The 128,990-nt window shown below is 38.6% G+C and overlaps 3 protein-coding genes, 2 non-coding genes and 1 pseudogene across 10 annotated transcripts; 3 read left to right on the top strand and 3 right to left on the bottom strand.

Annotated features, from left to right (window-relative positions):
- Positions 1–7,813: 7,813 nt before the first annotated feature.
- RMDN3 (regulator of microtubule dynamics 3) lies at positions 7,814–25,378 on the top strand. 3 transcript variants are annotated; one of them, XR_011651438.1, is made up of 13 exons: positions 7,814–7,943; positions 8,330–8,523; positions 10,229–10,421; positions 10,810–10,953; positions 17,279–17,564; positions 18,533–18,635; positions 20,617–20,677; positions 22,366–22,441; positions 22,598–22,675; positions 22,917–23,015; positions 23,304–23,357; positions 23,432–23,559; positions 23,797–25,378. XR_011651438.1 is itself a non-coding variant. In XM_045201727.2 (13 exons), the coding sequence occupies exons 2-13, from the start codon at positions 8,337–8,339 to the stop codon at positions 23,848–23,850; spliced, it is 1,416 nt and encodes a 471-aa protein (XP_045057662.2). In that variant the 5' UTR covers positions 7,814–7,943; positions 8,330–8,336; the 3' UTR covers positions 23,851–25,378. The 3 variants fall into 3 exon arrangements, 2 of the variants coding, with proteins under 2 accessions (XP_045057662.2, XP_024423492.2); XM_045201727.2 differs by having other exon boundaries at positions 23,479–23,559; XM_024567724.4 differs by lacking the exon at positions 7,814–7,943 and adding an exon at positions 7,972–8,139 and having other exon boundaries at positions 23,479–23,559.
- Positions 21,521–21,647, top strand: LOC112312107 (small nucleolar RNA SNORA51). Its single transcript, XR_002975552.1, has one exon. It is a non-coding gene; the product is annotated as a small nucleolar RNA SNORA51 (small nucleolar RNA).
- Positions 25,379–25,500: 122 nt separating the features above from the next.
- On the bottom strand, positions 25,501–56,647 carry RAD51 (RAD51 recombinase). The gene is made up of 10 exons (XM_024568025.4): positions 56,186–56,647; positions 52,324–52,426; positions 50,386–50,523; positions 44,249–44,366; positions 43,528–43,619; positions 35,171–35,265; positions 27,939–28,052; positions 27,440–27,569; positions 27,096–27,217; positions 25,501–26,270 (listed from the first exon to the last, which is right to left on the bottom strand). The coding sequence occupies exons 2-10, from the start codon at positions 52,408–52,410 to the stop codon at positions 26,147–26,149; spliced, it is 1,020 nt and encodes a 339-aa protein (XP_024423793.1). The 5' UTR covers positions 52,411–52,426; positions 56,186–56,647; the 3' UTR covers positions 25,501–26,146.
- A 4,516-nt stretch (positions 56,648–61,163) lies between these two features.
- KNL1 (kinetochore scaffold 1) lies at positions 61,164–127,281 on the bottom strand. 4 transcript variants are annotated; one of them, XM_045201932.2, is made up of 26 exons: positions 127,058–127,281; positions 121,180–121,232; positions 120,331–120,370; positions 118,759–118,818; positions 114,742–114,803; positions 103,902–103,954; positions 103,652–103,685; positions 103,073–103,110; positions 90,933–90,985; positions 84,862–89,901; positions 83,240–83,378; positions 82,545–82,612; positions 82,065–82,163; positions 79,129–79,244; positions 77,458–77,548; positions 76,749–76,865; positions 75,670–75,757; positions 69,533–69,610; positions 69,324–69,363; positions 68,354–68,455; positions 67,840–67,940; positions 65,206–65,274; positions 64,420–64,529; positions 64,104–64,222; positions 63,302–63,424; positions 61,164–62,548 (listed from the first exon to the last, which is right to left on the bottom strand). In XM_045201932.2, the coding sequence occupies exons 2-26, from the start codon at positions 121,212–121,214 to the stop codon at positions 62,434–62,436; spliced, it is 6,990 nt and encodes a 2,329-aa protein (XP_045057867.2). In that variant the 5' UTR covers positions 121,215–121,232; positions 127,058–127,281; the 3' UTR covers positions 61,164–62,433. The 4 variants fall into 4 exon arrangements, with proteins under 4 accessions (XP_045057867.2, XP_045057868.2, XP_045057869.2 ...); XM_045201933.3 differs by lacking the exon at positions 127,058–127,281 and adding an exon at positions 126,026–126,045; XM_045201934.2 differs by lacking the exon at positions 120,331–120,370.
- Positions 80,637–81,233, bottom strand: LOC112311432 (ubiquitin-conjugating enzyme E2 W pseudogene; annotated as a pseudogene).
- Positions 127,282–127,525: 244 nt separating the features above from the next.
- TRNAS-GCU (transfer RNA serine (anticodon GCU)) lies at positions 127,526–127,607 on the top strand. Its single transcript has one exon. It is a non-coding gene; the product is annotated as a tRNA-Ser (tRNA).
- The last annotated feature ends 1,383 nt before the right edge of the window (positions 127,608–128,990 follow it).

The following is a 128,990-nucleotide window of genomic DNA, read 5'->3' as shown; positions in this document are numbered from 1 at the left end:
TAATGAGCACCCATATTTTTGGCCCAAACTTTCAGGAAAAAAAAATCTTCCATTTTAATTTTTTAATCCAATTATTTATTTATTTATATTTAGAAACAAAACTGATTATTGTATTCCAGATACAGATATCATTATTGCTTTCTAGAGTTATACTTTTAACACATAAGCATAAATAAAACAATTAAAAACATTTATATAGATATGGAATTAGTACTACCCATGTATAATGATCATCCTTATTTTTCCCTCAAAAAATTGGGCAAAATGTGTGCATCATACATGGCAAAATATAGAATATTAATACCACAGGAAGGCATTTCTTTTTCTTCTCTCTCTCTCTCTCTCTTTTAATCCTCACCAAGGACATGTTTATTGAGCTTAGCGAGAGGGGAAGGGAGGGAGAGAGAAACATTGGTTGATTTCCTCTCATATGTACCCTGATGGGGACCAAACCCATAACTTAGGCATGTGTCCTGGTGGGGAATAGAACCTGCAAACCTTGGTATGCAGGCCAATACTCTGACCAAGTGAGCCACGCTGGCCAGCACTAGAAAGGAGACGTTTCTATGGTACAGATAAGAATTGGTGGCTCTAATTCTAATCAATGACTCTAATTCTAAGTGACTCTAATTCTAAACAATTCTAAAAAATTAATACATTTTCAGTCCATACTCAACAGTCCAGTAAGCAGAATATTTGCTTTCTTGTTATCTTTGCAAAAAGTTCTTTAGGCCCACAATGTTGCTTTAGGCCCAGTCCAAAGGTTAATTTTCCCTGTTTAACGTTCCAAAGGTTTGAGGCAAAGACGTGCCTCTGGAAAGGCAGCTCAAGCTCCATTTATGTTATTTAAAAGTGGCTCCATTTATAGCTCTGGCTGGGTGGCTCAGTGGCTGCAGTGTTGTCCAGGACACACACCGAAACGTCGTGGGTTCTCTGGGCACCTGTGGGAGGCAACCACATCCATGTCTCTCTCTCTTCCTCTCTCTGTAAAATCAGAGAATACATCCTCTGGTGAGGATTACAATAAAAATAAATAAACAAAGTGGCTCCATTTATGTTATTTTTGGCACATTGCAACATTCTTTACAATAGCCAAGACATGGAAAACATTCTAAATGTCCACTGAAGGAGGAATGGATAAAGATGTGGGGCATACAGACAATGGAATACTACTCAGCCGTAAAAAGATGAAATATTGCCATTTGTGACAACACGGGTGGATCTTGGCAGTATTATGCTATGTGAGATAAGTCAAAAGGAAAAGGACAAATATCTATGATTTCACTCATATGTGGAATATAAAACAAAAAGTGCAGACCAACAAAACAAAACCAAGTTCGTAGATACACACAACAGAGTGGCGTCACTGCAGTGGGAGGGGGAAGGGGAGAGCACCAAGTGGGTTGCAGGGTTCAAATATATGGATGGGAACAGAACGGAACTAGACTTTGGGTGGGGAAGCACACAATGGAGTACGCAGATGTTGAATTATAGTCTTGTACACCCTTTAAATTATATAATGTTATTAACTAATGTTACCCCAATAAGTTTAATAGAGAATAAAAACATAAAAACCCTTCTTTTTGGAGACTTCCAGTCAAGATGGCGGCGTAGGCAGAGATGGTTTGCATCTTAGCACAACCGCATCAAAATTACAACTAAAATATAGAACAACCATCACTCAGAACCATCAGAAATTTAGTTGAATGGAAGTCTGACAACTACAGAATTAAAGAATCCACATTCATCCAGACTGGAAGGAGGGTACAGACATGGAACGGGTTGGTTGGTAACGCATGTGTGATCGATAAAAATTTGGGGAGAATATCTCAGGAATGAGGAGACCCAGCCCCATACCAGACCCCCCAGCCCAGGGTTCCAGTGCCAGGAACATAAGTCCCCACAACTTCTGGCTGCAAAAACCAGCAGGGATTGAGTTGGCGGAAGAAACTTCTGCAGCCCTAAGCAGTTCCTCTTCAAGAATCTATACACAGAGTCACCTACTCAGACTCACTCCCTTTGAGCTCCAGCACCAGGATAGCAGCTTGAAAGGCACTAGTGGCATACAGGGAGAAACTGAAGTGTCTGGCATCAAGGTGAGCAGAGGCCATTGTCCCTTTTCTAAACCCTTCCCCAACATAGCAGGCAAGCTGGTGCCATATCTGAGATTCTATCAACCTGGTTAACACTGACCTGCCTTGGGGATCCCTAGAGACTCCACCCACCCAACTAATATGTCCACCCAAGCTGCTTTTCCATCTGAAATATAAATGACTGGTCTTGGCTCCTGCTTCACAACTTCCTAAATCCTATCAAACAAGCAGCAGCTGGCCTCAGTGAGCCCCAGGCCAGACACTAGCGGCAACCAGCCTAGATTCACAGCTTGGCTTCACCTGGGAATCTCCAAGCCCAGCACAAGTAGCAGCCATCTCTGATTGCTTTACAGCTCAGGCGGGGTGCCCAGACAAAACACTAGTGGGGGCTGACTTTGGCCTGCACCACTTGGGGAAACCCCAGGGCCAGTGCACCCAGTGGACAGTTACCGACCACATCAGAGCACCACCACCCTGCCCCTGCACAGTTGATCCTCCATGGTTGGTGGAGGTTAGTGATAAGTGGTCACAGCCAATCCTTGCACCTGACCAGCCTGGGTAAATCCTTCCCACTGATCTTTCAACAGCAGCCAAGGCTCAACTACAAGAGGAGCGTGTACTCAGCCCACAAGAAGGGTGCACCTTGAGTACCCAGCTTGGATGATAGGGAAGGCTGTTCCACTGGGCTCTACAGGACACCTACTATATTAGGCCACACTACCAGGACACAGAGTCATAGCAGCTGTACCTAATACATAGAAACAAACATGTGTGGGGGGGTGGCGGTGGGCGGGGGCTGCCAAAACGAGGAGACAAAGAAAGAAGGACTGCGTGAAAGAACAGATCAAAACTCCAGAAAAAGAACTAAGGGAAATGGAGATAAGCAATCTATCAGATTCAAAGTTTAAAACACTGGTTATAAGGATGCTGAAGGAACTTAGTAAGGACCTCAACAGCAGAAAAAAAGATACAATCAGAAATGAAGGATACACTAATTGAAATGAAGAACAATTTACAGGGAAACAATAGACTGGATGAAGCTGAGAATCATAAGTCAATGATTCTTGGAACAATGACTTATGTTCCAAGTCATTCTTGGAACATAAGGAAGCAAAAAACAACCAATCAGAATAACAAGACGAAAAAAGAATCCAAAAAAATGAGGAAAGTGAAGCAGCCTCTAGAATAACTTCAAGAGGTCCAACATTTGCATCATTGGGGTGCCAGAAAGAGAGGAGAAAGAGCAAGAAATTGGAAATCTATTTGAAAAAACAGTGGCCCTGGCTGGTGTTGCTCAGTGGGTTGAGTGCTGGCCTGTGAATCAAAGGGTCGCCGGTCCAATTCCCAGTAGGACACATGCCTGGATTGTGGGCCAGGTCCCCAGTTAGGTGTGTGGGAGACACAACCAATCAATGTATCTCTCACACATTGATGTTTCTCGTCTTCTCTTTCTCCCTTCTTTCCCCTCTCTCTAAAAATAAATAAATAAAATCTTTTGGTTCATAGGCTAGAGCTCAACCACTGAGCCACACCAGCCAGGGCTATAAATAAAATCTTAAAAAAATAGAAAGAAAAAATAGTGAAAGAAAACTTCCCTAATTTGGTGAAGGAAATAGATATGCAAGTCCAGGAAGCACAGAGAGTCCCAAACAAGATGGATGCAAAGAGGCCCACTCCAAGACACATCATAATTAAAATGCCAAGGGTTAAAGATAAACAGAGAATCTTAAAAGCAGAAAGAGAAAAGAAGTTAGTTACCTAGAGGGGAGTTCCCGTAAGACTGTCAGCTGATTTCTCAAGAGAAACTTTGCAGGCTAGAAGGGACTGACAAGAAGTATTCAAAGTGATGAAAAGCAGAGACCTGCAGCCATGATTGCTCTACCTGGCAAAGCTGTCATTTAGAATGGGAAGGCGGATGAAGAGCTTCCCAGATAAAAAATTAAAGGAGTTCATCATCACTAAACAATTGTTATATGAAATGTTAAAGGACTTATTTAAGAAAAAGAAGATCAAAACTATGAACAATAAAATGGCAAAAAAAAACCCAAACCCACGTACCTATCAATAACTGAATCTAAAAAGCAAACCAAGCAAACAAGAAGAAAAGAGACAGAATCATAGATTCGGAGAGTGTTTGACTGTTGCCAGATGGGAGGAGGGTTATGGGGGAATGGGTGAGGAGGTGAGGGGATTAAAAAGTGAAAATACGTACTTATAGAATAGCCATGGGGATGTAAAGTACAGTATAGGAAATGGAGAAGCCAAAGAACTTATATGCATGACCCATGGACATGAACAATGGTGAAGGGAATGCTTGAGGGAGTGGGGGTGCTGGGTGGAGGGGGGCAAAGGAGGAAAAATCAGGACAACTGCAATAGCATAATCAATAAAATATAATTAAAAAAAACCTTCTTGGGGGGAGGGAGGTGGGTTCAGCTGGGGTGGAGTGGAGGGATGGGGAGAAAAGGCATACAACTGTAATTGAATAACAATAAAAATAAAAAAAAAAACAAACAAAAACCTTCTTGGAGAACCAAGATGGCGCAATAGGTAGACACACTGTGCCTCCTCGAACAGCAAGAAGTCCGACACCAAGGAAACAAAAAATAAATATTCATCCAGACCAGTAGGAGGGGCGGAGACGGGCACGGGGGTGAGGGGGGAGAGGACTCGTGTGGCAGTGGCGGCACCCAGACTGGCGGAGTGTGAGACGAATGGGGCAGGCAGTCCGACCACTAGCAGACCCTGTGGTCCCACATTCGCGCACAGATAGACCGAGAGGGCCGGACTCAGAGTGGCGGGGCAGGCAGAGCTGAGGGTAGCACCCTGCAGCCCCACACTCGCACACAGATAAACCAGGATGAACGGCGGGCGAGTGAAGCAGACTCCGTAACCCAGGGCTCCAGCGAGGGGAAATAAAGCCTCAAACCTCTGATTGAAAGAGCCCGTGGGGGTTGGGGCGGCAGCAGGAGAGACTCCCAGCCTCACAGGAGAGGTCGTTGGAGAGACCCACAGGGGCCTAGAGTGTGCACAAGCCCACCCACTCGGGAACCAGCACCAGAGGGCCCCAATTTGATTGTGGGTAGCAGAGGGAGTGATTGGGATCTGGTGGAGAGTGGAGCGGACACCATTGCTCCCTCTCGGCCCCTCCCCCACGTACAGAGTCTCGGAGCAGTGACCAGGGTTACCCCACCCCAGGGAACACCTAAGGCTCCGCCCCTTTAAGTAACAGACAAGCCAAGACAAAAAAAAAAAAAAAAAAAAAAAGGCCCAAATGACAGAACACTTCAAAGCTCCAGAAAAAATACAACTAAGCGAGGAAGAGATAGCCAACCTATCAGATGCGCAGTTCAAAACACTGGTTATTAAGATGCTCACAGAATTGGCTGAATTTGGTCGAAAACTAGATGAAAAAATGAAGGCTATGCTAAGAGAAACAAAGGAAAATGTACAGGGAACCAATAGTGATGGGAAGGAAACTGGGACTCAAATCAATGGTGTGGACCAGAAGGGAGAAAGAAACATCCAGCCAGAAAAGAATGAAGAAACAAGAATTTGGAAAAATGAGGAGAGGCTTAGGAACCTCCAGGACATCTTGAAACGTTCCAACATCTGAATTATAGGGATACCAGAAGGAGAAGAGGAACAACAAAAAATTGAAAACTTATTGGAACAAATAATGAAGGAGAACTTCCCTAGTCTGGCAAAGGAAATAGACTTCCAGGAAGTCCAGGAAGCTCAGAGAGTCCCAAGGAAGCTGGACCCAAGGAGGAACACACCAAGGCACATCATAATTACGTTAGCCAAGATGAAAGAGAAGGAGAGAATCTTAGAAGCAGCAAGAGAAAAGGACACAGTTACCTACAAAGGTCTTCCCATAAGACTGTCAGCTGATTTCTCAAAAGAGACCTTACAGGCAAGAAGGGACTGGCAAGAAGTATTCCAAGTCATGAAAAGCAAAGGCCTACATCCAAGATTGTTCTATCCAGCAAAGCTATCATTTAGAATGGAAGGGCAGATAAAGTGCTTCTCAGATAAGGTCAAGTTCAAGGAGTTCATCATCACCAAGCCCTTATTCTAGGAAATGTTAAAGGGATTTATCTAAGAAAAAGAAGATCAAAACTATGAACAGTAAAAATGACAGCAAACTCACAGTTATTAACGACCACACCTAAAACAAAAACAGGAGCAAACTAGGCAAACAACTAGAACAGGAACAGAACCATAGAGATGGAGATCACATGGAGGGTTGTCAATAGGGGAGTGGGAGGGGGAGAGTGGGGGAAAGGTACAGAGAATAAGTAGCATAGATGATAGGTGGAAAATAGACAGGGGGAGGGTAAGAATAGTGTAGGAAATGTAGAAGCCAAAGAACTTGTAAGTATGACCCATGGACATGAACTATAGGGGGGGAATGTGGGAGGGAGGGGGTGGGAAGGACGGAGTTGAGTGAAGGGAGGGAAATGGGACAACTGTAATAGCATAATCAATAAATATATAAAAAAACCCTTCTTTTCTCACAACCAAGACAATTATAATTAATTCCGTATTGTATTTTATGAGGTACCAATTGAAATAAATCCTTAAGAATGAACAGCAACTATTGAAGTTCTATTCCCTAAGCTGTGGGGTGAATACCTTACTGTTTCTAAATTATTTACAATGTACATATACATTAAATGTACTAATGTGTAAAATATCTCACAATTAAAATGTAAGTTAATATAATATCTAATCAAAATTTGAGGAGGGTTGCAGGTTCGATCCCCAGTTTGGACTCAAACAGGAAGCAACCCATTGATGTTTCTCTCACACAGATGTTTCTCTCTTCCTCTCCCTCCTTTCTTCTCTAAGATCAATAAACATATCCTCGGTTGAGGATTAAAAAAAAATTGGAGGAGGGCATCTAAATATTTGGGCTGTCACTAAATTTTAACTCTTAAGCAATGCTGACAATTGTAGTCCATAAAATCCTGTATTTTTAGTTTCTAAAATGACAAGAAGTTACATAAAGTCAGGAATAAAAAGATAAAAGAATCTATGGGCGGAATAACAGATTAAAACACACACACACACACACACACACACAATCGGAAATGGCATCTGAACCAATTTAAGCAGAGATCACGTTTCAGCCTCACCCAAATGTTAGAGGAATGAATTTTCATTTACATTCTGGGAATGGAAAAACAGTTTATAACCCTCTCCTTGGTTAATGCAATAACGACAATGCAAGGTTTAAGAAGGTGGGATTTAAAAAAAATAATTAGCGCTGTTGTGTGCATCTATGATAAGACTTTTTAAGTACAGAGTAAGAGCTGTTACAAAGCTGGCCCTGGGAACTCAGGGACCTCTTGTGGTCAGCCACCAATAACCATCAGTTTATCTGTTCTAATTTGTTGTAATTTGAATTGCAAAAGGCGCTAGTGTCTACTGCTTAGTAAATGTAAAAATGCATAAACAAATTAAGCCCAAATGAAGTCGGAGTTAGAGAATGGGTTATTCTAGGCAGAAGCAACAGTAGACGCGAAGGCAGAAAGATATTCTGGGAACAGCAGATAATCTGGTATGGCGGGAGAGAAACGGTAACTAATCTGGCCAGACCGCAGGGTTTCTGCTCGGGCTTCCGCCCCAGTAAATCAGCTTTCGCCTCTCCCTCGGACTCCGTTTCTTTTTCCCGCCAGTGTGCGGCCCCGCCCCGGGGAAAAGTTGGGCGGGAGGTGCAACCTAGGGTGGTCATCTTACCGCGCCTTCCTAACGTCTCACGGGGTTTATGGCGCCGTTTAATGACGTCACGGTCATTGACAGCGTGAGGCGGTGGCAACTGCTGCTATGGTGTTGAGCGGCCGGGTGAGGGTCTGAGTTTATTCCCTGCCAGGCCTCGGCGCCTTCAGAGCGCGCGGGGGAGGCCAGGAGCTTGCGGCCAGGGCGGAGGCGTGTGGTGGGCAGTGTCGCGAGGCTCGAGGGGAGGGTTTGGAAGCCCAGGAACCTGACTCCGAGATCAGGGCTAGGGGGCGTGTTGGAGGAGAGGCTGTGTCCACGCTGGGTGAGAGGCGCCGTAGTTAGGCTCTCGCGGCTGGCCGAGTCTCAGGGTCCGCATTGGGGTGAGGGTAGTTGGGAGCTCAGGGTATGGGCAAAGAGATGTCTCCAGGGGTTCGCCGTGGCGGTGGGTGGGCCACGCTCACGAATCTCTCTCCCCACGCCCGCTTGCTCCCGGTGGCTCACGCGGGCTGCAGGTGCATCATGTCTAGATTGGGGGTCTTGGGCGGCGCCCGCTCCGGGCTGGGACTGCTGTTGGGCACCGCCGCGGGCCTTGGATTCCTTTGTGCCCTTTACAGCCAGCGATGGAAACGGACCCAGCGCCATGTCCAGAGCCAGCTCCTGCCCAACTCACTGGACCTCACGCAGACTTCAGAGCCCGGCCGCCAGGGTAGGAGCCGGTCCACTGACCAATGGGCGGGGGAACCAGGCTGCCTTTAGTAGAGCCTGTGGGACGGGACAAGGAACTCGGGTGCCTGAGAGTCTCTCACCTTTTTGAAAAGCTTATTGAAAAGGAAAGCATTCTCTCTTCTGTACTCTTTCTCCTATAATCCCAGGAAAGTATATTGTGAAAAGGTTGTTTAGCTTTCACTTTTAGTTCTGGCCACAGTGGTGCCATATGTATATAGCACTTGCTTAGTGTTGGTTGCGGTGTTTGATAAGTAGAGGAAGAGCACTAAAGTAGGCAAAAGAAAAATCTAATCTCGCAGGAATTCAAAGTCTTGAGGCTTACGTGTTAAATTACATATTAGAATTTGAAGGGACCTTGGAGACTATCCAGTCCAAGTGTTTTTATCCTTCTTATGATGAAATCAAGATTAAAAAAGATTGTTACTTTCCCAGTGGTTTTCCTAGTGGTTTGTTTGTAATTGCTTAGCAGTAGTCCTCCTCCTGCTGAGGATAGGAGAAAGTGGCCGTGTTCCCAGGGATCTTTCTTGCTCTGCAGTCTTGAACACTGTTGGCTGTGTATTGTAATCTGGCCTAGATTATTACTAGATTTAACAGGTTTATGCTTGCTGGCCTTGGGGTCTACCTCCCTGGTTTTCCCCCCGTTTTTACCTTTTCCAGAAAAATTGCCTTAGGTAGCACTCAGTTTACCAGCATTTACTGTTGAGCTCATTTCAGGGCTTGGTAATGGTGTTTTTCCAATGAGTTTTCCAGGGTACCTTTTCTTTCAGTAACTGTCCCTTTTCTCTTTGCCCCTCTCTGATGACAGTAAAATAAGTTCTTGAGAGGAGCTCAGAATTTTCTTTGCTATTCTTTTTTTTTTAATTAAAAAAATTATTGATTTTAGAGAGGGAAAGTAGGGGAGAGAAAGAGAGAAACACTAATTTGTTGTTCCACTTATTTAGGCATTCGTTGGTTGCTTCTTTTATGAGCCCTGACCAGTGATCGAACCTGCTCCCTTGGTGTATCAGGATGATGCTGTAACCAACTTAGCTACCCGGCCAGGGCTCTTGACTATTCTTCGGGAAGTGAAAGATCAGAATTTGAGTGAGCTCAGTTTTAGTTTTGTTGTGTGGTTGGTAATGACCGGTATTTGGGCATTACACACAGGCACACCCTGTTTTATTGTGCTTTGCTTTATTGCATTCACAGGCATTTTTTTTTGGTTTGTTTTATTTTTCAAATTGAAGGCAAAGCCCTTCACCAGCAAAAGATTATGACTCACTTTATTGTGATACTTGACTTATTGCAGTGGTCTGGGACCAAGCCCGCAATATCTCCAAATTAGGCCTGTAGTCAGGTAAAGGTTTTTCTTTTATGCTAGCAGGGCGGCTGTCCGGACTTTGAGGAACCTCACTCTTGCAAGCATTTTATATCATCTGCCATTGTGTGCAATACTGCCAAAGGCCCTGGTGTGGAAGATTCATAGAACAGCGGCTGTTGTTTGCAGATGGGGACCTCGATGTTTTCTCTGTAGAGTTACTTGGTACTTGTTAACGGGACTTAGCTGTGAACATAAGCTTTCTGAGCCTCAAGGGTCTTTGTAAATTGAACTCCAATGAGAAGCAAGTGTTCTTGAATTCTAAGCGCAGGATCTTTTCCTCACTATGTCCCATGGACATCACTGTCTCCTGTCCTCCTTCCTTCAGTGAGGCCATTGCGGACAGTTCCGGGTGAGGCCGGAGATGCTGCGGTGCTGCCCAGCCTTGCGAGAGAAGGGCAGGAGATGGTGCTGGACCGCCTGGACTTTGTGCTGACCAGCCTGGTGGCACTTCGGAGGGAGGTAGAGGAGCTGAGGAGCAGCCTTCAGGGGCTCGCTGGGCAGATTGTTGGGGAATTCCGGTGAGTAACGCAGCCTCCTTTCCTGCCTTTCCCCCTGCCCCTACAGCTTTTTCAGCTGGGCCTTTTGGCCTTTGCCTTCCATCTCTAAGGAGGAGCCAGATTTATAGCTTCTCACCTAATTGGCAGGGAAGCTGGCTTTGCACAAGTTCCTTGCTGCTCTTGGGCCCTCGTGGTCTGTTGTAGCAGCTGAAATGCTTCATTCTGACTAACCTGGTCTGCCCTGGTTTGCCCAGGGGGCTGCCCTTGTTGTTTTCCTGAGTGTAGAGACCCACGATTTTCTGTTCTTGTCTCTGTTCTTGGCCCTTTAATGAGGAGTGGTAGTAAGAGGCTCCCTTACGGTGAGGGGAAAGACAGGCTGGATGGGGCTTCATCCCGCCCTGCCTTTCAGATCCCACATGGAAGAGAACCAGAGAGTGGCCCGGCGGCGAAGGTTCCCCTTTGCCCGAGAGAGGAGCGACTCCACTGGCTCCAGCTCCATCTACTTCACAGCTACTTCGGGAGGCACATTCACAGATGCTGAGAGTGAAGGGGGGTGAGTCATCTCTCCTGGGGTAGTTGTGGCTCCAATCAGGTTCTGTTTTGTAAAAGTAATGTTTGTCAATGGAAAATTCACACCAAGCTGCTGTAAAATTTTTGGAACAGAATAAGGGTATAAATAAATACAGAATAGCTGAAATAAGAGGAGCCATCCACCTTATGTCATCCAGAAAAATGGAGATGTCGACAGTGGTTACTGCGTGCATCTGTTTTCCTTTGAGTGGGTGTGTTTTTTACATTGTCATCACATTTTTTATTTGTTTTCCTGTAACATCAACTGCAAAACTTTATTTCCTTCACTGAGTGTGCTCCCCGTCCCTAGAAGCTCTCCTCTTCCCATAGGGTGGCTTGCGCCCTTGCCAGCTGCACAGATGGGAGGTGACTGAACCGAGTAATCAGGGACCCAGCAGGTCTGACCATACGCCTTACTGTCAGAGGGGGCAGCAGGCAGGAGTCTCGTGGAGTCTCCAAACTTGGTCAGGCTAAAACTTTGGATTTTAAAACACTAGTGCCATTTTGAAACTTTGGTCCCCAACGTGAAGTCTGAATAAACATCTCTGTTGCAATGCCTGGTCCTGGCAGCGGCGGCGGCATCTGCCACTAGCTCCAGCGACCCAGGTGGTCTGCTTGAGGTCTCCTCTGCTGACCTTTCTTCCTCCTCAAGCAAGAGATGGGCTCAGAGAACACCCAAGCCTTCTGTCAGGTCAGAATGGCTGGTTTAGCTATAAACGGGCCATTCAGGATGACCTTTGCAGCGTTGTCCGTCTTTAACTGAAACACCTTATAATATAACTACTGGTTATTCTTCCTCTGTGATGGCCTCTGCTGAGCGTGTTAGAGGTATTTTCTCACCTAACCCTCACAAGGGTACTATGGAGTAGGTGCTATTTTTCTGTTTCTCAGAGCAGACTTGAGGCTTAGTGAGGTTTGATGCCTTGCCCAGGGTTGTACACCTGCCAAGTTCAAGCTTAGCTGGGCTCATCTGCAAGGGCGTGAGGGTCTGTGCCGGGAGGAATGGCTTGGTCGTCAGGGCACAGAGGGGCTTTCACAGGAAGACATGTCCCATGCAGCACTGGGAGTGCTTCCCAGTGACCAAGAGCTGTCACAGCTCACTGCCTGTAGTAGTACAGTATGTTCAGTACATCTTACTCAGAGATTTCAGCCTTGTTTTCTCGTTTGGGCCATTGTATTCTCCTGCCTCTCCTCATTTGGTTTTCTAAGAAAATTAAGAATAGTATTATCCTTTTTCCTTGTCACTGCTGTTGGGCACTGTGTTAGATTGGTTTATAGCTCAGGTGCCTCTTGAAACAAGTGAAGCCCTGGTGGAGCATTAGTGCTGCATTTGAGACGATTGATGCCTGGGCTGTCTGACCCCTATTATCTGAATTCTCATGGGCAAGTGGAGGTGGCCCTTTTCTGTTCAATTTACATAATAACTCTGGGCTGAGAGACACTTCCAGAGGGCTGTTTTAGGGAGGGGCAGAAATGAAATATTTGACACATCTGGACTGAAAGAAGGACAAAGTGGTTGATAAGGGGCCCTGAGACTTAAGGAGCATTCTCTGCACCCAAGGAAGCAGGTCGCTTGCACGGGGAATTGATGTTTGAACTCTGTAAGAGGGTAGAGCAGGAGAGGCCACAGCTCTGCCCACGACCAGGATGTGGAACTCAAGGTCCTTGGTGATTTCTAAGAAGTTATACACATTTCTGTGGGCAGTGAGAGCCAGTGTGTAACCCGGGCAGCTTGTGGGTGCTCACTGGCTCCCGTGAGGGGCAAGCCATTCCACCTGTGATGGTTTGAGAGGGATGGTGGCTTTCTTCATTAGAACTCCAGCAGGGCCACCCCGTGACTGACTTTGTGTCATGTGGAAGCCAGTGGGGGTATGTGATGCAAGACTGTGGTTTAGCTGGCTGCCGTCTGGGACAGTGGCCAGAGTGACTAATTATTTTTGCCATGGTCAGTGCCATATAGGTCAAGGGGAAATAATGGGAGCAGGCCTCAAACTCTGGAATGACTTTGAACGTGTGGGCCTGAGGGAAGGAGTGCCTCTTTGAACGATGAAGGGATAAGAACATTTGATGGTCTACTCAACCCCACTGAAAGCTGTATTCCCTTCCGCCCCGCCCCCCCCCCCCCGGGAACTGACAATGTGGCAGAGCCAGAATCACTGTGTGGGTCCGTGAGCTTGCTCCCCAAGTGTTGTAGCAAAGACAGCTTTAGTTCTCTCCCTGTCAAAACCCAGCTTGCCCTAAAACACCAGCTCCTCCAGCAAGTCTTCCAGGCATCCTATCCAAGAGGGATTGCCTGCACCCCCTCTCCTTCTTGGGCGTTTATCACCTCATTTAGGTTGGTGTTATCTTCTGCACCACTGGGAATGTCTCAGGGTCGGGGCCCATACCTGCTTTCTTTGAATGCTACAGGTGGTCTCTCTAATGGGCTTAGGCGGACTTTACGGAAAGAAACTTAATTGCTAGGAGGGGAGGTTTGTGGAACTGAGTCCTTGATCACCCAAGGAGTGGAGTAGGATAACTCCAGGCTCCCCGACCCACGGTGGGAACAGTGTGCACTGTCTGAATGCACAGATCCTGCCGGCCTTTGCAAAGATCCCTGCCGGTCCCTTGCTGATCTCAGAAGCCGCACAGCATACCACACAAAAGGGCCACCCCTTTCTCTCTGGTGGATTTCTCCAGGTCTGGGTTGGTGGTCCAAGAGGTGTGAGAGCATGATGTGAATATAGGGATGGCAGCCCATGTAGCTCTGGCACATGATCAGTCTCTTCTCAAGCCCTGGAAGCCCATGGGGCTGATGTCAGTGCTCACTCAGCAAGTGTTCATCCACTCTGTGCCTGGCAGTGGGACTGCAAGTGAGGCAAAGCTCCTTGAAATGGGGCTGAGGTGCAATAAAAGACCTCCTCACTGTGCCAGCCTTGCTAGAGTGTCCCTGCCTCATAGGGCTCTACCATCTCTCACTGTGGGTGGCAATAGGCCCCTCCTGACCTCCTTCTTCTTGGACTTTAGGACCCAGAGGGATCACAAACTGTAGGATCTTCCTCCTTCCTCTGCTCCCTGGAGAGACTGCTGATGCCCGTGCTCTAAGCATATGAGGAGGGGTCCCTCCCTGGTAGACTCCTGATTGACCAAGACAGCCTTCAATTCAGCAGGGAATAGGGTCTCCCCTCTTTTTCGAAACTGGAGGTGATGAGACCTAGATAATCCATTCACCCATTTGCCTTTAGGCCTGGCCGACTAGTTAGGGGCAGGTTATCATTCAGGCCTGAGGAATGGGTTGGGAGTTTCTCTAGGATGCTCCTGTGTGGTCTCACTCATTACCACTAGGTTGATTGTGAAATCTGATGCCACTTTTCCTTGTCCCTTTATTTTTTAAGATTTTATTTATTTATTTTTAGAGAGAGGGAAGGGAAGGAGAAAGAGAAGGAGAGAAACATCAATCGGTTGCCTCATGTATGTGCTCTGACCAGGGACTGAACCCACAACCCAGGCATGTGCCCTGACCAGGAATTGAACTGGAGACATTTTGCATCCTGGCACGATGGCCAACCAACTGAGCCAGACCAGTCGGGGTTTTCCTTGTCCCTTTAATTTCTAAAGTTTCTTACTGCAAATTGCTAGAGGGGAAAGATAACTTGATAACTTCTTAAAAAGCAGGGTGAAGCTAAGGTTTTAAATACCATATAAGTTTTTATAGTAGATGTTACTAGGGCTCTTTTCTTTGGGGACTCTGGAAGCTCCTCTATAGAGAAAGGGAGGGAGGGATATATATGAGGTCTGTCCTGAAAAGTCCAGCCATTGTTAATATAATGAGAACGGTTTGCATGACATCAATGTAACCTGGCAGCCAAGGAGAGTGGACTGGAATGCACATGTGTGAACAATGATGACTTCGCTGTACTAGTCAGTGGGGCTGGTAAGCCATTGAGTGAGCATGTGTACTGTGTGGTCATCACATTCCAAATGACTGAACTAGTAGAGCAACAAATCTGCATCAAATTTTGCATTAAGCTTGAACATTCCTCTGTGTAAACTATTTGGATGATTCAGAAGGCTGCAATTTATGGGCAATGGGTGATTGGCAGCTTCATTTTGACAATGTGCCCACTCATGCATCACGTCTCGTGCAGAGATGTTTTTGGTGAAACATCAACTCACCCAGGTGACTCAGCCCCCCTATAGCCCAGAGTTGGTGCCCTGTGACTTCTGGCTTTTCCCAAAACTAAAATCACCTTTGAAAGGGAAGAGATTTCAGACTGTCTATAAAATTCAGAAAAATATGATGGGGCAGCTGATAGCGATTGGGAGAACTGTGTGAGGTCCCAAGGTGCCTACTTTGAAGATGGAGGCGTCATTGTCCTGTGTACAGTGTTTCTTGTATCTTCTTCAATAAATGTCTCTATTTTCATATTACGTGGCTGGATACCTTCTGGACAGACCTCATATATATTAGGTTGGCGAAAAACTCCATATGTTTTTTTCTGTAAAATAAGAGACATTTTTCATTTTCATCAATAACTGTATTGATTTGGATATTTTGATTATGTCAGCCGTCTCCCGCTTGGTATAACATTGACTGTTCTCAATTAATGTCTTGATTTGATCGTTGTCAACTTCAACAGGTCTACCTGACCGTGGAGCATCGTCCAGTGAGACTCTCCAGCATGAAACCACTTTTGACACGTTTGATCAGTCATAGCACCTTCTCCATACACTGCACAGATCTTTTTTTGTGTTTCAGTTGCATTTTTACCTTTCTTGAAATAATAGAGCACAATGTGCTGAAAATGTTGCATATTTTCTTCCTTCTTCAATATTGAAATCGCTACAAAAAAATTCACCAATTTTGATAGTTTTTTTAAAAAATGCTGATATGACAGCTGTCACAATACAATCGAACAAAACTGTTTCAAATGACGTTAAAGACAACTAAGCACTACTAGAGCCACCTTATGGAAAAAAACCAAATGAACTTTTTGGCCAACTGGGGGAGAGGGGGAGAGAGGGAGGGAGGAAAACAGAAAAAAAATCGATTTGTTGTTCCACTTATTTATGCACTCATTGGTTGCCCTGACTGGGGATTGAGTCCGCAACCTTGGCATATCTGGCCAGGGCCCTAGGCTTCTTGTATTGAATTTATTTGTAGGTGTCTCCCTCATCTCTCCTTCAGTTCTGTTTTGCTCCAGAAATAGGGATCCTTCCCCGATCTTTCATTCCAAGATGGAGGAAAGCTTGTCCCTAAAGGTCTTCTCCTGTGCTTCAGAACCTTCTGGCTTCTAGAACCTACATTTTCTTACTCATTCTGGAGGCCTCTCTGCACAAGTCTTACCTTCCTCCCTACTCAGTTTTTGTCTGATTCGGTTGGCAGTTAGGAAAAACACCCCAATCAGCTGCTGGTAGAGGCCAAGATCTGAGAGAAACTTGGCTTTCTGCTCAATGGGTGCATTGAGGTTGGGGTTCCCTAGGAGACCCTTGGCTTATGGTGGCCTCAGATACTTTCCCAGGGGGTTCCGTTTGCATCTTCCTCCTCTCCTGCTTCCAGCTACAAATGGCCCTCACTCCACCCCCAGCAATTCCAGACATTTCCAAGGGCTACTCCTGTTGTAGTTTAGGTTTGGTTACTGACCTGCGATAGAGGTACACATTGAATTGAGAAAGATAATGTGGATATCTGGCTGCCCAGGGCCTCAGAAGCTGGCACCCACCCATCTTGGTTCTGACAGGTGCCTTTGGCCGATAAAGTCAAAGTGATTGACCAAGAGCCTGGTGAGCCATCTAGCTCAGATCAGCCCCACCTACTTTAAAGTTTTTTTAATTTTCCCATTAACATTTAGTCCCTTCATACCCCTTAAAGTTTTTATCTTAAACATCCATTCCTTTTTTATTTATAAGAATATATGCTCACTAAATCAATCATATTAAAAGGTGAAAAATAATTTCCTTTTAATTCTTATACCCTGAGAGGTTGACTGGCAACCTTTTGGTGCACACCTTTCTAGGTTTTTCTTTTTCTCTATTTTCTGGCAGATTTGGTAATAGCTAAGCAGGGGGTTCTCATAGTAGCCCCTCACCATCACAGTGCCCCCAGAGTTGGTCACTCTTCCCTTAAATCATTTTCGCAGCCCAGAGTTCTCATAGGAAGCTTTCTCTAGAGTAGTTTTTTGCCCCTCAGTGAGGGGGAATGTTCCTTACTTGGTGCTCTGGACAACAGTGTCATGGAGAGTCCCTCTTTGTGGGTAGGGGATAGACTCTAGGACTCCAGGGCTGAATGATCCCCTCCGTTGACCCTGACACTTGCATTTCTCTGTCAGTTATACAACAGCTAATGCTGAGTCTGACTATGAGCGGGACTCTGACAGAGAGAGTGAAGATGGGGAAGATGAAGTGAGCTGTGAGACCGTGAAGATGGGGAGAAAGGATTCTCTGGACCTGGAGACAGAGGTGGCTTCAGGCCCGGTTCCCAGAGCCCTGGAGGCTGAAGGCTCCCCTGGCTTGGAGGACGTGCTGCCCCTCCTACAGCAAGCTGATGAGCTGCACCAGGGCAGTGAGCAGAGCAAGCGCGAGGGCTTCCAGCTGCTGCTCAACAACAAGCTAGCGGTGAGGCTCCAGTTGCTTGTCTGCCTGCCCCCTCTCCCTGCTGACCCATAGGGAATGAGAGCAGGCCGCTGTGGTTGTTGACCCTGCAAGGTGACATGGGAAGGAAAATGAGGGTGAGATGGCTGGTTCTGCACCTGTACCCCAGGGTTGAACATCCTCTTCCACGGGGCTAAATGCGGCCCCTAGGGGCCTAGGTTTACTGCCTGCTCCAGAGCTTCCTCCTGTGGGCAGTCCTCCACCTTCTGTAGAGGCACTGAAAGAACTCCACCTGTCACAGTACAGGGAACTATGGAGAGAACTGGAATGTCCTTTCTTTTCCCTTGAAGCAGAGCCCAAGCTGCACACCCCATTTAAAGTTAACACCAGGGATAAATGTGTAGCTCACTCAACCACAATTCCCTTTTCCTCCGGTTCATAGCCAGAATTTATGTCCACCCAAGTGTATAAATGTCCCCCAAATTGGAATTTTCCCCTTTTTTGGGCATTACTTTAGAGTGAGGGCATTCTGGCCTGCTGAGAATGTAAAAGGAAAGGTCAACTTCAATATGACCTTTAAGGCACAGAAAAAGACTTTTTAAAAAAAGATTTTATTTATTTATTTTTAGAGGGGAGAGGGAGAGACATCAATGTGTGGTTGCCTCTTGCATGCCCCCTACGGGGGACCTGGTCTGCAAGGCCCTGACTGGGAATTGAACCAGTGACCTTTTGGTTTGCAGGACGGCACTCAAATCCATTGAGCCACACCAGCCAGGGCAAGAAAAAGAATCTTGATGACACAATGAAAAAAAACGTGAAAATGCCCAGGAAATGGGAGGCCATATGGGGATGTGGGACTACATAAAACTGGCCTGTCAGTCAGCATTTGTAACACACTAGCCTGGAAACTTGAACCTAGGGTGTGGGAAGGCCAGAGCCCCAAATCTCTGAGGGAAGAGGGGCCCCCATCCCTTTCTCTGTTTGGTCTGTAGTATGGAAGTCGGCAGGACTTCCTCTGGCGCCTAGCCCGGGCCTACAGTGACATGTGTGAACTCGCTGAAGAGGTGAGCGAGAAGAAGTCATATGCTCTTAATGGTAAGTGCTAACAGGTTCCTGGTGGGAAGGTGACTGACTGTGGGGTGGAGCCAGCCCACCTGCTTGGGGCCCAGAGGAACCACTGAGATAGGGACTGCCATGGCATTTGTAGCTCAGTTACTTACTAGGGATTAACTCTGGCTCCAAGGGACCCCTGCTTCCTTGATACAAAGAATAATCTGCATTTTGTTATGATTTGGGAGTGTTTTTAGAAGTACTTGTATCATACCAGCCTAATTTTTTGTTTTCAATCCCCAACCACAAAAAGAGGGCAAAATCTCCTATCTTAATCCAAAGAGGTTTTTTTGCTCGTTTCAGTTGTGGAGGTTGTGGGGCAGGCGTTCTAAGAGATGAATGGAGTGTTATTGAGCACCTGCAAGTAGCAGTTTGGGAGAACACTGCTAGCTTAGAAGTCCCTGGGATCTGCTTAGCAACTGTTGCCAACTCTGCGCCCTGGGGAATAGGGCGCATCTAATTTATCTCAGGCTCAGGGTTCATCCCTCTCTGCCATTAAGTCACAGAGAATCCTGCTTTAAAAAACAACTGGTTTTGTGGGGAAGGTGATGTGTCCTGCCTCACCACACACCTGAGGCATGCACCATCAGTGGGCCTCCATGTCCATGTCCTGTGATTCCGTTAGTTATCTAAAATGGATTTGTCTACTTTCCCACATTTTTAAGTACAGCCTTGTAAATGTTATTGAATCTTTGAGGATTCTGATCAGTTTTTGGTTTATTTTTGGTATCTACAAGAACCTTTCCTTTCCCTCTGGTCATTGATCATATCTTATTAGGAGCCCCCACAGCCAGCATTGGTCTGGTTTCCCGAGCTTAACACCCTGGACAGGTTGGTTCCTGTTGGAGGTAAATAGCTGTGCAGCATCTTGGGAAGCCCCGCTCTGGGACTCTAGCTTTTTAGGACCATCCTTGCTGGGTCTACAGTTCTTCATTTTGTTCTACCTCTGGAAGCTGGACCACCAGGGGAAGCTATTCTTTGGGATCTCAGGAGATACCTGTTCACCCCTATGTATAACTTGGCAGGGACTGTTTCTCATTCTTCACTTATTTTCCTAGTGAGACAGTTCTGTGAAGGGGGAGAGAAAAATCCCTTTAGAGACAATGCCCCTCATTAGTGGGGGCATATGGTTCTTCTGTTTGGAAAGGGAGATGGAAGGTTCTCATCAGTTGTCTTAAAAATATATTTGCTGCATGTACAACATACCATAATTACTGCCACTTAAGGATGAAGAAACATTTCAGATTAGCCAATCCACCATTGCAACACATGACTTGTTCCATTTTAATCAAAGGAGAAGTTCTCCATTCTGCGGGGTGCTCTTTTTCCCACTGTGTAGGCATGACGGTCCTCATCTGGAGGGCTCCATGTTCCTTGTCACTCTAGGGGACCCTTGTCAAGAACTTTCTTGTGTTTAGGGCTCAATTTCTTTGTTAGTCTTGGTTCCTAGAAAACTTAAGACTAAAGTGAAAGTCATTTCTGGGCATACCTTAGTCCATTTGGCTTTGGTGAGTTTTGGCCTAGAGCTGCTTAGTGTTCTCAGATCACTGATCCTTTTGAGAATTTTTGAAGCTGTGGACCCTCTCCTTGGAGAGATTCATGGACACCTAGAAGCTTATTAACAGACTCCAAATAACAGACCCTCCATGGTCAGGTATATTGGGCAGTTTCAGATCGGCTTTGCGTCCCTTCATGTTTGAAGTCCTGTGAGCACATCAGTAGGCGTTGTAAACACTAGCTAGCTGGGTCTGCTGATGGCAGAGATCAGGGAGGTGAGGTGAAGCAGAAGCCATCCCTGAGAAGCAATTTGCAGTTTTTCACTCTGTTCAAGTTCACAACTATTTCCAAACAAGTCCAGGCTGGGTAGGCATTGCTGAGAGCCGGAGCAGTCATTCTTTCCCAAAGCCTCCTCTTAGGAAGTGTGCTTGGGAGCCTTTGCCAACTCTTGATCACCTTTGTCCTATAGGAAAAGAAGAAGCGGAGGCCGCTCTGGAGAAGGGGAATGAGAATGCTGACTGTCACCAATGGTAATAACACCATGCAGGGTCCCAGGAAGAGCAAGCAGAATGGAGGGGGAGGGGCTTTATGGTCTCTGCCCTGGCCATAAAGGCATCTGCCAAAAGAACCAGGAGAGGGAGTTCTGGCCTTTACTTCCACATGCCCCACCCTACCCCCAGGTGGGGACCTAAGGAAGTTTTCTTTGGCAGGTGCCTTCAGGATGAGGCAGGGGAGAATAGAAGCTTTATTTGTTTCCCTGGTGGGCTTGGAGAAATGAGCAGCTTTGTAAGCCACTTTAGCTACAAAACTTGTGGGTTCTTGGCTCCTCAGGGAGCCAGTTTGCAGCTACCTTCCCCTGCACAACCTCCTTTTCCCCTAGTTGCTATCCCTGGCTGGTGGTGAGCTTTGGCTTCTTTGCTTGGCTTGCAAGAAAAATGGATGTGAGTTCACCCCCAGGAGGTTTAGTCATTTTCTTAGCTCACAAAAGCAGCAGCCCTGTTTGTGGTCTCATGTGAGGGCAAGTTCTGCCAGTTTGCATGGGTCAGGGCCAACCTGTGTCCTGATTCCAGCACCTCAGTGTTAGCAAAAATGTTCCTTTCCTGCCTCCCTTCTTTCCATCTCTGTCCTCAGACTGTGAGCTGAGAGGCTTTCTCTGTCTGTTGCTGAAACTTTATCTCTGCAAGGCGTCTTCTCAGAGGCCAGGCCGTCACTGTTTCTAGGGCGTCACAGGTGCTACTTCTCTGTGGGCTTCCTTGGGGCTCCCGGACTCCCAAGAATGGAAATCAACCTCATGCTTTCTTATTCTTGGAAAATAGCTATTTGGACTAAATATGGAAATGAGCCCCTGGAAGTATGTCATAGAAACACCCCCAGGCCTCCCAGTGCTTACCACAGGCTGTTCTTACACTGCCTGTACAGAGAAAGGCAGAGTGAACCCACCCCATATACACCTCAGCCCAGGCCCTTTGCCTGGGCTGTATTGTGAATGGGGGGACATGGAGGAAAAAGAAAGAAAAAAAAACATACCCCCAGATGATTGGTGAATATATGAAAAAGCACCTTGGGCCTTTAGACACTCTAATGTCAACTGTGCCCTGGAAACAATGCTGGAGGGATGAGGTAATGAGACCCGTGTTTTTCAACACAAAAGATGGGAAGCTGGCTGGCTGGCTTTGGCCCCTTGGAAAGATGTAAAGGAGGGCTGAAATCAGAGGCCTTTCTTCCTTTGCTTCTATTGGTTCTCAAGTTAACACCAGAAATTCCCAGACTACCTCATCCCAGTTTAATTGTGCCAGAGTACAGCTGGCCTACGTGTATACTGCCGAGGCTAATGAGACCTCTTTTTTTAGCGTCTGCTCAGGAGAGGAAAAGCAATGTACTCAGGCATCTGACCCTATGATGCTGATTATTAGAGAACTTTTAAAGTTTTTATGATACCCATGTGTACTCATTAGAAGAAATTTGTTGGACATTTGGATCAAGACCTTGCCTAAATATTAAGTATAAGATAGATTTACTGTGGAGGACCCAGCTTTTTTATATCCAATATGTATACACTGTGTTTGCAGAAGAATATGGATTGGAACCACAGGTCTGTGAAAACACAAATTATTCACAGATATATTCAGCTCTAAGTTGAGGGTGCAGGGGTGGTGCCTGTAGGCCGTGGGTGGGAAGTCCATCCCTGTCCCTGAGCTTGCTGCTGCTTCCCCCTTAGGTATGCAGTGCTTTGTGGTCAGCTGGCTGAGCATGAGGGCATCCAGCGGCGCATCCAGAGTGGCTTTAGCTTCAAGGTGAGGAAAGGCTTCTCTTCTTTCCCTTGTGCTGTCCATATTTCCTGCTCCATCTTAGCTCCTTGCGAAGGTATTTCCTCTGCCTCCATGGCTTGCCCCTCTTCCCTTATCAACTCTGGTGTCTGATGTTAGTTTATATTTACATTTCCCCCTCAGGAACACGTGGACAAAGCCCTCGCTCTCCAGCCAGAAAACCCCATGGGTCACTTTCTCCTTGGCAGGTGGTACTACCAGGTAAGCTAAATTCCAGGGCTTAATATAAGGACCCTTAGTGTCCTATGACACTGATCTGCTTGCAGTGAAAATTTGGGAGCAGGGGCCTCATCCTGGCTCAAGTGCATTTCCTCTGAATGATCATGTTACTATGATTGGACCCAGCTCTATTTGACCCTGCTTCTTTTCAGTATAGAATATGCAATATTTCTAAAAATACTTGCTAAAACTTTTTATTCACACCTTGATCTTTTGGTGGCAGGTCGCTCACCTGAGTTGGCTGGAAAAAAAAACTGCCGCAGCCTTGTTTGAAAGCCCTCTCAGTGCTACCGTGCAGGACGCCCTCCAGAGTTTCCTAAAGGTATTGGGGAGGGAGGGAGGGAGCGGGTGGACAACAGCCAAAAATGCCTGGGTGACAAGCTTTTCCTAACGACATTGTTTGGAGGGGATTCTGGCAAGGGACAGTTTTGTTTGCCTATTCTATGGGAAAATCAGAACCACCTGGAGAGCTTATATAAAAAAGTGTGTGTATCCATCTCCAGACCCACTAAATCAGTCTCCAGGTGGAGGACTGGAAATCTCTAAAATACCTCAGAGCCTGACTTGAGTTTGGGAACACCTCACTGAAATGTCTCCCTCTGTCCTCCAGGCTGAAGAAATACAGCCAGGATTTTCCAAATCAGGAAGGGTGTATATTTCCAAGGTAAATTCACCTATTTCAACACCTATTGATAATATTCTGAAAACTCCTAAAGCATACCTACTATGCCCTTCTAGTCTCCTGCTGGTTTTTCTCCCAGGTTTTCACTATTGTCTCTTCTCAGTGCTACAGAGAACTAGGACAAAACTCTGAAGCCAGACAGTGGGTAAAGCTGGCCAAAGAACTACCAGATGTCACTAATGAGGTAATGCTTTTAAGAACTTTTCTAACACTGGGTTCATCAAATCATTCCTGGTCCTTTTCAAGAAAGAAAATCTTTCCTTGAAATCTTGTTTCCCTAGAAAAGAATCTATACTTTTGCATGTAGGTGCTATGATAACAGCTCAGAAAGGAAGCAAAGGGCCCTTCTTCTTGGGTACCAGTGGTTTGGGGAATGTTGGCTTAGATTCTGGGTCCTAGTCTTGTTCTCTTGTCTCCCTAGGATTCAGCTTTCCAGAAGGACTTGGAAGAATTGGAAGTAATTTTAGGAAACTAACCACATTACAATGGCCTTCACGACTTGAGAAATACCACTGCTTAAGGGGGACGAAAATCAAGTCTTTTTTCCCCTTAGACCCCGCTTAGATCAGGAAACTGAGTAAGACTGGTTAAGGGAGTATCTGGACTCCTGGGTCTAACCAGTACCTGCTACCACCTTCTTACCTATTGTCTACTGGTTACTTTATTCTAATTACTCAACTAATCTACAGTTGGGGAAGTACTTAAGCCTGAGTTTCTGTTGTAATCTCCCTTAAGTGAATTCTTGAAAAATCAAGACCTGTTCTAGGATTGAATGTGGGTAGAGAACTGAAGGCCGCCTTCTAACTGCTGGTAAACTGAATGAACCTCAAAGAGCTGTAAGAACAAAGCACAGAACTTGTGCTCTCTAATCCCATCTTTTTCACTGATTAATATTCAACACCAAAGTACATAGTCCTAAGGTCCTATCCTGCCTATCAAGGTAAAAGGAAGGATCAGGGCAGTCCACGGAGACTGCCCTCTTTTTTCACCTATCATGTCGATTCTAACTGTATTCCTGGGCCGAGGGGCTGGACGTCTTGGCTGCTTTTGGAACGACAGTTGTGCATAAGGCTTATGAGACAGTAAAATGATGATCTGAGGAGTTGCCTGGAATATATTTTGGTACAAACTTAAAATAAACCAAATTTGATTAGAAGCATTTATATTCCCTTATGTTTATTTGTTATCAACTCCTTATGCTTGAAACTTCCGTAACTGTTACCTGCTACAGAGGCTTTTGTAGACAGGTAGAAAGTAGCACCAAAGAGTTTAGAATAGGCTCTCTGGTTAATGCTATTTCAGTGAAAATTTTATTTACATGTAAAATAGAGGCAGAGAGCTAATTTTTAGCCTAATAAGGCCTATTCCAAGTAAGCAGGTGCTCCCTGACCCACTTTGAGGCAGCAGCACAAAGCCTAATCCCACTTAGGAGGAAAATTAAGACAAATTGCTAAGTCAAAGACATTTATACTTTATAGGTCCTAAAATATTGAGATGCTTTTATACAAGAACGAAGCTTTCATTCTAGAATCTGTCACTGTGGCTTTATTCTACCAGCCTAGGTATGTTTTTTCGTAAGAGAAGACCTGAGAGATACTCCATTCTTAAAAGCCAGGAAACAGAACTGCTTTTAAAACAAAGCTGCATCAAACTGTACCTCCCTATGTGCACTAGGATCGACACAGGCACCAGCAGAGATTTTTCACTGCCCTTCCTCCAAGTACTAGCTGAGAGGCCTTTTGAAATTAGAAGAGCTTGTTAAAACCCATCCTGAGTAGAAGTTTAAAGCGGAAGAAGAGTATATCAACCCCCTGAAGCAGAATATCCAGGGAAGCATCAGAGTTCTACAATATGAGACTTACAGAATAAAAACAAAGGCCACAGGAAAGCCATGGTACATCCATCTTGTAATAGTATATTAGGTTGAAAGACAATAAGCTCAATCATCTGAATGTAGGACTTCCCTTCTAAATTTCAATTTTAAAGCAATAGAAACGGATCACCCAGTGCCAAAAAGATATAAAGGCCCTATCTCGAAATACTTAGTTTGTTCCAGAGTAACTCCTATAAACAGCAGTCACTACAAATTACTTTATAGCAGTCCCACCCTGAATCTACTTAAACCTCTGAAATGCTTATGATTCCAGAATTATCTTGCTGCTCTTAGCAGTTAAAAACAAAAACAAGAAAAAAAGCCAAAACCAAGCAAGTAGGTGGTTAAAGGGCTGGTGGCTCAGCAGGTCTGCTCAGTATTCCTTCACTAAAAACAAATTCTTACATAAGATAATTCAAGCATACAAACTTAAAAACTTCTGTCTCATCGACAGATTCACTGACAGAGAAAAAGAACCTCTGAGGAGACCCATTCCCTTTGCCACAAAGCTAAGACATTTGTTTTCAACATTATTCAGACAGTGAGGAAAGAGTCAGGTCTCCTCAGCTCTAGTTCTCTTGGAAGCACAAGATTGTCCAGCTGTTAGTCATGAGTCAACCACAAGGCACTATGTCAAAGGTATGCCGTACACCAACCCCGCAAAACCAAAGAATTCACATAGAGATTAACACACTCTCTAGAGAAGGAATAAACACATCTGTTTATGACTACTGACCTGTCTCCTGTTTATACCACCAGAAAAGCTGATATAATAGATATTTTCCCAGAAGCCTTTTTCTGGAAGTCACAACAGGAAGAGGCCCACGAGAAACCCCAGGGAGCAGTCTTCCCCACTAGGCTGCAGCACTTAGGTTCGTCACAGGAAACAGCCCATGATTCAGTCTTTGGCATCTCCCACTCCATCTGCGTTGATGGCAAACATAGCTTCAGCCTCAGGAAGACAGGGAGAGTCGTAGATTTTGCAGATTCTGGTTTCTCCTCTTCCTTTTCTCAGGTAAAGTCTGACCCAAAGACACAGACCAAAACACCCAAGTTATTAAAATTCTATTCCTGACTATTTATGGTAGAACTAAAAAAGTTTGGATGTATATACTCCTTAAAAGGACTTTTGGAATCCTGTATTCCTCAGGGTACTTCCAACTTGGAGGAAACCATTTCTACCCTGTCCTCCCTGACCTTAGTGGATTTTCCATATTAAAACAATTATTTTGAGTAAAAACAAATTTTTTAATTTACTGATTTTAGAGAGAGAATGGGAATGGGGAGGGAGGGAGAGGGAGAGAGAAAGAGAATCATTGATTTGTTGTTTCACTCATTTATGCACTCATTGGTTGATTCTTGTATGTGTCCTAACTGGGGATTGAACCTGCAAACATGGTGTATCAGGACAATGCTATAACTAATTGAGTTGCCTGGTCAGGGCCAATTATTTCCATTCATTTATTCATAAAGAAGGGAAGGGAGGGAGAAAGAGAGAAAAACATCGATGTGTGAGAGAGACAATGACCGACCGGTTGCCTCTCACACACTCCCAACTGGGGACCTGGCCCACACCCCAGGCCTGTGCCCTGACTGGGAATTGAACCTGTGACTTTTTGGTTTGCAGGATGATGCTCAACCCACTGAGCCACACCAATCAGGACACTTTTAATTCTTTTATGAACTAAAAGCAAACACCTACAATAACCAAAGCATGATAATTAGATTTAGCAAAGGCTCCTTTGTGCAATTACATAACAGTAGCTTTAACAGGGAAATGTATCTTCATGTCTGCTTCATAGTTAACATGACATTCCAAGATGAAGCCATCTATTCCATCACTTTACCTGGTTGTTGAGGCATGAGCAATGATATTTCCTCCAATAGGTTTTTTAGGATCTGCAGCAAACATGGCTGCTCCATCCACTTGGGCTACCACCTGGTTGGTGATTACCACTGCTACACCAAACTGTTGAAGAAAGGATAAATGTTATTTTTTATGGCCACAGACATTCCAAGGACCTTACTAATGCCACCCTTTCCCTCACAAACCAATGAACGACTCAAGTCTCTCTTCATATCTAACTGATATCTGGGTGATAACCAAGCCCTGATGTCCTGGCCTCCCAGCAAGTCTTCTGGGGTTCATGGCCCCTGAAAGGAGTTATTCTGTCACTACCCCACAACTTACCTCATCAGCAAGTCGCAGAAGCATCCGCAGAAACCTGGCCAAGTGCATCTGCCTGGCTGAAAGTTCACCTCGACCGGAATAGTCTGTTCTGTAGAGGGCAGTGGCACTGTCTACAATGAGCAGTGCATACCTACAGGGAACAAGGGTTCTCTGAAGCCTATCTCTAGCTTATGTCAGATTCTGCTTCATTCCTCACTATACTAAAATTCCATATTCATAGTTATAGTTCTACATAGATATTTCATTAACATATTTGTACAAACCTTCAAGTCTGAGGTACCATATAACAAGGTAAAATTTCCAACAAGTTCAGGTGGATCATGGCTTCATTTTTTAACAGTAACTTGACTTTAACCACAAAGCAAGAAAGTCAAAATAGAAACTAAACCTCAAATCTCCATTTCTAATTCAAGCTACTATCAATTTGGATAAATAGCTTGTATAACATTCAGGATAAAGATCTTGGGAGCATATTCAGTGTCTTCTACTGAGCACATACCTGGACTCTACCATCATAGCTGATGCCTGATAAAGCAGCTGGGTCTGGTGGTCTGTGTTGAACCCACGAGCGTATGCTACGTTATCTAGGACATCACTGCCAGAGAGGCCATATCTGGAAGAGAGGAGAGACATTTTTAGGCTGCACACAGAACTCAGGCAGATGAGAAGTTACCTGGATGGTTAGGTAAGAGGTGGTGCTGGAGCTAAAAAACATTAACTCCCTTCCTATTAGGAAGTGCAGTCCAGACAAAGTACAGAGGGGAGAGATGACGGCACTGCTTTGAAAAGATCTATCTGACAGGCCTTCAAAATAAATCTACTGAAAACTCCTAAAGTATAAATTTCCAAATATAAGGAAACAATGTTCTCCTGGAAAAACCAAGAGCAACATGACAGGATTGAGAATGAAACAAACAAACAAAAAAATCACTCAAAGATCTATTAAATTCATATAAACTTGTTACACAGGAATAAAACCTAAACAAAAACTCAAAATTCTAAAAGTTCAACAGAAGCAAGTACATTCTTTTTCTTGCTAGTAATTATAGTTAAGATATAAGATGTGACATGTATCTACCATATTTTGCTGCATATAACGCACACCTGCATTTTAGTACTAATTCCCATGTATAATGTGCACTCTTATTTTCCCTAAAAAATTTGGGCAAAAAGGTGCACATTATACACGGCAAAATTCAGTAGTATGGTTAAATGAATGACACCTTAATTCATTTCGTATCTCAATAATGATTCCCCCCATATATATTTAAAAAAGGCAAATAGTCCTGACCAGTGTGGCTCAGCTGACTGGGTATCGTCCTGCAAAGCAGAAGGTTGCCAGTTCGATTCCTGGTCAGAGCACATGCCTAAGTTGTGGGTTTGAACCCTGGTTGGGGTGTATGAGAGGCAACTGATTGATATTTCTCTCTCTTTCTCTCTTCCTTCCCCTCTCTTAAAAAAAAAAAAGGCAAATAAAATATCTCCATTTTCTTAGGATAATCTGTATTTTCTCACCTTTATAACTGATACCTAAGACACGAATGGTTCAAGTAAGACAGCTTTCATTTTCATTAAATGTACTATAACGAAGCCCCATTTCTTCAAAGATAATTTGATTTATGCATCTATCAAGACTCAACTAATTGCCTGTATTTTCATAAAAACTTCCCTGTACCTCTCAAATATATATGATTCTCCCTCTCTGTGCTTCAAAAAAAACTGAGTTAGGTCTTTTTATGGCACTTGTGAGGGGACACCCTGCCATTCTTTCACTAGACTACAAATTCCTTGGGGTAAAGACTAAGCTCCTCTACCTAGTACATTTTTTTTATATCTAGTAAATTCTGAATAAATGTTGCTGAATAAAGCTTTACCTACAACCCATCCAAAGAAAATCATATACGTCACTTTAACCCATCATATTTTCATATTAATGTCACCTAAGTTCATTATAGTCCAAAAAGATACCTCCTTCATGTAATATTTCAAAAGAGAATGTTTAAACAAATCGATGTGATATAATTCTTTGAGAACCAAAAGTTCCTATGTTTATGATTTTATCAGTCTTTAAAGAAGCAGTCCATTCTATGTGGACACTATGACCACTACAAAAACATATACTACATCAAACCTATTTTTCTGAAACTTAGCTTTATTAGTTTTTCTCCCCAAAAGAATAGAAAAACAAAAGACTGCTCTAGCACTTGAAATAACACTGCAACAAGCTAAATCTTGAAATCAGGAGATGCCACCCTACCCAACTGCATTTTCTACACCATACAATGGAGTCTTCATATTATGTACTTTCCTGGATACGTCCTCTGCTATTCTTCACCATCATCAACATAAATGAAAGATTAAGTCCTGGCCTTAAGTGGATTGATAATAATGAATATCAGTTAAATCCGGGAATGAAAATATGGAGACGAAGAACAGAATTTTCCTTGGGATACTGACCAAATAAAATGGGAATAGGAGATAAAATTTTCTATATTTAAATCACGGCTGTAAGATTTTTAAAAAGACTCAAGAGGCCAAAGTATTATACCACACAAGTCTTCTAGTCTTGCCTCAGGAAACATTGATGTACTCTACTGTGAGGAAGGGAGATTATCTTTTGCTACCAGAACATGGATGGTTTACCAGAAAAACAAAGAATTATCCTGGCACCCTGGCCAGGTAGCTCAGCTAGTTAGAGCATTGTCCAGATACACCAACGTTGCAGTTTTGGATCCCTTGGTCAGGCACGTACAAGAATCAACCAATGAATACATAAATAAGTGGAAAAAAAAATCAATGTCTCTGAGCTCGCTCTAAGCATCAATTAAAAAAGTATCTCCTGATGAATGCTAACTAGATTTACTAAAAAATATACCCTGGCTTTCCTCTCAGCAGTGTGCACAAAGATGACTATGGGGATCTCTGTGCTTACGTTCCTAAAGCTACGTGAAACTTTTAATCCCCACGATTTGGAAAAAAGTTGCTGAGAAATAAGCATCCTCTCTCACAGTGTTTTTGGAACTTCCTCAAAGATAAGAATAACCTGGAATATCTGTTAAAAAAGTAAAAATCCTTGAGCCTAAAAAAAGACTCAATAAATCACAATTTTCAGGGAAGACACATTAATTTGTATATTTAACAAATACCTCAGATGATTTCTTTTTAAAATATTTTATTATTTTTAGAGAGGGGAAGGGAGGGAGAAAAGAGGGGAGAAACATCACCATCTGCTGCCTCTCACACACCCCTAACTGGGGACCTGGCCTGCAACCCAGGCATGTGCCCAGACCAGGAATTGACTGGCAACCTTTTGGTTCGCTGGCTGGAGCTCAATCCATTGAGCAATACCAGCCAGGTTTCATGTGATTCTTAACATGTAAGTTTGAAAAACTGCTGTATCACCTCAAAGGGGTACTGTCATTCGCTCTTTCATAGTACTTAAAAGAACTTTCAGAAAAAACGTTGGTGACACTGACAATTGCGACTGTGGTTCTCAAACTTCAGCAAAACATTTTGATTACCTGGAGAGCTTGTTGGACCCTATCCTCAGAGTCACTGTTCCTGATTCAGCAAATCTGGTGTAGAGTCGGATAATTTGCATTTCAAACAAGTTCCCAGGTGATGGTAATGCAGCTGTACTGAGGACCACATTCTGAGAACCCTGAATTACAGTAACCTAAATGTGGATTAATATTTTTCACCATGGCATGGCAAAAATTAATCAGGGAGGGTCGTTCTGTTGTGAAGGGAAATTTGGTATTAGCTTAAGGAGGCTCTGTAATTTTCGCAGAAATATAAATTTAAATGCAATATGCATAAACAGAAATTTAGTTACAGGTAGAAATGATTACAATGAATTAATGAAATTTCTATTTAAACATCTATTTTTCTTTTAATTGATAAAATTCATAAACATGGCCCTACTTAATAAATATCAATTCATTCTGAATGCTCTGTTTTAGGACTTAGGGATACTTTGAGTGACCAAAACAAAGCCCCTGCCCTGGCTGGTGTGGCTCAGTTAGAGCGTCATCCCACAGAGCGAAAGGTCAGTGGTTCCATCCTGGTCAGGGCATGTGCCTGGGCTGCGGGTTCACTCATCGGTTGGGGTGCGTGTGGGAGGTGTCTGATTGATGTTTCCCACATCACATCAATGTTTCTCTTCCTCCCTTCCCCTCTCTCTAAAAATAAATAAAATCTTAAAAAAAAAATCATTAAGTGTGTCTTTGGATGAGGATAAAAAAAACAAACAAAAACACAATGTCTGTCCTCACAGCCAATATTCTACTATCTCACCTATCTTATCTGAACACCCAATTACATTACTGGACAAAATCTTAATGACTATCCAAGAGAACTCTCTGACTACTAAAATAGTGTGCTTAAATTAAAAGTGCAATTTCTGTACAAGAACACCAAAAACAACTTTGGGAAGGAAGATACAGTTTAGTATACACAACTTTAGAAAACTAAGATCAGGTTGCAAGAGAGGAAGTCTTTTTTTATGACAGGGATTTTGTAATCAAAGGCAAAAAGCTACAATTATTGTTCCAAACTAATGTTATGTCTCAATGGTATACACTCCATGGCTCGGATTCCTCAAATTGTTAACAGGGAAGAGAATTTGACTTTAATTATAAAACTAGAAAAGAAAATTCTCTACTTAGCTAGGCAGTTTCCAACTTAAGCCTCACAATGACTTCCTAGTAAATTTGCAGAGTTGTACAATATCATCACAATCCAATTTTAGAACATTTCCATCACCTCAAAAAGATCTCAAGTTTATTTGCAGTTATTTCCGTTCCTACCCCCAGCCCCAGGCAACAACTTAATTTACTATCTATTTACGTTATAGATTTTCCCCTTCTGGAAATTTCATATAAATGAAATCACATACAATATCTTTAGCTTCTATCATTTAGTATGTTTTTGAGGTTTCTCCATATTGTAATACGTATTGGTACTTCATTCCTTTTTATGGTCGCATAGTATTTCATATATAATGAAAATACTATCTAATGAATAAATCAAATTTTGTATATTCATTCACCAGTTGACAGACAATGGGTTGTTACCAATTTTTGGAGATTATAACAGTACCATAAACATCCACATACAAGTCTCTGGACAGGCTTTCACATCTCTTGGGTACACAAAGTAAAACTGCTGGGTCATATGGTAAATTTGTTTAATTGACATAGTCTTTTCCAAAGTGACTGTACCACTTTACATTCTCATCAGCAATGTAGAAGGGTTCGTTTTTCCACACCCTCCCTAACACTTGGTACTATTTGTTTTATTATAGCCATCCCAGTGGTGGTATCTCACTGTGGTTTTAATTTGCATTTCCTTTGACCAATGATGATATCTTTCCATGTGCTTATTGGCTATTTGCATATCTTTGGAGAAATGTCTTTACAAATCTTTGCCCATTTTAAAAATTGAGTTGTCATTTTATTTTCTGGTTGTAAGAGTTATTCATATATTCTGGATACTAGATCCTTATCAGAGTTTTCTCCCCCGCCCCCAAAGTGTTAGTTTTAGCTCTTATGTTTAGGATTATTATCTTTTAAAAATACTATTGTAAATATACATAAAATTTACCATTTTAACCCTTTCAAAATATACAGTCCAGTATCAATAAGTACATTCTCACTGCTGTGTAACCATTCCGATAAGAACTCCTTTATCATTCCAAACTGAAACTCTGTACCCATTAAACAATAAGTCCCCATTCTCTTTACCCCTAGCCCCTGGAAACCCCCATTCTAATTCTTCTTTATGAATCTGACTAATCTAAGTACCTCACATAAGAGGTATCATACAATATTTGTCCTTATGGCAACTGCTTTATTTCACTTAGCGTATTTTCAAGGTTCATCCATGCTGTAGCATGTGAGAATTTCCTTCCTTTTTGAGACTGAAAAATATTCCATTGTGTGTATATACATTTTGTTTATCCATTTACCTGTTCATGGATACCTGGATTGTTTCCACGTGTTGGCTATTGTGAATAATACCGCTATGAACGTTGGAATGTAAGTAAGTATCTGTTTGTGTCCCTGCTTTCATTCTTCTGAGTATATAACCAGAATTGGAATTGCTGGATCATAATGTAATTCTATGTGTCCTGACTGGGAATTGAACTGGCGATCTTTTGGTTTGCAGGCTGGCACTCAATCCACTGAGCCACACCAGCCAGGGCTCTATGTTTAATTTTTTGAGGAATCACCAGATTACTATCCATTTTTAGTTAAATTTTATGTGTGGTATAAGGTAAGGGTCTAAATATATCTTTTTGCATGTGGATATTCAACTACATTAGCCAGTTATTGAAAAGAACTATTCTTTTCGCCATTAAATTACCTTGGCACCTTTTGTCAAAAATCAAGTGACTATAAACGAGAGGGTTTATTTCTGTCCTCTCAGTTCTGTTCCATCGATCCATATATCTGTCCTTATGCCAGCACCATACTGTTTTAATTACTGTTGCTTTATAGCAAGTTTTCAAATTGGAAAGACTAAGATCTCCAATTCTTTTCCCTCAATAATGTTTTGGCTATTCTGGGTCCCTGATATTTCCATATAAATTTTATAATCAGTTTGTCAATTTCTGCAAAAAAGCTTTGCTGGAATTTCAATAGGGATTGTGTTGAATCCATAGATTAATTTGAGGGAGAATTACCATTTTAATAGTGTTGCATCTTCCAATCCATGAATGTAGAATGTTCTGTTTATGCAGATGTTTAATTTCTCAGTAATGTTTTGTAGTTTTCAGTGTACCAGTCTTGCACTCCTGATAAATTACTAAATATTATTTTTGATACTACTGTGAATGGGATTGTTTTTTTAGTTTTTGAACTGTTCATTGCTAGTATATAGAAATACTGACATTATAGCATATCTTGCTGAATTAATTTAGTTCTAGTAGTTTCTTTTTGTGTGTGTAGATTCTTTAGGTTTTTCTACATATAGGATCATGTCATTGGTGAATAAAGAGTTTTATGTCTTCCATTCCAATCTGGATGCCTTTTACTTTCTTGACTGATTGCACCAACCAGGACCTTTGGTACAATATGGAATGTAAAAGGTGAGAGTGAATGCCCTTGCCTTGTTTCTGATCTCAAGGAGAAAGCATTCAGAATTGCACCATTAAGCATGATGCGAGCTGTAGATTTTTGTAGTTCCCCTTTATCAAGCCATTTATCCATTACTGATACTGAGCTATTGGCCCCCAACCATTATGGTTGAATTGTCTATTTCATCCTTCAGTTGTGTCAGTTTTTGTTTCATGTATTTTGGGGCTCTGTTATTAGATGTGTGTATGTTTATAACAGTTATACCTCTCCACTGAACTGACCTTTTAATTATAAAATGTGTCCCTAGTAATATTTTTGTGCGTGTTAAAGCCTATTTTGCCTGATATTAGCGTAGCCACTAGCATTCTCTAATGGTTACTGTTTGCATGCAAATCTTTTTTCAAACTTTCACTTTCAACCTATTTGTGTCTTCGAACCTAAAGTCTTTCTCTGGAAGACAACATACGGTTGGATCTTGTCTTTTTATCCAGTCTGGAAGTAATTCGATTTCTGACTAAAGAAGAATGCTTTTCTCTGATATACAAACAACTCTGGAATATGGAGTAATAAGTAGACACTCTTCAGCCAGACTATCCCTGGCAATCACAATGACAGTACAGCCATACTTCTTTCACCTAATCCAGTAACCTACCTCTCAGCCACTGCTAGCAGCCGTTCTGGCCTAAAGGTACCCTCGGTGTCAATGTACATGGCCTTTCCTTCACCTCCACCCCGGTCAATGGGAAGCTAGAGAGAATGAAAAGATCAGTAGAAATGAACACTGTACTTCTGATATAACTGGCCAACCTTCCCATGATTCTGTAAACCCCCCATCTCCAATAAGGCAAAGGGAAAAAACATATCAGAGTGACAATCAGAGGTAGGAAGAGGGCATTCCCTTCTGAGAGAAATACAGCTGGCAGTAGACATGTAGCCTGCTATGTCCCATAGCATATGAGGCTAAAAGTCTTGCCAGAGTTGGACTGCTTGGAAATATACAGCACAAAGCAGGTGATAAAATTCTATATAGCATACCAACACAAGAGTGATCAACCCTCTCAAAAGTACAAACATTTGGAAGGTCGTTCACCTTAGCTTTAGTAAGTAAGAGAGCCTCATCCAAAACCCAATTAATTTTAGCATATCCAAACCACACTTACACTTTACTTTATTGAGCAGACTTCAATTCTGTGGGTTACTAAAGGATCTTGGCAATGCCCCACGGGCATCCCTATCACATTTAATGTATGAGCAAGAAAATAGATGTGTGCTCCACTAGTACATGCAGATGGTGAAAATGAACAAAAGGAATAAATAATAGAGTTAAAAAAAGAAAAGGAAGAAATGCCATGAAAATTGTCTCATAAGCTACTCAAGCAAATCTCTGCTTTAGGCTACCCAGCCCATGCCAGACACCTTTGAGTTCTACAGATTTTAGGTGAATGCTGCTAAAGGGTGATTTTCACCCTAGAAATCTACTGTGGAGCCATAATTCACCTTTAAATTCTGAGCAAGATCCCTTAGCACATTTTACATTGAAGACTTGATAGCACCAAATTTTTTTTCTTTTAGTTTTGAGCAAAAACTTTATTTTCAAAATTACAAAAGTACTATATGCTTGCATGAAATATTCAAATATAGAAGTGGAGTAATAATTGAAAGTTCTCATTACTCCCATCTCCAAGATTTATCTGAAAGATTTTCCAGATAATTTTCTATGCATTGTCATACAAACACTTTTGTTATATGTGGTTCTGACACTTACTCTGTGTCCCTTAAGAATATTCTGTTTCCTTTTCTGTAAAATGCAGATAAAACCCACCTTCTGGGATTATATTGAAGACGAAATAATTTATGTAAAGTGTTTAGCACAGTGTCTGACAGACAGAAAGCACTTTGAAGGTTTATGATATTCTCTACCTCTAGGGCACTGACTATAACATACGTTCAGTTACGGAAGGCTTTGTTAATTTGGAAAGGAAAAAATGATGTTATCATTTGGCAGTTTAGCAGACAAAATCTTTCAAATCATAGGAATCCATGGAAGGGGCAAAGGATATGTATACAACAAAAAGGTTTTAACAAAGGAAAGATTTGGAGCTACTGGCCAAGAGGACAAAAAGCAGAAGCTGCCTCAGTTTTGGAGGGAGAAGAAAATCTTGACACTCAGCGGGCTAAGTCCCCAGGAATTATGATGAATGAGGTTCCCCCTTTTCTCACTTTCTGGTATCTTTAGTGCTAGTATGAGAGGGGTTTCTTTTCTAGCTAGGTAGAAGGGAAGAAGGGAGGCCATAGGTCACTGGACATAGGTAGGCAGACTGACCGCAGAGGCATGGACAAGGTCCCAGTGTGTTGCTGGGCCAGTCTCAAGGGGATGGGCAACATGCTCTGCATTCCAGTCAATTTTGTTTCTTCCATCTTGCTCTCCCAGTGCCACTGTAGCCACCTCGTCTTACTGGGCTGTGATATCACCAATTAGCTTTTTAAATAACTGTTTAGTTTTTTTTTTTAGTGAGGCAGGTTGTCTCAAACTTTCACCATTTTATAATTTTGTTGTGAAAATTTTTTGTACATTTATTCTTGACCTTATGTGAAAAGTTCTAAAAGACATTTTCTGTCAAAGGACATGTAGATTTAAAATTGGTAGTTATGTTAAATTAAATTGTCTTCTCAAAATTTTAAAATTACACCAATACTTTGAACAAGCACAACCTGATCGTATTTTTGTAACCTAACTGTGGCTCTCAGCTTTTTATAACTTTACTGTAAGACAGAGATCTAGCCCTGGCCAGCTGGATCAGTTGGTTGGAGCGTTGTCTCATACACCAAAAGGTTGCCGGTTCGATCCTGTCAAAGTACATACAGAAGGCAACCTATCGATGTTTCTCTCTCTCTCCCTTCCTCTCTATAAAATCAAGGGAGCTTCACTTCATTGAGAGAACCTGAACAAATGAGAACAGATAATGTTTGGATTCAAGCAGTAATCTAAATTACTATGTCTTCTCTATACTTCTGGTTCTAGCTAGTAGGCTGGTGAAATATATTCCTTTTTAAAAAGAATTTTATTTATTGATTTTAGAGAAAGGAAGGGAGAGGGGGAGGCAGGAAGAGAGGTAAGGGAGGAGAGGGAGAGAGAGAGAAATATCAATTTGTTGTTACACTTATTTATGTGTTTATTGGTTGATTCTTGTAGGTGCCCTGACTGGGGATTGAACCTGAAACCTTGACCTATTGGGATGATACTCTAGCCGAATGAACTATCCGGTCAGGGCTGTAATCATTTCTATTATTAGTGAATTAACATTGTTTTTCTCTGAAAAAAGGTATTTAGCCACCTGTGAATGTTCAGTTATTTTTACAGAGAGGATATGTTTATTTGAGAATTTTGTTTACAGGCATTATCTGACTACTAAATAGACATTCCTAGGATAGCCCCGGCCGGTGCAGCTCAGTGGATTGAGCGCTGGCCCTCAAAGCGAAAGGTCGCCCCTTTGATTACCAGTCAGGGCACATGCCTGGACTGCAGGGCCAGGTTCTGGTTTGGGGGCATGTGAGAGGCACCCCCCCAACTCTTTCTTCCTCCCTTCTCCTCTCTCTAAAAGCAATAAATAAATAAATAAATAAATAATCCCAGGAAAGAATTCTGTTTGTACAACTTAAGAGCATTAGTAACATGCTGAGTTGCCCTGGTAACTGTAAGTATTGTGGTATTGTGTACTGTACTCTAAATATTTATTCCACATAAATCCATGCAAAATATGAGGAAAACATTTCTATTTAAATGGGTCACATATCATGTCAAATGACCCAGATGAGGGTAGTAATTTAAACAGTACTATTTCCCTTTAGCTAACAATTTTCTAATGGTGCTCAAGCAATAAGCTATAGTTTCCACAGCTTACTACTACCATTCTTCTTCTCAATTATTCTCCCTCAATAAAGTTCTCCTATCCCTGTAACTCTCCTCTGCGGAATTATTATAAGGGGAGCCAACAATGGCTACGGTCTCCTTGATAACTTGGCTAACTCATAAGATATTGGTGACATTTTGGTCTGCAATGAAAAGATCAGTAGGATAATTGAGAAAAAAAACAATTAAAATGACGAATGAAAAAGGAAAAGTATGAAAAAAACGAGAGACTATCAAGTTGGGCCTCTTTTTAAAATATTTTTTAATTGTTATTCAATTACAGTTGTCCCAATTTTTCCCCCGAGTTGGACCTCTTACTATTAGATAAATTTTTATTCATAAAGAATCAATATTTTCCTATTTTAAGAAACGGCATTCACTTCTTCAACACAGAAGTGGTGACTGATAAAGGACATATTTGTAACATGAGAAAAATAAGGACGCAGCTTTTCTTGGGTGACGAGAAAATCAGCCTCATTATATTAGTCTCCATACATATGTGTTTTACTAAATATAAACCCTATGCAAGACACAGGGTCCTAACAAAATTGTATTTTTTAAATAATACATACCATCTTTAACTATAGCACAGCATTACATCAATATAATCAACATTTTTTGATAAGGACAGTTCATAACTTGTTTTATAAGGGAAAAAACAAAGGAAAGTTAGGAGTGGGGGTGGCGGAGGAGGGTACGGGGATAAATGGAGATGGCAGGAGGCCTGACTCAGTGTTGTATACAGTACGGCGCACAGGTGATGTGTTGTGAAATTGTGCACCTGAAACCTGTATAATTTTGTTACCCGTTGTCACCCCAATAAATTCAATGAAAAGGAAAAAAAGATAATTTATACTTGATGTCTAAATTTATAAATAAGTTCCAAGAACTATTATTGTTTTGTTCAGAGGATAAGAACTCACACTAGGATGGAAAAATAGTATATATAAGGAAGATTTCATTCCAGTTGTTCTTGAATTCCATCGATAAGTTGTGTCTTGGGTGAAGTGAGTATGATCTATCTAAATTAAAATGCCATTTTCCTCAAATACCTAAAAGTGTAAATAAAGCCCCAAAAGATTATAACAAAAGAGCTGGACCATGGGGATGGACAAGGTTCCAAGGTACTTTGTGGACTAGCACTCACAGCAGCGTACCCTTAAAAGCCAGGGAATGTTAGGACCCCATTCAAAGAGGGAAAAGGTTTCCCCAAAATGCTGCTTGAAGTTACAAAACAATAAAATGTTTCTTGGCCTTCTCTCTCTCATAGATCTTTAATTTTCACAGATTCCAATGTTATTTCTCTATATAGGACTTAGTTCTACATCTCTAATAATGCTGGAAATTTTTACTTGGTTGTCTCTCCACCTCAAACCCACCTCCTCTGACCTTGAATTCACCTGTCCACTAAAAACAATCTCTTCCAAACCCTAGTTTACCAAAGTAATAGTGTTCAGCGGAGGGGCATTTAAAAATATATATATATATTTATTGATTATGATATTACAGTTGTCCCATTCCACCCCCCTCACTCCACTACATCCTACCCACCCCTGCCCTCCCACATCCCCCCCCTATAGTTCATGTCCATGGGTCATACTTATAAGTTCTTTGGCTTCTACATTTCCTATACTATTCTTACCCTTCCCGTCTATTTTCCACCTGTCATTTATGCTACTTATTCTCTGTATCTTTCCCCCCCTCTCCCCCTCCCACTCCTCTGTTGATAACCCTCCACGTGATCTCCATTTCTGTGGTTCTGTTCTTGTTCTAGTTTGCTTAGTTTGCTTTTGTTTTTGTTTTAGGTGTGGTTGTTAATAACTGTGAGTTTGCTGACATTTTTACTGTTCATAGTTTTTATCTTCTTTTTCTTAGATAAATCCCTTCAACATTTCATAGAATAAGGGCTTGGTGATGATGAACTCCTTGAACTTGACCTTATCTGAGAAGCACTTTATCTGCCCTTCCATTCTAAATGATAGCTTTGCTGGATAGAGCAATCTTGGATGTAGGTCCTTGCCTTTCATGTCTTGGAATACTTCTTTCCAGCCCCTTCTTGCCTGTAAGGTCTCTTTTGAGAAATCAGCTAACAGTCTTATGGGAACTCCTTTGTAGGTAACTGTGTTCTTTTCTCTTGCTGCTTCTAAGATTCTCTCCTCTTTCGTCTTGGCTAATGTAATGATGATGTGCCTTGGTGTGTTCCTCCTTGGGTCCAGCTTCTTTGGGACTCTCTGAGCTTCCTGGACTTCCTGGAAGTCTATTTCCTTTGCCAGATGAGGGAAGTTCTCCTTCATTATTTGTTCAAATAAGTTTTCAATTTTTTGTTCTCCCTCTCCTCCTTCTGGAACCCCTATAATTCGGATGTTGGAACGTTTCAAGATGTCCTGGAGGTTCCTAAGCCTCTCCTCATTTTTCAGAGTTCTTGTTTCTTCATTCTTTTCTGGTTGGATGTTTCTTTCTTCCTCTGGTCCATACCATTGATTTGAGTCCCAGTTTCCTTCGCCTCACTATTGGTTCCCTGTACATTTTCCTTTGTCTCTCTTAGCATAGCCTTCATTTTTTCATCTAGTTTTCGACCAAATTCAGCCAATTCTGTGAGCGTCTTAATAACCAGTGTTTTGAACTGCGCATCTGATAGGTTGGCTATCTCTTCCTCGCTTAGTTGTATTTTTTCTGGAGCTTTGAAGTGTTCTGTCATTTGGGCCTTTTTTTTTTTTTTTTGTCTTGGCTTGTCTGTTACTTAAAGGGGCGGAGCCTTAGGTGTTCCCTGGGGTGGGGTAACCCTGGTCACTGCGCCCTGACTCTGTACGTGGGGGAGGGGCCGAGAGGGAGCAATGGTGTCCGCTCCACTCTCCACCAGATCCCAATCACTCCCTCTGCTACCCACAATCAAATTGGGGCCCTCTGGTGCTGGTTCCCAAGTGGGTGGGCCTGTGCACACTCTAGGCCCCTGTGGGTCTCTCCAACGACCTCTCCTGTGAGCCTGGGAGTTTCTCCTGCTGCCGCCCCAACCCCCACGGGTGTTTTCACTCAGAGGTTTGAGGCTTTATTTCCCTGTGCTGGAGCCCTGAGTTTCGTGGTCTGCTTCACTCCCCGCCTTTTGTCCGGTTTATCTGTGCGAATGTGGGGCCGCAGGGTCTGCTAGTGGTCAGACTGCCTGCCCCATTGGTCCCACACTCCGCCAGTCTTGGTCCCGCCATGGCAATGCGAGTCCTCTCCGCCCTGGTTCCCATCTCCGCCCCTCCTACTGGTCTGGATGAATGTTTCTTTTTTATCTACTTGGTGTCGGACTTCCTTGCTGTTGGATTTTCTGTCAGTTCTGGTTGTGCGAGGAGGCGCAGTGTATCTACCTACGCTGCCATCTTGGTTCTCCACTGGGGGGGGGGTGTCATTTTTTAATTGCCAACAATTAAGTGTTGCCCTTTACATCACCTCTATCCCTTCAGTGATACTTTTTAGTTTAGTCCTGATCAGCTAAAGCTTGTAATAATCATATATCAAATATCCTCAATTCTCACCTCTCCTTTCAAATCATTCAATAGGTTGCTACCAGAAAATTTCTGAATATAAATCTCATGTTATTCTTTACTTGAAAACATTGAGTAATTCCTACTCTTTTATAGAATCAAGTGTATGCTGCTTACACTGCAGTCAAGACCTTCTAAAATGCCCTTGATGTATCATCCTTTTAAGGTTTGTGTCCTACAATTTATCCAAATAAAACCTCTGAACTAGGTAAACGAGTTTATCTGTTTTCTCTTCAATACATTATGCCTCCCTGCCCCATGTACTTCTTTTCTGTTCATACCATTCTCTGCAGTTAAATGTTTTTAAAATTTTTTTTTACCTGCTCAAATTTAGCATTCTTCAGGAGTCTGGCTCAATCTCTTTTCTCCATAAAGTATTCCGTGGTTACTCTAGGGTGAGGTAATCCTTCTCTCTTCCTTAAACAGTTAAGTTACTTTCCCTATACCATTTATTTTACAAATATCAGGTATGCCTTAAGATATCCTATCATATCCATCCAGTCAAGTATTTACTAATTGCCAAGCACTGACTTAGGCACTAGCAATACAGCAGAGAACATGCCAGTTAGTTTCTTCCCTTATGAAGGTTTTAAGAGCTTTGGCTCTGAAGTCTGGTTTGATTCCTGTATCTACTAGTACTTAAATACAATATGATCTCAGGTAATTAATTAACTCACTGTGTCTGTTTTCAAATGTGTCTGTGAATGGCATAAATAAAGGAAGAAGAAACTGAAACCGAAGGGGTCCAATGGAAGGTTTTTCCTAATGGAGCTACTAGCCATGTTTGTATAACAATGACAATCTTATGCAGAGGTAGAGCAGACAGAGTAAAGTCCTCGAGAAGGTGGCAGGAGACAGTAACCAGATACAGTGGTAGGACGGGCCTTTCAGAGGAAAAGAACTTTCTCCATTGTAACCCAAGATAAGAAAAGGTGGATATAAAAAAAATAAAATAAAAAAGGTGGGTATAAATGTAGGTGAATTTATAGATTTGATAAGAAAAACAGGTTAGGTGACTGACTGACAGTAGTTAAAGAAGAGCATGAAGGTTGAAGAAGAAATGATAAAGATGTCTTACTGAGTGGGAGAAAGTATGCCCAAATGGAGAAACTTGATAGATCTGCCAAACATTGCTGAATATTAACACAAAGCTTGTCATCTTTAAAGTAAAGTCAATCAGCTTATGGTATTTTTCTCCTGTATGATCAGCTATTTGAGGAATAGTCATTGAGAAGACAGGGTTCATTGAGACTGGCACCTCTTCAGGTATGGGATGTTAATCTGAGGGTATCTGTAAAGGAATGACTTTAATGATGAATTGTGAAATTTAGACTAGTGAAGGGAGGTAAAGCCACAGGAGGCCTAGTGGATGGTAAGAAAGTATTTGAAATCAATGATCTGAAAGTTTCTATGGCATGGAAGAATTTTGCAGTAACAATCTATCTTTTAACTAGCACATAGGATTCTTGAGGAGCGAGAAAGTACCTTTTATGTCTACCCCAACAATGCTTGAAAACAGTGGAAATCAGCACATTCTTGCTGATTTGATTAGTTAGAGGCCCAACCACTCACCTGGCACGTTACAGCCAATGTGTGACAGATCTGGGTCTTCCCGGTTCGGAATTCTCCAAACATCTCTGTGATGGATCCAGTCTCAATTCCTCCTAAAAGAGCAATAACAAACACCTCTTAGCACAATACGAATGTTTAGAAACAATAATCATAGAAATGTTCTAGGAGCTCCTTAGAAAGAGGAGGGTACAGAGATACAGGAAAGAGAGACAACACCCAAATTTAAGTGTGATTCCTGAACCCAAGCTATTTTATACCCTAAAAAAAGAACATTTGAATGATTAAATATTTGAAGAAGCAACAAGAATCAAATCTAACTTAGGACAGCAATGTTTTCAAAAGTTCAAACTAGAACTTTCCACGAAGTCCTGAAGATTAATGTAAACTACAATGTAGTATTCAAACATGGAATGCTTTAATCAGTCATCGGATTTTCAACCTCGTGTTAGAGTAGAACACTAAAATTATTTCTTTAGGCAGAGGGAGCTTACTCTCTGAATGAAATATTAAATGGAGATTAAGTTATTTAATTGGCAGATAATGATAGTATTTTATAAGTCATGTTCCACCCTGCAGCAGTCTTACTTCATCAATATGGATACTACTTTTATCTCTTAATCATGTCTAACACATAAATGCTATCCAAATACTTTAGTTTTATTATGTGACCTGGATGCTTTGCTAACTGCAGTTCACAACATAGGATAAGAAATTATTATACCTTGAAGTAGTTTGTCGAGCTCTTTGGAGCCAGTTGTAATCTGTATGATCTCTGATCGCCTTTGGTGGAACTCTGTTGCAGTGGTGAAACCCATTGGAACTAATTTAGCTGCCTCAGTCTGGGAAAAACAAGAGATGTCAAATCAACAAAATAAGCTTACCAAAACAAGAACCAGGCATACGGCAGGAAGAGACAACATCTAACAAATTTCCGGTATTATTTCTCTTTAAGAAGCCATCAAAATACTGGTAGTTCTAGTCCTAGATTTATTTTATCTCTCTGGCAACTAAAGGATAAGCTAACTTAGGGACTCCATGAAGATTAGCGTTTAAATCGCCAATTCAAATAATACATTCATGTACTTAAACTTCCCCATCTCGGTGAGCTATACCTTTTATGTTTTACTTTATCTGAGATATTTATATTCTATTTTATAGTTACTGATAAGTCTTCACTGATCAGTCTATCAATTGATTCCAAGATTGAAAAATAAATGCATTCATAAATATGTGGGAATTAAACACTATACTCCTAAATAACCAATGAATCAAAGACAAAATCACAAGAGAAATTAGAAAACACTTTGAGATGAATAAAAATGAAGACACAAACACCAAAACTTATGGGATACAGAAAAAGCAGTGCGGAAGGAGAAATTTATGGCTGTATAGGCTTATATTAGAAAAATCTTAAATCAATAACCTAACCATCCACCTTAAGATACTGGAAAAAGAAGACAAACTAAATAAGCAGAAGGAAGGAAATAAGATTAGAGCGTAAACTAAGATGAGAGAGAACAGCCCTGGCTGGATTGCTCAGTTGGTTAGATCATCCTTCTGATACCACCAGGGTTGTGGGTTCGATTCCCTGTCAGGGCACATGCATGAACAAGTGAACGTATCGATGTTTCTCTCTCTCCTGTTCTTTTTCTCTCTAATTAAAAAAAAAAAAAAAAAAAAAAAAAGATAAAGGACAGAAATATAATAGAGAATTAACAAAACCAAAAGTTGATTCTTCAAGAAATCAATAAAAATTAATAAACCTTTAGCTAGACCTCTTCCACCCCTCACCAAAAAAACCTAAAATTAGGAATGAAAGAGGGGACATCACTAGCAACCTTACAAAAATAAAACTATGCCAACAAATGAGATGACTTCGATGAAATAGGCAAATTTCTAGAAAGACTAAAATCACTCAAATAGGAAAAGAATCCAAGTTAAGGAACTGAAGTAGAGCTTGAGTCTAAATTCAGTAAAATAAATTGTCTGAGTTTGATTCCCCCCCCAAAAAAAAATCTGAATAGATCAAGAGCAAGACATTAAACTTATATTTAAAAGCTTCCTCTAAACTTCTCTATATACTTAAAACTTCACCTGAAAATTAATTACAATGGTTATATCATAGCTTTGTGAATATAATTCATTGCAGAATCAATGGTGTGATAGACATATAATTCTTTCACTAAAGTTCCAATGTTAATACTATGTCTCTCAAAGGTTTCTACTGTCAAATTCTAATAAATTCTGTTTTATACTCCAGCATTTTCAAAATCATGCTCCATTTTACCTTGCTTTTATATCTGAGGCACGTTTTTTCTCTAGTATTTTCTGACTACCATTTCTCAAATTTTCCACCCCTCAATCTTACTATGTATTCTACTGAACCCTCCTTCCCTACTGCAAAGATCTCCTTTCCTTCTCCAAACTGGACGGTCTGCTCTCTAGGCTAGCTACTGTCCTGATCCTTCCTTCACCAAGTACTTGAGTTGGAGCCACTCTAATGCTGATACAATGTTTTTCTATCTTCATTTTGGTGAAGTGTATCCTCAAGTAACTTCCTAAGAAAAAGCATGTAAGAGAAAAACGTTCTGAATTCTTATGTTTCTGAAAATGTTTTATTCTGCCCTAATAGTTGATCAATAAGGATGGAACTGGAGAGCATTATGCTAAGTGAAATAAGCCAGGTGGTGAGGGACAAATATCATATGATCTCGCCTATAAGTGGAACCAAATCAACAAAACAAACAAGTGAGCAAAATATAACCAGAGACATTGAAATAAAGAGCAAATGGACAGTGACCAGAGGGGAGGGGAGAGGGAGAGAACAAGGAAAGAAGGGAAAGGGTCGCCAAGGAACGTGTATAAAGGACCCATGGACAAAGCCAAAGGGGGAAAGTGGTGGCAGGTAAATGGAGACAACTGTATGTGAACAATAAAAAAAAAACTAAGGGCTAAAAAAAAAAAAAAAAAAGATTGCTACAAATAGAATGCTAGGTTTAAGATTATTTTCTCTCAGAGGTGTAAAGGCACTGCTGTGCCTGCTTCTACCATCCACTTTTCTGATAGGAAATGTACTTTCTAATTGTGTGTTCCTTTAGAGATCACTTACTTTTTTCTCTCTGAAATCTTTCAGAATCTTTTCTTTATGATTGTACACTGAAATTTCACACTGATCTATCTAGGTGTTGTTCTTTGACACTCTATGGGTCCTACTACATAAGATTTCTGCTTCCCTTTAACTATGTCAAGTTTTCTTATATTATTTCTTTGAGAATTTCTTCCCTTCTTTTTCCTGTGATCTCTCTTCCTGTAACTTCTAATTTCAGGGTGAATAAAGATGAATGAAAATTATAAAATAAAAATACCAAAGAGAGGGGAGAAAAAGCTAAAAAACAATATTGTAATCTATTTAATATATGCTAAAATATTTAGGGAGAAATGTACTAATATCTTCAACTTTCTTTGAAAAGCATAAAAATATCAGATAGACTGGACTACTGGATACAGATGAATAGATAGGTGATAAAACAAGTATATTGAAATACTAATGGTATATTTTAGGTGATGGGTACATGAGTGTTCCCTGTATAATTCTTTCAGCTTTGCAGGAAGTTAAAAAATTTTAAAGACTTTATTTATTTATTTTTAGATAGAGGGGAAGGGAGGGAGAAAGAGAGAGAAACATCGTTGAGCAAGAGCTACATCCATCAGTTGCCTCTCACACTCCCCCACCTGGGGACCTGGCTCACAATCCAGGCATATGCACTAACTGGGTGACCTTTCAGTTCGTAGGCTGGTACTCAATCCACTGAGCCACACCAGCCAGGGCAAGTTCAAAAATTTTAGCAACAGCCCTGGCCGGGGTAGCTCAGTGGGTTAGAGCATTGTCCTGATATGCCAAGGTTGTGATTTGATCCCAGGTCAGGGCACATAAAAGAATCAATCAATGACTGCATAAGTATGTGGAACAAATTTATGGGTTTTTTTCCTCACTAAAAATCAATCAATAAAAAATATTAATAACAAAATATTGAGAAAACTCAGGAGATGCTTTACCTTCTTGTCATTTTAACCCCTACATATTCTAGTCTATGAGCTCTTAAGGGAACAGAATATTATAACCAAAGTGAAATTTGAAGTAAAAAACCATGCAACTGTCTAATCTTGCAGAGCTTTACTTCTATTCCTATACTTAACATAATAAACTTGTTTTCATCTGTGCTAGGTAGAGAAGTCTTTGGAAGTTTTCAATAGCCAAGAACTACCAAACCCTTGGACACAAGACATAAAATGCCAAGTAAAAGGAAAATATTACAAAAAATATCCACGCTGAATGTATTGGTGCGATGATAGTGTTGCCAAGCAAGGGAGAAAAGCTCAACAAAAGCCAATAACAATTTCTTTAAATTTTGAAAATGTGGAAAAGGCCACAGGAGAATCTGGCACCTTCTGAATGAATTACTTCATTCACAATTATCTTTCTCTCTCAACTATATAGATTTTGATTTATATTCTGAAAATGGATTTCTTTTCTTTAGTTTCCTCTCATCTTCCATCACCATATATTTGGCCCTTATTACCCTTTACTACCCTCCTTCCCTCTGGTAACTACCATTCTGTTGTCTGTGTCTATGAGTTTCAGTTTTATATCCCACTTATGAGTGACATTGTATGGTCCTTAGCTTTATCTGACTGACCTATTTCGCTTAGCACAATATTCTCAAGGTCCCAGATCATGTATCATAGAAATGTATACTTGAAACCTATATAATCTTATTAACCAATGTCACCCCAATAGATTTAATAAAAAATAAAAAAAATAATTCTGGAGACAGTTTTATTTCTCCAGTGTGACAATGGATATTCTTGCTGAGTCTCAATTCCAAATATTTTTGGGAATGAGAGGGAATAGCCATAGTACTGAAGTAATCTTTAGTCTTTAAAAGTAAACAGCACAATCTTTACTCATCAGAAATTCACAATATAAAAGGTCTGAAATCAAGAGGACAAAAATACGAAAAGACACATCTATATTATTTTGCACATCTCATTTCACTTATTACAGGTTTGTATGTTTTCACAGAAGCAGAACATTGATTTGATTTCTAAAACTAAGGTCTGACAAGCCATAACTAAAGATCCTCTCAGGATATGTTCAGTCACAAATTCTGATGTGAAAAAAGAATGAACAAATAGCCTTTAGGGACACCTACTGGCTTAGCCAATATCACAATTTTCAATGAGGTATTAGGGACTGAGATCTTACTTCCAATAAAGTCACCATTCAAACTTTATTTACTTGAGTAATCCAATAAGTAACATCTTTCCTCTAAGGGCTTAAATTAAGAATTACTAATTATTTTGAGCCCTGACTAAATTACTATTACAGAGTGGTATTTAAAAAATGGAGTAACAGCCTGCCAGTGACTAAAAATTCAAAACTCTTAGTACCATACTCAATAAAACAGAATATACTGGTTTGTGTATATATTTTATGTGTGAGATATTAAATAAGTACACATAAATCTCAGACACTGTCCATTTGGCTAAGTTACATAGCAGAACTACATGCAGTGATGCTGTCCAATAACAAAGGATAAACTCTTTTGAAAGATTCTTCAGCTTTTTTAAACAAAGATTTTATTTATTTATTTTTAGAGAGAAGGGAAGGGAGGGAGAAGGAGAGGAAGAGAAACACTGATGTGAGAGAGAAACATCAGTCCTTTGCCTCCCATATGCGCCCCAACTGGGGGACCAGACCCGCAACCCAGGCGTGTGCCCTGACTTGGAATTGAACTGGCGGTCTTTTGCTTTGTGGAACAACACCCAACCAAATGAGCCACATTGGCCTGGTCAGATTCTTTAGTTTTTAAAGATTATTTTTCAGAGAAAATTTCCATAAAACTCTATGTGTTATGTTGATTACTAGAATTAATACAGACAGTACTAGCTTTATCTATCTTTCTCAGGTTGTTAAAAAGGCCTAATGATAATATATATGAAAGAGATGGGATTTCAAAATTAAAGTGCTTTATCAGAAATTGAATTACTACCTCATTTTGGTTAAGCCAGGAAAATAACTTTCCGGTCATTTATTAAAGTTAAAACAACAACAACAAACTAAGCATATGATTTGAAGTCACACCCTCTTTTCATTATTAAAATATCTTGCCTGTGATTAGTTGATTAACAGATTATATACACTGACAGCCTAATTAATATGGCTTTAGTACTCAAGTAATAAAAACAGCTTTTCTATTTAAAAGTAAAACATGTTTATTATAGAAAATGTAGAAACTTCAGTAAATTGAGGCAAAAAAATTGCTCACATTCTTACCATCCAGAAATAGTATTAATATTTTAGTGGATATATCCGCAGTGTAAGTGCTATACATTTATACACATTTTTAAAAACAAAAGTCAAGCATGTATGTACCATGCACTCACACATTCAAACATACACGTTTTGTTAACATTTCTTATATCAGGAGCATTACCATCCTAAGTCAATGAATATTCTTTGAACTTGTTTTTTGTGGCTGCTTTCTAAATAATATTTCTAACGCAGGAGATCATAAGACTTAGATAAGGTATATACCACTCACTGCTGGTGGGAGTGCAAATCGGTAGTCAATTTGGCATAATTTATGTCATAACCCACAATACTGCAATCCCTTAGAGAAAAATCCCAATTTAGTCAATAAGGTACATACAGAGATAATTAACTGGTAATACAGTCACCCTTGGAAAGAGGACTAGGATGACACAACAAGGGATGGAAGGACTGCCACCTTTCACTGTGCACCCTTTTGTACTACTCCTTCTAATGCCTCCCTAGGTCCCATAAACAGTACTTACCAGAATTTTGTCAGCTTTGGCTTCACTAATCCCCTTAATATTTATTAGCTCTTTCTTTGGTGCATAGGCAACAGCCTCCACAGTATGGAATCCAGCTTCTTCCAATTTCTTTACATCATTGGCATTTATGCCACATTGCTGCAAGTGAAGAAAACCATTGACAAATTTCTCATCTGTGTAATGTGGACACCTGCCCTACCAACTTCACAGAGCTGTTTGGAAGAACTGTGATATTACATGCAAGAGTTTTGAAAAGTGTGCCATACATATAAGGTATTTAATTTTTTTTTAATTATCAAAACCAGGAGTTTTAAACTAGCACCATCTCATGTATAAAAAAGGACTCATCATGAATTGGGATTAAACCAGTAACTTCCACCACTGGAAATAAAGGTGTCAATCTTTTATGACTAAGAAGCTAAATGAACCCTGAGACCCTGGGTTCTAAATGACAACTTTAAGCTAGTCTTTCCCAATATATTCCACATCAAGCACACATAAATAATGGTATATTTTTACACTAAACTGGACCAAACAAATGAGTCTGCCCCAGAGCTGAGCAGAGCATTATCTTAGCATATCAATACTCTTTTTGTAACACAATGACTAAAAAGCTCTCCTCTAACAACCAACAATGAGGATGGGAAAGCTACTTTTGGCAAGGACTTATATAACACTTCTCAAAACAAACCACCCAAAGTCGCTTCTTTCACCCTATATTTGAAGTCAGCTTTGGTTTTATTGGCCAAAAAAAGCATGACTTCTGGGAAAGTATGAGTTAGTGGGGCGGGCGGGGGGGGGGGGGGGATGTACATGTATTAGGGAGTCGGGGAAGGTTTGTGAGATGAGAATGATATCTGTCCATAGAAACCATATGTGCTATTAATATTTAGGCAATAGGCAATACACATGTGGATATAAGGATGCTCTTGATACCGAAAGTTATGACTCTGAATTCTGTAATGTTTATCACAAACCAGTTTAAGTAACTTCTAGAGTCTTGAAGCTCAGCTGGGGATGGAAAAAAACATGCATAGAGAGAGAGTAGAATGAGGCTTTCTCTGCTTCCCCTCCTACTTCTTTCAGCCCATGTTAGTTGTACTCACACTGGCGCCTCTGCACAATGAGCAGAAACAGTGCAAGGTCCCAGCTCTGGCGTTTGATGTTCTTGTGCTGAGTACTGAATTAGGGCTTGGCTCTTACACCTTAGCAACTACAAGCCCTTCTCCTTGCCCACGACAGCTGTCTTGCTAGTAACTTCAGCACAGCCTCCCTGCATCACTGGCCAGGCCTCTGTATTCCCTGGACAGTAACTTTATACTTAGTACAAACAGCACAGATTCACAGGATCCTAGGACTTCTTAGTTTCTTTTCTTTTCTTTTTTGTCATAATTTACTTTTTTAAAAAATTAATTATTTTTATTCAGTTACAATTGTCTGCATTTTCTCCCCATCCCTCCACCCCACCCCAGCCAGTCCCACCTCCCTCCCCCACCTCTACCCTCCCTCTTGATTTTGTCCTTTAACTGGAACATAATCAACAAAAGAAAAAAGCAAACAAAATATAACCAGAGACACTGAAATTAAGGACATTGTAACAATAGCCAGAGGGGAGTGGGGAGGGGGTAGTGGGGAGAGGGGTCTATAGGAGCTACTATAAAGGACACAAGGACTTCTTAGTTTCTGACAATCCAGCTCTGAGAAACAAAAGTGATAAAGTAGGAGGAGAATTCTTGACAAAAGAGATCTGCCCTGGCATGTTTAGCAACTATCATACGCCTTTCCACAGGATCCTTGACAACTCTTCTGAGAGCTCTAATTTGGGTCTTAACAACAGGTTAGTAAACCAATGGCTTATATAAAGGTTTTGATTTCTCCAAATAGGTAGAAGAATCTATTCCAGCTTTAAAATTTCCAAATTAGCAACTAAGTGCATACCTCTAACCGTGATATAGGTTGTGGGCCAAAGCTCTCTTCTTCCACTGAAGTATCTGCATTTGCTTCAAGCTGCATCTGCACTGCCATCACTTGGTGTTCAATACTGAAAAATACAGATGGCCATCAGGAGGAACACTAGAGAAAGTACAGAGCTGCAAATTAGTTTTGCAATAAATCTCTGAAGAATAACCTCTTAGGCTTCTGCTGAGCTACCCATGGCAAGAAAAAGAACAAATCTCTCACCAGTTTTCCCTTCCATCTAGCTAGCTGTAGCAGAAAAACTGTAGGGAAAGCAAGGATTATTCTGCTTCTTAACAATGCATAGCTTAACTAGATCAACTATGTCCCTGTTCCCCTGCTTCATATTCCTTGAGGGTAGGGACCAAGTCTTATTTGTTTGCATATATCCCATAATACATTTTAAATATTAGGTGTTTGGTAAATATTTGGTAAATGAATGCACTTTCCAGAACTCTACTTAAAAACAACTTGATGAAAGGTTAAACTGCTTCAGTTCCATTGTTCCCTTCCAGCAAGCAGGGATTGGAGGTGGTGGGACAGGAGTGAAATGACGGTACAGAATGACTGTCCACAGCCCCCATTCCTGATGGAGAAACAGTGGACTGAGGTTAGAAAAGTACTTCCCATCTTAGACAAGGATCATAGCTTGTAGTTATGCATTTTGCTTCTAATGGGAGTGTATGAAATTTAAAGATCACCATTTTAATGAATTCCAGACCTCAGGAAATGCACAAATGAATAAATAACAGGCAAGTATGCTGCCCAGATGGAAATCTTCCATAAAAAGCGTACTTAAAAGTCTGGTTATTATGATAAAGTTAAAATCACTTAGGTTGAAAAGAACTGAGGACAAAAATATTTTTAATTATATTTAAGAGGTGTTATTAGTAAAAATGAACAAATCTTAAAGTCCACAAGAATAAATGGCCTTAAGTCACACCAAAAAGATCTGAACAATATAACAATCAGGATAAATTTAATTCAAAAGACAATATATATGAGAAGTCCATTCTTAGAAACTTGACAGATGACCGTTTGTTCTTGATTGGCTCAGGTATTGATCTTTTAGAAGGCAGTTTTAGCATAATGTGAGTCCATGATAATTTCAAGTATCAAAATCACCCAAATGCAATTTAAGCTTAAATCTCTTCCTTCATAATTTATGAAAAAGATGGCACTGCAGAATAGTGGGGAAAGGATGGTCTTTTCAATAAACAGTGCTGGGTTGATTGGATAGCTTTATAGAATAAGAAAAAACCAACAGGAAAAATCTATTTCCCATTTAGATTATAGATCTACATGTAAGAGGTAAACAAAGCTTTTAGAATATAGGTGAATATCTTCATGACTTTGGGCTAATTTCTTGATTAGATACATAAAGCAGTAACCTACAAGGAAAAGACTGAAAAACTGAACTACCTTTAAACAGAAAACTTCTATCTATCAAAAGACACCATTAAGAAAATGAAAAGTAAAACTATAGTGAAGGGAGACAATATTTACATGTACAACCAAGGGTTGATAACTAGAATATATAGTAAAAAACTCCTGCCCTGTCCGGGGAGCTTGAGCATTGTCCCAATATGCCAAGGCTGCAGGTTCGATCATCAGGGCACACACAAGAATCAACTAATGAATGCATAAATAAGTGGAACAACAAATTTATGTTTCTCTTTCTCTGAACCAATGAACCCACTCCACACATACCAAAAAAACCAAAAATAAAACCAACAATTTCAACAACAAAAAACTCCTCCAATTCATCAAGAAAGCAAACCAAAAGAAAAATGATTTGATTCCTGGCCAAGGCACATGCAAGAAGCAACCAATGAATACAAAAGAAGTGGAACAACAAATTGATTATTTCTCTCTCTACCTTCCTCTTTCTCTAAAATCAATAAAAAAATAAACATAAACAAATGTTCAACATCATTAATCAGAAAAATTAAAACAAAATATTACTATATACCCAGCAGAATAGCTAAAATTAAAAAGATTGACATTATCCAGTGTTGGTAAGTATGTGAAACAACTAAACACTCATACAGTGCTGTGCTGGTTTTAGTGTAAATTGGTACAACTTTGGAAAACTAGCATAAATGTGAAAGTTGAAACAGACAAATGCTATGACTCAGGAATTTCACTATTCTATATTATTAACCAACTGAAAAGTATACACGTGCACCAAGACATAAACAGGAATGTTCTCTCAGCAGCCTTTCTCATACAAGCTAAAAAATAGAAACAATCCAAGTGTCCACCATGAGTAGAATAAGGAACACCAACCATATAGCAACAATAAAGCACTGTTGCACTTCCTGAAAGTGACCACAGGTGACCTCTGGAAATGGTTTGCCATTCACTTGGCCCACAAAACCCCGCAAAATCATGCAAAACATGAGGCTCAAATCTTCATGTTCTCTTTAAGAACACTCGTGAAACTGCCAAGGCCATCAAGGGTATGCACATCCGAAAAGCCAAGTATCTGAAGGGTGTCACTTTACAGAAGCAATGTGTGCCATTCTGTCGTTACAACGGTGGAGTTGGTAGGCGTGCACAGGCCAAACAGAAGGGCCCGACACTGGGTTGGTGGCACAAAAAGAATGCTGAGTTTTGCTGCACGTGCTTAAAAGTGCAGAGAGTAATGCTGAACTTAAAGGTGTAGACGTGGATTCTCTGGTCCTTGAGCACATCCAGGTGAACAAAGCTCCCAAAATGCAGCGTGGCACTTACAGAGCTCAAGGGCGGGTTAACCCACACAGGAGCTCTGCCTGCCACACTGAGATGATCCTTCCCGACAAAGAGTGGGTTGTTCCTGAACCAGAGAGGAGGTTGCACAGAAGGAAAAGATGTCCCAGAAGAAACTGAAGAAACAAAAACTTATGGCCATGGTTTTAAAAAAATTCAGCATGAAAAAATACTAATAAAAGCAAAAGCAGAAAAAAAACCCCTTACTGTTATGTGCAAAGGTACGTATCAATCTACAGACAGAATGTTAAACAAAGCCAGACATAAATACGTATAGCTTTACTTAGAAGAGCATTTGAGATCTTGCTTCCTGGCATATATGTCATCAGTTTGGCTCAAACTCATGTAAATACCATACACACACAAACACATTATTACTTAATTAAAGTTCAGAAACAAGCAAAATTAGTCAATGGTGTTAGAAGTCAATAGTGGTTACCTTTGGAGAGAAGGGAGAGTAGTAGACAAGGGGGCACAAGGAGGCTTCTGGGGTGCTGAGAGCATTCTATTTTTTGACCCGAGTGGTAATTATACAGGTATATTCATTTTGTAATAATTCATGGAGCTGTATACACTTTTGATTTGTGTTATCTATATGCATATTACATTTTACTTCAGAGGTTTAAAAAAGAAAACTCCAGCTCACTACAGATCATTCCCTAGGTATCATATGAATGGTCTTCCAATTAGATAATGAAACTATGTTTTTGACAGCTGGAGTAAGCAAAACATGGTGTAATGGAAAGAGGGCTGACCAGAAATCCGGTCACCCTGATTCTAACATAGAACAGCTGTGGTTTTCAGTCTTTACACCTCTCTGGATCTCGGCTTCCTCGCCCACGCCCAGAATATGGGCGTCGGAAATGAAAAGGAAGGTCTCAAAGAGGCCCCTCCCAGCTCTAAAGACGAGTCAGCTTTTGTATTCGCCATGTCGAGCTCCTAAGGTCGGTCGGGCTCGGCACGGCCCTGCCTCACTTGCGGCGGAGGGGCCCCACAAGCCGAGTGAGGGACCACTGGCCCGGATCTCGGTCTGGCTAACGAGGCGATGAACCCGGCAGTGGAAAGGGACCCCGTCTGTGCCTGACACACTCACCTGGGCTTGCAGCGCTACTGGCTCCCGCCCGGCACGCGCCCGACCCGGGACGGACTCCAGACGCCCTAGCTTGCGCCGCACTTCTCTACCCTCTTACTCCCACCTTCTGCACAAAACCCAACCGAGTTTCAGCTCCCAACTACGCGCCGCGGGGGACGCCTCAGCTTCTCCCAGGCCTCAGTCTCCCGCGGTAATGCGCGCTTTGCCCGGCGGGTTTCGTAAATCCCGCCAAACCCTCTCGGGTAGCGTCACGCTCGCGTCAACGTAACGTCTCCCCGCCCTTCTCGGATCCGCCTTCTAGCCTGTCGGGCAGCTGCTTGCCTACCCCAGAGATAGGCTCCTGGAACGTGAACTTGATATTATGGACTGCCCTCTTCCTTTTACCTCTAAGGACTAATTCAAAGTTTAGGAGTTGCTGCCTTCTCAGTTACAGATCGAGTACTACAACGATCAAGCGGGAGTGTGGTTGGCCCGAGACTACATCTCCCAGTATGCACCGCGGCGGACGCGGCGGGCGGAGCTCCTCTGCGTCTCGGAAATAGCCCGGCCCTAAGAGCTAGCTACCTTGGATAAATTAACGGATCGTGAGCTTTTGGAGCTTGGAGTGACTCTGAGACTCTGACTTAGGCAAGTTCCCAGAGCCAGGCGCTTTCCAGGCCCTTGGAGGTGGTGGAGCTGAGGAAGCTAGAGTAGAGGATGAAACTGGAAAATCGAACTGGTGGAGGCAGAAAAAAAAAAATGGCTGGAATATTAGTCAAGCTGTGGTACTATGCTGGAGATTTGCAGGAGTCCAAAGGAAGGAGGCATTGATTTTGAGAAAGTAAACTTATCATGGTTTACTGGAAAGTTTGAGCTGTTATTCCGGTTTTTAAGGGTGAATAGGGTTTCCCTGGCAAAGAAGCACTGGACGACATGCAGGTAACAGCATTATGGATATAGAAATTTAACAACATGGTCAAGGAATAGTATTGTCTGTCATGGGAGGGAACGGATTTTTTTTCATTTTTTGGAAGATTTTTAAAATTTATTTTTAGAGGGGAGGGGAGGTAGAGATGGAAAGAAACATCAATGTGTGGTTGCCTCTCCCAGGTCCTCTACTGGGGACCTGGCTGGCAACCCAGGCACGTGACCGGGAATCAATCCCGCTACCCTTCCCTTAGCAGGCCGCACTCAATCCAGTGAGCCACACCAGCCTGGGCTTGCCGTCATTCTTTAGGTATTGGGGAAATAAATAATTTTATGTGTTTAAGCAGACAAGTTAATATGGTTAGATACATTTTTTTTCTCCCACCACTACTTCGTATTTGTGGAGTGCTTCAAAGTTTCATTTAATTCTCACACTATTGTTTTGCGGCATTGAAGGCTAGATTTCGGGAGAGACAGCAAAAACTGTTAAGGAATCTCTTGCAATATTTCAGGCAAGAGATGCAGGCTTGAGTTAGAGCAATGACAACAGATTCAGGAAGTATTCTCGAAGTACAATCAATCTAACTTAGTGATTATAGATAGTACCTGGAGACAATAATGAGTTGCATGTCATACCAAAGATACCCGCATTTACCTCCCATTCTTCACACATACTCCTCAGAGCATCTACAAATCCATAGTCCCTTTTGGCTGAGTGAAGTCACATGACTTTGACCTTTACTAAAATTAAACTTCTGTGGCTTTGTGGATGTTAAACCAGAGAAACCCCATCTGCAGAAAGATTACGAAATTGAGACTAAGAAAGTGGGAGAAAGTATAAGAAAACAGTTTTGAATTCTGATTGCTTTCTAGATCTCTTGTCCAGTTTTTCAGGGGCCCAACACCACTTACTGCTCTTAGGTCTATGAGATACCCTTACATTCCAATAAATCTCCCTTTATTCCTGTGTAAGCCAATTTGAGTAGTTTGCTGTTCCTTTTCTACAAGACAACCTACTAATAACTTGGAAATAAGACAAAGTAGATTTCTCACTAATAGTTAAATTACCAACTCATGAGTATATTTATATAAATGTGTAATTGAAGTTTTCGATATATCCTTAATTATAACCTAAGAGATCTAGCTGAAATCTCAAGGAGGCAACCTCTGATAAGACCAAAACTCGGTCAGCAGAAACCTAATCTTTTGCCTGAAGAAAAATAATCTCATCAGCAGAGTTGACCTGGAACATAGAAAGGAGAATTAGGAAAGGGAAACCCAGTGTCTAAGTGAACCATTTGAGTAGTGCAAGGATGATTTGATATTAGGAAGTCTTTTATTATAGGTGACCATATTAATAGGTCAAAGAGAAAACAGCCATATAGTCAATTTCATCACTTTGAAAACATCATTCAGTAAAATTCAACATGAGTTCCTGATTAAGGTGAAAAATCGTTTCCTTAACATGATCAAGAAAAAAATAGACACCCTAAATAAGCTGCCATTATCTTCTTACTGGTGGAACATTAGAAACACTTAAAAAGAAAGATTTTATTCATTTTTACAGAGAGGGGGAAGGAGGGAGAGAGGGAGAGAAACATTGATGTGAGAAACATTGATCTGTTGCCTCTTGGACACACCCTGACTGGGGACTGAACTTGCAACCCAGGCATGTGCCCTGACTGGGAATGGAACTGGGGACACTTTGCCTTGCAGGACTATGCCCACCCAACTGAGTCTTACCCCAGTCAAGGCAGAAACACTTTAATTAAAATCAAGAACAAAACCGTCTATAGTCAGTATTATTTACTACTGTTCAGGCAGTGCCACTGAGTGTTATAATAAAATATGTAAATGTTGGAAAAGATTTACAGATATGATTATATACCTGGATAGTTTAAGGGACAAATAAGAGATTACAGTAGTGTAACTAATTACAAATACAAAAAGATGAGAGCTTTATTAAGTGTTAACAATAACAAATTAGACAATGTAATAAAAAAAACCTCATTCACAGTAGCAACAAATACCATAAGTAACTAGGAATAAACTTAAAAACATTCAGGACCTACACAGAGAAATATATAAAACTATGTTTCCAAAGAAGGCGGCTCAATATTATAAACTTGAAAATTCTCTAATATCAGTAAATTACCAATAGAAATCCCAATGGGATTTGTGGCAATCACTGTTGGTTGCCTACCCAACAGTCATAGCTCTTCTTTATAGCTGAAAGAACCTAGTGTGTGGAAAGATGCTCAATACTTAACTTTTGGATGACTTTGCCTTCATCTCTATTCTTTTATGTATGGTTTGAACTTTTGGTATAAATTTGCTTTGACTTTACAATAATTTAAAAATTGTAACAAAAATATAAAATGCCTTGAAACAAACTTAATGAGAAAAGTGCACATCCTATCTGAAGGAAACTTTACTATATATTAAATGTTATTATAAAACTACCATTAGAAGGTATTTGTACAAAAAAAGTTAGGTCAATGGAACACAATAATTATCCCAGTGTCTTTAGTTTCCCATTGCTGGCTTAACAAATTACCACAGATGTAGTGGCTTAAAAGAACAAAAATATCTTAGAGTTCTGGAGGTCAGAATTCCTAAATGGGTTTCACTAGGCTAAAGTCAAGGTTTTGACAGAATTGTGTTCCTCCTGGAGGTCCTAGTAGAGAATCTGTTTCCTTGCCTTTTCGTTTGTAGAGGCATCTGTATTCTTTGGCTCAGGGCCCCTTCATTTTCAAATCCAACAATCACTGACCTCTGCTTCCATTAACACATCTTCTCTCTGACATCTGCTTTCTTTATAAGGATTCTTGTGATTACATTGGGCCCACCCAGCCAATCCAGGATAGTTTCCCCATGTCTGAGATTTCATCCAGGCTTTAGGGAAGCCTAATGAACCACTACTGCAACTGTTTTTGATGCTAAATTTAATTTCTTTCTGTCCCAGACTATGCCAAATTCTTGGCCTTGATGTTCCCTCATCCTTTGAAAATTTCCCGAAATGAAAAGTTTTTTATGGTGTTCTTATTTATTTAATCCTCACCTGAGAACATACTTATTGATTTTAGAGAGGGGAAGGAAAGGGGAGAGGGAAAGAAACATCAATATGAGAGAGAAACATTGATCAGGTACCTCGTATTGGCCACAACCCGCAACCTAGGCATATGCCCTCACAGGGAATTGAACCTGTGATCTGAGCCACACCAGCCAGGGCTATAGTGTTCTTTTTTTTTGAAAAATTGCACTTAATTATTTTTAGTTTTTCAGTGATTAATAACATTCACATGATCCAAAATTCAAAAAGTACTCAGTACAGTACAAAGTTTCGCCCTTCCTCTGCCCGCAGACACCCAGCTTCCCTTCTTGGAGACAACAAATGTTACCAGTTTATTGTCCATCCTTCCAAAGCTATCCTATAATAAAAAATCAAAATATTGTATGCAAGTAGGTATGAGTGTATAAATACTCTTTTTCACACAAATAATAACACATCAATACACTGTCTTTCATTTTGCCTTTTTCACTCAACTACGTATCTTCATAGGTTCAGATCAGTACATGCAGAATTTCCAACACATAACTTTTCCTTTTAATCAAACAGTATTCATCGAAGGCATGTACCATACCTCTTTTGATGGACATGTAAGTTGTCTATCACCCTTTAATACTGCAATCAATGCCAAAATTTTGTATGTTTATCTGTAGGATAGCTTCCTAGAAATGGAGCTGTTGAGTCAAAGACTAATTGTATTTGTAATTTTATTTTTATTTTTCTTAATTTTTATTGAATCTAGGTAATGGGTACATGGGTGTTTAATTGCACTGTTCTTTCAACATTTCTGTAGGACACCAAGCAAACCTCTTTTCACTTTCAATTTTTTATTTTGAAAAAATTCAAGCCTACAGATTAAAACCAGTGCAATTAAACACCCATGTACCCACCATTACCTAGATCCATCAATTGTTAACATTTTGCTGTATTTGCTTTCTCTTATTTTCTGTCTCACATACATGTACACAAACATATACAGTCTAGCGTTAAAAGCCATTTATAATTAAGTTGCAGACATTTATACCCTAATAAGGACATTCTCCTATAGAACCATAATACTAATCACACCCAAGGAATTTAACACTAATACAAAAATATAATCAATATGTAGTTTAAAGTCAAATTTCCAAATATCCCCAAAATATCCTTAATAGGTTTTGTTTTTTTAATATAAAATTCAATCAAGGATTAAGCAGTTTTTTTTCAAGACTTTATTTATTTATTTTTAGAGACGGGGATAGAGAGGGAGAAAGAGAGGGAGAGAAGCATCAATGTGCTAGAGAAACATCGATCAGTTGCCTCTTGCACATCGCCAACCGGGAACTGGCCCGCAACCCAGGCCTGTGCCCTGACTGGGAATTGAACTGGCAACCTTTCAGTTTGTGGGATGATGATGCCCAATTTACTGAGCCATACCAGTCGGGGCGATATTTTTATTTTTGTTTATGAGAAACGTACGGCTTCAGAAACCAATACTTATATTAAATTCATTACTACTGCCAGAATTTGAAAAAACTGGTGTTTTTGGTGTGATATTGTTTGAAGTGTAATTATTTAATGAGAGGAGTTGAGAATATTGCTGTAAGGCATCCTTCAGAAAGATGGAAACTGCCTAGGCAGAAATACGGTATCTTTCTAAATATCTCTGTATATTTCTATCTCCTTACTACATCACAAACAAAATCAGTATTAATATATTTACATATATGTACTGGGCCAAAATCAATGATCTTTCCATACAAAATTATACTTACTAAGAAAACACCAACAGACATTATATAATAAAAGGAGGCAAGGCCATCAAGAAAAAAATGGCAAACTATCCAACAGTTGAGTGCTATTGATTTCTCTTAACATTTCTGGAATGGAGAAAAAGGAGGATGAGTACTTTGTAGACAGACATGTCTCTATTTTAGAAATATTTGTTAGGAAGAAGCTAGGAAACCTGTTTTTGTCAGTGGTTATACCTCCTCAGGGCTTGTGGTAAAGCAGAGAGCACCTCTTTAGTTAGGAGAAATTGTTCCTAAGTGCTCTCTACTCCTTACACCTTTAGTAGAAGTTGAGCAAGTTGATAGCATGCTATTTGAGGCCTTTCATTATTCCTGACTGTAGAGCTTTAAAAACCAACCTAAAACTAACTAGAAAATCATCAGAAGGAATTTTACTAGGCTACTTTCTAGGACCTAAAGATGAAGATTAAACAGCAATGGAGACTTTAACATAGTATCATTGAGTGTCCCGTGCTTTGTTGTTATAGCTGTGGTCCATGGGTCTACTGGTAGAAATCGCAGCCCTGAAGCAGATCTTGGTAAATTTGCTTGACTACATTCTTTAGGTAGTTGTCCTCCAGTGGCACTTTAAATAGAAGGGCAGAAATTTCACTGTGGCTGGAAAGAACAAAAGATTAATTAATTTTTCTGGAAACTTACACTTATCTCCATTTCAGTGGAATTCATATTTTTGGGTACAGTCTCTGAGTCTCCCGAGAAGCACAAATAAGGATTTCTGGAAATAATTAGACTAGTCAGTTTGAACTGAGATTCTAAACAAAGCCTAAGAACCTATTCTGTATGTAATTGTCAGTTATCATGACCTAGCTGCTTTCTCTGGCTATAAAATCTAGACTGTGGGACTGCTGGTATTTGCTGATGGATTTGAAGTGGGCACATTCTAAATTTGGCCATCTTATAATCTGTTAGCAGTGAGTCTAAAAATTCACACAATATATTGCAGAAATTAAATATTTTTAGGCCTGGCTCCACAAGCTAATTGAGAAAAGCATTATGACTGCAGTTTTGTAAATGATTATTGTATTTTTAAGGCCATAAAAGTTGTTCATATATGACCTGGGCTAAGCTTATACAGGACTTTTCTCTTTCTTTATTCCTATTTTAGGTAAGAGAGTTCAAAATTGGAGCAGGTATGATAGAATAGGCCAGTGGTCTCCAAAATTCCCTGGAGATAGCAATGAAGGTCACTGACTTTAAAAGAACAAATTCTTCAAAATGGAAGTCAGAGAGAAGTAACATTTGGCTCTCACTATGGTCTATCCATTTGCTGACCACTTTGAAGATCTTTCAAATGATCTAACAAAAATAAAAAAGTAGTTGGAAGCTCTATCCCACTGGCCCTTCACTCACCTGATGTTTCCAAGATGATTTTTAATGGTGAAAGGTAACAGGACAGATGGATAATGGGCGGAGAGAGAAAAAGTTATCTCAAACTTCGCAAATGCTGCTGAGCTGGAGAATAAAAGCCTCAATCTGTAAAAGACAAAATCCTCAACTGAAAATACAAAACAAAAACAGAATGAAACACAAATATATTTTCCTTTTACAATGGCATGTAAAACTTTGGTGTACATTATTTCTTGTCCTTATCAAATATACAAAAGGTAAAACATCTGGAACAAAGTATTATTATGATTAATGAAACTCATTAACAAAATATTTTTTAAAGTTTTCTACTACTTACTCTTATGATTGAACTGTGTCCCACCTCCACAAATTCGTATGTTGAAGCCCTAACCCCAGTAGATCTCGACATATGCCCTTATTTGGAAATAGGGTCACTGCAGTTAAAATGAGGTCCTACTGAAGTATCAGGGGTCCCTAATCCAGAATGACTGGTGTCCTTAGAAAAAGGGGACATTTGGACACAGACATACACACAGGAATAACATCATGTGGAGATGAAAGCAGATAGTGGGGTTATATATTTACAAGCCAAGGAATGTCAGATATTGCCAGCCAATCACCAGAAATTAGGAGGGAGGCATATAACAGTTTCTCCTTCACAACCTTCAGAAGGAACCAACCATGATGACACCTCGCTCTCAGACTTCCAGCCTCCAGCACTGTGAGATAATAAAGTTCTGTCGTTAAAGCCACCCACCTTGTAGTACACTTTGTTATGGCAGCCCTAGGGAACTAACACACTTACTCAGTATCATTCACATCTATGTTCATTAGGTTATAATTTGGTCCCCATCTCTTTAAAAACTCAATCTCCTCTCCAAGGAGTCTGCAATGGCTTACTACCATTGAGATTTCTTGAAGCATCTGGGAAAAATAAAAGAAGCAAAAGAAATTATAAAAACATTTCAGTGTTTAGTGGCTCTTTTATAAAGAACTCCCCAAAGTTAACCGATTTAACATACTTATCATTTCAAGATCCATTATTACACATATAAAATTTTAGTCCTGCTTTTTGGGACAGATAACATAATTTGGCTTTCTACACTTTAATCAAAATTTACCTTGGATACCTGGTGCTGTGTTGTACATTTCTTCTTCCAGGATTCCTGTTCCTCAATGTACTGAAAAATAAGCTTATGAACTAAAAGGGAGGAAGGAGGAGCTGTATCCTCTGAGGAAGGAAAACAATCAAAAGCAGGGTATTAATTATTCAAATGTTTTATATAAATATAGAAGCTAGAAATATTATACAAACTAGAAATACATTTCTTCAAGCTACAAGGTGTCTAAGTATCCTCTCTATTTTATTTTCAAACACATAAATCAGAATATATGGTGAACATAAAACATTCTTTTAAAAACTTAAGACTTTTTCACATACAGAATAAAACTTGGTCAAGAGTATAGGGTTATATAACATAAACTTGAGTTTAAATTCTGTCTTTCCTTACTACCTGAGTGATCCTAAGCACAACACTTAATTCTTTTGAGCTGAAGGTCCCCAATTTGTGAAATGGGGAATAGTACCTACCTCATAGTGTTGATGTAAGTAATACACATGCCTGATAAAGAATAAGACTCACAATGGTAATTTTTAGATTACCGAAATAGCTATTATTAATCCTCGCTCAAGATCTAGTAATAATAATTTTAAAATTACTTCTTTGAAAACCTACCCAATATTTGGAACATTACTCTAGCAGTTTTGTGTCTACCACACATTTGTAAGGACAAATTATTATTACTATTATTTATATTTAACTTAAAATGTGAAAGAGTTCTCAAGGAGCAATTTACATTTGTAATCTCCAACATATTTTCTAGTGACTTAAATGTTTTGAACTTACCATCTAACAGAGATTGAAAACTCAGGTCAACAATCCTCCTATAAGCATTGTTCAGGAAAGGGAGACCATCTAGAAAGAACCAGAACAAGGATAGTATTTCCTTTTATTATCTGATTTTAAGCCATAAACAACTCAAGTACTTTAGAACCCTACTCTTTCTAGGTAGCAGGACTTTTTTATAGTGAGTTGAAGGGTTATCCTTGAATCATATTTATTCTTTCTACACTGTAAAGGCTCCCCTGAGACTGCTGAACTATACTGATTGGCAGGCCTTTGAAAGAAATTTAAGGTGTAATACTTATAGTATATTTGTTAAAGCCTCCTCCTTTGACCCTTAACTGATGTGCAAAGATAGTATTATTTTCAGGAACCATATGAAGAGACTATGACCTCCCACACCTGTTATCTTTGTACAAATACAGTAATAATGATTTATGTTTTCAGCATTACAGTAATGTGTTTTAGGTAGCCAGAACAGCTTCGGCTCCTCCACACTCTAGAGTTATCTCTTGTCTCTCAAACTGATTTTTACTTTGGATACAATTGTGACACAAATGATCAATCTATACTCTCAAGAAGCTTACAACTCACCAAGTTATAAACACACCAAGAACTACAAACTGTGATAACCACTATCAAGGCAAACTGCAGGAAGCAATGAGAACATATAAACAGGAGGGCAAGTAGCAGAGGGAATAGGTATAATGAGAGTCTGGTAAAATTTCCCTGAGAAAGTAATAATTAGTCTGAGCTTGTAGGGATTATTAGTAAAAATTTATTTAGTGAAGAGGGGGTGCTAAACATTTGTGTTTCCTCCAAATACATATGTTGAAATCCTAATGTCCAATGTGATGATACAAGTAAGTGGGACCTTTGGGAGGTGCTTAGATCATGAAGGTAGATCCCAGAGAGCTACACTTGGCCTTTGTCATGTGAAGATACAATCAGAAGCATGCAGCCTGGAAACAGGCTGTCACCAGACCATGCTGACTTTCTGATCTCAGACTTCCAGCTGCCAGAACTGTGACAAATTTCTGTTATTTATAAGCTACCCAATTTATGTTACTTTTGTTACAGCAGCCCTAATGGACTAAGACAGAGAAAGCTCCTAGGTATAAGAAACATCAGTATGTAGGTCCTGAGGTAAAATGGAATATGACTGAGGATGAAAGCCCTTAATCTTTTCTTTTTTAACATTTTATTTATTTATTTTTAGAGAGAGAGGAAGGGAGGAGAAAGAGAGGGAGAGAAACATCTATCAGCTGCCTCTAGCATGTGCCCTGACTGGGGACCGAACCTGCAACCTAGGCTTGTATCTTGACTGGGAATCAAACCGGCAATCTTTCGCTTTATGGAACAATGCCCAACCCAGCCATACTGGCCAGGGAAAGGCCATAATCTTTTAAGAAAATAAAAGAAATTCATTGTGACTGCCATGCAGAGAACAGTGTAAGATGGGGCAGGAGAAGGAGTAAAAAAGAGCTTTACAGGCTATGTTAAATATTTTAATCATCAGTCTAAAATAAATAGGTGCATGATTGGATTTCCAACAATCATTATAGCTACAGAAGGGAGAATGAATTGAGAGAAAAGAGAGAAGATCCAGAAAGACCAGCTGGACTGTTACTATAGTCACCTAGGTTAGAGATGACTATGGACAGAAGGGAAGAAAAGTAGTGAATATTAAATTAAAATCAGTAAGTCTTTTTAATGATTTAAATATGCTTAGTGAGGAAGAAAGAGGTGTTGAGTGATTCCTAAGTTTTAATTTTGGACCTGGATGGAAGTTGATAGTATTCATTAAGAAAAGGAATTTTTTAAAAAGTTTTTATTTTATTTATTTTTAGAGAGAGGAGAAGGGAGGGAGAAAGAGAAGGAGAAACATCAATGTGTGTTTGCCTCTCATGTGCCCCCTACCTGGGACCTGGTCTGCATCCCAAGCATGTGTCCTGACTGGGAATTGAACCAGCGACCCTTTGGTTCGTGGGCTGGCACTCAATCCACTGAGCCACACCAGCCAGGGCAATAAAAGGAACTTTGAACGAGAATCATGTTTGGAGGCGGGGAGAGTGTAAAGATCTTAAATTCCAATTTGGTCATGTTTACACATAATTAGCTATGACGAAGTTAATTGTTTCAAGAGAAAGAACCTAAAGATACTGACAGGCAAAGTAGCTAGTACTCTCTCCAATTACCATATAGTGATATCTACCTACTTTGATAAGCTCACCAATACACATAGGACTTCCAATTAACTTTTAGGTTAATTGAAGTACAAAAGTACAGTCAAGAGTCACCAGCCATTAGAGTAAATTCTGCATCACAAAAGACACAGAAAAAAAGGAACTCAGAGTAAATAGATGTGAATAGCACGTTGATTCAATAACCGAAAATGTCAAATTTCTACTGTCTAATGTAATTCAACAAAGGGCAACTGTTACTAGCTGAATTTTTATTTTACTCTTATCTAAGAAAATAAAAACATAATTCTATTCTCACTAATTGAGGTGACAGCCTCTTTTAAGATTTTTCAGCAGTGCTTTCATTATGTCAATAGTTATTATTGCATTAAAATAAAAATGAGTTTAGCCATATACTTTCCTGCAGAGGAATTATGTTACTTTTGCTACTCACCTACTGGCTCTCCAAAAATGATGATGAGTTCTATTGTATCATAAAGAAAGGTGAATACGGCTTGATCATCACTCCACTCGAGGACATCCCACTCCGACAAGCTGGACAGATAAACAAGACAAAAAATATGAGAAAAAAGAAGAAAGTTAACTTCAGGTAACCCCCAGATAGTACCAGCAACTGCTACTAGAGCTTTTCTACTAAATTGGGAGAACAATTTTAATTCAAATATTGTGAATGTACAAACATGCTTTTGAAAGAAATAAGAATCCACTCAATCCTGAGTTGTACATCAGAGAAAAACCAAGTCCAGGCGATACAAAGTGTTAAATATTTTAAAATTATAATTACATAGCTCTCTCACCTTGTATACTTTCAACTTGAGTACATTGACTTTTTCTGTTGGTTAAAACAGTGATATATACTACAAACACATGTCAACTGTTCTAGTAGGTTTAGATAACCACAAAGGCATAGGATAAAACACAAACTAACGACACCAGCTTTTTCTTACCTCAGCTGATCCAGTAGCTCTTCAGTTGTATTTATTTGTTTTTGTACAAAGTCTATTTGAGCAAGAGTTTGCTCTTTCTGTACCTCTAGTTCTAAGAGATTTCTGCAAAAAAAAAAAGCAAGCGCCAAAACAAAACAAAAAACCCCAGAAAGGTAAGTCCATTGTTAGAAAATTCAGGCTCTATTAAAAGAAAAGGTTTATGACAAAAAGTCACATTCTAGATGGCTCCTCAATGAGGTGAAAGTCATCCATTTTTGCACTCTCAGGTGGGTTTTTTGGGGGATGAGCATTAATCTAGAGCATGGGTATAATTAGGAAAGGCCTAAATCAATGGCTCTCAAAGTAGAATTCATGAACATGTCCTTGGGGGTTCTTTAAGATTATTAAAATTTATATTTTCATTTTGATGATAAAAATATAACCATAATGCAGATTGAGACTGCCCACCTTAAAATGAGACAGGTCATAATTTCAGTGCTTTCATTTGGTTTTGTTTAGTTTATTAGATCTAAATAGAACTGATGCTTTATTAGTTATTTTGCTAGCATCAGTTTAATATCAGCCAAACATTATCACCTGTCAAATTAATGTTGTCAATAGGAATTTTACCAGTTTTGTCATTATTTATATTTATATTTGATCTCTTCTAGTCTTATAGTTAAATAAAATTCATGAGTCTGACATACACATTTCATATTAAACTTAATGATACTTAAGTATACTATAAAAAAAGGTTAATGCTAGGTTCATTTTCCTTAAAAGGATCCTGATATTATTTAAGCTTCAGAATTATTGCCTTGAATTAATGCTCAATAAACAAGGGTGCTTAGAAAATACTGTCAACCCTAGGGTCAAGGTCAAAGCTCTGAGTCAATAATCATGCCTCCAATCTTGTCAGTTTCTGGAGACAGGAAGTGATTTAACCTTGTGAAGTCTAGCATATTTTCTAACAGTCAAACTGAAGGCTGACCTTTGAAGCTCTTCTTCTTCAGTTTTCAATTGTTCCAGTTCTTTGAAAAGAAAAATAAAAACACATCTATCAAAATGGACCCATTGAGATGTTGCTACAAAAATCATCTATTTTTTGAAAATTCTATCTCATTTTAATCTCACCTAAATAAATAAAATCAGAACAGAAGGGTTTTTCTCCCCATTTATCTCCTTAATTAATTCAATTACCTTTCTCTGCAGCTCTGATTTCAGAATCCCATTCTTCCACAAAATTGTCTTTCTCTTCATCCTCCAAATTCTTAGTTTCTAAAGTAGACAATGTGCGTTAGAATAACCAGTCAAAAATAATTTAAAAACTGGACTTGAAAAGAATAGATGCTTCTAAAATGAGTTGTTAAGAATATATGACGTGACATAAAAACAGACAGACAGATGAATGGCACAGAATAGAGAGCCCAGAAATCCATGCTTTTACAGTCAATTAATATTTGACAGAGGAGGCAAAAACATACAATGGGCTAAAGATAAATTGCGTTAGGAAAATTGGACAGATACATGCAGAAAAATAAAACCAGACTCCTTTCTTATGCCATAAACAAGAATAAATTCAATATGGATTAAAGACTTAAATGTTGGAGTTGAAACCATAAAAATCCTAGAAGAAAATATAGGCAGTAAGATCTTGGACACTGCTTGTAGCAATATTTTTTTCTGAAATATCTCCTCCAGCAAGGGAAACAAAAGAAAAGATAAACAAATAGGACTACATCAAACTAAAAAGTTTTTGCACAAAGGAAACCATCAACAAAATGAAAATACAACCCACTGAATGCAAAAATACATTCACCGATACATCTGATAAAGGATTAATATCCAAAATTTATTTAAAAAACTTATAAAATTTAACACCCCAACCCCCCCCAATCAATCCAATTAAAAAATGGGCAAAGGACATTTCTTCAAAGTGGACATAGAGATGGCCAACAGACCTATGAAAAGATGCTCAATGTCACTAATCATCAGAGAAATGCAAATTAAAACTACAATGAGATATCACCTCACACCTGTCAGAATGACTATTATCGATAAATCAACAAACAAGTGCTGCCACGGCTGTAGACAAAGGGGAACCCTTCTACACTGTGGGTGGGAATGCAGATTTGTGCAGCCACTGTAGAAAACAGTATGGAGATACCTCAAAAAATTAAAAATGGAATTGCCTTATGACCCAGCAATTCCACTTCTGGAAATTTATCCAAAGAAACCTGAATTGCTAATTCGAAAGAATATATGCACCCCTATGTTCATTGCAGTGTTATTTATAGTAGCCAAGATGTAGAAATAGCCCAAGTGTCCATCAGTAGATGAGTGGATAAAACAGCTATGATCCATTTACACAATGGAACACTATTTGGCCATAAAACAAAGAAGAAAATTTTATCATTTATGACAGACGGATAGACCTTGAGAGCATTATGCTAAATGAAGTAAGCCAGTCAGAGAAAGAAAAGTATCATATGATTTCCCTCATATGTGGAATCTAATGAACAAACTGAAGTAACAAGCAAAATAGAGACAGACTCATAGATAGAGAGCAGGCTGATTACTCTGGGTGGGAGGGCTGGGGAGACGGAGGGATTGAGCAAAAAAGAAAAACAACTCATGTACACAGATAACAGTGCGGTGATAGTGGGTGGAGGTGGAAGAAGGTAGGGGGGATAACCAGTAGTAGAAAAAAATACAAAAAATGAACTATGAAAAAAAGAATATTTGACAAACACCCATCTTTTCCCCACCTTTACTTGCCAATAAAGCACTGAGATATAATTATAATTTCATACAAAATTTGCTTCTAGTAGCAGACAGCTGAACTTTGAGTCACATAGCAATAATCTCCAACAGTAGCTTTTGGGCCATTCTCAGTTGGAAATTGTTTATATAAATTTGCATAATCAAAGTTATTGTTAGGCAACAACACGGACTAAGCAGGAACAGATATGCGTGCATACACATGTACAAATTTTCACTAAATTTATTTTTAAAACCTTGTAGTCATCCTTAAAATCCTGCTCCCCCCATCCAAACCAAGTTTAGATTTTTACCTCAAAAATATTTTTTGAATCTTTTTTTCTTCACCTCCCTTAATATATGCTACTGTCCTTTCTTAACTATACCAGTCTAATAATTACTGAACTTCTTACATATACTCTTGATCTATTCAAATCCCATCCCAACACTCCATTGAATAGTCTGCTTTCCCCTCTACTCAGTTTTTATATTTTAGCTTAAATGTCACTTCCTGAGAAGGAAGCCCTTCCTGCCTCAACTAGGTCAGAATTCTGTTTCAGGACTTCACAGCACCATGTAATCTCTCTTCCATAGCACTTACTGCAATACTATTTGTTTAATTCTATTTCTCATCTAGACTAAAAGCTCCATAGGGCACAAACTCTTTTGTTTTCAATAATCATAGTATTTTTAGCACCGAGCACTGTATAGGACACTTACTAGGTATTTAGTATATTTGCTCAAGGAATAATGAAAGAACAAGAAAGAAATAGGGAGCCATTTAGTAATAATACCTAGAGAAGGAAGTGTGGTCGTTGGTATTTTTAAAGATGAGAGAGGGGTGAATACATCCAGTAGAGGAGGCAGAGAGGTTGAATATATAAGAGATAAGGGAAAATCAGTGACACAGGATTCCTGAGAAGATAAGAGGGGATGGAATTCAAAGTTTAGGAGGAAAGATTGGTCTTAGGGAAAACAAAGGATGAAAGAACGAACATATAGATATATTCAAGTTTAGTTTGTTCGGTAGCAGAAAGTTTAGAAGTTCAAACCTAATGGTTTCTTTTTTTTTTTTTTCCTGTGAAGAAGAAAGTAAGGTAATGAACAAAGGGGTGGGGCAGTCTAGGACTACGAAATTCAGATATTTATCAATTCAAGGCAGAAAACATGTACTTTTAGACAAACAGACACTTATTGTGTGGAAAGCATAGTTCTAAGAATTTTGAAGGATATCAGGAAATATAAAAGCTGATCTCTGCTACCATGGAACTCAATTTAGTTAGGAAAATAAACTACACAGAACTATAATTACAAGTAGATGTGACAGATACCATAAGAAGCACTAACAAAATAGCCATGAACGCTCAATGGTGATAGAGACTACTTCTTTTGGTAGAAAACAGAATAATGCATTAGCAAAGACAAAGTGGAAGGACTGTAGAGAAAGGAGAAGATTTGGTTGGAATTTAGAATGTGTAAGGAAGTAATACAGTAAATCATGTAAGAAAGAAAAACCTAAAAATGATTGTAGAAATGTTTTATGTCAAGCTCAGGAGTTTGGACTTTATTTCATAATAAATGCAAAGAGAAAAGTCTTTCAGGGGTATAAAATAATGAAAGCTGCTCTTCATAATTATTAATCTGCAGGTTATCAGATATGCAGGTTGGACTGGAAGGAGATAGAATGAAGACTATAAATGTCAAGTTAGAAGACTTCAATTAGCACATTTCAGAATTAATGATAGCCATCACGGGAACGGGAAAGAACACAAGACATGTTGAAGAAGCAGATATGACAAAACTTGATATGAGAGATTCAAAAACAATGAAAGTTTTGAGCTTTTACAATATATAAGAATGGTGATGCCATTAATAGAGACAAGAAACATTATAGGGAAAACAAGTTTTCAGATTTTATTCTGGAAATAGGAGGAGAGTAAATTCTATTTATTCACACAGAGTTTAAGGTCCTTAAGGACATGTTTGCAGAGAGTTTCAGTAGGAAGCTAGAAAAGTTAAGTCTGGAACTCAAGATAGACAGGCTAAAAATGCCCTCACCCAAAATGATTATAAGCTACTAAGGGCAAAATCTGTGTCTTCCATTTTTTTCTTCTGATGCTAAACACAGTATCTGGCATGCACTAGGTGCTCAAAAAATGCTTGATGAATTTAACTGAATTTGGGAATCATTCATATAAACAGACTTGTTAAGGCAGATGCAAGCATTAAGGGAGAGAATATAGAAATGGGTAGATGATAAAATCTAAATCTCTACAAAAGGAGTCAGTTAGAGAGAGGTCAACAGAGGAACTAAAAGAAACAACCAGGAGAAAAGACTAAGGTCAGAGTAGTACAATATCAAAGAGTCAGGGAGATGCAAGTTTCAGGAAGAAAATGATAATTACATTTTCACAGTTCTGGCCAAGATGGAGGCATAGGTAGAAACCCTGCTTCCTCGCCCAACCAAAAGGAGGATAACAACCAATCTAAAATCAATAAACAACCAAAAGCACCAGAAAATCAAACTGCATGGAACTCCAACGAGCAAGGAATTAAAGAAAAAATCAACCAGAACAACCGGACAGGTAGGGCACAGGCCAACTCAGAAACACTGCTGCCACCCAGCGGACCTTGGGGGCAGGGCTAGCTGCTGAGCCCGGCAGGCTGCACAGGTGGGACTGACTTAAAGGGAAAACTGAGACTCAGATCTGACTGTGGGCTATGGCTGGGGTTACCGTGGAGGGAGAAACTCCCAGTCTCACATGAGAGGCTGTTGAAAAGTGCGCTAGAGACGAGCAGGCCAGCCACACTCTTCCCTCTCTGGCCCCTTCCCCACCCACAGCATCGAAGGGCAGCAAAGATGGTTGCCCTGCCTCGGTGAATACCCGAGGTCCTGCCCCCTTACTATCTATCAGCTGCACCAAGACAAAGAAATATGGCCCAAATGAAAGAACAGAGCATAACCTCAGAACTAAGTGATGAGGAGATTGCCAACCTATCTGATGGAGAATTTAAAGCCCTGGTAATCAAAATGCTCACAGATCTGATTGAGCTTGGTTGAAAAATGAAAAAACAAATGAAGGATACCTAAAGTGAAATAAAGCAAAATATTCAGGGAACCAACAGTGACAGGAAGGAAACCAGGACTCAAAGCAACAATTTGGAATAAAAGGAAAAAAATCAACATCCATTCCAGAACAAAATGAAGAAAGAAGAATTCAAAAAAGTGAAGAGAGTCTTACAAACTTCTGGGACAACCTGAAACGTTCCAATATCCAAATTATAGGGGTGCCAGAAGAAGAACAACAGCAAGAAACTGAAAACATATTTGAACAAATAATGAAGGAAAACTTCCCCAATCGGGGGAAGGAAATAGACTTCTAGGAAGTCCAGGAAGCCCAGAGAGTCCCAAAGAGGTTGGACCCAAAGAGGAACACACCAAGGCACATCATCATTAAGTTACTCAAGATTAAAGATAAAGAGAAAATCCTAAAAGAAGTAAGGGGAAAAGAGAGAGTTACTTACAAAGGAGTGCCCATTAGGCTATCAGCTGACTTCTCAAAAGAAACCTTGCAGGCAAGATGGGGCTGGAAAGAAGTATTTGAAGTCATGAGAGGCAAGGACCTACATCAAAGATTACTCTATCCTGCAAAGCTTTCATTTAGAATGGAAGGGTAGATAAAGTTCTTCCCAGACAAGGTCAAGTTAAAGGAGTTCATCATCACCAAGCTATTATTATATGAAACGTTAAAGGGACTTATCTAAGAAAAAGAAGATCAAAAATATGAACAGTAAAATGACAACAAACTCACAGCTATCAACAAATGAACCTAAAACAATGAAAACAAAAACTAAGCAAACAACCAGAACAGGAACAGAACCGGAGAAATGGACATCACACAGAGGGATTTCAGTGGGGAGGGGGAAGGGAGAATAGGGGAGAAAAGGTAAAGGGAAGAAGCATAATTAGTAGGCATAAAATAGGGAGAGATAAAAAATGGTATAGGAAACACAGGACTCAAAGAACTTATATGTACAACTCATGGACATGAACTAAGGGGTGGGGAATGCTGGAGGGTCAGGGGACAGGGCGAAGGGGGGAAAAGGGGGAAAAATTGGGAAAACTGTAATAGCATAAGCAATAAAAATATTTTAAAAAAGAAAATGATAATTACATTTCAAATGCTGAAAGGGGGTAAGATGGCTAAGGACTGAGTTACCAAATTTGATGATTATGTGGAATTTTGTGATCTTTGAGAAAGCAGTTTCAGGACAACAATACTAAACAAATTGGGATTACGAGAACTCAGAAAGGATCATACTTAAATAAAGATAAGTTAATATATTCAAAAAACAGATTATGGTCTAGGTTATGAAGAGCTTTCCAAAGAGACTTATTATTTTGGCCATCTCTTGGTGATAGTGTCATGGAGGACTATAGTAAAGGAGCTTTAATTTGCTCTAATTTAATCTCAAGCCGCTAATACAAGGCTTCAGCATAGTGATACCAGCAATCTATATGAAAAGAAGCATTTACATAAAAATTTTCTTTGCAAAAAATATTCAAAATACTCTACCTATTTTCACCTCAATGAGACAGCTGGCAATCTTCTTAAGTATGTTGTCCATCTCATCTATCCTCATCTGAAGTTTCTCCCTCTCATTCTAAACACACAATATTAGAGATTGTTAAATTAAAGTTCCAAACAAAATATTTTAACATTATCATATTTCGAACAGATGACACAATTGATATATCTAAATCATGAACAGGTAGATCTTAAAATGAAGGTCAAAGTTTCCAGTCTATATTTAAATATTACTTCAAAAAACAGAGTTCATTGCCCCGGCTGGTGTAGCTCAGTGGATTAAGCACGGGCCGCGAACCAAAGGATTGCCGGTTCAATTCAATAGTCGGGGCACATGCCTGGGTTGTGGGCCAGGTCCCCAATGAGGGCCACATGAGAGGCAGCCACATGTTGATGTTTCTCTCCCTCTTTCTTTCTCCCTTCCCCTCTCCATAAAAATAAATAAATGAAATCTTTAAGAAAAAATTTTTAAAAGTTCATTAAAAAATGTCCTATGGTCAAAAAATGTTCTATCTATGGGAAACACTGGTCAAACAGAATCGTAGCATTTTTTTTCTTTTTAGGCTTTTTAAAAAAGATTTTTGACTGTAGACATTAATATGCTATTATATTTCTCTGAAAAATGATATTGCATGTAACATTTCCCAGACTTATTTGCTATAGAAAGTTTTTAAACACAGAACCTTTCTTAAAGGAAGATAATTTTGGGAAATGCTACTGTAAACACATACACAAACGTACACAGCTAGGGATGAATTATGTGAAAGATAATACTATAGTCCTTAGCAAAGGAAGATGAGAATCCTATATTGTTTTATTTTAAGCTGTATAATGGATAACAAATTTGAGATAAGAAATAGGCCCATATTAGTAAATATATTTTAGAATTGCTCAAGGTTTTAGGATTTGCCACTTTTGATAAATTAAACTCATCCCCCTTATGAACAATTCTAAGCTTTTGCCCAAGTCTCACTCACATGTCTAAGAAACATTCTTCCTATTCCACATCTACCATAAAGTAATTTTAATAGATCATTCTTTCTATGCTAATAACTGTCTCGAATTACCTGAGCTGACTGCACCAGCTTGCTGTAGAGAGCCACTTTTCCTTGGTGAGTAAAGACTTTAGTCATCTTGGTAAAATGTGATTTTATTTTGTTCAGGTAAATTCCAAAGGCCTTCAGCTGTAAGGAAAAGTCAAAGGTTACAATGACTAAACAAGAGTTAGAAAAGGCACAAGATGTGAGGAGGCTGGTTCAGATGATACATACTAAGCTTTGATGATTCTAGACTCTGATTTCTAAGACAGGACACTTCTCATTTGCAAATTTAATTCCATTTAATAGTTTAAAAGCACAACCAAAGATTTTAATTTTGATTCCTGCTTCCAGTTCACTTATTCATATTACAAATTTGAAAATGACATGTTCTTAATAAAACTCTTTTAATGTATTAGAGCACATATAAAATGAGTTAATTATTATTTAATCAATTAAATCCTTTCCTCCTCTAAATTTAAGTGAAAGGCAAACAAGAAGGAGGGAACTCTAAATAAACTTCAACTATATTTCATATATTAATTGATAATTTCAGGTTTAACAAAATTATGTATTAACAATTACTCATGTATAATTAAATAAAACCTTGGTAACATATTATACCTGAAAAGTAAATTAAAGAACTCATCACTCATTACCAAGTAAGTTACCTATTTCATAATAAGAATTATTCAAATTGTCTATAATGATTCCCACTCAGAAAATGACACAAAAGTACCTCCTCATCAGAGCAGTGTCTCATTTTTTCCCATAGGTTCCTATTTACATCAGTCAACAGTTTATCTTGGTTCAGTGCAGAAAGCTTTAATCTAAAATATAGAAAAGTTAATTAGCATAGGGTTCAGAAGTCCGTTTCAATGAATCAACTCAATCTACAGGCATACTTAATTTAATTCTCTCTAGTTGCTCTTCTATATAAAAAGAGGGGAATACACTCAAGAACAGTAACCAGCCTTATTATTTCAACATTTGTAGAACAGTTCAAAAATGTTATGAGTCAAAAAAACTTCCCTCACAAATAGAATTCTCATTGCAATGTTATCAGCTTGTTCCCACATGAAAACATATACTAATAAAGAATCCTTAAGGCCTGTCAATGATAACTGTGAAGTTGTAACTATTATTTTAAATAAAAGTTCCCAATTCAGTCCAAAGTCCTATCTCACCTTCACAGAATAGCATTTATAAAAGTAGCAAAGATATATATTAGTCTCTTGTTAGTAAGTAGAAAAAACAAATTTCTACCAGAGTTAAAAGATATTATATATAGGCATAGAAGTGTAAAATCAAATAGCACAGCACATCTAAACAGGCTATTCATTGTATTTCATTCAAAATAAAGCATCTCAGACAAATCATGAGATGCCAACTCATTTACACAACATAAAGAAATTTCTCTGTCTCGTTCAGTGAAGAACCTCAGTACTTAGTACAGTACCTAGCAAGTACTAGGTGCTCAAAACATATATTTGTTGAATAAACAAGCCAGAATCAGGCAAATCTGCAGTATAATAATTTAACAGCATCTTAAGCCTCTATTTTTTTTAAAATATATTTATTGATTATGCTATTACAGTTGTCCCATTTCCCCCCCCACTCCACTCCATCCTGCCCACCCCCTCCCTCCCACATTCCCCCCCCATAGTTCATGTCCATGGGTCATACTTATAAGTTCTTTGGCTTAAGCCTCTATTTTTAAAACTATCTCCCTAAAAGATTATTTTATTTACTTTCTGTGAGATTGGTTCAAATTTAGTTGGATTAATTCTAGATAAGTATGATGTAAACATGACTTGGGTTGCAAGTCCTGATCTACCTGTGGGAAGCAAGTAGGCTGTACCTAACTTGTAAATTAGTCTGCATCTATATATACCAAAGCACTAAGCTACAGTGTGAGTAAAACCATGTTATTTTATACATGCAAGTCAAAGGCAAATGTGACAAAATTATAAACTCAAAGGCATTCTTGATTTTAGGCACTGCATATAAATCTCTAAAGAGATATCTCTCTTTGAAGATGTTCCTTTGCAATTTATGATATCATAATCTAATAATTATTATTCACTGAGGACATACTTTTTACTAAAAATGGCGTGAAGACATTTTATATACACTCTTTTCTACTTTTCTTATCTACCTGCTAAGTAGTTATTATTATCCCTAATTTACGGATATGGAAATAATGGTTAAATGGCTCATATAATGTTACACAGTGTTGTGTCCAGGATTGAGCTTCAACCTGAAAGCCAAAACTCTTTCTATAAACATACTGTATCACACCACCAATTAATGCCATCAAGTTTTTCTATGCTGGTGTTATTCTAATCAAAACCTTACCACACAAATTATTAACTCATCCAGCAAACACAAAAAACAAAAACTTTCATACTCTTCAATCTTTTGGTGAAGAGCTTCACAATCTTCTCTATAAATCTGTATCTTGGGTCGGTAAACATATTGACTCAACATCAGATCTTCTGAAGTAGACTGTGTGTTTATAGTAAACTGAAAAAACAAAATCAGACAAACCATATTTAAGAACTGTTTCAAGTTTCAAAGTGCCTATTTCTAAAAGTTCTACAAAGAATAATTTGAATATTCTTCAGAAATTTTTATACCCAGTAAAGCTACAAGTTGAAATCTGAATTCAAGTCTCTGACATCAAAGTCCTTTTCCCACAGATGTGTAGGGAAACTGTAGATGTTCTACTCACACGGAACTGTAAATGATTTGAAAATGGCTAGGCAGTATTGGTCAATTTTACCTCAACAAAGCTGGAAAAAAATGGCTATACATTATTAAGTAATTTAATACCTAAAAATTCATTAACTTTATCATTTATTTGTATTAACTGTCTTTCTGACTTTTTATGGATATGATTTTATTGTTCCAATTTTTTTTTTTTTCATTTAAGCCTCTGTCAAAAATGTATTTCTTATTTTAGGGTACAGAATTAAAGGACAAGACAATACTTACAAGTAAAGAAAATTTACAAGAAAAAACAGACAAAAGTTTTTCAATTAAAGTATTTGTAACATTCAAACTTGACTTAAAACATGACAAAAGAAACAAAATTGCAAACAATAATGTTTATGGGTTTTCCAAACATAAATAAATGAAATAGTGTTTAGGCAGTAGGGCTCATGCTGATGGCTAGCACGAAATAACAACACGTACTCTACTTGGAAAAATCATTAATGTACAAACAAGCCCAAATTACGGACTGCAGCAGTTTAATCACCACTGCCATTTTACTTCCAAAATAAAGCCTTGATTAAACCACTCATACCCTATATTACTCATACCTTTACTTCAAAGACTGAGGAACTATATACAATGAATGAATTTATTTTCACCATAGGGATAACATATTGTACCTCTCTGCCAATGTTACTTGAAAACCTTCCATGTCAAAACAATTTGACAGCAGATATAACCAATTCAATAAATATGCAATGATCTTTCATTACAGTCCTTTAAAGATGCATGTTAATTCATGATGTTAACCTTAGGATCACAGTGCATAGAATCCAAATAGAAATGAGTTGGGGTGACTTTCAAAGTAATGTTGGATCCCTCACTTTATTTATAATCCCACTAAAACCATTAAGTTCATTTCATAGGCCTTATCATGCATTAATCACTGGGTGGCAGGAGTTAATGAAAATTTTTCCTGTTACCGACATCCCTTGCCGGCAACGAATGTCCCCAAACCATCAAGGAAGTCATTGTTATTGCACAATACATGAGGACCTGGAACTTTTCCAAAAGCTTAAAAAATTAAAAATAAAAAATGGAATTATATTCGACGTTTCCTGACACCTGCATTAATACTGTATGACTAATAAAAGCATGTCAGTTGCCTGGACTGAACCAGCAATCAACATGCGCCCAGAATGCACACGAGTAAAAATGAAGTAAAAGGAAGTAGTCTTCATTGCCTATAGGTCACTTCCAGTCAAAGGTTAAAGTTCAAAGACTAAATGATCAAAGTGCTCATTTTCTCAGTAGGACTATCTTCTGCTAGGAGGATGATAACAGTGGCATCAACAGGTATCATCATGATTACCACCATTTTGCTTTCTTTGGATTCTTGTTACATGTTCGAACATAACAAGAATTATCTGGTGGTCGTCTCTTTTCTTTGCAGCTGGAAAGCATGCTAATAATGCTAAGACAAACTGATTGGACTGAGAGCGCTGGGGACCAGTCTTCTGTTAGAATGGATACACAGATAGGACCATTGCTATAAACATGAGGGTGAATGGGAATATTTTCACCAGTAAACATGACCTGAGGAGAGTCAAAAGGATCTCGACTACTAAACTTAAATAGAAGTTGAAATTTTTCCCCTTCATATAAGGTACCTGGTGCACCTTCCATGTCTACAATCCACTGTGTAATTGAATTTTGAACACTCTTTTCATTTAAAGTCATCCCAGGAGGTGGGTCATTTTGCAAAGCCAACGGTTTTTTCTGCAGTCATTTCTGTATTGACGCCATGATGAAACCATCCCCCAAAGGCCGGCGAGGCCTGAGACGCCTATTGTTCCAATTTCTTAAAGTGAGTATTAATAATTCCTTTATTTTTAGACTCTCTTCTGTAACAATGATATGTGAGGCTCTTAAGTTCCTGTTAAGCATAATTTTTACATAGATTTGGTATTAACTGTTCTTCTTTGCTTTCTAAATACTTTTGATTTCCTCTTTGATATAAAAATTATCTAGAAGTATGTTTCTTAATTATAAGAAGCTAAAGAATGTTTGGTTCTTTTACTGGTTCTAATTTTATTGGACTAAGATCAGATGATGTGGTTCATAAAACGTCCATTTTTTTCAAGTAGTTAATGTTTTCTTTGTGGCCAAGGGCATAACTAATTTTTGTAAATGTTTGACAGACTTAAGAAAAAAATTCCTGTAAAAGTGTTATAAGTTTTTCTATTAATCTTTGAAATTGAGTTTAGTGATTGTATTATTCAAATGTTCATGATCTTACATATTTATTTTGAAAAATGTTTATTAAAAACTGCTATCTTAGATTTTTATGATGGGAAAGAGCATATGCTTAGGAAAAAGTATCAAAAATAAATTCGATGGCAAGGAATGAGAAAAATAAAATTTCACCTTATGAAAATCCACAGTACAAAAAAAAAAATCGACTTTTACACTAACCACAAATATACCTATTATAGGAAAATTTTATAGAACAATTTGCTTCCTTGATTCTTTTTTCTTTCTGAATAAACGCTTGCGTTGATGCAGTTTAGTAAATAAGAACAATATATTCTAACTGACACAAGTATTTTGCCAAGAAATTGAACTTACTTTGGCTGGGAGAGTGCTCTGTCGGGGTTTTTGTATCAAAATGTGGACTTGAAGAAGTATAAAGAACTCCTTTATTGTTATTCTCCCATCCTTGAGTTTCTGAAGAAAGAAAAAAAGTTTGTATGATCATTCAAGGTGAGCTCATTTTGATTATAACTACCTCATTTGTTGGTAAATAAATAGCTTAAAGTTCTTTATATATATTTATGGAAATACTATCCAGATATTTGTAAGTTATACATGAGTAGCTTTTATCTAAAATTTATTTCTTGAGATTATTCAGTAACAGTAGAATTGGGGGGGAAAAAAACAGTAAACTTAGGCCTTCTAATCATTATTTCCAATCCATATAATTAACTGCCATATTGGGCCCTTAACATAGAAAACTCATCTTGTGTATATTTAAAACATTTCAACATTTTTTAATGTTGAAAAACAAGGAAATTAGTTACATTAGAAATGAGGAATACTTTAACATACCTCCTTCAAGCTCTCTTCACAAATAGTATCTGTGAGAAACTGTGATTCCATCTGACTATTGCGGTATGCTAGAAGTAAGGCAAATTCAGGTGATGAACAAGTCAAAATTAAATTGTAAACTTAATTTTAGTTATCATCCAGATTTATGTGGGGTTCATGCTCCTGAAGCTATCCATTAAGATCTTGTTGCAAAGACAATCATTTGTAGGGTAAAATATGTTACAGTTTTAAGGCTCCATTCAATGTCTTCTTAACTGAGTATAAGCCTCTTAAGGAAACTGCTCTACCCAGTGTAGTATTTCACTTCTCAATTTATTAAAATAACAAGAATTAAACAAACTATTATTTCCTTATCAAGTATTTACAACCCCTAAAAAAACTTACACAAATTTTATTTTTATTTACTTAATTTTAGAGAGAGAGAAAGGGAGGGAGAGAGAGAGGGAGAGAAATATATTGATTGGTTGTTTCTCGAATGCCCCCAACTGGGGACCTGGCCTACAACCCAGGTATGTGTCCCACTGGGAATCAAACTGGTGACCTTTCAGTCTGTGGGAGGATGCCCAACCCACTAAGCCATATCAGTCAGGGCTAGCTTATACAAATTTTAAAAATCTCTTGAATGGAAATACATTTATTATTAGTCAAGCAAGCAGATGACTTGTATTAGTTAGTTTTCATAAAGATCATCTTACTGCTGCAGTCCATAGAGGTCCCATCAGCCTTAATCGACTCCAAAGAACTGCTGCAACTAGATGGGGTCCTGCTCAGGCTTTTTATCAATACACTGTCAGCATTTTTATCTATATCCCCTTCAGCACGGTGATCGAAAATCTGAAATTATCAATTAAGGAACATCATAAGGACAAAGTCATAACACTGTATACTCATAACGACTAAAAGTTTGTTGAACACTAAAAGAAATACTTCTAACATAAAATTTATGTATAACTCTTATGAGTCCCCTTAGCAAAGAATTAGAATAAGTAACAGGCAAATGAAGCCTTTAGAGTTAAAAATAATTTTATTTAAAAATATATAGAAACAACTTTGTGGATTACACTGTGTAAGAAATTATTTTTCTGATGTATCTTAGTTATAGCCAGACTCTATGAGCTATCAAATGTTGACCTATCCAATTATTCAACTACTAGCCACCAGGATCAGGGATACTGTACTACAGAAAACCAGAATAGAATATTGGCTAGTACAGAAAGAAACTTATGTCCAGACTTTAGTATTTCCTTCACTTGGTGAACAAGACTCCTTTGGATGAAGTCAAATAAGTCACAGGGTCCTGTTTTTACCACTTTAACCATTTGACTTTACATCCCTAAATGTCATTTTTGTCTACCGACTTTACGTATGTTTTTGAAGACATTATATTCTTTGTCTAAATGCCATAATGTAAATAAGCCCCATGACAGCAGATTTTTGTCTATAAATTCCCACTGAGGCATCCTAGCAACCTTAACAGTACATAGGACATACTAGATACTAAATAAGTATTTACTGAACAAAATAGTACTAATTTTCATAGAATCTATTCAGTTATGCATTTTATATAACTGTTAACTACTTTCTCAAAGCTTCATAGACAAGCCATTTCCTCACCACATCTTATAGAACTACTGAAATCATCTAAGCTCACATATTTCTTGAGTTTAAACTGTTTTCTATGAGCCTCTGATACTTTTAATCTTTATTTCTCCATCTATAAAACTCAACTTGAATGACAGGTTTTATTCTCCCAAATTATTCAAATCAGTGTCCCTCAACTGGAATATCTATAACCTCTTTCATGAATACAAAATCTCACTTCATTTTGAGATACTGGGCTTGACGTAGGCATTTTCCCATCCACTAAAGAAATGGACTTTCAGTTTCTTCATACTCTCGTTAGCCAAGAAAATTCAGTCAAGTTTTTCTTTATGCAGTTTGCATAATAAAAAGGCTTTTTACCCTCCAAATATTTTAACACTGAAGGTGACTTTTCAAACCACATGTATCCTGCCTAGAAATTTTCATATGCAAAACTGCAACAAATCACCAGAGGTGACAGAATATTTAGAATTCTATAAGTTCTACATTAATTTTTGTACTACTTTCAATTTCATTTTTTGTGACCATCTACCACTTCAGATTGTTTTTAAGTCTAGCTGTTAGTCAATTAATTCTTTAAGATTCTACAAAGAAATTTTTATTCAGCCCTATAATTGAAAATAATTCCTGCTTACCCAAGACAAAAATAAAAATTCAAGTATACTCATAATTTTTTTAAAATCAAGAACAGTCCTTAGTTCAAGACAGAGCTTACCTCCTGATCTTGTGCAGTATCAGTACACTTAATCTCCCTTTTTCTGATTTTTTTCTCATTCTGATTATCATCATCATCTTCTTGTACCCAGGTTCTTTTCTGGCTATTGCAGGTTTCTTTCATTTTATTTTCAGGTGGTGAGATCTCTTTTTTGTATGTCTCGATCAAAGACTTTTCCTCGGTTTCTATGCTAATAGAGTCTGAAGAATTAATCTCACCAGGATATACAGGAAGATTTTCCTCATTTATATATTGAGATGGACTTAAGTTCAGCTTAGCTGCAACAAAGCCAATGCCTAAATCCTTATTGGAGACCAGCTGAGTTTCTAGGTGATTTAAATCAGTTGTGTCTGACGGAACCTGCTCCAGGTCATCAATACCAGTGACACTACAATTTCTCTTGTTTGGCAATCTGGGCAAAAATATTCCCAAAGAACATCTCCTCACTTTATCTTTTACAAATGTCATTAATGGTAGAGAGTTGGTTTCAGATCCATTATGGAAAAGTTTATTTTCTTCATCTCTATTAACATTGTTGGACACTGTGCTAGTACTACACATTTCTGTAGCTTGCACTCTACTCATATCATTGTCTGCATTATTTACTAATTCAACTAGTTGTTCTGGAACAGGTGGTATAGAGACAGTTTGTAAATCCAAATTTTTTTCAGTTTTCTTATTCAAATTATTCAGACTTGGTTTGCCACTACTAAAACTTGCAGTATTAGATGCAATGATAGGATCTGATGTTTCTTTAGGATTGGCATGAGCTTGAACAACTTGCTTAGTCAAGTCTGAGTTACTGTGGAAATCTATGGTTATATTACATTTAGCTGTTTGGATATTTTTCTCCGGTTCTTCTTCACAGGCTACCGTAAACTGTTTCTCATTATTGAGCATTATGGACTTATTTTCACTCAATTCCTCTGTGGGTACAGAGGAATTTCCTATAACAATATTTAAAGTTTTAGTTTCATCTTTATTAATAACACTCTGTCCTTGTTGAGGTAACAGAGATAGGTGGGTTGAGAGATGAGGCTGAGAACCAATACAAACATCATCAACAAAGGTCTGCTTTAAATTATGTTCTGCATTATGAACAAAGGCCTCCTTCTGATCCTCTGGAAACTTAAGAGATCCTTGCTTTGAGTCAAGTTTGGTCATGTTCCTCAACTCTTGACCATATACTAAAGTTTGATTAGCTAATAGATTTGGGGGCTCCTTAATCAGACCTTGATCTTTGAGCACTGTTATGACACAGTCTAACTGACCTTTGGTATTAGTTTGAGTAACTTTTCCCTTCTCTAACAAAGAACAAGGAGCAGAGAGAAGCAGTCCCTCAGATTTCAAGTAATACTCACTGGCTAAATCATTTGCATAAGCAAGATCATTCTGCACTGGGCAATTAGTGGCTTTCTCATCTTCATCACATAAGGACATGACATTCCCCTCCAAATTATCAAAATAGGAAATAACATTAGGTAAATAGGAATAATTATTGCTGGATTCACAAATAGCATGACTGTTTATAAAATCCACATTTCTTCTATCTGTGCTACTTAAGTGGCAGCTTTCAAATCTGGCTTTTTCCAATGTGTAGGCCTGGTCTACAACTTCCACCCTGTCCTTTTCATCCACAGCAGTGCTATGGAATTTGACGATTTCTCTCTCACCTTGATCCCCAGAAAATGTATTAGAATAGGCTACCACACGACACTTTTGCTCAGTGTGAAGAACAATTTTGTTTTCTACAGCCTGTTCTTGTTTTTCAGTGATTTCTTGAACAAAGCTACCATCCTTAGGAAAAGAAACACCCAAAGTTCTTCCTTTTGCTGTTCCAAAATTAGAGCACTCTTGAAGTATTTTCTCTGTGGCTTGACAGTCAATGAAAGCATTATGGGACTTGGTGACTTTCAGATCACTGTGATTATTGACAAACATTACAGTATTCTGCATAGGCTTAGTGGTTATTTTAACTGGTGAGACAGTTTTACATTCTAAGGCAGTTGTGTGACTTCTAGTGATCTCCATGTCATCCTGCCCACATGTATAAAAAACAGTTTTAGAAGTTCCTGCCAAAGGCACCAAAAGGGAGTCTTCTTTATCTTCTAGGGCACTTTTGTTATTTAGTTCCACTGTACAACTCTGGATGATATCCATGTCATTTTTATCATTACTTGAAAATGCAATGGACTTGTCATTTTTGAATCTAAGGCTTTTCCTTCTTTGATTTATGCCTGACAGAGATTCATTCAGAAATCTAGGCTTTGGTACATCTTTGTCATTTTTCCAAATGGTTGATGTAGGCACTTCCATGTTACCATTAGCTATAACTGCTATAGCTTTCTCTATAGGACCACTGTTAGACTGTTCCCCCAGTGTTAGCTGGCTGACTTTTGCTGCTGAATGGTTGCCTTTAACATTCTCTGGAAAGAAAACACTCTCCTCAGCATGAGGAGTCACTGTTGGTTTTCCTAGGCTTTTCCTTTTTGATAGTTCAAAGTCAGGTCTGTCTGGAAGCACAGTTCTTTCCTTTGCTTGGTAGTCAATGAAAACAGTGTGGGACTTTGTCATTTCCAGCTCATCATGATTACCTATAAACATGACAGTTTTGTCCACAGGCCTGGTAGTTATTTCATCTGGTGAGACAGTTTCACATTCTATGGCAGTCGTGTGACTTCTAGTGACCTCCATATCGTCCTGCCCACGTGCATACAAAACAGTTTTAGAAGTTCCTGCCAAAGGCACCAAATGGGAATCATGTTTGTCTAATAAAGGTCTATGATTTATTTCCAATGTATCACTCTTGGTGATATCCATATCATTCTCATCCCCCTGTGAAAATATAACAGTCTTATCAATTTTTAGTTTGTCAATACTTTTCCTTTCACAAATTTTGACATCTTGGTTTTCATTCAGAAATCCAGGTTTCTGTACACATTTGTCCTCTAACATATCCATATTATCAAAAATGAATACTCCAGATTTTTCAATAGGAGTTTTATTATATTTTTCAACTTTTACAGCTTCATGTCTGTTTATGGGTAGTTGGCTGATACTGTTTTCTAAATTAGTCTTACCAAGTTCTTGTACTTCAGAAGATCCAAATCCAATGACAACAGTGTGACTCTTGGTTAGATCCATACTTTGCTCCTCTTCTGAACAAATAATTATCTTGTCATGAGAATAGTCAAGGGCAGCATTGCCTAAACTTTTCCTCAGTGTAGAATTCTGGCCTGGTACAGATTTTACTATATGACTGTCAATAGCAGTATTATGATTTTCTACAGCATGTTGTCCTGATGAAAACCGTTTTGTGGTAGGAAACATAGATTGCTCACATGACATGATATTTCTATTATTCCCCAGTGCTACTTGTTTATTAAGATCTCCACCAGAGTATACTACATTATATTTTGCACTGTCCTGGTTAATATTGACTGACTGAGGAGAAACTTTACCAAGATAGGGTGAAATCTCCAAAACTTGATCTTTTTCTTTTCTCCAGGTGTCAGTTAGGAAGTTTTTAGATATTTTGTTTGGTTGTTGGGATAGTTCAATATGACTTTTGGTCATTTTTTCCAATTCATTTAAAAGGCTATTGCTGTCAGAGTGAGACTTACTAATATCCTCAGATGCTAGATTATGAGATGCAAGAGGAGCTTGACTTCCTAAATTAGTTGTGTGACTTTTAGTCAAATCCTTATCTTCATCTGTGAAGATTACATTCTTTTTGTCAGTCAATGAAATAGACAAAGGATTTGCCAGGCTCTGTTTTAATCTTTCCCTAGATACTTGAGGAACTGAGCTACAGTTTACATTCAATTCTTTATCCTTTGACAAGGTCATGTGATTTTGGAGCATCATATCTTTTTCAGATATTGGTATGTCTATCTGTTCATTTGTCCGATCTTGTTTAAAAATTTGATTATCTATTGCAACTGTGTGACTCTTGGTAATGTCCATGTTGTCCTCTCCTGAATATATTGTCTTCTCTATGAGAAAAGAGCTGGCATCTGGATTAGGATACATTTTGGCATAATCACTGTCATGCTTCAGCAAATTTTTTTCCTCTGTTGTACTTGAGACACACTTGGTCAGTTCCATGGCATTATTATAACTAGAATACAAAACTGTCTTATAATCTTGAATTGCTGGACTGGAACATATAGATTCTGGGATCATAGCCAATGTTCTGGTATCTTGGTTAGAAGTCTGTGTGACTATGTGAGTTTCTGTCCCAGTAATATTATTTCTGGTAATATGTATTTCACCTTTAGGGTTTAAGGAAGGGTCTTGGAAAGCAGCATTTGGTTTATTTTCAAAGACTCTCTTTTTCTCTGAAGCTTTAGTTCTATAACTTGTAACATCCATCATGACAATCTGAGTTGGATTTTCAGTTTCAGATAAATTATCTGCTGAGGGTAAAATTTGTATAGTGTGGTTTCTTGTCAAGTCCATCAAGTCACTACCATAAACGGTAATATCATCACTTTTAAACTCCCTTAAGCTAGCCTCACTGGCTGTGGGAACCAAACTCTGAATATTGGCTGTATGACAATGGGTGAAATCCATTTCATCATCTTGTTCTCTAAAGATTCTAGTCACATTACTGCTAGTTTCATCTACACGAAGGGATTCACGCATCTGATGTATAAAAGAGGTCCTATTTAATTCTTTGGAATGAAGAGATATTTCAGAATTTTCTTTATCAGGTTCTACAGAAGAAGCATTAGATTTCCTTGTTTTCAATCTTTGTATGAAGTCATTGAAATTTATTTTCTTTTCTGAATTACTATTTTGATCCATGGAAAAATTTAATTCTTTTTTCATTCTTGAATCCTCAGTGTGAAGCTTTAAGTTAGCCAGGAAGGCTGTGGTATCTATCTTGGTGGACTTCTCATTTTTTGTATAATCTAAAAGGTCTTTGGTAATCATCACAGTGTGACTTGCTGTCAGGTCCATCTGGTTTTCATCTGAAAAGATGACTGTCTGGTCATTTGAATGTTTCTTTTCATGGTTGTGTTCTGTAACTGAAACCTATAATGAAAACAAAATATCAAAAAATCAAATAAAATGCAAACTTTAAAAAAGGTATTTTACATGTTCTAAATAAATAATCTTCAATGATGGTTTCATGATATACTGGTGTGTTTGAATCAATGGTGTGGTGTGTAGTAATTTGTTATAAAAATTTCTTCTAAAGACTTTGAATACTTCTAGTGTTTTCAGACAAATTAAAAGTTCAAGGTTAACTATACATTCACTAGAATGATGAAAAATAGAAAGGATTGACAATACCAAATGCAAATATAATGAAAATTCTAATCACTGTATTATAGGTCATTCTCATTCTAAATAAAAAAGACTTAGAAAGGGGTAAGTGCATAATGACTAATTTATAACACACTCTGTACTTTTGGAAGTTAGGATTTTCTTTGAATTTAATGCACTGATTTTATATGTAAGGATTTGGTCAAACTCCTTGCTACTTAAAGTATGGTCCAATAGTCCAGTATATTAGTAACACCTAGGAGATTGTTAGAACTATATAATGTAAGGGCCCATGCTAGATCTAGTGGATAAGACTCTATATTGTAACAAAATCCTGAGATGATTCATATGTCCATTAAAGTTTGAGTAACTAATATATTTCCCTATTATTTAAAGTGAGAGAGATTTAACTTTCCCTAGTTAACTAAATGGGTAAGTTTTTCCAGCCCTGGTTGGTGTAGCTCAGTGGAGTGAGCATGGGCCTGAGAACCAATGAGTCTCCAGTTGGATTCCCAGTCAGGGCACATGCCTGGGTTGCAGGACAGGTCGCCAGTAGGGGGTGTGTGAGAGGCAACCACCCATTAATGTTTCCTTCCCTTTCTTTATCCCTCCTTTCCCCTCTCTCTAAAAATAAGTAAATAAAATCTTTTTTTTTTTTTAAATAAGTTTTTCCAGTCTATGGATCCATTTTGGTAGGTAACCTTTAAATCATACCATTACCATTAAATTTTGACTTTTTAAAAAGTTGTAGCTGTCAAGAGAAATTAAAATATGAAGGCACCTGCATGAACTCATACCTCTCTCTGTTGCATCTGGGTCTGAATGGGAGCACAAAGCAATGTATTCATTCCTGTTGGAAAAAATTTTAAAAAGAAAAAACTATAGTCAATTACAAAAATATGTATCACCAAGAGGCTAACTTTCCCTTTGTTAGGTTCTTCATCAGTTACAAGTATAGTGGAGCCCTTATCAGCAGCTTTGCTTTTTGCAGTCATTCGTGGTCAAAAATACTAAATGGAAAATTCCAAAAATAATTCCTAAGTTTTAAATTACATGCCATTCTGAGTAGCATGATGAAATCTTGAGCCATCTGGCTCCATCCTACCCAGGACATGAATCAGCCCTTTGACCAGCGTATCCAACACTGTATATGCTGCCTGTCTGTTAGTCACTTAGTAGCCATCTTGGTTATCAGGTCTTTTGTGACAGTATTGCAGTGCTTGCGTTCAAAACCCCTTATTTTACTTACTAATGAACCCAGTCTAAGAGTAGTGATGCTGACAATTAGAATATACTTCCTTTAAGTGAAAAGGTAAAATTTCTCCACTTAATAAGAAAAAAAAAGCTGTATGTTGAGGTTGCTAAGAACAACTCTATTTGTAAAATCGCTTAATTTATAAATTAAGCTTTATCATAGGTATGTATGTATAGAAAAACACATAACTACATACAGTTTGGTACTACCTATAATTACAGGCATACACTGTGGGTCCTGGAACATATTTTCCATGGACAAGGGGAGACTACCATATTTACTAAAGTTTTATTAGTTACTAAGCCCTTTGTAAGGACATAGGTATTAAATTTATTGACTTTTAATTGTCCCATTTTAGAGAAGGAAATAGTTGCTGTATTCTTGGTGTGACTAAAATATTTTTACAATGTGGTGCAAATTTTAATGGTGGAAAGTTTAGACTACTTTTTCCCCTCTTCTCCATTTTCTTTATTTCCTGGATAGTAGAGGTTACATGGTAAAGATTACCAACTGATTAGGCTGAAATGTTAGTGTAAGATTTTGAAGCATCTTGTATTCTATGTTAAGAAATCTGGACCTTCCCATGACAAAAGGTGCATTTTATTTTTAAAAATTCTAGATCTCTTCCAAGATGGCAGAGGAGTGAATGGAAGTCACACTAACCTTCTCCCAGGATAAATCTGGAGTTATAATTAAATTGTGGAGAAATCACCCAGAACAAACAACTGAACAATACCAAGAGAGAAGCCTTAAAACCTCAGACAGACAGAAGAATTAGTTTCAGCACAATCTGACTGGTAGGGAGTTCGGTAGAAACGCGAGAGGGCTGGCTAGGTGCCCATTCAAATACTAAAGTAGCCAGTTGGATCCCCCTGAGAAGTGTGGGGTCTAAACCCTAAGCTGGGATCCCCAGGCTGGACTACCAGACACCCGAAAGTGCCCAGACGACATCCAGTGGCAAAAAGCAGCAGGGTTGCTCTCTGACAGAGATGGATGGCTGGAGATGCAAAGAGCCATTAAAAGGGCCACCACACAAATTTTCATTGATCCAGCAAAGAGGTGGGGGTAAGAGTGAGTCAGAGACACCTGAAGAGAGACTGGGGACAGAAGCTTTGGGGAAAGAACTCAGAGAGTAGACACCAGGATCCCGGTGATGAGTCACCCCCATATAGCAACAGCCATGGTGCTCACGCAGACCATGCCCCTCTCTGAGTGGCAGCAGCCTGAGGGGAAACAATAGCCCCACCCCCAGGATGGATTCTGCCCTGCCCTACAGTGCTTAAGCATGACTGCTGAGTGCAGTTTGACTAGATTAAAAACTGAAGGAGGTAGCCACAGACAATAGAGCCTTGGAAATCTTGGACAGGCTGCTGAAGGACAGAGGGGATCAACATCTGACATCACTACAGGTCGATACAGAAAGAAAGAACAGTGGTAAATACTAGATGCTACCGAGACAAACTCCACCGTGGTCTTCTCCTGGATTTGCAATATTTTCTTTCCTGCATAGTTTTTTAACATTCATTTCCTATCCAGCAACTTTGTGCATATTAAGTTACTAGATTTTATACTATAGTTTATTTCAATTCACATATTTTGCCACTCCCTTCTCTTACCGCATTTTACCTTATTTCCTCTATTTTCATTTTAAATTTTGTTTTCTCTCTTACTACAACTTGTTTCCATCCAGCATTCTTACTATTCCATCCCATCCAGTCTCTCAAAACCAATTTTCTTGTCAGTGGTCATCTCACATCTTCTTTCCCACTATTAAAATACCTGCGTTCTCTCACCACCATTAGCAATCTTTGCTTGTTGTTGTGGATAGGGTAATTGTTGCATTTTTTCAATGTTATCTCTAGATCTTCAATAATTTTGTATTTAAAATTGCAAATTTTACCATTTCCCCTCCTACTTTTTTCTCAAATGTTATTTATCTTAGCTTTTTTTTTTAACTTTTTTCTTTATTCTTTTTCTCTTTCATCCTGCCCTTTTTCTCCTTTTTTCCTTTTTTCATCTCAAATTTTATTTTTTCCCTGTCTTGCCTGTTTTTCATTCTTCATTATTACTACTCCTTCTCCCTCTATCATCTCAAAATCACTTCCCATTCCTCTAGACATCTTTTTTTAAAATAACATGTTTTATTGATTATGCTATTAGTTGTCCCATTTTCCCCCCTCTATTCCCCTCCGTCCTGCACACCCCCTCCCACCCATATTCCCCCCCTTTAGTTCATGTCCATGCGTCATACAGATAAGTTCTTTGGCTTCTACATTTCCTATACTATTCTTACCCTCTCCCTGTCTATTGTCTACCTACCATTTATGCTACTTATTCTCTGTACCTTTCCCCTCTCTCTCCCCCTCCCACCCCCCTGCTGATAATCCTCCATGTGATCTCCATTTCTGTGGTTCTGTTCCTGTTCTAGTCGTTGGCTTAGTTTGCTTTTGTTTCTGTTTTAGGTGTGGTTGTTAATAACTGTGAGTTTGCTCTCATTTTTACTGTTCATAGTTTTGATCTTCTTTTTCTTAGATAAATCCCTTCAACATTTCATATAATAAGGGTTTGGTGATGATGAACTCCTTGAACTTGACCTTACATGGGAAGCACTTTATCTGCCCTTTCATTCTAAATGAAAGCTTTGCTGGATACAGCAATCTGGGATGTAGGTCCTTGCCTTTCATGTCTTGGAATACTTCTTGCCAGCCCCTTCTTGCCTGTAAAGTCTGTTTTGAGAAAGCAGCTGACAGTCCTATGGGAACTCCTTTGTAGGTAACTGTCTCCTCTCCTCTAGCTGCTTTTAAGATTCTCTACTTATCTTTAATCTTGGGCAATGTATTTACGATGTGTCTTGGTGTGTTCCTCCTTGGGTCCAGCTTCTTTGGGACTCTCTGAGCTTCCTGGACTTCCTGGAAGTCTATTTCCTTTGCCAGATTGGGGAAGTTCTCCTTCATTATTTGTTCAAATAAGTTTTCAAGTTTTTGCTATTCTCTTCTCCTTCTGGCACCCCTATAATTCGGATGTTGGAACGTTTCAAGATGTCCTCGAGGTTCCTAAGCCTCTCCTCATTTTTTTGAATTCTTGTTTCTTCATTTTTTTTTTTCTGGTTGAATGTTTCTTTCTTCCTTCTGGTCCATACCGTTGATTTGAGTCCCAGTTTCCTTCCTTTCACTGTTGGTTCCCTGTACATTTTCCTTTTATCTCACTCAGCATAGCCTTCATTTTTTCATCTAATTTGCGACCAAATTCAACCAATTCTGTGACCATCCTGATTACCAGTGTTTTGAACTGTGCATCTGATAGGTTGGCTATCTCTTCATCGCTTAGTTGTATTTTTTTTGAAGCTTTGATTTGTTCTTTCATTTTGGCCATTTTTTTTTTTTTGTCTAGGGGTGCCTGAGCCACGAAAGGTTAAGTGCCTAAGGTAGGTTGTGCTGAAATGACTGACGCACCCAACTGTCTCGGAACATGCAGGTAAAAATGCTGGAAGAACTTGTCCCCGTGTAAAAAGTCTACCTGCATCCACACAACTGCGGTTCCTCGGAAAAAAGTACGTTCTCGGTGGAAGGGATCACTGCTCTTTTCTTTCCAAGTTTTCCGCCTGCCGCATTCCTTCCCTCCAGCCCTCTAGACATCTCTTAAGCTTTTCTTTCTTTTTTCCCTCTTATTCCCATCCCACCTATATTAATTTTAGCTGATTTGTTGTTGATAGTGCTGTCGTGGATCTTTCTCTCCAATTTGGCTCCTATTTTTAAAATTATTTATTTATTTCCCCCCTTCCTTTTAAAGATTTTATTTATTTATTTTTAGAGAGGGGAAGGGAGAAAGGGAGAGAGACATCAAAGTGCAGTTGCTTCTAACGTACCCCCTAACTGGGGACCTGTCCTGCAATCCAGGCATGTGCCCTGACTGGGAATGGAACTGGCAACCCTTTGGTTCACAAACTAGTGCTTAATCCACTGAGCCACATCAGCCAGGGCCCCTTCCTTTTTCTTCCTCTCACTTTTATTTTAATTTCTGTTTAAACCTAATACTATATGCTTCCCTTCTCTTACTCCATTCTGCCTTCTTCATTCTCTTTTTAATTTATGATGTAAATTTTACTTTCTCTTTACATTGCTCCGATTCCCAACTCTTATTAGTATTCCTCACTCTACTCTCTCAAAATCATTCTTCTTTCAGTAGATCATTTTATATTCGCTTTCCTTATAATAGTCTTAATCTCTTTACACCCTTATTAATACTGGTTCACTTGCTGTTGATAATAGGATTGCGGGGGGTAGTTATTTTTGCGGTTGTTGGTTTGCCTCCTGAGCTTTGTGCTTTTGTTGTGGCAGCACCTGCACAACAGCATACAAGACGTGTTGGGTGGAGTAGCCCTCAGTCAACCAGCTGGAGGGAAAGACCCACCAAAGAACAACCCAACAACAATCAAAAGCCAATTACATCCAGAAAGCCAACGTAAATGTCATAAAGGGCATCCCAAGAGCATCAAGTTCAGGAGATCAAGGAGATTACACTGCTGAATCTGAAAGGTATCCTACCATAGAAGTTCACACCGCAAAGTCAGGGAGTCAAAACAGATCATTTTAAGAAGCAGAAGCAAATAAGAAGAATCTCACAAATAATGGGAAGACAAAGAAACAACCACCAACCAAAAGGAAAGGAGGAATCCTCAAAAAGAGTGCTAAATGAAATAGAGGCAAGTCAACCATCAGATATTGAGTTCCAAAGAATGGTTATAAGAAAGATCAATGAACTCAGTGAGAATTACCAAAAACTACAGGGAAGCTACAAGGAGCTTACTGTAAACTATATCAGCATGAAAAATGACATTGAAACAACCAACATGAGCCAAGAGGAAATGAAGAATACAATTTCTGAATGGAAGAATACAATAGAAGGAATCAAAATCAGGCTAGATGAAGCAGAGGATCAAATCAGCAAGCTGGAGGATAAGACAGAAAAAACTCCCAGAAAGTGCAAGAAAAGGGAAAGAGACTCAAAAAGATGAAGAGGGGTTAAAGGAACTGCAGGACAGCATGAAATGTAATAATATCCAAATAATAGGGATACCAGAAGGAGAAGAAGAGGAGCGAGGGATAGAACATCTGTTTGAGAAAGTAATGATGGAAAATTTCCCTAATTTGGTGAGAGAAAAAGCCACACAAGTCCAGGAATCAGAGGATCCCAATCAAGAGGAACCCAAAGAGGCCCACTCCAAGACACTCATAATTAAAATGGCAAAATTCAAAGACAAAGAGAGAATCTTAAAGGAAGCAAGGGAGAAATAGGAAGTAACATACAAGGGAGCCCTGATGAGGCTAGCAGCTGACTTCTAAACAGAAATACTGCAAGTCAAAAGGAGTGGCTAGAAATATTCCAAGTAATGAAAGGCAAAGGCCTGCAACCAAGACTACTCTATCCAGCAAAGCTCTCAATTAAAATGCATGGTGAAATAAGGAGTTTCCCAGATAAAAGAAAGTTAAAAGAATAACCTCCACCTAACCAGCATTGTAAGATATGCCAAAGGGACTACTTTAAGAACATGAAGAAAAAGAGTGAGTTTAAGAGGAACACAGCTACAAAGGGGGTAAAATGGCAATGAATAAGTATCTATCAAATAACCTTAAATGTAAATGCTCCAATCAAAACACATAGGGCAGCTGAATGGATAAGAAAACATGATCTGCACATATGCTGCCTACAAGAGACCCACCTCAGAACGAAAGACCTACATAGACTGAAAGTGAGAGATTGGAGAAAATATACCAAGCAAATGAACGGGAAAAAAAGCCGGGGTAGCAATACTTGTATCAGACAAAATAGACTTCAAAACAAAGGCCATAGAAGACACAGCAGGACACTTCATCATACTCAAGGGAAGAATCCATCAAGAAGATATGAATACTGTAAACATATATGCATCCAACATAGGAGAACCCAAATATATAAGAAAAATCTTGGAGGACTTCAAGAAAGATATAGATATTAACATAATTATAGTAGGGGATTTTAACACCCCACTGTCAACAATGCATAGATCTTCCAAATAAAATATCAATAAGGATATTGTGGAACTGAATGACACATTAGATCAAATGGACTTAACTGATATTTATATAGAATCCTTTCATCCCAAAGATGCAAAATATAAATTCTTTTCAAATCCACACACAATATTCAAAGACAGACTACCTGATAGGACACAAAACAAGCCCCAACAAATTCAAGAAAACTGAAATCATATCAAGCATTTTCTTGGACCACAAGGGCCTGAAACTAGAAACCAAACTGAAGGAAAAAACTCCAAAACATTCAAACTCATGGAGACTGAACAGCATGCTATTAAACAATGAATGGGTTAATAATGAAATCAAGGAACAAATCGAAAAGTTTCTTGAAACAAATGAAAATAAACTCACAACAGTCCAAAACCTATGGGACACAGCAAAGGCAGTCCTGAGATGGAAGTTCATAGCAATAGAAGCCTACTTAAAAAAAGATAGAAACATTTCAAATAAACAGCCTAACCATACATCTACAAGAACTGAAGGAACAACAACAAAGCCCAGAGTGAGTAGAAGGAAGGAAATAATCAAGATCAGAACAGAATTAAATGACAAAGAGACTAAAAGAGCAATTCCAAGGATCAATAAATCCAGGAACTGGTTCTTTGAAAAGATAAACAAAATTGACAAGTCTTTAATGAGACTTAATGAGATAAAAAAGGAGAGAACCCAAATAAATAAAATAGAACTGAAATAGGAGAAATTACAACTGTTACTACAGAAACACTCCTCAACAAAGGAGTATAAGAAATTATTACAAACAAATATATGCCAAGAAATTTGAAAACCAGGGTGAAATGGACAAATTTCTAGAAACATATAATCTTCCAAAACTGAAGCAAGAAGCAGCAGAAAGCCTGAACGGACCAATAACAGCTAGTGAAATTGAAACAGTAATGAAGAAACTCCCAGCACACGAAAGCCCTGGACCAGATGGTTTCACAGGAGAATTTTACAAAACATTTAAGGAAGAGCTAACCCCTATCCTTCTCAGACTATTCCAAAAAATCCAAGAAGAGGGAAGATTCCCAAACTCTTATTGTGAGGCCAGCATCATCCCAATTGCAAAAGCACATAAAGAAACAACAAAGAAAGAAAACTACTGGCCAATATTGCTGATGAACATAGATGTCAAAATCCTCAACAAAAAATTGGCAAACTGCATCCAGCAATACATTAAAAAGATCCTACACCATGATGAAGTGGGATTCATCCCAGGGATGCAAGGATGGTACAATATTCAAAAATCAATAAACATAATACATCACATAAACAAAAGACAAGACAAAAATCACATGATCATATTAATAGATGTGGAAAAAGGATTTGATAAGGTACCGCACCCATTTATGATAAAACACTCAGCAAAGTGGGAGTAGAAGAAGCATACCTCAACATAATAAAGGCTATATATGAAAACCCTACAGCCAACATCATACTCAATGGGAAAAAACTAAAAGCTTTCCCACTAAGACCAGAAATAAGACAAGGATGTCCACTTTCACCATTTCTAGTCAACATAGTATTGGAAGTCTTAGCCACAGCAATCAGACAAGAAAAAGAAATAAAAGGCATCCAAATTTTAAAGGAGGAAATAAAACTATCGTTGTTTGCAGATGACATGATGGTATACACAGAAAACCCTATAGACTCCACCAAAAAACTACTCAACCTAATAAGTGAGTTTGGAAAAACAGTGGGATACAAAATCAATATTCAGAAATTGAAGGCATTTTTGTATACAGCAACGAAATATCACAAACAGAAATCAGGAAGAAAATCTCATCTGCTATAGCAACACGAAAAATAAAGTACCTAGGACTAAACTTAACCAAGGAGGTAAAAGACCTGTACTCAGAAAACTACACAACAGTGAAGAAAGAAATTAATAAAGACACAAACAAATGGAAGCATATACCGTGTTCATGGATTGGAAGAATTAACATCATCAAAATGTCCATACTACCCAAAGCAGTTTATAGATTCAACACAATCTCTATTAAAATACCTATGACGTATTTCACAGATGTAGAACAAACATTTCAAAAATTTATATGGAACCATAAATGACCCCAAATAGCCTCAGCAATTTTGAGAAAGAATGAAGTAGGAGGGATCACAATACCTGATATCAAACTGTATTACAAGGCCACTGTAATCAAAACAATCTTGTACTGGCATAAGAACAGACACATAGATCAATGGAACAGAATAGAAAGCCCAGAAATAAACCCAAGTCTCTATGGTCAATTAATATTCAACAAAGGGGGCAGAAGCATAAAATGGAGTAAAAATAGCCTCTTCAACAAATGGTGTTGGGAGAACTGGACAGCTATACACACAAAAAAATGAAACTCGACCACGAACTTACACCATATATAAAAATAAACTCAAGATGGATAAAGACTTAACTATAAGTTGCAACACCATAAAAGTCCTAAAGGAGAATATAGGCAGGAAAATTTCAGATATTCCACTCAACAATATTTTTACCGTTATGTCCCCTAGAACAAGTGACATAAAGGAAAGAATAAACAAATGAGACTACAACAAATTAAAAAAGCTTCTGCATGGCTAAACAAAACATCAGCAAAATGAAAAGGAATCAACTGTATGGGAAAAATTATTTGCCAATGATACTTCTGATAAGGGTTCAATCTCCAAACTATATAAACAACTCACATGACTCCACACCAGGAAGACAAAAAATCTAATTAAAAAATGGGCAAAGACCTGAACAGACACTTCTCCAAGGAGGACATACAGAGGGCCCAGAGACATACGAAAGGATACTCAGCATCACTAGCCATCACAAAGATGCAAATTAAAATCACAATGAGATACCACTTCACACTGGTCAGAATGGCTGTCATAACCAAATCAATAAACAAGTGCTGGCAAGGTTGTGGAGAAAAGGGAACCCTAGTACACTGTTGGTGGCAATGCAGATTGGTGTAGCCACTGTGGAAAACAGTATGGAATTTCCTCAAAAAAGTAAAAATAGAAGTGCCTTTCAACCTGGCAATTCCACTGCTGGGATTATTTCCTAAGAATCCTGAAATGCTAATTCAAAAGAACCTATGCACCCCTGTGTTCATAACAGCGCAATTTACAATAGCCAAGTGCTGGAAACAGAATAAGTGCCAGAAACAGAGTAAGTGCACATCAGTAAATGAGTGGATCAAAAAACTGTGGTACATTTACACAATGGAATACTACGTAGCAGAAAGAACTCCTACCACCCCCCACAACAGCATGGCTGGGACTGGAGAGCATTATGCTAAGTGAAATAAACCAGACGGTGAAAAACAAATACCATATGATCTCACCTATAAGTGGAACCTAGTCAACAAAGCAAAGAAGTGAGCCAAATAGAATCAGAGACATGGAAATAAAGAACAAACGGACAGTAACCAGAGAGGAGGGAAGAGGGGTATAATAGGGGAAAGAAGGGGAAGGGTTGTCAAGGAACATATATAAAGGACAAAGACAATGGGGTGGAAGGGAGGACTGAATGTGAGAGTTGGGGGTGGGTAAGGTGGGGGAGAGTAATGAGGGGAAAATGGGGACAGCTGTAAATGAACAATAAAAAAAATTCTAGCTCTGGTTCATGTGGGTCAGTGGATTGAGCACTGGACTGAGAACCAAAGGGTTGCTGGTTTGATTCCCAGCCTAGGGCACATGCCTTTGTTGTGAGCCAGGTCCCTAGTAGGGGACACTTGAGGGTCCACCACACATTGATGTTTTTCTCCCTCTCTTTCTCCCTCCCTTTCACCCTGTCTAAAAATAAATAAATAAAATCTTTTTAAAAATTCTAGAGAAGAAGGTAGATTCAAGAGAAAATGAACCAATAAGGAAACTACTGTAATAGTTCAGATACAGTACAATGAGAATTTATGTTAGGGCAAGACCCAGTGAGAATGGAAATAGGAATTAGACGCAAGACGTTTTAGAATTAAAATATAAAGGTTTTAAGTAAGAAATTGGACTCAAAAATACAGGATTGAACATGATATAATAAAAAAAGAAAATACATTTATAAATACTTAAGTTTAAAGGCATATCCTTAGAACATTTTTTAAAGAGTTTATAGCAACCTTGATTAAACACGATGATGAGTTACAGGCTTTTTATTAGGAGCCTTATTTATTTATCAAGTTTCCACTCATTTATTCAAGAAATAATGCTTCACAACCTATTATGTGTCCCCAAACAACTATTTACTAAAGTACAAAGAAAAGACAAAATTTCTGAACTCAAAGAGTTTTTAATTTAACAAGAGATCCAGAAGTAAATATCGAAACTACTATGTGATAAATTCTACAACAGACTGAGAAATAAAAGGAGTGTTGTGACAGTACAGGACAGTGACTAACTTCTTGGTCTTGCAGAGAAGACTCCATTTAAGCCCGTACTACCCAGTGTATGGTGTCAGTCTGTGAACAATCAGTGAACAGCTGGTTCACAGAGCTTGCATCTAATGTAAATTATATAGTATTTCCTTCATCAAGAAAGCTTTGCTAAGACAAAATGTCACTAAACTAAACAGTAGCTTACTGTCACAGTTGATTTACAGTCCAATGCAAGTTCTTCTCTCATGGACTGTAACAGTTTGTGGACTGGTTGCTCTGTTCTTTTGTTTGTTTTATCTTCACATGAGGACTTTTTTTTATTGCTTTTAGAGAGAGCAGAAGGGAGACAGAAACATTGATGTGAGAGAAACACTGATCAGTTGTCTCCTGTATACACTCAGATCTGAGATCATTCACCCTTGGCCAGGGTAACAAACCTGCAACCTGTCATGTGCCCTGAATGGGAATCAAACCCACAACCCTTCAGTTATGGGATGATGCTCCAGCCAAATGAGCCACACCAGCCAGCACTGAAGTTAAGCTAAGTGAAAAATGAGAAGACTGCTAGGCAAATTGTAGTAGGAAGATAACTTTAGGTAGAGGAAATAGCATTTTCAATGGATATAGGCAGGAAAAAAGTCCACATGGGGAACTTCAAATAGTTCGTCATGGGCTAGAGGAAAGGACACCTATAAATAAAAGGAAGTAAGGTTGGAGAAGATGGCAAGCCAAATCACAAAGGCCTTTCTAAGTCCATGTTGAGGAGCGTGGGTTTTCTTCTGGAAGCAAAAAAGTGTCATTAAATAATTTTAAGCTGTAAGGTAATATGATCTGATTTAGAAATACAAAAAAGAGATTAGAAGGATAAGAAACTAAATACAATAGCCCAAGAAAAAATAATGGGAACTTGAATTCAAACAATGGCAAGAAGGCATATAGAAAAATAACAGATTTGCAAGACATATAGGAGACAGGACAGAAAGAGAGTGGGGCCAAATAGATATAGGGAATGAAGCAAAAATTTAAAAAATGGCTCAGTGCCTGATTTGACTAAATGAGTGGGAGTCTAAGAGGAAACAAGACAACAGCAGATTTGGAAGAAATAAAGTAAATATGTGAAATTTTAAATTGAAAATTTTGTGTAAAGCACACAGCTCTCTTCACACTTTCTTTTTCATGGTTCTTTTAGCTATTACTTATCAAGGTATCTGGATAAAAAGAAAGGTATATAATAAGAAAAGTATTCTGATCATACTTACCAATAATCTCACAGTAATTATCTTCTGGATTGTTATTCCTAAAATTTAAAAAGTGTTTTTAAAAACTGTACCCCAAACAATTAACAAGAATCACAACATTGAATAATAATGCCAATTACCTTCTACAACTTATTCCCACTAGCAATAAATGACTAGCAGTGATGGGTTGAATGAAAAATTGTATCTCAATCAATCTGGTCTTAAGTTTTGAAGATAAGTATCTTTTCATTTGTTCGAGAGCTACTGGCATTTACTTTCCTATGTATTAATATTATAAAAATAAATTTAATTAAAATCTCTAGATTAATATTTCTTATTTTATACTAGCTTATATATTTAAAGATTTAAAAATGAAAGAGTATTTCATCACTGTTAAAAGAATAAGCTTACAATGCACATACTTATCAGACATAACAGTCTATTAAATTTGCAAAAAAATATTTCTTTAATTAATCCTAAGTATTGCTCAAAAGGGACACAAAACTAAAAAACAAAAAGGATATTAATTTAAAAATCTCCTTATGTACTGGGACTAAACAACTTTTAAAATATAATTTGAATCATATTTTCCTTACTTACTGCATAAACAGAACATTTTCTCTTGCTTCTGTTTCTAAAAATGAAATAAAATTGAAAAATTTTCAAGGACACACTGATAAAGCATTAGAAAAATTGCATAAGGATATTAACGCCAATTAAAAAAAAATGCCACCCCCCATGCCTCAAGTTACACTTTTTTAGCAATGAGATAAACAGTAAGTTATATCGATTATCTGGTTAGATACCCACATAAAATGCAGACTTAGCAGGGATTGCATTAATATATTACCTGCAATTTCTGACTTTCTCACTATTTTCATATGAGATTCCGTCTGGAACACCCTAGAAAAGAAAAAGATTAACAAATATCTGCAATTTTTAATTAGAACACTATGGTATTAATTTATGTTTTTTAAAAATATATTTTATTGATTATGCTATTACAGTTGTCCCATTTTCCCCCTTTTATTCCCCTCTACCCTGTACACCCCCTACCACACACATTCCTCACCTTTAGTTCATGTCCATGGGTCATACTTAGAAGTTCTTTGGCTTCTACATTTCCTATACTATTCTTACCCTCCCCCTGTCTATTTTCTACCTACCATTTATGCTACTTATTCTCTGTACCTTTTCCCCCTCTCACCCCCTCCCACTCCCCTATTGACAACCCTCCATGTGATCTCTATTTCTGTGAATCTGTTCCTATTCTAGTTGTTTGCTTAGTTTGTTTTGGTTTTTGTTTTTTAGGTTTGGTTGTTAATAAGTGTGAGTTTGTTGTCATTTTTACTGTTCATATTTTTTATCTTCTTTTTCTTGGATAAGCCCCTTTAACATTTCATATAATAAGGGCTTGGTGATGATGAACTCCTTTAACTTGACTTTATCTGAGAGGCACTTTATCTGCTCTTCTATTCTAAATGATAGCTTTGCTGGATAGAGTAATTTTGGATGCAGGTCCTCGCTTTTTATGTCTTCAAATACTTCTTTCCAGCCCCTTCTTGTCTGCAAGGTTTCTTTTGAGAAGTCAGCTGACAGTCTTATGGGCACTCCTTTGTAGGTAACTGTCTCCTCTCCCCTAGCTGCTTTTAAGATTCTCTCCTTACCTTTAATCTTGGGCAATGTAATTACGATGTGCCTTGGTGTGTTCCTCCTTGGGTCCAGCTTCTTTGGGACTCTGAGCTTCGTGGACTTCCTGGAAGTCTACTTCCTTTGCCAGTTTGGGGAAGTTCTCCTTCATTATTTGTTCAAATAAGTTTTCCACTTCTTGCTCTTCCCTCTTCTCCTTCTGGCACCCCTATGATTTGGATGTTGGAATGTTTAAAGATGTCCTGGAGGTTCCTCAGCCTCTCCACATTTTTTGGAATTCTTGTTTCTTCATTCTTTTCTGGTTGAATGTTTCTTTCTTCCTTTTGGTCCAAACCATTGATTTGAGTCCCAGTTTCCTTCCCTTCACTGTTGTTTTCCTGAACATTTTCCTTTATTTCACTTAGCATAGCCTTCATTTCCTCCTCTAATTTGCGACCATACTCATCCAATTCTGTGAGCATCCTGATTACCTGTGTTTTGAACTGTGCATCTGATAGGCTGGCTATCTGTTTGTTGCTTAGTTGTATGTTTTCTGGAGCTTTGATCTGTTCTTTCATTTGGGCCATTTTTTTATCTTGGCGTGCCTATTACATAAAGGGGCGGAGCCTTAAGTGTTCACCAGGGTAGCGTAACACTGGTCTTTGCACTGTGACGCTGTACGTGGGGGAGGGGTCCACTAGGGAGCAATGGCTCTTGCTCCACTCTATAACAGTTTTTAGTCACTTCCCCTGCTACCCACAATCAAATTGAGCTCTTCTGGTGCTGCTTCCTAGGTGGGTGGATTTGTTCTAGAACCCTGTGCATCTCTCCAAGGAACTCTCCTGTGAGGCTGGGAGTTTCTCCTGTGCTGCCACCTCAACCCCTCAGGTGTTTTTAGTCAGAGGCTTTGAGGCTTTATTTCCCTGCACTGGAACTCTGGGTGGCGCTGTCTATCTCGCTCCTCAGTTGTTCCTCCCGGTTTATCTGCACGTGAATGTGGGACCACCCAGTCCGCAATTTGCTGCCTCACTGTGTATGCCAGCTGCTGCATTGCCGTGAATCTTCCCTGCCCAGCTGCCCGTCTCCACCCCTCCTACCGGTCTGGATAAATGTTTCTTCTTTAACTCCTTGGTTGTTGGAATTCCACACAATTCAATTTTCTGCAGTCTGGTTGTTTTTTGTTTTTAAATTTGTTGTTGTCCTTCCTTTTGATTGTGCGAGGAAGCAGTGTGTCTACCTACACCTCCATGTTGGCCGAAAGTCCAGATATCTAATTTATGTTGTTTTTTATCTCAACATAATAAAAGCCATATGTGACAAACCCACAGCTAACATCATATTCAACAGGGAAAAACTAAAAACATTTCCCTTAATATCAGGAACAAGACAGGGATGTTCACTTTCACCAATCTTAGTAAACACAATATTGGAAGTCCCAGCCACAGAAATTAGACAAGAAATAAAGGCATTCAAATTGGTAAAAAGAAGTCAAACTATCACTATATGCAGATGACATGTCACTGTATATACAGAACCCTAAAGAGCCCACCATAAAACTCCTAGAATTGATAAGTAAATTCAGTTAAGTAGGAAGATACAAAATAAATACCCTAAATCAGTTGCACTTCTATACACCAATACTTAAATTATCAGAAGGGAAAACTAAGAAAACAATCCTATTTATAGTTGTGTTAAAAAATAAACAATACTTAGGAATAATATATCTAGGAATAAATTTAACCAAGGAGGTAATGAAAAATTATAAAACACTGAAGAAAGAAATTGAAGAGATATAAATAAATGGAAGCATATATCTTGCTCATGGATAAAAAGAATTAACATTGTTAAGATGTTCATACATCTATAGATCTATAGATTCAATGCAATTCCTATCAAAATAACAATGGCATATTTAACAGAACTAGAAAAAATAATTTAAAATTTTACATGGAACTACAAGACCCCCAAATAGAGCAATCTTGAGAACAAAAGAATATAATTGGAGGAATCAAGCTATCTGATATCAAACTACAATATACAAGGCCATAGCAGTAAACAAAACAAAACAAAACAAAACAATGGTACTGGCATAAAAAGACATATAGATAAATGGTAAAGAATACATACCTCAGAAATAAACCCACACCAAACGGTCAATTAATATTTCACAAAGGAGGCAAGAACATACAATAAAGACAATCTATCCAATACGTGGTATGGAGAAAATTGGACAGATACGTGCAAAAATGAAACTAGACCACCTTCTTACACCAAATACAAGAATAAAGTCAAAATAGATTAAAGGCTTAAATGCAAGACTCAAAACCATAAAACTCCTAGAAGAAAATATAGGCAATAAAATCTCAGTTATTTCTTAATAATATTTTTTCTGATGTATCTCCTCCAGCAAGGGAAACAAAAGAAAAAAAATAAATGGGACTACATCAAACTAAAAAGTTTTGGCACAGCAAAGGAAACAACAAAATGAAAGACAACCTACAGAATGGGAGAACATATTTGTCAATGATACATCTGATAAGGGGTTAATTTCCAAAATTTATAAAAAACTCATACAACTGAACACAAAACAAACAATCAAACTAAACAATGAGCAGAGGACTGGAACATACAGTTCTCCAAAGAGGACATACAAGATGGCCAATACACATAAAAAGATGCTCAACGTCCCTAATCATCAGAGAAAGGCAAATTTAAACCACAATGTGATATCACCTCACACCAGTCACAATGGCTATCATCAATAAATCTACAAAAAACAAGTGCTGGTGAGAATGTGGAGAAAAGGGAACCCTTGTGCACTATTGGTGGGAATGCAAATTAGTGCAGCCACTGTGGAAAACAGTATGGAGGTTCCTTAAAAGATTAAAAATGGGACTGCCTTTTGGCCCAGTAATTCCACTTCTGGACATATATCTGAAGAAACCCAAAACACTAATTCAAAAGAATATATGTATTGTTGTGTTCATTGCAGCATTACTTTCAATGGCCACGATATGAAAGCAAACCAAGGGCATAAAAATGAGGTGGTATATACATACAATGGCCATAAGAAAGAATGAAATTTTACCATTTGTGATAGTGTGGATAGACCTAGAGAATATTATGCTAAGTGAAACAAGTCAGCCAGAGAAAGATAAATACCAAATGATTTCACTTATATAGGGAATCTAAGAAACAATATAAACAAACAAAAGAGAAACAGACTTATAGATACAGAGAACAGACTGATGGTTGCCAGAGGGGATGACAGTTGGGGAACTGGGTGAACAAGGTGACAGGATTGAGAAGTACAGATTGGTATTTACAATACAGTTATGGGGATGTAAAAAACAGCATAGGAAATATAGTCAACAGTGTAATAACTATGTATAGTGCCTGGTGGGTACTGGAAATATCAGGGGGAACACTTTATAAAGTATTTAATTGTCCAACCACTATGCTGTATACCTGAAACTAATACAAAATAATATTGAATGTAAACTTTAATTGAAAAAATTTTAAAATTAAAAAAATTTATACTGTTTTGAGATAGGTAAATGTAACACTTTGAGTTCTATTTTCTTTGCTACATCACGTATTATTAATATTTCAAATGCCAAAATTACTTTACCACATTAAAATCTGTTACATTTTTTAATGAGCTCTGAGAGGATCATTATCTTATCACTCTAAATAACCTAGAAAAATGTATTTATTCACTATATACCTGGTGCTATAGTGGTAGAGTCTGATCCTTAACCTCAAGGTGCCTTCACTGACTTGTTTTAAAAATATTTTTTATTGATTATCCTGTTAGAATTGTCCCAATTTTTCCCCTTTTGCCCCCCCTCACCCAGTACCCGATTCCCTCCAGCAATTCCGCCCCATAGTTCTTGTCCATGGGTCATGCATGTAAGTTCTTTAGCTTTTCCATTTCCTATACTATTTTTAACATCCCCCATTCTGTACCTACCAATTATGCTTAATCCCTACACTTTTCCCCTTCTCCTCTTTCCCCCTTCCAGCTGACAACCCTCCAAATGTTCATATCTATGATTCTGTTCCAGTTCTGCTTGTTTGCTTAGTTTTAGATTCAGTTGTTATTTTTGAATTTGTTGCCATTTTAATCTTCTTTTTCTTAAGTCCCATTAACATTTCATATACTAATGGCTTGGTGATGATGATGAACTCCTTTAGCTTTACATTGTCTAGGAAGCACTTTATCTGCCCTTCCATTCTAAATGTTAGTTTTGCTGGATGGAGTAATCTAGGTTGTAGGTCCTTGCTTTTCACCACTTTGAATACTTCTTGCCAGTCCCTTCTAGCCTGCAAAGTTTCTTTTGAGAAATCAGCTGACAGGCTAATGAGAACTCCTTTGTAGGCAACTCTGTTTTTTCTCTTGCTGCTTTTAATTTATCCTTAACCTTTGGCATTTTAATTATGATGTGTCTTGGTGTGTTCCTCTTTGGGTCCAACTTGTTTGAAACTCTGTGCTTCCTGGACTCATATGTCTATTTCCTTCATCAAATTAGGGAAGTTTTCTTTCATTTTATTTTCAAAGGTTTCAATTTCTTGCTCTTCCTCTTCTCCTTCTGGCATCCCTATGATTCGATGTTGATATGACTGGAGATGTCCCAGAGGCTCCTTATACTATCCCTGTTTTTTTTTCAATTTTTTCTTCTTGCTGTTGTGGTTGAATGCTTATTTCTTCCTTGTGTTTCAAATCATTGAATTAAATCTGAGCCTCATTCCCTCCACTCGTAGTTCACTATAGATTTTTCTTTATTTCACTTTGGGTAAACTTCATTTCTTCCTGGGTCTGTTTTATGTTGTTGCATGCTTAATGAGTTCTTTGAGTATCCTTATCACCAGTGTATTGAACTCTGCATCTGATACGTTGGCTATCTCCATTTTGTCTAGTTCTTTTTCTGGGGTTTTGTTCTGTTCTTCCATTTTAGCCAGATTTCTTATCTCCTCAATTTGGCCATTTCCTTGTGTTTGTTTCTGTGTATCAGGTGGAGCTGCTTTGACTCCCTGTCTTAGTAGTGTGGCTTATTGTAGAAAAGGCAGCTGTAAATTGTGTGGGGCAGAGCTGTATGTAATCGCCAGGATGGGTCAACCTGCTTGACCGCTTTGTGGCTCTGTGTAAGAGGACAATGCTGCTCCTGGCTTCTGGAGGTATGCCCGGCACTCACCCTGGTTCTAGTCACTTTACTTATTCCCCATATACAACTGGTGCCCTTCCAGCTGTTGCCCTGGTGCTGAATTCCTGAGGGGCTGGGTCTGAATACGTTCTAAGTCCATGTGGGCTCTTTAAGCAGAGTCTCTTGAAAATCCAGCAGCTTCTTCCACTGCCCCAAACCCCACTGGTTTTTACAGCCAGAATTTATGGGGATTTATCTTCCTGGGGCTGGAACTCTGGGCTGTGCAGTCTGGCCAGGGGCTGGGATCACTCTCCCATGGTATCCCTCCCTTGGTATCCCTCCCAATTTTTATCCACCACACATGAATGTGGGGCCATGATTCCATCACAGCTGTACCTCTGTGCCCCACCACATCTCTGCACCTCTCCACCCATCACCCTGCCCCTCCTACCCATCTGGATGAACGTAGCTTCTTTAAATCCTTGGTTGTTGGACTTTCATACAGCTTGATTTTCTGATAGTTCTGTGTGTTATTTGTTTTGAAGTTTAGCTATAATTCTTTCTGTGGTTACAGAGGAGGCAAAGCATGTTTACCTATGCCTCCATCTTGACTGGAAGTGTTCCTCACTGACTTTTGTTATTAACAATTCAGATAAGTTGATATGGACTCTGGAGGAAGGGATCTCTTTTCCTTGGGATGATTAAGAGTAAGTTTCATGCAGAAGTACTATTTGATATCTCCCTTGAGGAATGTGACTAGTTCGCTTTCATTCTGCTAATATTAAGTATTGTTCATTTTGCAAGGATACTGTGTGCCAAGCACTGTACTATGTTCTTCACATGTATTTTTAATGAGTATAACAATTAGCATGTTTTACAGATGTAGATACTGAGTCATAAAGGTTAAATAGCTACCACAGTCATATAACTGATAAGTGGCAGAGCCAAAATGTAAACCCAAACTGTCTGACTTCAAAACCTGAACTTGTAATTACACAGCTGTACTTGAAACAGCTTTTCTTCAAATGATTTACAGTAGAACAGTAGAAGTGTTTTTATTCAATATGAGTAGGATCAGCAGTTGGTCAATTAATTAAAATTATCTTTAAAAAATAGCCCTGGCTGGTGTGGCTCAGTGGATACCCTGGCTGGTGTGCTCAGTGGATTGAGTGCCAGCCTGCAAACCAAAGGGTCACCACTTCGATTCCCAGTCAGGGCACAGGCCTGGGTTGCAGGCTAGGTCCCCAGTTGGGGGCATGTGAAACGCAACCACCCATTGATGTTTCTCTCCCTCTCTTACTCCCTCCTTTCCCCACTGTCTAAAAGTAAATAAATAGAACCTTTCAAATAAATAAATAAAATTATCTTTAAAAAATAATACTGATACATATCATACTGATATTTTTAATCTTAAATATTAATTTGCACATTTTCTTATATCAATCTGAGATCTTTGAGTGTGGATCTATTGGTGTAATTTTAGTGTATTTATAATGTTTTTAAGCACACTTTAACAGAGAATCCTAAATTTTTATGATTAATTTCCCTTTTATCTTGTCTCATCCATACCAAATTTGAAAGCACTTTTAAAAATAAATTCACTTTTATCACCGTGACCGGTGTGGCTCAGTTGGTTGGGCATTGTCCCACAAAGCAAAAGGTTGCTGGTTTGATTTACAGTCAGGGCAGATGCCTGAGTTGTGGGCTGGGTCTCTGGTCAAGGCAAATTCAAGAGTCAACCGATCTATGTTTCTCTCTCTCTCTTAGTCTTTCCCTCCCCCTCTCTCTAAATTAGGTGGGAGTTTTAAGAGAACTTTTACCATACTTGTTTTCTATATTGATGTTACTGTACTTGTTTTTATGTCTAGAATCCTGGGATTCTTTTTTAAATTAAATTTGTTGGGGTGACATTGGTTAATGAGATTATATAAGCTTCGAGTGTACAATTCTATAATACATCATCTGTATAGTGAGTGCATTGTGTGCTCATCAACCAAAATTTAGTCTCCTTCCATCACTATATATCTGATCCCTTTTACCCTCTTCAACCTCCCCCAACCCTGATTCTTTTTCAATTGCTCTATTTCAGCAATTTCCAACCTTTTTCATCTCATGGCAGATAAACTACTAAAATTCTGTGGCACACCAAAAATGAGAAAAACTAGGTATAATTTTGATTAATTTACACAAATAATAGTAATTTAATTACCTACCCTTTTTGCTCTAAAATTAGTTTAAAAAAAAAGATTTTATTTATTTATTTTTAGACAGAGGGCAAGGGAGGGAGAAAGAGAAGGAAAGAAACATCACTGTGTGGTTGCCTCTGGTGTGCCCCATACAGGGGACCCGGCCTGCAACCCAGGCATGTGCACTGACTGGGAATCGAACCAGCAGCCCTTTGGTTCACAGGCTGGTGCTCAGTCCAATGAGCCACACCAGCTGGGGCCAAAATTACTTTTTAAAAAATCACATGCCTATACTTGTATATAAGGCTTTCTGGTACCAAGAATTAACCAACCAGAAGCAACCTTATTATGCAGTAAAACCAATAAGATGCAACTCCATTATATGACCTATATATTTATGGTTGAAGACAGAGCATTCACACCAGCAGCCAGTGTTGTGTTGGCTGTTGTCATTTTTTTTTATTTGATAGGCTAATGGAAAAGAGGTCAGTGCCTTGACTAGTCAAGTATTGCATGTTTTAAAAGTTCTTGTGGCACACTGGTTGAAAATCACTCATCTGTTTTAACAAAGAACATCTTTTTGAAAACTACTTATACATAGTTTACTATTACTCAAATGCATACCTATGGCCATGTAATTACTCTATGAGATATGTAAGGACTATTATTTCTATCTTAAGAAAGGAGAAAATTGACACTCTGATAAGTTAAATGACTTGAATTAGGGACTACTTAAGTGATAAGCCAAAAATTGTTCCACGTTCTTTTGGGTTTTGAATCTGAAATTTGTTTTATTATATATGTATTTTTTATCCTCACCCAAAGATATGCTTTTTTATTGACTTTAAAGAGAGCAGAAAGGAGAGGGGGAAGGGAGGGTGGAGAGAGAAACATGGATGTGAGAGAGAAACATTGATCAGTTACCTCACTGCCTTCCGTAGGCACCCTGCCCAGGAAATAAACCCGCAACTTAGGTACATGCCTTAACTGAATATGGAACCCGCAACCTTCTGGTGTACAGGGCGATGCTCCAACCAATTTAGCCACCTGGCTAGGGTTGAAATTCCTTTTCATATCTCATAGCCATTTTAGAAAAATAAGTACAGTAAAGAGATTATTTATAAGGAAAGAGTGAAATGTGTTTAATAGCATTTGGGCAAGGTAATCAGAAGTAGTAGAAAAAGCAGTAAACTAGAAATCAGAGGACCTACATTATTATTGTGCTTCTATCACTATGTACACTACCTTGGGAAAGTCACATCACCTCTCAGGCTTTAATATTCTCACTTTAAAAATGGAGAGTTTTGGACTATATCCTCTTGCTAAGGTTTCTTTTAATTTTAACATTCTATCATCCAAAATACAAATTTGACTAGAAAATGCTTGAATTTTCTTATATATCTAACTGTATTTTATGGACAGATAAGAAAGGAATCCTATTATAGACACCTCTTCTTGTCCCGTAAGTTCCCTGTTGACTTCTGGGAACATGTTTTTAATTAACCAAACTCATTATAAGACAAGCAGAAGAAACAGAATAAGCCAAGTAAGCATTAATAGCAGAAAAAATCTGAAAAACAAAAAGAATAGATGTACTGTAATCAATCAGATGGGCCTAGAAAATACATCTAATTTCATAAGTACTACAGGTACCAGAAGAAAAAGAAAATACCAACAATGTAAAAGACATAAGAGAAGCCATAATAATATAATGATTAAGAATACTTGATGTGAAATAGTCCAAAGTCTGAGCCCCACTCCTTAATAAGTATGGGAACCTGGGCAAGTTACTCAGGCTAAGCATCAATTTCCTTACCCATAAAATAAGATATGATTGTTAGAATAGAATGAGTAATAAATGAATATAGCAGTATAGTGCCTGTCACATTATTGATATTCATAAATATTTATAAATCAAAATTTGACATATATAAATCCACCTTCAATTATTTGAGACAGGTGATCTTTCTACACACACATATATATGTGTGTATGTGTGTGTGTATATATATATATATATATATTTTTTTTTTTTTTAAGATTTTATTTATTTTTCAGAGAGAAGGGAAGGGAGGGAGAAAGAGAGGGAGAGAAACATCAATGTGTGTTTGCCTCTAGCATGCCCCCCACCGGGGACCCGGCCCACAACCCAGGCATGTGCCCTGACTAGGAACAGAACTGCTGACCCTTTGGTTTGCAGTCAGGTGCTCAATCCACTGAGCCACACCAGCGCCAGGGTAGGTTTCATTCCATATGTTTTTAGTATCATATTTATAGCAACAAAATTTAACATAAAAAAAGGGTATCTTCTACCTGTTTATTATCTATATAGAGAAAATATGTTGATTTCCATGTTAATTTTATATCCTACTACTTATTGACGTAGAGATATATCAATTGATATTCTTGGATTTTCATAACAATTTGCAAAAAGTAATAGATCTACCCCCATTACTGCAATTTTTATAACTCCAATTTCTTTCTCTAGTTTATTTTTGTTGGTTAGCACCTCCAACACAATGTTAAGTAACAGTGGTAAGACTTAGTTCTTTTAGAGGAAATGCTTTCAATGTTTTTCTTTTAAGCATAATGCTAGATAACAACCTTCAAAATAACAACTCTAATTCTTATCTAATAGAAACAACAGGTCATCTGAGTCAGCACCGACATTTAGTTCGACACAGAAAAAAGCTTTACCTGTCACTTTAAATTATTTCTTCTTTCAACTTACTTTATAGTATCTGCAAAGCTGACTCGACGAGAGCTTTTCTTATTTCTCAAAGCATTAGGTTCCTAAGGGAAAAAATATATGGTATGATTCTTAATGAAACCACTGTAAATTAGGTCTCCAGAGTACTACAGGGAGCTCAAGTCTTATTCTGAAATAACTTGATATTATTATTAATTTTAGTATAAATTTGATTCTCCAAATACCCTAATGTAGAAGTACTTAACAAACACGAATATAATTTTCAATGTGAGTGAGAATAAGCATACTGGCACAAACAACATATATTTAAGGAGATTACTGCCTCTTTTCTCTTTTTTAAGTGAATGGCTATTTTGCTATCAAGAAGACAGAGAATAAAGCAAGTGATATGTGGCCTATTATGGTAACCTTACTATAGTATTTTTAAGATTAAAAAAATTTAATTGTAGTAAAATACACATAAAATTTACCATTTTAACCATTTAAAAAATTTGTATTTTATTGCGGTAAGAACACTTTACAAGAAACAGATTTTTAAAGGTAGAATATTGTTAACTGTAGGCACAGTGCTGTACAGATCTCTTGAACATGTTTGTTTGCATAACTAAAATTTTATACTGGTTGATTAGCAACTGCTCATCTCCCCCTCCTCTCTGCCCCTGGCAACCACAACTCTTCTGCTCTGTTTTTAGGAGTTTGACTATTTTAGATATCTCACATAAATGGAATCCTACTGTGAATCCTACTGTGTATTTGTCCTTCTGTGACTGGCTTATTTCAATCAGCACAATGTACTGAAGCATCTCAACCATTTTTAAGTGTGCAGTTCAGTAGTATCAAGTATATCTACATTGTTATGCAACCAATCTCCAGAACTCTTCATCTTGCAAAACTGGAACTCTATATCCATTAAACAACTCCTCTTTCTCTCTAACCTTTCTGTAACCACCATTCTATTTCCTGTCTATAAGAATCTGACTACTAGGTACTACTTAAGTGGAATTATAATTTTTTTTCCCTTTTGTGCCTGGTTTACTTCATTTAGCGTAACAGCCTCAAGGTTCATCCCTGCTGTAATAAGTGCCAGAATTCCTTCTTGTTTAAGGGTGAATAATGTTCCATTGATACCCCATTTTGTTTATCCATTCGTCAGTCAGTGGACACTAGGTTGCTTCCTCCCTTTGACTACTATCAACAATGATTCTATGAACAGAGGTGTATATCTCTTCAAGATATTTCTTTCAATTCTTTTGAGTACATACCCAGAAGTGGAATTTCTGGATCACATGGTAAATGTATTTTAACTTTTTGAGGAACCATCATACCATCGCAGCTGCATCATTTTATATTCCCACAGCAGGGCACAAAGATTCAAATTATTCCACATCCCTGCCAACACTTGTTATTTTCTGGGATTTTTTTGATGGCAGTCATTCTAATGGGTATGAAGTGACATCTCATTGTGGTTATGATTTGCATTTCCCTAATGATTACTGATGTTGAGCATCTTTCATTTTAATATACTATTTTTATTTTCTCTTATATTCCTTAATGAGAGCAAACATTATTACTCACATAGATACCAAACACAAAAAGCAAGACAAATAAAATCCACAGAGAATTTTACTGTGTTAATTCTGAACACCTGAATATAAGTCTTATTATAAAAAAAGAATCAGGAATATTTATCCTAGCAGATGATACAGGTGACCTTGAGCTTAATATGATAATACTGACACAGAAAATACTGGGACAAAAAGAGACTAATACAATTTTAATATGTGTCTTTTTATTCTTGAAAGGCTTTCTTTACAGAAGTCTTCCAAGGTCTAAAGTGAAGTATCCAGCATGGATAAAGACATGTGTGACAAGCAACTTATCACCTAAGTCAGTTCCTTCAGAACTGATCTTCAAAATGCAAACTCTGCTCTCTCAGTATTCTTAGAAGGCATGGTGGATCTAGGCAATGGGGTCTTACACACACTAGGGCTGTGTTCCTAAAAAGGTACTTATATCCACCTCTTTCTTGACCTGCTGTAGTCTCTGTAAACTAACTTTGACTAGTTCTATCAGAAGAGACAGGAAGGGAAATTGCTAGACTATTTCAAGTCTTCAATGGCTGGGGCTTTCAACTGCTCTTTAACAGTACCCTCAGATCTAAATACTAGCATATTTCTTACTAAAAAAAAAAGAAAAACAAATTTGTGTGATATATTAGAAATTAGTAGACTAGGGCTCTAATTTGAAGTCTGCTGCTAACTAGTTATGTGAGCTTAGACAAACATTTAACATCTCTTGACACCATATTTCTACCTATAAAATGAAGAAACTAGATTCGAGATTACTGGTCAGGTCCTGTTGATTTTAAAGTTCTATGACTCTATGAATCTGTCATTTAATCATTCAAAGTTCATTAAAAACATTTTTTAAAGTGGGATGGGAGGGAAGGAGGAGAGGGTAAAGGGAAGATATATGGTGATGGAAGAAAATTTGACTTCGGGTGGTGAATACACAATATGATATACAGACGATGTATCTTAGAACTGTACCCCTGAAACAGATAGAGTTTTACTAACAAATGTTGCCCCAACAAATTTTTTAAAAATTAAAAAAGATCAATGTCTCTGGTTATATTTTGTTTGCTTTTTTCTTCTGTTGATTATGTTCCAGTTAAAAGTGAGATCATATGGTATTTGTTCCTCACCACCTGGCTTATTTCACTTAGCATAATGCTCTCCAGTTCCATCCAACCAGAGACATTGAAGTTAAGAACAGTCTAACAATAGCCAGGGGGGAGTGGGAGGGGACAGTGAGGAAAGGGGATTACAGGAACTACTATAAAGGACACATGGACTAAATCAAGGGGGAGGGTGGTGATGGGGGAGGGAGGGGGGTTCAGCAGGGGTGGGGTAGAGGGATGGGGAGAAAAGGCATACAACTGTAATTAAATAACAATAAAAATTAAAAAACAAACATTTAAAAATATATACACATACTCTAGAACCTGTGCTGAGTGATGGAAAAATAGAAAAGAAAATACAGTCCTACTCTACTGAAAATTAATGCTGAAACAGACATTAAAACAAAAAATCCATACAAATATAAAAATTAAAATATGGCCCTGGCCTAGTAGCTCAGTTGGTTAGAGTGTTGTCCCAGTACGCCAAGGTTGTGAGTTCAATCTCCAGTCAGGAAAACTACATAAAGAAGTTATTTAGCCTGAAAATCAGGAAAGATTTCTTTGAGAGAATATCTTTTCTTTTTTTTAAGATTTTAATTTATTTTTAGAGGGGAAGGGAGGGAGAAAGAGAGAGAAATATCAATGTGTGGTTGCCTCTCATGTGGCCCCCACTGGGGACCTAGCCCACAACCCAGGCATGTGCCCTGACTGGGAATCAAACCGGCAAACCCTTGGTTTGCAGCCTGCGCTCAATCCACTGAGCTATGCCAGCCAGGGCTGAGGGAATATCTTTAAGTTGAAACCTGAAGTATGAGTTAGTAGTCAGATGAAAAGTTGGGTAGAAGGAAAGCATTTTAGTCAGAATGTGTACATGGGCTCTAATACAGAAAAAAGCTTAATGTATTGGAGAAATATAAAGATTACATCAACAAAATAAAAAGACAACCTACTGAATGGGAGAATATATTTCCCAACGATACATCCAAGTTTTCAGTATGTTTGAAAAAAAATTTAATAAAATTTTGGAAGAAAAGAGAAGAATGAAGGACTAGCCATTTAGTCAGAGGAAATACCATACGTAAACACTTGCAGGTTTGAAAGTTCATGTCTTGTTTGGGTAACTGTAAGCAATTCCAAATGGTGAGATACATATGTGGGAGTGGTAAGAAAGGAGGATGAAAAGTAAATGGGGTTTAAAAATTATGGGTTCCAACCTACTCAAGTGTTTGGATTTTAATGTGAAGGCCGCTGGATGCTTACTTGTTCATATTTAATTGAGAATCATTTATGATGCTCTCTCTTCATATGGCTAACCAATGAAAATAGTCATCTAGGAAGCATTTGCACTAGAAACATACCTGAACTACTTCATTCCCATCTCTGAGATCCCGAAGAGGACTCCGTGGGGGTTTCAAAATCTAGAAGTATGAGAATTATAAAAGAAAATCCAGAATATCCATTAATAATCAATTTCAAGTTATACCATGAGTAGAAAGGTAGAGATGCTAAAATTCCTGTAAAAACCTCTCAAGTTTCTCAAATTCATACTGTTCATCGCTATCCTTTGTGGCTTGTTTAAATATTTGTTATCTATTCCCTTCTCCCTCCCTTCCCACCTTCCCCAATTATTTTGTCAACTCTGATCCCACATGGTCTGGATGAAGCTCCATCCCAACCTAGGGCTACATTCCCAATATGTAGCCCTGGTCTAGAACAATCTCTCAGCAATAGTGACTGGCTCAGGAATGAGAACTTGACTCATATTGAGATAATCAAGTCAAATGATTCAATCCTGAGTTGTTTTTTTAAAAAATATTTATTTATTTTTGGAGAGAGGGGAGGGAGGAAGAGAGGGAAAGAAATATCATTGTTAGAAACACTGATCCACTGCTTCTCTTATGCACCTCACTGGAACCTGCAACGCACAAGTGCCCTGACCAGGGATGGAACTAGCAACCTTTCACTTTGCTGGACAACGCCCCACCAACTCAGCCATACTGGTCAGGGCTATTTTTTTGTTTGTTTGTTGAGGAAACAGACACTAGTTTTCATGTAGGACTTGAACTTGGAAGTCGGAAGAGCTAGATATACTGTAGTAACCACAAAGAGCCTGTCTAGTAATGGAGATTACCCAGAGAAAGCAGAAAGTAGTCAGAGTAAAAAAACTGAAAGGAAATCCTACTACTGATGATATTGTTGGAACCCATGGTCAATAAGTTGTGCCTAAAGTCATTCTTATCTTTGCAGAAATAAAAATAAAATAAAGCCATTCCTATCTTTGGATTTTAAAATTTCGTAACCAATAAATTTTGCCCTCAAATCAGTTTCAGTTGAAATGTTTGATGTCTTGCTACAGCTTTGTACACCAGTATGTGTGTCTGTGTATATCTTTTCTTTTTTTTTTTAAATCCTCACTTGAGGATATGTTTATTGATTTTAGAGAGACAGGAATGGAGAGGGAGGGAGAGGCATGGGGGGAGAGAGAGACGGAGGGAAAGAGAGAAACAGCGATGTGAAAGAGAAACTTCTAATGGTTGCCCCCTGGGATGCCCTGCCCTGACCTGGGATGGAACCAGCAACCTAGGATGTGCCCTGACCAGGAAGCAACTTACAATCTTTTCATGTACAGGAAGACACTTCAATCAGCTGACCCACCCAGCTGGGGCTAAAAATACTTTTAAACAGCTTTATTGAAATGTGATATATATAGCACACAATTCATAAAATTAACATGAAATTAATAAATATTGATTAAAAAATACACATTCTAATATATTTATAGAATTGTGTGACCAGGTTAAATATTTGAGTCATTATCCAGGGAACAATAGAAGCCAATGGGGGTGGGATGGTGATGCCACAGTCCAAATTACTGTTGTATATAGTCATTCAAAAAACATTAACAATTAACTTAAATAAATGTTTCTTACTGAGGAATGTCGTCTTCTAACAGGTCTCTCTATATTGTCACTGAAAGAGGAAAAAAACCTTACATATACACTGAAAAAAGACTGAATTTTCAAAAGTCCACAGCATCCTTTACATGCTTTTAAATGATTATCACTTTCACTTAACACCATTTTCATTTAGCAAAATTTATAACACTTTAAATTCAATATTTAGAAAGTCAGTATTTTAAAATATAAATTGTTTACTACAATACCATCTCTTAAAACACGATCACTACAACATAATTTAAATATTTAGAGGCAAAATTATAAGATAAATGGGCTATAAAATAAAAGGCTCTACCTCTGGTTTTACTACTGTGTAATTTTTAGAGCAGGTTTTGAAAATTTAAATGCCTATGGAGGCTACACACATACTTTTAGTAAATACAAGAAAAATAGGTGGGATGGAGACTGTAATGGAAAGCTGAAAATCTAATTGTTATATGAACTCTTGAGAGTTTGATATTTGGCAACTGATTCAAAAATTAAAAATCATTGCTTAGGGAAAAAATTATATATCTCTAATTATAACCAGGTCACCAGTTTGTGATGCCAATTTTAGACAAATCATTTCATTTCCTTGTGCCTCATTTTTCTCATCCTTAAATTGAAGAGATGAGACCTGGTCGCTAAAGCCTCTCTTAGCTTTGATTCTAGATGAGTTTATATAAGATATGGAAAGGAAAACCTATTGATAACTTGAAATCTTTTCCCATTCATTCAGGGTAAAAGAAGTAAATGTTATAAAGTCAATAGGTCTTACTAGTTGAAGAAGTATCTTTTCTCTGATACAGTTAAACATTTTTTAGAACTATTGCAGCAACTTACTTTTCTTCATTAGTCTCTGAGGACGTCGCATCCATTTTTGAAAAAAACCTTTTCTGTAACAAACACACAATAATAGAAAGGTGAGAAAGTACAATTCATGAAGAGATTAACAGCAGAATTTTGACTTCAGTATTATTTTCCAAGGGAATACCAAAAAAAAAAGAAGGAAAGCTTTACTATGGGAAGAAATTTTGAGGTATTGAACTATACACTCTAATATAGTCAATACTCCTGGAAAATTCTCATATTTAAGATAAAATCAGTGATTAACTCTGAATGGGATGATATGGGATTTAGTGGTTAAAATAAAAAAGTGCCCTAGTTTATAAAAGCTTATGGATTACATAATAATTGAATCCGAAAATGAAGTCAATTAGGTATCAAAACAGTGGATTTGCATAGTATGCATATTTATCTTACAAAAACTCAACTATAAGTACTCAGCAAAAATATTTTGTTTATTTTCAGAAACGAAAATAATGTTTTAAATAGTGCAGCTGGTTACACTTACAATTCCTTTCAATGAGTTTTTGTCTTGGAGAAAACAGGAGGCAAAACCTCAGTTGGTCTTAGTTCCTACCTACCCCATTACTATACGAGATTTTTACTTTAGGCATTAACTTTTGAACCTCACCCTGGGTAAGAAAAACTTCCATTTCAAAAAAAAAAAAAAGAGAGAGAATACTAGAGATTTGATTCAACAATATTAGTATTTCTACCACAACACTAAATTAATACCCTATACTCAAACTGTTATAATCAATGTTCTTATTTTTAGCAATAAGTAAAAACACCAATTATTTAAAAGATCTTATTTTACATGCTTTCATCATATATAACAAAAGCCAAATTAGGAAATGATTCTTTTTATTTTATTTTATTTTTAGACAGAGGGGAAGGGAGGGAGAGAGGGACAGAAACATCAATGTGTGGTTGCCTCTTGCACACCTCCTACTGGGGACCTGGCCCACAACCCAGGCATGTGCCCTGACTGGGAATTGAACTGGCGACCTTTTGGTTCACAGGCCTGCACTCAGTCCACTGAGCCACAGGAGCCAGGGCTAGAAAATAAATGATTTTTCATAATGAACCTGAAGTTCAAACTGAAATAAAAGTCTGTTTACTTCTTAATATCAATTCATTCAATTAGCTATCCATATAGTAAGATGATGGACATCTAAAGAAAGAAACAAACAAAAAGATGAGGGACATCTTCTAGGATTTGATCTCTGACCCTATCCTTTTGTCCTCCATCACTCTCAGTCTCACCCACTCTTCTGTTTTCACTTATCTCCTGTTCACAGGTAACACCCACATCTACTTAAAGTAATATTTAAAAATTTTTGTACATAGTATAAGAAGTTGATTTTACAAGATTGGTTTTTTAAAACATCTTCAATTTCCTCCTTCACAAAAGCAGCCACTTTACGCTAATTATTTTGTATTTCAAAAAAGTTCTTTCCTTGCCACCACCTCCATCTAACACACACAAACATCCACCCTACTCCACCACACCCAGATACAGTACAAGAAAAGAATACATGTCAATTTCACTGCCATAAATATAAAAATCCTAAATAAATAGCAAAAAGGAGCAATTTGTAAAAAGGATATATATCATGACCATGTTGGTTTTATTCCAAAAATGCAAAATTGGTTTAACATTAGGAAATTAATTGTACAATTAATCATACTAACGGATTAAAATGGAAAAATCATATGATCACCTCATCAGATGAAAAAAAAGTTTTATGAACTTTAACACCCTTTCATGCTTAAAACAAAAGAAAAACTTAGCAAATAGGAATAGAAAGTAAATTCCTTAATCTAACAAACAATATCGATTTAAAAAAACAACAGCAACAATCAACTTAATGGTAAAACTTGGAAAACTTTCTCTTTGAGATCAAACAAGTATGACAACTATTTACACTTGTCCAAACCATTATCAAGTCTTAGTAGTTCTATTTCCATTATACACGGTCTGTCCAGAAAAAGTCTAATCATTGTTAATATAATGAGAATGGTTTGCACAACATTGATATAACCTGGCAGTTAAGGAGAGTGGACTGGAATGCACATACATGAGTAATGATGACTTCACTGTACTAGTCAGTGGTAGCAGTAGACGCTGTTGAGTGAGCATGTGTACTGTGTGGTCTCACATTCAAAATGACTGAGTAAGTACAGCAACAAATCTGCATCAAATTTTGAGTTAAGCTTGTACATTCCTCCACAGAAACTATTCAGATGATTCAGAAGGCCATAGCTATGGGCAACCGGTGATTGGCAGCTTCATCATGACAACACGCCTGCTCGTGTATCATGTCTCAATCAAAGCTTTTATGAAACATCAAATCACCCAGCTGACTCAGCCCCGCTACAGCCCAGATTTGGTGCCCTGTGACTTCTGGCCTTTCCCAAAGCTAAAATCACCTTTGAAAGGGAAGAGATTTCAGACCATGGATGAGATTCCATGGGAAGAAAATACAACAGGGCAGCTGATAGTGATTGGGAGAACTATGTGAGGTCCCTAGGTGCCTACTTTGAAGGGGACTGAGGCGTCATTGTCCTATGTACAATGTTTCTTGTATCTTCTTCAATAAATGTCTCTATTCTTCATATTACATGGCTGGATACCTTCTAGACAGACCTCGTATACCCCAAATCCATTCGCTTCTATCTTTAGTACCACCACCATAGTTCAAGCTACCATTATCTCTCATGTACAATATCGTAAATATCTACCTTACTGGGGTACCTGCTTTCACTCTTATCCCCCTTCCCACCCACCCCGCCCGCCTGTCCGACATACAGGGAATTATCTTCTTAAACATAAATCACATTTTAGACATTCCTCTACTTAAAACCTTTCAATGGCTTCCCATTGTACTGAGATAAACTCTTCACCGGGACCTAACAAAGCTGTACAAGATCCTGTTCCTGGTTGCCTCTCAGACTTCATGCTGCATCTCTTACCCTTGTCTTACTCACTATGCAAGCCACACTAGCATTTCTATTCTTGCACACACAAAACTCTTTCCTGCGTCATTGAATTTATACCTGAATTTATATTTTCTTGGCAAGAAAGCCAGAAAAAGCACTCTTTGTGTTTTTTGTAGCATTACCAGTCTGTAATTTAAAAGTCTGTTATGTAAATTAATTATTCCTGTTATCTCCCCAGACTACCCTTGCCCCAACAGTAAACTATGAGAATAGGGCTGGTGTCTCTTATGTTCACTGTTACAGTCTCTGAGAACCTAGCACAGTACTCATTTGCTGAATGAGTAATTAAGAAACAATTCTTTAAAGTTATCTTTATGATCACTGTTGTGCATAGTTTTTCTTCTTTTGGCAATATTTTCAAATTCAGTGACATTCAAATTCACAAATAATGATATTTATACTATCAAATCAGAATCACCTGAACATCTTCACTGACTGAAATCCTCATCAAACAGCATTCCTGTCTAACCTACAGACTACTAGCTGGCACTTAAGTGATGAGATTAAAAAATTATTAAAGTCTTCTTTTCAAAATGTTTTATTTATTACGTAACTGTAAATTCCAACTTTAACAGAAATAGGAGACCCCAGATCCCCATGTTAAGCCTCATTTATAAAATGCTGTTATGGTTGAACTCTTGATCATTGCTACATTAGTTAATACTGATTGGTTCTGAAACTGCACCTGGAAACCAGGGGTGCTATAGCATATTCACAGAGGTCTCCTGAGATATTTTAAATGTTTGTGAGGAACAGCAGTTCTCAACATTGGTCAGGCACTGTGTTAACTACTAGCTGAAAATAGTATCCATTTATCCATTTGCATTACATTAGTTTTGATAACAGATTATTGCAAAGCTGGGTCTTTTGCAGATGCTGCAATATAAAGCAGTTCTTTTAAGTACGATGGCACTGGAAATGATGGAGGCAGTGTCCAATCTGATTCCAAGATTTGAGAAGTTGTGCAGTGTTCAACAAGCACAGATATCCAGTTAGTAAATAATTGTGATTATTAAGAATAAAATTAAAATATCTTTTCCTTCAATGTATGCATATTATTTTTTTAAATGGCTACTATGTGGTTAAGGCATAAATTCATTTCAACTTAGTAACAACTTCTAAAGTTTGTTTGGACCTAACTATTAAATGGAATCCTTAGGTATTTCTTTTGGCCTAAGGATACCATGAGCCGAGAAAGTTTGGGAACTATTAGTCTAAGTAACCCAGAGGTCTGCAAACTATGGCTACTGGACCAAATGGGTCCTTAAAAGTGGGTTTTTTACATTTTAAATGGATTGCAGAAAACAAAACACAACAACAAATAAAGAAGAATATATGACAGAGACCATGCCAGTGACCATGCAGCCTGTAAAGGTTGAAATATTTACTTAATGGCTCTTTCCCCACTTCTGCGTTTACATTACCAATAAAAGAGTTAATATGTTCCATAGTATCCACTGATAAAGGCTCTAGACTGGTGCTGTCCAATATAGTAGCTATTGAAGCTTAAATTAATTATAATAAAATTCTGTTCTTCGGTCACAATAGCCACATTTCAGGTGCTTAATAGTCACATGTGACTAATGAGTACCAAGTTGAACAGTATAGATATAAAACATTACCATTGTCACGGGAAGTTTTATAGGACAGCCGTCCTGTCAGTAGCTAGTTTTTAACACAGTTCCTCATTTATTAGACACATCATTAATATTACCACTCCAAACATTTTTACTCAGTTTTCATCTCTTTGACATCTTATAAACATTTCCAGCCATCACATAGTCAAGAAGAATTAAAGTTCTTTGAACCCAACCTTCAATTAGCAAAATCTTACATTTACCTCTGTAAATCATTTTTCCCTTCAAGTTACACTTCAAATGCCACGTTCTCTACAGGAAGCGTCCTGTAGTCTCCATCGTTAGAGGTATCCAATAAGGTTTTCCTTCTCTGTGCTCCCACACAGCTTTAAAAGGTCCTACAGTCCTTTACGTCGTCTAGTACGATAGGAATTCGGGTGCGCCATTTCCCTTCCTGGACTGGAAACACTTTCAGACCAGGGACTCTGACCCTCCCGCCCCCAGCCGGAGCACACGACAACGAGGAACCCAATACAGTTCGGAGGAATTCGACTGATTCAATTCAAGGGAAGTGAGAACTTCCATCTTAATATCTAAAGCAAACTCTGTTTCGTCTTCTCTGACATCTTTATCTTCAAAATTCCAATCAGCAATTTTTTGAGAATTTTTTTCTTAAACTCTAGTATTGAGATAAACAGTAAGGAAAGGGGCTTTAACTCGGAGGTCATAATGAACAGAGGAAGATTGATAAAAACTCGTTTGTGGCGAACGAATACTGGCTTATTTCCTAATGTTATTTTACCTGCAAAGCACCGAAAGTCTGTTCGGTGCTGCCAGCACTCCAAACACCGAAAATAAACCACGACAAGCCGAGAGTTTAAAATCACTTACTGCTGTCACTTCCTTTGTATCTAAGAAAAGATCGAGTCAGAAATACAAACAGCCGAGAGCTCCCCAGGGAAGAGCTGCAGGGGTGCAAGGAGGAATCCGCGGGCGCAGGCACTGGACAGCGGGGCGCCGCGGCCCGGGAGGCCGAGGGAGGCGCGGACACGCTGGCCTGGCCGGCCCGAGGGGCCCAGGGGTGGAAGGGCCGTGCTCGGGAGAGGGCGGCGGCACCACGTGCAGACCCAGGTGAGGAAAGAAAAGAGCCCCACTCGGGCCCAGCGCTTTCCTGGGCCGCCCGGCTGACGGAGCGTCCCTCAGCTTCCACCGCTGGACGTTCAGAGAGCACTCAGACTATACCTAAAGCACCGCCCCCCGCCCGGAGCCCAGAACGAAAGGATCGTTTTCTTTACCAGCCGTAGCTTCCCGCTTGATAAAGTCTCCTCTGACTTGTTTGGGGTCTGCAGTCCTCAAAGAGATGGCTCACCACCGCCAGTCCCGTCACCTCACAGGGCCTAGACAGCCTCCGTGCAGTATTCAAATCTAACCGCCTAGATGACGCGCAAGCGCAAAGACGCTCTAAGCGTCGGCTCCGCCCCTTAGACGCCAAGGGACCCCATTTCGAAGACTCCCTTAATCCAGCTTCCTTTCCAGCCTGTATGCCAATTTATATCCTTCAAGGTTTCTCACTTTCTACCGTATTGCCTTTGTTTTACCCATTGAGATCCCCTATATCATGGGAGCAGCCATTTTCTTTTGATTACTTAACTATAAAAAAGATCGGCGCTTTGCTTCCGTACAAAATGGCGGCCATCATACTATTACGTCACATCCCCCCTGGTATTACTCCCTATAGCTACCAAGGAGAGGGAGACTTCTGGGACGAGGTGGCCGAGTGGTTAAGGCGATGGACTGCTAATCCATTGTGCTCTGCACGCGTGGGTTCGAATCCCATCCTCGTCGAAGTTAAGTTTTGCCTCAAATTTCAAGAGATCAATAAATTTATTTACGGGGACGAAATAGTTTAATAGATTTCAGTTGTGGGTTACTGGTCAATTTGCTCTGCTACCACTAATCAAAAACTTGAGATATTTAAAAAACGGCTTTTGGAGCGTTCGAACCTCACAGATAAGGAAAAGGGAAGGAATGCTAACAGTGCTGCTAAAAATGCAGAGTCGCTATCAATTTGGATGTAAGCAATTCTGATTTTAACGCTGGTGTAATGGTTTTCGCTAACCATTTTAAGATTGAGCGTCAGGAGCGCCTAACATAGGATGCAGTGGCTAAAGCAAATCAAACAAAAGAGGGATTGCCTGTTGCTTTATAAAAGCATATTCTTGGTTTTGACACAGGAGATAAAGTTTTTAATGAAGCTGCTCAAATTCTGCGATTGCTGCATAGACAAAAAAATAAATAAATAAAAATAACGAAGCCATAGCAGCTGTCCAAGCAATTATTGCCGATCCAAGAGAACCTACTTAGTACAATTGAAAACCACGTACAACCGTGGTACTTGTTTTGAAATCAAATATCACATTTTCAAGGGAAGAATCAGGAAAATTGACTACGTTCTAGAAAAAGGCATTTTCTGGGAATCAGAAAATGGTTATGTGGATTTTATTTTTTTATATGAAGTAAACAATTTATTTCTATATGAAGTAAACAAGTGCACAGAATTCTAGGATTATTGCCATTCCCATGTAAATTCAACATTGGTCTGCTCCACATTAATTAACCGCTTGATTTTTTTTAACCTAGCTCTTGATTGAGGGGCTTCAATTATTGTGGACTCTTACCCCAGTGTTTTTAATACCTGTCCTTACTATGAAATATCAGGTTTCACTTCAAAAGCTACCTGGAGACACAGAGTGCTCAGGATTGTCTTCCAGATCCCAGCAGGCTGCAGGTGCTCAGAAAAATATGCACTGGGAAACTAACAAGATGTTGATAACGTGTGTAACCCTGGTAGTACACATCTAGAAGCCAGAGACTGAAGACCTGAAATATAGCTACCTTCCTGAAGGACTAAGTGTTAAATCCTCTCTTGTATTTAAGCGGAGCAGGAGGCAGAAAAAGAATAGAGAGATTCTCCTCTTGAAAGGTCATCAGACAGATTTATTCAACTCACATTTAACAACTTTGTTTATCCAGTATTTGTCTACTGGCATCACAATGAATTACATCACTTTAATTCACCATAACACTATGATCATCGTAGACATTTTTATTATTCCATTTTACAGATGAGGACACTGGATGATAAACTTGCCCAAGGTTAGACAGCTTCTCTTATTGTAGGAAGGGCAGTGTAATCCAAGTCTGTCATCTCTGGTGACTCTTAACCAC

Source organism: Desmodus rotundus, chromosome 7 (assembly GCF_022682495.2).
Source record: "Desmodus rotundus isolate HL8 chromosome 7, HLdesRot8A.1, whole genome shotgun sequence".
In the NCBI taxonomy this organism is placed as follows: domain Eukaryota; kingdom Metazoa; phylum Chordata; class Mammalia; order Chiroptera; family Phyllostomidae; genus Desmodus; species Desmodus rotundus.
Note: the sequence above shows the minus strand (reverse complement) of the source record. Positions and strands in the feature narration are given on the sequence as shown.

Bases quoted from the DNA above. Each gene is read 5' to 3' on its own strand.
- RAD51 (XM_024568025.4), bottom strand. From the start codon at position 52,410: ATGGCAGTGCAGATGCAGCTTGAAGCAAATGCAGATACTTCAGTGGAA. The intron at 43,620-44,248 runs GTATAATAATTT...TTGCTCTTTTAG, and splicing joins GCTCGACAAACTACTTCAAG to GAGGAATTGAGACTGGATCC. The intron at 26,271-27,095 runs GTAAAGTGATGG...TCTTTGGGTCAG, and splicing joins GCTCATGCCTCAACAACCAG to ACTTTACCTGAGAAAAGGAA.
- KNL1 (XM_045201932.2), bottom strand. From the start codon at position 121,214: ATGGATGCGACGTCCTCAGAGACTAATGAAGAAAA. The intron at 103,686-103,901 runs GTAATATATTAA...TTTCATTTTTAG, and splicing joins GAGAAAGTCAGAAATTGCAG to AAACAGAAGCAAGAGAAAAT. The intron at 63,425-64,103 runs GTAAGTGTGTTA...TGTCTTTTACAG, and splicing joins ATAGATGTGAATGATACTGA to ATTGAGGCTTTTATTCTCCA.
- RMDN3 (XM_045201727.2), top strand. From the start codon at position 8,337: ATGTCTAGATTGGGGGTCTTGGGCGGCGCCCGCTCCGGGCTGGGACTG. The intron at 17,565-18,532 runs GTGAGGCTCCAG...TTTGGTCTGTAG, and splicing joins TGCTCAACAACAAGCTAGCG to TATGGAAGTCGGCAGGACTT. The intron at 22,442-22,597 runs GTGAGGAAAGGC...TTTCCCCCTCAG, and splicing joins AGAGTGGCTTTAGCTTCAAG to GAACACGTGGACAAAGCCCT.